The 144,179-nt window shown below is 43.6% G+C and overlaps 1 protein-coding gene and 2 long non-coding RNA genes across 3 annotated transcripts in view; 2 read left to right on the top strand and 1 right to left on the bottom strand.

Moving 5' to 3' along the window:
* Positions 1 to 586, bottom strand: part of LOC132682018 (uncharacterized) — a 7,687-nt gene extending 7,101 nt beyond the window's left edge. Inside the window, exon 1 of the long non-coding RNA XR_009611406.3 lies at positions 259 to 586. This is a non-coding gene — a long non-coding RNA (uncharacterized LOC132682018). The remainder of the gene's footprint in view (positions 1 to 258) is intronic.
* A 24,448-nt stretch (positions 587 to 25,034) lies between these two features.
* On the top strand, positions 25,035 to 46,883 carry OLFM4 (olfactomedin 4). Its single transcript, XM_060637044.3, has 5 exons — positions 25,035 to 25,255; positions 30,493 to 30,645; positions 36,888 to 37,100; positions 38,077 to 38,236; positions 44,820 to 46,883. The coding sequence occupies exons 1-5, from the start codon at positions 25,070 to 25,072 to the stop codon at positions 45,620 to 45,622; spliced, it is 1,515 nt and encodes a 504-aa protein (XP_060493027.2). The 5' UTR covers positions 25,035 to 25,069; the 3' UTR covers positions 45,623 to 46,883.
* A 6,942-nt stretch (positions 46,884 to 53,825) lies between these two features.
* Positions 53,826 to 127,322, top strand: LOC132682017 (uncharacterized). Its single transcript, XR_009611405.3, has 8 exons — positions 53,826 to 56,806; positions 57,195 to 57,297; positions 57,769 to 57,954; positions 59,906 to 60,084; positions 62,997 to 63,198; positions 88,788 to 88,868; positions 90,919 to 90,961; positions 127,207 to 127,322. It is a non-coding gene; the product is annotated as an uncharacterized LOC132682017 (long non-coding RNA).
* Positions 127,323 to 144,179: the final 16,857 nt, after the last annotated feature.

Here is a 144,179-nt window from a genome sequence, read left to right as displayed (position 1 = left end):
CAGGCCCCAACCATCAGAGTCATGTTGACTCTTTTTATCTTGCAGCCTGTATCTACCATCAGAAAATCCCAAAGGCTCTCCTTTCAAAATACCTCTAAAGCCTTGCCATTTTTCACCACATCCACTGCTACCTTTCCAGTTCAGCCGCCTACCCTCTCTTCGCCTGGGCAACTGCAATGGCATCCTAATTGGTCTTCCTCCTTCTATTCTGGAGTCTCCCTCCCAACTTCCACACACACATTTACAATCTGGACTTACTGGAGTGGCCGGAGGGGGGTTGCTTTTCGAATAATAGTCAGATGCTGCCTCCTCTCTGCTCCAACCTGCCGGTGGCTCGCCATCTCACACAGAATGAAGCAAAAGTCATTGTAATGACTCACCGACCCTTCCAGAGCTGGGCCCTCTCCAGGCACCCCTGCTCTCTGACCTCCGCCCCTATCACCGTATTCCTGCAGCTTCCTGCTGTGGCCTCGTTGGCCTCCTTGCTTTTGCTCTTCTTCTGCCTCTGCCCGTCTGCTGGCACTGCTCTTCTCCCAGACACCCGGGTGGCTGGCTCCTTGACGGACTTCACGGTTTTACGCACTCTCGCCTTCACAGCGGAAGTCCACTCTGCCTACCCCATTTAATGCTGCAGCCCCTCCAAGCCCCTCAAGTGCTCCTGATCCTCCTTATCCACCTCTGGTTTTCCCAGAGCACCTGTTACTTTTGGATATGTTTTCTAATTCACTTATTTATTCTGCTTTTGTTTATTTATGACTCTCTCATTTGAATGTGAGCTCTGCAAGGACTGGAATCTTTCTGTTCTGCTTACCGATGCAACCCCAAAGTCTAGGACAGTGCCTGGCACGTCAGAGGTGCTCTGTAAATGCTTGTTTAATGAACGAACGAATGAATGAATGAATGGGAAGTCTGCTGAAAGTCATCTTAGAGTAGATTTCATACTGACGTGAGAAGCAGGAGTAATTCAATTTTGTTTTCACCGTTGGATATATTTGCAGCCTGATTTTTCTTACATGTTTGTTTTTAACTCTGGAAAATAAGATACATTGAATTGGATTCAAGCGGCATTTTCTATGGCTACAAAGTCTTGAGATCGTGGGCAAATGAACTGCAGTTAGATGAAGAGGATTTTTATTTGAAGAATTCCTGTTAAATTCTATCTTATTGGGGCATATTGGAAAATTTGAAATTTGAAACTAAGTGGAATAGCATTAGGAAAAGTGTACCCTCCTGTAATGTCACCATTGACACTGACAAAATATTTGAGCGCCCACTGGGTGCAGAGCAGTGGAAAAAAAAAATCCCGTTAAATGTGTGGCACACACATCTGTGCCGCTGTGAGGCCAGATGTTCTAGTTGTGGGAGTTTTATGTTTCCAGTACTTCTAAACAGGAATGTCAGATTTCGTGCATTTAAATTAACACTGTGAGGAGTACCTGTTAAATGTAAGATGTGGTCAACAGTGAAGAAAGCAGAAGCTGATTGGCTCAAGCAGAAATATCCTGCAGCACTCGGCATGACTTTTTCTTATTGCACTTTATCAGACAAAACGTAGACCATAGTTGTCATCCTAATTCACATTTGTTTAGCACCGTGCGGCTTACAAAGCACTTGCTTGTAATAGATCATCTCAAGTGTATCGTCTCTGGGAAAAGATTTGCCCAAGCCATTGTCCCTCCTGTTGTAGTTGGTATGTAGAGTCTGGTTTTGCAGCCCTGGGGGCAAACTGTTCAGTGTTGTGTGGGTGAAAAGGAACCCAAGGCTAGGGGGCGGGCCACAGGGCACTCACACATGTGCATCCAGAGCACAGACCTCACCACCATGCCTCCTGGTTTCAAATCCAGGTTTGCCTTTTACTTGCTGTGACTCTTGTGCCTCATTTCATCATCTGTGAAATGGGGTTAGTAATAATAGCTCCTTATAAGACACCTAGGAGAATGAAATGAATTGCTTTCTTTTTTTAAATGAGAGAGAGAGAGAGGGAGACACAGAAAGAATCCCAAGCAACCTCCATGCTCAGTGTGGAGCCCGACATGGGACTCGATCCCACAGTCCTGGGATCATGACCTGAGCTGAAATCAAGACTCTCACACTCAATCGACTGAGCCACCCAGGTACCCCAAATTCCTAAGTGGAGAGTACTTAGAGCAATTCCTGGTATCTGGGAAATCTCCCATGCATGCGAGCTGTTAGTATCAGTGAATGGACCTGCTTGTCTCTCATATTTCTTTCACTTTGCTGGTCAGACTATTGGAAAATTTCTTCTTGGGGTCACTCTTTTGGATATATGATTTTAACATTGTTAAGACATAGAACCATAGGAGAATCAGATGAAAACTGTGGATTCCTTCTCCAGAACAACAGGCATATTCACATGTGTCGACATTTTTGCTTATAATTTCAGGAAGTTTGTAAATTTCTGAAATCCAGAGGAAGAATCTCCAGGTGAGAGTACTGTGTCTCCAGAGGCTCACATTAGATTGTCCCTGCTTGAGCCATCACATTATGCCACCCATGCCTGTGACCACAGAGCAGGAACCATTTGACATATCACATTTAGAACCTGGATCACTGGAAGAGATGACTCAGGGGATTCTGTTGTGTCCCATGAGGGAATAAAGAGAGGGGACACAGACAGTGGAACAGGTGTCTTTAGAGACCAGCTTTCTTCACAAAATCACTCTCCTGGGGCACCTCTTCTCAACGACGCCCGGCTGCCTGGCTCTGCTCCAAAACCTGAGTAAGCCTGACATTCTCTCCTTCAGCTTCCTCCTGTGCTCAGTGACTTCTCCCTGGGGCAGCCAGCTGCTGAGAAGCCCTGAGAGGGAGGGAGTCATCCCGATGAAAGTGAAGAGGGTCTGAGCAGATCATAGCGGCAAGAGCGATCTGACAAAGGGAGTTACACCGTGGAGGCAGAGCTGTATAATTGGATGTCAATATATGTAATTCAAAACTCAGTCTCCAGGTATCCCAACTTCCCAGGGAGATGAAAAAGAATCTTTCAGTATGAAAGCTTGTTACATCTCAAAGCACGCTGGTGCTTCCCAAGGACAGAGCGAGAAAGTAGAGTCACAAGAGCTGCTGCGACATGGCATGTCATTGTCACCTTCTCCCATCACAGTCGGAGGGACCTTTAGATTTCTCTTTTGTGTCTCTTCTTCTTCTGCAGCTCCCTAGGACAGGGCAGGGTGGTGTGGTGGCCAGCATGTGGCTTGTGGAGGTAGCAGCCTCATAGTTTGGACACAGATCCGCTCCGTGGAGGAAAATGCTGATTCTCCATGTTTTCTCTCCTTCTGGAAGAAGATAATAAAAGCGTTTTTTTTTTTTTTTTCCCTCTTGGGGACTTGGTGAAGATTAATTAGATGCTGCCTACAAAGTGTTTTAAGCTCTGGCAGAAGAAGGTGCTAAGCATAATTTCAAAAGTTAGCTTCTTTAACCCATTCTGTGTGACAGGAATCTCCATCCACTAATCGGGGTCTGGGTGGATGCAACCCATTCTCCAAAGTAAAATGGCTGGTAGGGGGATGGGCATAGTGGGGGTCTGATGGTGGAAACAGAGGCCAATTTCATCCACTCGCTTCAAATAGAAGACCTTATTATGAACTGAGGGTGCTGATTGAACACACCGGGAAGACACAGCAGATGCAGCCAGGCAGGTGCTGCCAGAGCAGGCGGGGGCCCCTCTGAGACTTCTTGCCTTAGGGGTTGGTGATAAAGGGAGGGGGGACTCATGACTGAGAATGGGGTAGCCAGAGGCCCCCAAATGGGAGTTTCTGCCTGGCTTCCTGCAAGGCAGAGGGACAGACTGGAATACCTTGGCCAGGAAAAGTCAACTCATTCACTGCCCAAGCTTAGAAGTAGGCCCAGGGTGGATTAACTGTACCCCACTGTCTCCCAGTGTGTGGTGAGACCCAGTGTGAGAAGGATCTTCTCAGATGGTCTTCCACACTTCCAGAGGAAAGTGTAATCAGACCCCTGTTCTAAAACTGAGGATAAGGTGTTGAATCAAGAAAATTTCTTTCATTTATTCATTCACTACATATTTATTAGGCACCTCTGATTTTTAAAAAATGTTTAGAGAGAGAGAGAGAGAGAGAGAGTGAGCAGGGGAGGGGCAGAGAGGGAGAGAGAGTCATAAGCAGGCTGTGCACTGTGAACACTGAGCCCGATGTGGGGCTTGATCTCACGAACTGTGAGATCATGACCTGAGCTGAAATCAAGAGTCAGACGCTGCTTGACTGACTGAGCCACCCAGATGCCCCTAGGCATTTACGACTGATCATAGTTCTGCATAGTGGAGGCACAGCTGATCAAGATGGTCAAAGTATGCCTAAGGAGCTTGCATTCTAGCGGAAGAGATGGCCAATAAATGAGTAAACCAACTCCCTCTTTGTCGATATCTGAATGTAAGTTCTACAAGGGTACACTGTTTGTTTGTAAATGCTGTTTTGCTCATTGCTGTGTTGCCAGCCCTGGTAGCTAGGTATTGGGTGCTCAATAAGTCTAAGGTTCTGTAGGCTTTGGTAAAGTTTGGGGAAGAACAATAGGTTTTAAACACAGGAAGTGTGCAATTTACTTTTCATTTTGAAAAAGACCACTCAAGTGCCTTATAAACATGGGTGAATGAAGGGTGGCTGGGTCACGAAGATTACGAGTGTGAGGCATGGGGCAAGGTCTAGGGAGAAGCTCCAGCAAGGAGGAGGGGTCTTGTACGGCATTCTTGCTGAGGTCTGTTGAATTTACATTGTGTGGACGATTTTGCCTTTTAGATCCCTCCCCCCATCTTTAGGAAGCTTTTAGTGCCTTCTTCATTTCCTATTGGTTTTGATAAATTTTGCTGAGACACTGCGTCCTCCTTCATCTGTTCCTCGGCAATATTTTACGTTGTTGCTAGTACCAGAGAGTTCAGAAAAGCTTGGGTCTTCTTCTGGGTAAGACACTCACAAGGGCTGGCTAGACCCCTCCCTGCTGCTGCCTTCTCGCCCACCAGTTACAGAGATAATGCATGGGACTACCGGCAAGAACAGATAATGGTTCTTTCACTGGGTTAACTGTAAACCCCCAAGGACCTTCCCAGGCCCAAGTAGGTGGCCTCATATACTGTGGGTAGGCGGGAGATATTCTCCAGGAAATGATTGCCAGCCAGGTAGTCACTGGACACTGCTGTGACACACTGATGAGAGCTAATGAAGGCTGTAGACATTTCCCCCAGCATAGGCACATTCACTAAAATTGTGCTCATTAGTTAATCAAAATTGTGTGCTAATTAATTAACTAAAATTGCGTGCTATCTGAAAGGTCTGATGGAACCTTTGATGTTCCAGCTCCGGAACCTTGAGGGGTACATGGAGACAGGTTCAAAGTCTCTGAAGGAAGATAGACCCTAGATGCCATCACTGCCTTGGAGGTAGTCACTGGTCATTGCCACCGATATAACCCATCAAAACCCTGCAAACCAGGCTGACACAGACCCCAAAAAACAGTGACTGAAAGTGGAGTCACTCACTTCTTTTCCTGAGCTTCAGGGTCTTCAACCACAATATAGGGGTAATGATACCTCCCTGCTTAACTCATAAGGTTATTGTGGGCATCAAGGTGATTTTAAACTGTTATATATTGCTTGAGAATCAAATATCCAACTGCCTCTTAGGGTGGAGGTGGGGTCCAGGCAAGTAACATAGATCTGTTAATTGGGGCCAGATGTAAGAGAATAGAGAATGGTGAGGCCTGTGGCACACTTGAGACATGCATTTTGTAAAATTCAAGATTTATGAAACAATGTGGAACCAATTGTGGGTGTTACAAAACCTCTGTGGGCTAAATTTGGCTTTGGGCCATGAGTTTTAAATTCCTAAAAAATGTTAAGTAAGGCACTCTATTAGTTGTCGTGTGGGGAGTCCAGATGGGACAACCAAGGCCTATTTCTTGTGTACAGAGTAGAAGGCTGATCATTTAGTGTGGTTTGGAGGGGCTTCTCCTTCAAATATCTCCCTCTTAGGACTTCCAGGAACCGAAATCCTAACCATTAGTATATGGGGGGTGGGGTAGGAGCAGCGATGATTAATTAAAGGATTAATGGTTCTCATTAAGATGTAAATATGTTATCTATAATGGAAAACCTATTGATTCTGTTTTGGCCATTTACACTCAAGCATTTTAAGACAGTAATCAAAAACTCCTGTAAACTGTAATTATACGCTTTAGATTTAATATTGCAATTTGACTACCTACTATGTATAAGGTGCTTGGATTTCATACATGAATACAACTTGACCCTGCCTTCAAAGGCATTTGACTGTAAGGGCCAACATGTTGCCTTTTTTTTTTTTTTAATTTTTTTTAAATGTTTATTATTTATTTTTGAGAGAGAGAGAGACAGAGCACAAGTGGGGGAGGGGCAGGGAGAGAGGGAGACACAGAATCCAAAGCAGGCTCCAGGCTCTGAGCTGTCAGCACAGAGCCTGATGTGGGGCTCGAACCTGTGAACTGCGAGACCATGACCCGAGCCAAAGTCAGATGCTTAACTGACTGAGTCGCCCAGGCACCCCCAACATGTTGCCTATTTCTTCACCACTGGATACCTGGACCCCCACATGGCCCCAGACATAGTGGGAGCTTAACAAATGGATGGGAGCTAGGCATTGCCACAATCCTCTGCAATTCATGATGGATGCAGGAAGTGAACGATAGTGGGGACTGTGGGTGAGTTTATCAGATTAACTCTAGAAGGGAGGGAAGAGCAGGGAGAGAGACACAGGTGGTGGGCCAGGGACTGGGGGTTGATGAGGAAACAGAGGATACTGCTGGGAAGCCCTTTCCCCAGCAGGTTTGGGGAGCTTGCATGGTGGAATCTCTGGGGGAGGAAGATGTCAATGGGCAGGGGAACCAGGGAAGAGCAGGAACTGGGGGAACCAGCTGGAGCAGAGTGGATAGAAGGAAGGTTCTGGGGACCCAGAGGGGCTGGTGGTGGCCAGCTGAGAAGGCTGTGTCTGGTGGGCACTCAGGTCAGGTTGCTAGCAGGCTTCTAGCCTGGGACAGCTTCCCAGGGGACCCTACCAGGCAAGCAGAGAGCCACAGAGGCTGGACGTGCAGGTGGCACTGGGCTCTGTTGCTATAGTCGGCCTCATGAGAAGGTTCCTTGGGTACCAGTGACAGGCTTTTCTGTGAGCCCAGTGTTCTCAGAATTACCCTGCACCTGGTGAAAAGGGTTATCTCACAGTCCTCCCAGGACTAAGTGATAATTTTAATAACCGCAGGCTTTTATGTTAGTAATGCGCCCCTGATAACAGAGCTGCTAACTGCAGCTCTTATCAATGGCCGTTAGGACAAGATGGTTTGAAGTGAAAGCAGTGCTTTCTGGTGTAACTTGGACTCTCTCCCAGGTTTGGCAACTTGTGTTAGTTCAAGGTCAGAGCATCCTGTTAGAGCCTGGAGGCGAGGATTTGAGCTTGACTCATAGATTTGCGGGTAGCATTAGCGTTTTTTCCTGCTGCCCGTAGCCTCACTTGCAACATTTCAGCCTCGTTTTCTGCTGGTCCAACGTTCAGTACAAGGAGCCAGAGTGTTTTGTTTCTGCCGGTCCAACGTTCTGTACAAGGAGCTGATGTTTGCAAACCTGGAACTACCCAGTAATCCCACTTCTCTAGCTTCTAAAAGTCTTGATTTGCTCATTTAAAAAATGGAGGCAATCATTTCTAACTCATCAGTTGCCGTGAAGATGTATAGTGTGGTTGAAAGAACATGGCGTTCGGAGTCAGAGGGACGGGCGTTTTCATTTCTTGTCTTCTATTTACCACATTACTATGTGGTCTTAGTTATTAATAACTTGTTAAGAGTCTCAGTTTCCTAAGTTGGTACAATGCACATGATCCTAGTGACCTTCATTTGGCACGTAGAAGGCAATCCTAGATGATAGTGTCCCCCACTTTCTTCCTCATCTGTATGGCTCATCCTTAAAGTCTTCATTCCCTTGTGGAAGTGATGAGGGACCATAAGGCAAGCTGAGAGCCAAGCACAAGATAGCACACACTGGCCCCCCACCCCCCAGGTGGGATATGTGTGATATTCCGCAGGTACTCCCGGCTGCCCAAGAACAAAGGAAAGGACAGAAAACAAATGGTTAAACTGATAGAGTCTCCATGGGTTTACAAATATCTTAGTACAATTACAAGAAAAGGACACTCTTATCAATAGCCTATTGTCCAGAAACTCCCTACTGTCTTAATGTTAATGCTTTGCTAGAGGGAAAAAACAACCTTAGCTTGACAATAGCCAGGCCTCCAGTAATCCATGAGTCTTCTTTAGCATATGGAAATCCCTTTAAGGAATTTCCCCTTGACTTTAATCTCCCCCCAACTCCCTAGTATATAACCAGTCACTCTGCACAACCCCAGTGCAGCTCTTTCTGCCCACGGGTCCTGTCCCCGTGCTTTAATAAAATCTCCATTTTGCACCAAAGACATCTTCAAGAATTCTCTCTTGGCCATCAGTTCCAATCCCCCGCCACCATCCCAAGACCTCATCGGAAGTGTCATGGAGACTCCTCATGGAGACTGACTCTCTCACCTTCCCTGGGTTCCCAGAAAGCCCCTGTACCAGGCATTTCCACCTGTCTCAGCCTACAATTACTCTTTGCTGCAAAATGACCATTCCTTTGTCCTTCATTCTACTCCCCGAAGAGGTTGGCCTCAATTAGGTGTTGGGAGGAAAGCAATCTAATTAAATTGATTCATATCAATGTGCTAATGAATGGTTCACCTTTAAGCTTTACAGGAATATTTGCATTTCGTAATGGAATTCCTAATCAATGGCAGAATCACCCTGGTAGAATTTCTGGCTGGAGGACAAAGCGAAGTGTAGACTTCCAGGCATCATGGAGAAGGCAGTGGTATTAAGGTTTGGAGAGGGAGAATGGTGTTCAGGTTGGTCAATTATGTAGCCTCATTGCCTGCAGGGCCCCCACCTAAAGCTTTTGCTGGCCACGTGTGAGCAAAGAACACAGCCATTTGAGAGCTAAATCTAGAGAGAGATGCTATCTATCTGCACCCAAGTGCAATTCCTTCAAAGATCTGAAGGATTAAGATCTGTCCTGCTGTTAAAAATTATTGTTTAGAATTTGCATGGCCCATTTTATTTTCAGAGTTCTTTTTATTCATTAATTAGTTATTCATTTATTTAATGCAGTTTTTAATTGTGTGCTTATTCCATCTTGCAAGGTGGAATTATTCAGAGGAACATTTAAAAGAAATTAACAGTATGACAGGGCTTATAATTGTGCTTTAATCTTAAATTAATATCCCTCCTGTTTTCACGTTACCAGGACAATTATCCCGAATGGTACCAGAAGCAGGAAATTATGTATTGCCCTATATATGGCATCCCCTCCCGGAGAGCACACCATTTATCATGGCTTTTTAATCTCCTCCGTGTGCAATGGAAGATAAAACATCTCAACAATATTTCAGTGTTTGGAGAAGATTAAAGCCCTGCAACATTCCTGTTTGTTTCACCCACTTCCTCTGCTGCATCTAACTGGGTCAGAGTTGAGGTGGGTTTAGATATCCCTCTAGGAGTGTGGCTGTGTGTTTGGAGTTTTGGGGGACTCCTGGAACAAGTCTTAAAAGTTACCTTAGCTGGAAAAACTGGAAATGTGTTCGTTTCTCTCAGTATTTCCTTCTCCTTGCACTTCCTTTTTTCTTAGTGCTAGCTAGAATGTGCCTGGTGACATTCACTGAGTTGAGAGAGGACAAAGCCAGCAGTTAGATGCCTGGACTCGCCGTGGCTTCCTTTTCCTTTGCGGAAGAGCTTCTGACTTTAGGCAGTAGCCCCAAAATGAAAGTGCCTTCCCCACCTTGTCTGCTCTCCTGGGAGGCCTGAGAAAGATGCTTTGAGATTCTGGAAAACAGCCTATTGGAACCTGCCTCAGTCAGGGTTCTCCAGAGAAACAGAACCAGCAGGGTAAACCAATATGAATAGGAACTCTATAAACCAATATTTATGTAAATTGGCTCATGTGATTGTGGGGGGCTGTCTAATCCGAAACGTGTGGAGTGGGCTGGAAAGTCAAGTAAGAGCTGATGTTGGAGTCTTGAGTCTGACGGTTGGAAACTCAGGTAAAATCTCCATGTTGCGTTCTATAGGCAGAATTCCTTCTTTTTTGGGAAACTGTTTTTAAGCTCTTCCATTGATTGGATGGAGCCCCTTGCATTATGGAGGGCAATCTGCCTTCCTGAAAGTCAGCTCATTGCAAATATAAACCACATTTAAAAAATACCTTCCCAGTAACACCCAGGTTAGTGTTTGACCAAACAACTGGGCCCCACAGCTCAGCCAAGTTGACATATAAATTTGATCGGCACAGAGACCAGTGTCCTGCTGACTGCAGGGTCCACAGTGCCTTCTTCATGTGACAAGTAGTTAACTCCAAAGCTGCCTCTCACCCTGACCATGCCTGGTGAGCTCGCCCAGTTGGGATGCTCAGCCATCAATCAACCAGATTCCCTCCTTTGGAGCAAAGTGTGGCCCTTATAGGATGGCCAAGGTTTCATTTCTGTGTTCCTCGGCCTCCCTTTGGCATATCCTCCTCTTCCTGTTCCAGGGCTCCTGACCTCCCACTCAGGAGCACAGGGCTCTCTTCCCCCAGAGCATGTTTAAAAAGCAAACTCTTTCCTATACATATAATAGACATACGGAAAAAAGCACAAGTCAGATGAATTTTCACCAATTCTGTCTCCTTGTGTAAGCAGCCCAGACCTTGAAACAGCACTCCTACCCCTCAGAAGCCTCCCCTGTGCCACAATGCTGTCACCACGCCTTGCCCCCCAGGGTTGCCTCTCTGTCCTGACCTCTAGCCCCACACGTTAGCTTTGCCTTTGTTTTGAGTTTCATATAATGAGACAATACAGTGTGTCTTCTTTCACTGTAGTATAATTTTGGGTAAAGAAATACCATGATGGGAAGTACTTTGAGTGGCTCTATTCCTTCTCTCCATCTATCCCTGCAATCAACACACATGACTGGTACCTTACACATGGGGCATCGTGCCTGAGACTGTGGACACACACGGGGTTGCCCAAGAGACATTACAGAACAGCAACCTGGAGGCTCTGTGGGGAAACCAGGAAGGGGCCCTGCCACAGCAGTCTCAGAGGTAGCTCCAGCCCCTAGGAGTCCTCTCAGAAGCCTTCTGTGAGCTAAGGCAGCACTCCTGACTTGTCCTGTGGCATCATGGCTCTGGGGGGAGGGGGGGGCACCCTATTGGCAAAGCCCCAGTTCTGTCACTCCTAACCCACCTGTTCCAAACTCTTAGCACCCTCCTGGTTCTCTGTAGTTTTTCAATAGACTAGTTGCTGATAAGCACCCTGGCTGATAACAGTTTACCGCATTTCCTCTCCGATAAGGTGTTCATATCTTAATAGTGCCAGAAGCCACAGAGCAGCTCTGCTCCCTCTGTGTGGCCCATAGGATTCATTTGCTTCAGTCTCCTTCAGTGGCTGCTTTGCTCCTCCAGACCCCTAAATAGGATGTCACACAAGGTCATGTCCTCATGCCACCCATCTTCATTACATTCCTCTTGATCACAGACATTAGCTCCTTCCTGCCACTTCCCCAGGCCACAGTCTGTGTTTCCACTTTCTTATGGGGATCTAGCCCATGTATCCGACGCCTGCTCCTCAGATGTCCTCTTTCCCTCTGCCCCACCCCCTGCCACTTTCTACAACCCGTGGATCCTCTCATTTCGCCTGCAAGAAACCCATGTGCCTGTGCCTTTCTTTTCAGCCCTGTCCCCACCACCATCCAAGCCCTCTCCCTTTTCCATCCTTCTTGATTGTTGAAAATGTCGCCCTTCCCACCTTATCACTCTCCACCCCCATATCCTCTGCATCAACGTCAGATGCATCTTTTAATCAGCCTTTGATTGCTGCTCAGTGCTTTTGGGGACGAGCTTTGGGCCAGGCATCCACATCCTCTGTAACTGGCGCCTGGAACCTCATCTCTATAGAGCATCCTCATCACGGTGTGGCCTTTCCCACTGCTACTACTTTTCCTATTGCTGCTTCTGTAGGACATAACACTCTAGCACTGGACAGACTCAAGGGGTCACAGAGATCAAGCCTCTCATCCCAATGGCATGTCTCGGTGTCTCCTGCACATCGAGTGGCTCTTGGCCTGGATAGCCTCTTTTGGTACCCCTGCAGGGAGGGGTCTTTCCCCTCCTGAACTCTGCTGCACTTATGATCCGTGTGGCTCTTCCTTTATGTCAGAAATAATTTTATATCTGAATGTTTAACCTGTGAATATGTTAGGTTACATGCAGAGGGAGAGTAGGTAGCAGACGGAATTAAGTTTGCTAATCTGCTGACCTTGACCTTGAGATCATCAGGCAATGATCCTGATTATCTACAGTGGCCCAATGTAATCAATCACAAGGGTCCTTAAAAGTGGAAGAGGGAGGCAAAGAAAAGAGTCTGTGTCAGAGAGGCGTGACATGGGACACACTTGACCGGACACTGCTGGCTTTAAAGATGGAGGAAGTGGCCATGAGCCAAGGACTGTCCAGCAGCCTCTAGAAGCCAGAAAAATTAGAAATGTGGAGTCTCCCTCAGGGACTCCAGAAGGGAATACAGCCCTGACAATGCCTTTGATTTTAGCCCAGTGAGATGAGCTCTAGAACTGTAACACAATGAATCTGTGCTGTCTTAAACCACCCATTTTGTGGCTGTTTTTTTTTTTTTTTTTTTTTTTTTACAGCATCAATAGAAACATTATATACTCCTCAACTAGATTTTCAGTATGTAGAGGGCAGAGACATTCCTTGTACTTCTTTGTGTATCCCACAAGGCATATAGCTTAGTGTCTTGTTCACGTTAGGTGCTCAGTAAATGGCCACAGGTTGTTTTCAGGACCGTTAAGAGGGTGGTGCCGGCCTTGGTACCTTCCCACAGCCCTATAGAGCCCCATTGTGTCCTCTGGGCTCACATCCAGACCCCTGGTCATCAGCTCTTTCTGTATCTTCGTTAATGGACAATATTTTAAGATCGGACACTTCTTGGAAATATTTTCATTTATAAGGGTAGTTCTAGAGCTATAAACACATCACACCCAAAGGTTTTAAGCCACATACTGGAACAGTTAGGCGATGATATTGGTGGCCTTGAATTGGCTTCCTACTGGGTGGTTAACTTCCCTTGCACATTTCTATGCTAGGAGGCCAACGAGCCAGGAGATGTGGGTCCTAAACTCTGCTTCTCCACTAATTTCTTGGGTGTCCTTGAAGGAGTCACTTAACCTCCCTGAGCCTGAGATACAGGTTAATATGCTTTCCCCATTTCCCAGGCTGTAACTGGAGGCCTCCTCCAGAGAGGGGGATGAGGCCCCACCCTGCCCAGAAATTCATCCAGTGAGACAGTGAGTCTGGAATGTGCCCATGTTTATTTTTAAAATAAAAATGAATTTAAAATGAATACACCTAGGGCTCTTGGGTGGTTCAGTCAGTCAAGTGTCTGGCTGTTGATTTCAGCTCAGATCATGGTCTTGCGATTTGTGTATTTGAGCCCCATGTTGGGCTCTATGCTGATGGTGCAGCGCCTCCTTGGGATTCTCTCTCTTTCTCTCTCTCTCTGCCCCTACCTCTCTCTCTCAAAATAAATAAACTTTTAAAAAATGATAGACGGATACAGCTAGAAGACACGGCACAGCCAGCCTGTGGCTCTCCAGATTCCTGGCACATTTGAGGGTAAGACTATCGTAGTCTATGTGCTTAGCTCCACTAGCCTGTGTCCATCTGAAATTTTATTTTGACGTTTGTACTTCCCCTTCTCACCAGATGGAACTTCTCTCTTTATCCCAATCCTGCTCAGACAGGTGAGCAGAACCCATAGCTGGCCACCCACTGCCTTCCTGGACAATCACACTTCTCCCTTTTCCTCCCACAGGGGCTTAGTTCTGGACTCTCTTGCCTCACCTGTTGGTGTGATCAGTTCTGTTACAAAATCTGCCACGTGGAGAGATGGCGTTTCCCCTCTCGCTCAGACACATCTGTGTCCTGCCTGGTGGGAGAGGAGAAGGATCCTGTGGGATCCTGGTCACCATCAGGGCTCCGGTCTCAGCTCTGCCACCAGCCAGTGGAGCACTCTAAGCAGCTCACCTCCCTGATAGAGGTTACCCGTTCTGTACTGAAAAAGAGGGGCTCGAAGTAGATGGACCTGGAAAATGGGGTGACCAAGCATCCCCCTCAGAATTCTCTAAGGACTCCCATCACCCTCAGGAGGAAGTCCAACCTCCTCACAAGGCCTTTTGTGGTCCCTCCCCTCTTTACCTTGAGAGCTTCATTCTCAGTCTCCTCAGACTCGAAGATCTGGCAGCAATGAATGACTTCAGTTCCCAGACGTGCCATATTCTCTCTGACTCCCAGGACTTTGCTGCTCCTCTGTCTTCACCACATTTCCTGTGCCCTGTCTTGCCTCTCACTCTCTTCTATTCTTACTTACTTTTAAGGGACTAAGCTAAGACTTCCACTTTCTGAGGCAGTCTTTCTGACCTTGGACCCTCAGATTTGATGAGGTGCTACTTTCTTGCAGGCCACTAACATGCTGCCTATAGCTTTCATTTGGCATGATTCTGACAGCCTGCTTTCTTGGCTGAGTCCTGTCTATGCCTGACAGTCTTCTGAAAGACTTCTTAAATCTTCTTGAAGGCAAGCCATGATTTGTTCACAATGGAATCCCCAGTGTCTAGAGCTGTACTGGCCAATATGGTAGCTACTAGCCATAGGTGGCTACTGAGTACTTGAAATGTGGCTACTTCAATTGAGATGTGCTAGAAGTATAAAATACACATTGGATGTAAAGACTCAGTAAAAAAAAAAAATAGAAGAGGAAAAATGTGAAATAATTTTATACTCTCATTCATAATTTTTTATATAGATTACTTGTTGGACTGATAAGAGTTAGGATATACTGGGCTAAATAAAATGTATTATTAATATTAATTTCACCTATCTCTTTGTATTATTTTGAATGTGGCTGCTAGAATATTGAAAATCACATATGAGGCTTGCATTTGTAGCTTGCATCATGTCTGTATTGGACTTTGCTGGTCCACAGTGTATTGCCCGGTGCATCTGTTGGGTGAATGAGTTGGTAGAGGGATCTCTAGAAAAGCACAGAACCTCAGCTCATGTTGATCGAAATGCTGGCTTTGCTCCAAGTGTGACCCCACTCCCCTCTCATACTCAGTCAATGCTCTGAGCTGGGTGGTCTGGCTCTAAGTGACCTATCGGCCTGTGTCCTCCAAGGATGGAGCAAACTGGGGTGAGATACCCTGCTTTAACCTATGACTCCTGCAGGTACATTGTGGACCTTCTGCATATCTCTGGAATAAAATATTAACTTGACATCCTGAATTGGGAATAGGACAGATGCTCATTTTGAACAACTGTAATACCCTTTGATAGTATCAGAGGTGTTCATTCTCAGCAGCAGAGGGTGAGAACATTCTCTTACTGGAAATTTCTTGTTGTATAATATCTTGATGCTGTAATGAAGTAGGATGTATTGGTTATTTGGGGAACTTTCCAAGGCTCTGCAACCTTGAAGAACAAAGAACCTTTTATTAAAGTGCAACTGTAGATTTTGTTTGAGTCTATATTCTGACTTTTTCCTTATCCTGTACTTTGTGAGCTGATTGTAAAACTAGGTTGGAAAGGTGAGTTTAGTAGACCATGCTTATCACAGTCAGGAGTCTTCAAACTTTGATTTTTTGAGGATTTAGTCGTTGCTTGAAACAGCACTAGGTGTAACGAAACACAGTCATTTGAGGTGCCAAAGCTCAAACTGGGTACAGAAATTCTTGAGTCTGGCTGACATTTCGAAAGCCATATTCTTACAACACAACGGGTTTGGGTTTTTCCATTCACAGCCAGCATTTACATAGTGCTTTTGTAATTTTCAAAATATGCTTGCACACACATTATCTCCTTTGGTCTTTGTATTTATTCGGTACCCTTGTAAACAAATGTCTTTGGTAGTATTGTCTGTACTTTGCTGTCTTCCATTTCTTTCTCCTCACTCTCTATAAATGTCCTCAATCATGCTTTCAGGCTCACCCCTCTCTTGAAACTGTTCTCCCAAAGGGTCACCCTCACCCACACGTTGCTAAATCCAGTCGTCAATCCTCAGTCTCATTTTACTTGACTCATCTGAGTCATTTGACATAGTTGATCGCTCTTTCCCCCCTTGAAATTCTTTCTTTTTGGCTTCAAGATGTCACACTTGCCTGGCTTTCTTCTGACCTTGAGGGCAGCTCCTTCTCCATCTCCTGGACTGTTACCTTCACAGTTTCCTGACTTTTCACTTTGAAACCTTCCAGATCTCAGATCTCCGATGTCTTCTCTTTTTAAAAAAATCTATAGTCACTCTATTGGTGATTCACCAGGTCTTACGGTTTTAAGTATCATCGCTATGCTAACAATTTCTAGATATGTATCATGGACCCGAGCCTCTTCTCTTAATTCCAGACTCATAGATCCAGTTACTTACACAACATCGCAACTTGAATGTCTAAGAAATATCTCCACCTTGACATTCCCAAACAGCCTGGAACTTCCCCCTCTAAATGTGCTCCTTCCAGTTAACACCAACGCCATCCTTCCATTTGCTAAGGCCAGAGACCTGAGGGTTAGCCTTGACTCCTCTCTTTCTCTTACATCCCACAGCAAATATTCTCCTCTCTCACACCATTTCCACTGCTGCCATTCTGGTCTGACCCATGTTGTCTTTTGCCTGGATTCTCTTGGAAGCCTCCACAACTTTCTCAGCATAGTCTGTTGAGTGATCCTGTTAAAGTGTACATTAGACCATGTTGCTCCTCAACTCAAATGGCTCCCACTTACCCAGAGTAAAAGCCAACATCCTTCTAATGCTCTTGAGGTCCAGTGTGGTGTGGCATTCCTTCTGACACCACCAATCCTCTTCCACTTGATTCTGTGTCAGCCACACAGCCTCTTGGCTGTGTCGTTCAATTCCAGGTGACATGCCTGCCCTGGGGTTTTGCATTTGCTTTTCCCTGGAATGCTCTTTCCTCAGATAACCTCATGTCTTTGTCTCTTACCCCCTTTACACCTTTACGTAAATGTCTTCATCCCACAAAGGCCTTCCCTGACCAGCCGATTTAAATATGCAACCCCTGCCCCAAACTTCTCCTATGTCCCTTTCTTACATTATTTTTCCCCAGAGTACTTAGTACCATCTGACATACTACATACTTTACTTATTTATATTGTTCATTGTCTGTTTGGTATGAAACTGTTAGATCCCTGAGGGTAGGGATTTTTATTTTTGTTACTATATCACTCAATGCCTAGAACAGTGCCTCACACATAGGACACGCCTGCTAAAGATTTGTAAATAAATGAGTCCTATTAAGTAAACATTATGATTATTCTTTCCTCCATTCTATGAATGAAGGAATTGGGATCTCAACACCAAACATTCAAATGCAAAGCAAAACAAACCTTAACTAAGAACAGGTAGAGCATCATCAATGTGCTTGACCCAGGGAATGGTCTGGTTCAAGATATGCATAGACTGCTTATATTTGGTAATAGTTGGTCTAGTCACTAAAGGATTGTAATGAAGCAACACACCTAAAAATTCAGTTAATGTTTTATAAATGTTACTTATTTAAAAAATAATCTTGAAGAAGCGCTTGGGTGGCTCAGTCGGTTGAGCATCTGTCTTTGGCTCAGGTCATGATCCCACAGTTCGTGGGTTCGAGCCCTGCATCAGGCTCTGTGCTGACAGCTCAGAGCCTGGAGCCTGTTTTGGATTCTGTGTCTCCCTCTCTCTCTCCACACTACCCCCCATGCTCTCTCTCTCTCTCTTTCTCAAAAATAAACATTAAAAATTTAAAAAAATTTTAAATAATCTTGAAAACTTTTCATTAAATATTAATTTTCCCAAAGACATCAAAGTCTCCATTATTCATTCTAAGTATAGTAGCAAGCTGTCCTGTAAGGAAAGTGGAAACTGAAATGTCATCATGTAGCAATTGAAATGCAAAACTCTTAAAAGCAAGATGAAATCAGGGAAGGCTTTGTCCCCCTCATTACAATATTGCTGGATCTCTTGGGTTCTAGCAGTCAGTTGCCAGTTTCTACTTGATAGGCACAGGTGATAGCTTGAGGCTAACTTTTCCAACTCGCTGCTGCCACATCCATGATTAGAAGATAGAGACTAGAAAAGGAGGTTTCAGGCATTGTCTTGGGACTTACCTCCTGTAGGAAGACTTAACCCCCACCCAGAACTGATTAGATACCCTTTTCCATAGTCGCAGTCAGCTTCATGGGCATCAGACATCACAGGGACAACCTGTGCTGTCCCATAGGGCCCCACACTTAGGAGGGCTTCACACTTGCCTTGATGCTTCACTATGACTTAAAATTCTTAACCATTTTGGAACAGGAGACCCACATTTTCATTTTTCCCTGTGCCCCTCATGGGCCAACTCCCTGATAAGTCAAAGCTGGGTTAGGTAGTTAAGTGAAGCCCAGGATGGACAAGCCAGCAGTCAACTTCAATTATGTTAAAACGATCATAGATGAGGTTGAGTTATTTGATAGTTCTGTGATCATATTTGCATAAATTTCCTGCACATGTTTGGCTATTGCTTCCTTTTATGATTCATTAAATTTTGTTCTATTTAAATAGCAGGTTCAAAATCGGTTGCATTGTGTTCTAATTGTTTTCCAAAACTCATAAATCTAAGTTTAGTCATATGGCATGTAATCTGTGGTAATACCTTTTAACATTATGCTGTTCTGATGAAATTGAGGAAACGCAATATCCAAATTGCCACATTCTTGTTGTGATCTTTTCTTTTCTTTTTTTTTTTTTTTTGTTGAGAAAATTTTCTTTGCCTCAGAAAAGCTAGCTTTTCAAATGTGAAATCTTTGGAATAGTAATTGCCTATCCAAAAGGCCCATAAAAGCTAGCTAGGTCACACACATAAAGGAAAGAGCCCCGGTGAATGGTATGGACCACGGCCAGCTGGGGAGTAGGTGTGTGGTTTAAAGGGGCAGCTGCTGTCTTATCTACCTGCTCACTGAGAGGGGAGTGGAGGCCTGCCATTACTGTGTCTTTCTTTGGCCCCCAAAGGAACTCTGAACAGAAATTTATGTGAAATACCTTAGTTTTTACTCCTGTTCACTGAGAGGGGAGTGGAGGCCTGCCATTACCATTACTGTATCTGTCTTTGGCCCCCAAAGGAACTCTGAGAAGAAATTTATGTGAAATACCTTAGTTTTTAATCTCTTGAGCTCAAATAAAACCCACTTGACTGCTGTCGGAGAGGTAATTCTTAAACATGATTCCTTCCCTTTGTCCCAAATAGCTCAGAAATATCTTTCCTTTCTCTCACGTGATAAACTTTTTAAGATAAAGAAAAAAATTACATATAATTTCATTTTGAGGCTCTTTAGAGAGAAATTTTGTAACATTTAACACTCATGAAGAAATGTTAAATTTGAAATCCAATGACAGTAACCCACCTGGTTAGCTAACCTCCTGTCAGTGGAAACAGCCATTTGGTACAACTTCCGATGTTTCAGTAACCTCCAAAACTTCTCCATCACAATTAATAATGCTGTATGCTCCATCATAGCACCAAGCAATAGAAATATAATATAGGTCACATATGTAATTAGAATTTTTCTAGAAGCCACATTAAAAAATAAAAAGAGGTGAAATTAATGTTAACAAAATGTTTTATCGAACTCAGTATGTCTAAAATATTACCATTTCAACATGTGATCAATATAAAAATTACTAATGAGATATTTTATGTTCTTTTCTTTCATACTAAGTCATTGAAATCCAGTCTGTATTTTGTTACTTATAACACACCTCGGCTCAGACTAGGCACATTTCAATGGCTTGATAGACACATGTGGCCAGTGGCCAGCATATTGTACCGCTCAGGTTTGACATGTTCTGCTGTGCTTACGTGTCCAAAGTCATTCAGCTAGGAAGTTGGCAGATCCAATAGTTTTGCTCAGTATTTTGGACTCTTTGTCCTTCTCACTACATTGATTTGCCCCTAAGTACAGAATTCTTCACTTGGATTTGGCATTTGTAGGATTTGAGAAGATTCGGGGCTGGGCAAGTGATGGAAACAACAACAAAAAATAAAAGACATGACCAAATCTGAAAATGCTGTCGTGGTTGCAGTGGTCACGTACAGAATTTCCAGGCAACAAACGTTCTTGGATGCAGAAAGAGTTTGACTCTTTCTCACGGTGAGAGATGTATGAAGCTAGACACATACAACTAACTATATGCTAGTGGAGAAGCCTGACTTCATAACTCAGGTGATATGGATATGAGGCAAGCTTCTGTGAAGGGGGAGATGAGCGAGAGGAGAAAGTACCTTCACTTCTGGCTGGGAAAACCAACTCACCTGGCCTTTGAGGGCTAACAGGTGACTTACAATGGCCAATAGCAAACTCAGATGTTGCTATAAGGATGCAGTGAGGGGATGCCTCAATGGAGTGGTCAGGAGAAGGCAAGAGGAATTTAGGGAGCAGTCCATGGTCTTAGGTCTCTGGGCAGAGACTCTCTTGTGGGCTCCAGAGATAAGCCTGAGGCTGTCCACCCTGGTGGTAGTGGGTGTTTCCTGACTCCACACCAGCATCCCTGAGGGAAATACTATGAGCATACTTACGGCTCATTAGTCCAAACTTCCTCCATAAAAAGTGTAAAGCTTTTCTCCTTCCTAAAAAGTTAGTACACTATATGTTACCTTCCAACGTGTTTTTGTTGGTGGTGTTTTTCAGCATCTGCAGAGAACTTTGCACTGCTTGCGTTAGTTACGCATTTAAATTTTTATTTTTATTTTTTACTGTTTATTTATTTTGAGAGAAAGAATCCCAAGCAGGCTCTGCTCTTGTCAGCACAAAGCCAGACGCAGGGCTCCATCTCGTGAACTGTGACATCATGACCTGAGCCAAAACCAAGAGTCAGTGGCTCAGCCAACTGAGCCGCCCAGGAGCCCCAAGTTATGCTTTTTTTACTAGCTTGGTTCTGCATTTTGTCAATGTTGATGATTTTCCTGCAGACTGAATACATAAATTTTTGGTTGAAAATTTGGTAATTTGAATCTTCTAAACCATTATGGGATAGCCAAAGCTAGGTAGTTCCTGAGATAGGATATGCTTATGGAATTGGAATGTTGATTTGGGGCTTTGGGTGAGGCTGAGGAACAGCCTTAGGAATTCTGATCTGAGGAGGAGTCACCAGGATTGGCAATTTGAGATTGCAGAGGCATGGGCATAATCATAACCCTGGAGAGAATTCAGGTTGCCTGAGTTCTTTCACTCATGTAATTTCCCTTTTCCCTACTAGTAATTGAAAAAATTCATATTTTTCTCTAATAGTAATTTAAGAATCTCCTTCACAATTATTATTAAATCACCCCATTCATTCATTCATTTATTAAATACATTTTTCCAGTGAGCAAATATTGAACACCAAGTGCCAAGCACTGGCTAGGTTTTCAGGCTCAAAACCAACAAGGACTTCCTCTTCATCCTAAGAAGCTCCACCATCTGGTGAGATTTTCCCCATCACCACCTGGATTGGATCACCATAGGCTATCCAGTCATTCCTCAGTGTTGATGCAATTCCTTTTGTGTTCAATTTGTTGTTATTATTTCTAGAATATTCTTTGAAGTGGCTCTGCCTCCCCAGAAGGATTAGACATTGTCATTAGCAAAAATTATGCTGTTCTCTTACTTGCTAAGTCTTCTTAGGGCCTGATACTTTGCACAGAGTGGGGCCTAATACACATTGTTAACCTTCTCTCCAGGGTGCATGAGTGGTGTCAGTTGATTATTATTTTTACACATGATGATGGGCATTGCTAACAGAGATTTGAGGGTTGCTGGGGACAGAGTCAACAGACATGAGAGTGGTCACCCCCAACGCAATCTCTGTAGTTAGTTTGTAGACTAAACATGACTTCTCTTGTCTTTTCATAGACAGGTACCCTAAAGACACTCTCTTCTGGAAGAACCACAGTTATGTTTGGCATTGGTTTTTAATGGCAAGGGAATTAAATTAACGCTATGTTTATATGGACATCTTTCCTGTGTGTTGCAACTGTCCAAGAAGTACACCTTTGGGGGTTTCCCCCATGAAGTGCCTACAGTAACTTTACCTCAAGCTGTCAGTGAGGAATGCTGTGTTACTCAAGTGAATTTCAGCAACCTCTTACTCTAGAGAAACCCAGTGTCAGAACACATTTTTATAAATAATACACTGTTTGCTTTGTGGTGCTGATAATTTTCTCCTGTCTTGGAGGCTGTCATATAACCAGGAGGCTTATTGTTTCTTAGGACAAGGATATTTGCAGAGGGCCTGATCAAACTATTATTATTAATAATCTCGTTATTGAGGCATCGCCAGTTCTTTTGTGCCTTTGAGGCTACCAAATAGATTCAAGTTTTATTCTGAAAACTAGAGGCACACAGGAACAGAGCAGCTCATGAGCACCGTGTGGGGGGTGGGGGTGGGGGTTCTGTTCTGGCGGGGCACAATTGTGTTTGGGAGAACTGCTGCATCATTCCTGCAAGAACACAACCCCTCTGGAAAGGGGTCTCCTAAAGCATTGGTCGTAGAAGCCCCTGAAGGTAGTCATGACTACGGACTACTATCGTTAATGAGTTTTGTTTTGTTTTCTGTCCCCTGACAAGGGCACTGACATGCTCCTTGGTAAAAGGGACAAGGAAAACTCATTAAAGCCACAGACAGAAGCTGGCAAATGAGAAGAGATTTTGCCCTTTGCTTTGGTGGGAATCTGGAGGAAGAGGGGAAATGTGATGGAAGGGAGAGGCAAGCTCTCCTCCTTATATCCATATTCATAGCGTTCAGTCTCAGGATAATGCATTCAGTGTACCAATTTTCCATTCTCACAGATGCCCTGTGCTTCTCCTGTTTTGGTTTGGGCTCTAATAGCTAGAAACTTCAGCCAAAGAGGCCAAGGCTGAATTGCTTCCCATAGGGAACAGTGAACTTTGCGGCTCACAGCCTGCCCCAGGAGGCTCTGTCCAGGTGGCGCAAGCAGACTTCAATGGTAGGATTCCAGAGAAAATACGGGGCATCCAGTTCGATTTGAATGTTAAATAAACAACGTACAATTATTTTAGTATAAGTGTGTCTCAAATATTGCGTGGGACATACTTGAATTAAAAAATGATTCATTATCTGAAATTCACATGGGACTGGGTGTCCTATATCTTAGTTAAATCTGACAACTCTACACAGGGTAGAATATGAGACGTGGGGCTTCAAAATACTCCTCTTACCCTGGCCATGGATTACCTGTCCCTGACCTCAGTCTCCACCACAGATTAGATAATGTAGGCAGAAGTTGTGTCCAGAAAGCTTCTGGAAAAATGCTCCTGCACTTTCTGGGTCTCCACTAACTGCCTCTGATCACCACATCCACACATCTACATCTTATATGGGTATAAACTTGGCTTGTGACGTCCTCCTGTGTGGCTCAAGTGGTGTATTTCAATGGGAAGGCAGCAATGACAGCCTGGCTGGCTGGATTCTAAAGCTGGGGAGACTGATCTAGGTGGGGCATCCACTCAACCCCCCAAGTCAAGGGGCAATGTGGGGCACTGAGCCAGGGATGCAGCCGCATGGGCCTTGGGTGCACCACAGAGAGAGAGAGACTTCTTTTCCCTTTCCCTCCCTATCCTCCTTCCCTCATTCATTCATTCATAGTTTTTTTTTGCTTGTCTCCTCCCATGAGAATCTGAATAGTGTACCAAGGGTTTGAGGCTCTGTTTTTCACATTAACATCTGAGACCTTATGCACCGCATGAAGTAAAGGAACCCTTCAGATCAGGCTTTCCAAAGCATTCCTATGGTAGGGTGGGTGATGGAGTTTCCCTGCTGTGAACCCAACAATCTTACATATTGGGCCAGGCTTTAGGAAATTAAAAATAAAACCAAAAAGCATAAAATCTGACATTTGTATAGTGCTTCAAAGCTTATAAGCAACTTCTCATATAATATTTCATTTAATTCTAACAATTTAGGAATTGTTACAACACTAGAGGGGCTAAGTGATTTGCCTAAGGCCACTAACTAATGAGTGAGAAAGCTGGTTTTTAATATTCAGGCTAACACATTTTTACTCTACAGGGAGGAAGGCAGATTTTCCAAATGGAGCCTGAAGATGCATCCCTATTTCTCAGTTTCGTGACAAATATGCCTTGACCAGTTCATAAGACGGTCTGGAACAATGGAGATCGGACAGAACCTTCTGGAGAGGGAAACTGTTCAACATGGACCTCCCTGACTGGATCTGGGGCAGCCTCCTGTTTGGATTCTTTCTCCTTCATCAAGCTCATAGTGGCAAGTGCTCAGCAATGCAGAACCCCTCATGAGTATCCATGGTGAAAACACTGCTGATATCTCGCTCTGGCTGAGGTTGTTGGAGAACATTGTCCAGAAGCAGACTCCAAGAGAGAGGTCAGAGACAACCTAGGCAGTAGCAGCTGAAGACGGAATCCCTCTAGGGAGACTCGCAGTCTCTAAACCAAGTTCCCTAACTTTCTCTGAAAAGCATCATTCAGTAAGATGGGAGGTGGGGGCAGGGGTGGGGTAGGGGGGAGCCACTAGGTGTGGCTTCTGGGCAAAGGGCTGAGGCTTGTTCACTCCTGGGACCTCCAAGTTCTGTTTCAGCCATAAAGATTACCTTGAACCTATCTGTTTCAAGGAAGTATCAAGTTGGAAACCAGATATTGGGCTTGAAAATGTACATTTGAGTTAATATTTGGCAGGAGATATCTAGATCTAAGGGCAGCTGGCAGAGTGGGACTCAGCGACAAGGTGTGAAGGTGACTCAGGTTCCTGGGTGTCCTGACCCTCCTGGGGTGGTCACATGCTCCCTGGCAGCTTCCTCTTTTCCTACAAACTGGACGTGGGGAAATCCCCACTGGGCACTATAAGAAGCCCCTGGGCTCTGTGTAGAAACCAGTGGCTCCATCTAAGAGCACAAAATGAGGACAGGCCTCCTCTGCCCCCTGGCCCTTCTGTTCCTCCTTGGCCAGACCACAGGGAATTTGGAGCCCCTGGTCCCTGGCCCAAGTTCCAGCTCTTTCCTTGACTCTGTGTTCGTCTCCAACTTCATCTCTGGCCTCAGCTCCAATGACAGCTTCACTCCCAGCCCTGGCTCCGAGTCTCAGGTGAGAAGGCCCCACGGCCTGAGAGCTGTGTTAATTCCCTTCCTCTCACTTTTTGGGGACCTGAATATAATTTCATGGATGGCTAGACCTGAGCACTCTAAAAGATTTACGACTCCCTTTGTTAACTGTAGGCGCCCTGGAAATGAATTAAAACCTGGGTAAAATAATTAAATTGTTAGCAAGAGAGACGACATCTTGGTTCTTCTGCCGGGAGCTTTAGGGAAAGAACTGAAGGTTTAAAGAGGTTCTCAAACCTGGCTACACTTGGAATTGGGGGTGGGCAGGGGTGGGAGGGGTACACCAAAAATAGAGATGTCCGGATCCTGTTCCAGATGAGAACTCTTAGGGAAGGGGCCCTGCCAGGAGTAGCTCCAGAAAAGTCGGTCTGGTTTGCTGCCCATTGGGAACCCTGAGGATGATGAAGAATCGCCCTGAGGGAGTGGGAGCCTCTTTGCTCCAGCTGGAGCCCTGAGGATTTCTTTGAGCCTAGTTTGTAAAGGAGATGGATGGCCGAAGCAGGGGAGGTCTTTAGGAAAGTGCTCTTACACACAGATATGTCCCCAGAAGAGTATTAACTGTCTTCCATTTTCCTTATAGGGAATCATAAGAGCCATTTCCGAAAACAACAACAGCAGTAGCAATAAACAGGCCAAACAAAATCAGCAACAACAACAAAACCAAAGCCTGTGCTAGGAAGGGACTGTCCCAGCTAGGCTATATCCCTAGACCGTACCCCGAGCCTAGTTCTTTGGGAGATGAGTCCTCTTCGTATCTCCTTCGAGGAGAGGGGAAGAGGCACCAAGGGATGAGACATTAGGGGGCAGGAAGCATTTCCTTCTTCCAACTCTGCCTGCATCTGCTCTGGGCCTTTCTGTAGGAGCCCTGCTCTGGAAAACCCAGGCTTGCCTTGGGGTGGAGGAGTCTTAACTCCCCCAAAGCCTGCCCCTCTGCACTCCTATGATCTTTATTCACAGGTCAGGTCGCTGCTCACGTGATCATGTCTGAATGGGAGGGCCATTGGGATAAGGAGAGGAAAAGGCTTTTTTATTGTTTCCATTTTGACATCAGAACCGTGTAGATGAAAATTTGTCGATCAACAAATGGTTCGGATGAAGGCTCACATAGAAACTGCCGCAACAATGTTTGTTGAGCACCTGATAAATGCCAGGACTTGGTTAAGTACATAATATATATTATCTTATTTAACTCTCAGAGACAGGTAAAATTAATGGTCCCATTTTAGAGATGTGGAAACCGACGCTTAGAGAGGTGCCGTCGTTGGCTTAAAGTCACTAAGCCAGCAAATGATAGAACTCAAACTTAGTCTGCCTATCCTCTTCAGCATCTCAGTCTAGGCAGCTTTCTCTGTTCGAGGGGAGTATAGATGCAAGTTGCTAATTTTTAGGAGAAGCGTGGTTTGGGAATCGTGAATATGCGTGAACATTCTTTGCAGCCAGAAATCAGATGCATCATTTTATTCCACGATACTAAATAATTTCTGGGGACAATTAGAACTGGTTAACACTAATGTCCTCACCAATCAGAAAGCAGCATTTGGGTAAGATGAGCTAAAATGACAGAAAATAAAATATAGGTCAAGAAACGGAGAACTCCAATATGCCTGTTGTTTGGCAAAAAGACAAATATTTAAAAGTAGATAAGGAATGGTAGTTAAATTGTGCTTAGAGGTTTTAATTTCCTTCCCAGTTCACTTATCTCCCTCTGGTGAGTCAGTATCACTACCCCAACTTCTTTTTTTATGGCAGACAAGGTGTCACTTCTACTATAAACCCAATTTTCTAGGGCTGCCTGTCAGCTTGATGAGCTCTTTGGAAAGTGGTGGAAAACCCCTTTATAACTGTCATTGAGCAAGTTCCAAACGTATCATTTTCTGTACTTTGAAAATGTTGAGTACCATTATTTTATGCCTTGAATCTTTACAGGCACTTAGGCTTGGCTGCTAATTAGAGCCAATTGCAACCTTAAGTCACAAATGTGAGTCACACCTTCAGCTCTCGCGCTCAGAGCACTTCACATGCCTCAGATGTCCCCCTCCAAAGAAGGGGCCGCTTGCAGGGTCCTCATTTCACAGACAAGAAAAGGCTCCATGCTTTGTTCACACGGTAACTGGCAGAGTCAGAACCAGGAGTCATGTTCTTCTGTCAGGAGGCTAAGGGGTTTGGGCTTGTTGGAAAAAAGGACACTAAGGTTCCCTAATGACAATGGGGCTGATTCACTGGGCGGGAATTGGGTCTTATTTGTCTCCCTGACACCACAGCCTGGCAAGTTGTAGACACCAATAAATGTGAATTGAACACACGCTGAGTGAGAACCCATCAGTGCGGGGTGTCTTGTAAGGTACAGAGGGTCCTATTTGTCCTCCACAGGGGGACTGCATACCCTCTCAGAGGCCAGGGGACAAGCACACGCCTGGGTCTCCCATTCTTCATGCTACACTCACACCGAGTTTAAGCAGTCACTGCAGATGGAGTGAGACCCATCACCATTAGCTTCATTGTCTTTGAATGTGAGGAGCAGAAATATCTCTAATGGGAGACACTGATCAAACTTATGGACCATTTTGATGTCAGCTGAGCACGCGGGGCTGATGATAAGCAGGACGGCAGCTAGGGAGTCCACAGTGCTGGGACAGAGACGTTCAATAGAAGACAGTGGAATGGCTGTCAGCAGGGCTCATAATTATTTGCCTGCCTTTCAGGTGAACTTCAGGACTAAAAGTTGTTAGCGAGTTGATTGTCTAGAGACTGCTTGATGATCTCCACTATTTTCTGATTTGACAGAGCTTTCCAGAGGAGTCTAAGCCTGGTTCAACCCTGTCCTGTGCAGCTAATTAACCTCCCCTTTTCAAAATGCAGTGCGACTGCTAGGAATTTATCCAAGGGATACAGGAGTACTGATGCATAGGGGCACCTGTACCCCAATGTTTATAGCGGCACTCTCAACAATAGCCAAATTATGGAAAGAGCCTAAATGTCCATCAACTGATGAATGGATAAAGAAATTGTGGTTTATATACACAATGGAATACTACGTGGCAATGAGAAAAAATGAAATATGGCCTTTTGTAGCAACATGGATGGAACTGGAGAGTGTGATGCTAAGTGAAATAAGCCATACAGAGAAAGACAGATACCATATGGTTTCACTCTTATGTGGATCCTGAGAAACATAACAGAAACCCATGGGGGAGGGGAAGGAAAAAAAAAAAAAAAAGAGGTTAGAGTGGGAGAGAGCCAAAGCATAAGAGACTGTTAAAAACTGAGAACAAACTGAGGGTTGATGGAGGGTGGGAGGGAGGGCAGGGTGGGTGATGGGTATTGAGGAGGGCACCTTTTGGGATGAGCACTGGGTGTTGTATGGAAACCAATTTGACAGTAAATTTCATATATTAAAAAATAAAAAAAAAAAAAACAAAAAAAAAAAAAACAAAATGCAGTGCGAGACATTTTGGGGGGTAGACAGTTGTAATAATAAGCTATTTTTTTTTCAAAAGTTCATGATACATTGGTCCTCCTGCAAAAGCCTTGGCGTGCTTGAGCCAGACGTTTTCTATCTTCAGTGGGAGTGATAAAGCAAGTTCCATTCTGGTGTAGCTCGTCCAGTCCTTCTTCATCCCTGGCAAAGACCCTTACCTTAATCCCCTCCCAGCCCCAATGTTTAGCATAAACCTGCTTGTCTCTCCTCCTTACTCCCCAATTCCTGCAGGTGTGGGATGTGATTGGCAAAGAAAATTGAGGCCAGTGTCAAGAATTTACCTGATATGCATATATATATATGTATATATATGTATATGTATATGTATATATATGTATATGTATATGTATGTATATATGTGTGTATATATATATATATATATATATATATATATATGTGCATGCGTGTGTGTGTGTGTTTGTGTGTGTGTTTGCTTATCTTAAAGAAGATTAGGTTAAATTGACAAGCAATTTAGTTGCAAAAGCCTGAATTACTTGGTCCAGAGGTCACTGACAGAACACATCTTGACTGTAGAAGCATCTAGGTCCGGCTTGTTCGGGGATCATGGAGGCTGGTAGATACTAAATGCACAGAGCGCATCACCTCGCTGCAGCCAGCTGACCTCCTAAACGTTGAGAGGTGTGGCCTGCGTCTCTTCAAATTCTGCAAACCAGTGCTCTCTCCTCGGTCATTTCAGAGAGACACTTAGGTCTAATGTTCCACAGGTGAGCTTTGGGCTAGCCATCAGATGAGATCATTGTCAAGCACAGCCAGTCCACTGCCAAGAGTTACTCTGGAAGGCAATAGTTGTAATAAAAAAAAAAAATGTTAATTGTGCTGGGATCCCCTTGGGGAAGTTCGAGGGGGACAAAAGAAAAACAGGATCTTTCAAACCTGTCATTTTAAAATATGCAGCGGCACCAAAGTGTGAGCCTGAATATCTTAAAGAAACATCAAATATTTTAAAATGACTTTTCTGCAAGTGGTAAGCCGGAAAACTTAAACATTTTTTTTGCACAAAACCTTCAGACTCCTACATTGTTCAGTCTTTTAAACATGGCTGTTTTTTTCCCCACTCTAAAGAATGTTAATTATGCAATTTTGCAGGTGGAGAGAGGATGTGAATTTGCATTGTATATTTTCCCCCGTAACTCCTATGCGTGAGGTTTTTCTCTTTCCCTTGGAAGGCATTGGGTTGTGATTGGAGATAACGGTGAGGAAGAGAAAATGAGTACGTGGAAGGAAAGGGAAAGTGACATTTACTGATCGCCTACTGCGTGCCAGGGACTTGGTTTACATTACTTGGTGACTCATGGGGACAACCCTGTGAAGTGGGTTATCTCTGTTTGGCAGATGAGGAAATTGAGACTCATAGAGGGTTCACGTCCAGAAAGTGGGAGAATTGGAATTCAGGATGCTCATCACCTCCTTCTTTCCCTCACCTTACTTAGGAATGGTAACAATTACCTTGAAACCTACTCAAGAAAGGAGAATCTTCCTTTAGGTGTAGGTGCCTGACCCTGGTGTAGCCTGACTGGTGGAGATGTGGCTACACACGGAGTGTAATCACTGCCTGAGAAACATGAGCTCTTAGCTCGTGTCTTTGATGCTATTCATTTACGTATTGGACTCTACTTGCTTGCCTCTGAGCCCTCTTTTGAGAGGCCAATTTCTGGCACTCCAGTTACCCAAAAGCTCACTTCCCAGCTTCGTACTGATGTTGAACTTATTTTTATTTACAGTCGCTTTCCAATTTCACTGGCTTCGAGGATGACCACGGGACCTGCCACTGCTCCGTGACCCTCCCAGACACCACCTTTCCCGTGCAGAGAGTGGAACGCTTGGAATTCACAGCTCATGTTCTCTCCCAGAAGTTCGAGAAAGAACTTTCTAAAGTAAGTATTGCTTTTCCTTCTCTTACAATAACTTCTTGATAAGAGCAACCCAACCAACAAAACAGAACACTTTTTATTCAGGACTTTATCTGCAGGCTTCTTCGGTTGTGCCAAAGCCAGCATGTTTGCATCCTATGGAGGAGTTAGCCTTTATTTCACGGCACACCTATGGAGTTCTTTATAGCGGGAAAAATGAGGGCACGTGGAAGAAAATGGGCTGGAGATTATGCACGCCACGGATAAACTCACTTCAATATTGTATGCGTGCAGTTGGAAAGAAGCCTTGAGCTCTCCCTGCAAAATGCAACCTTGCAATTTGCATTTGGTTTTGGTTTTGTTGTTTCTTCCTGTTGATCCTCCTCGTCTTCCCTCCAGCTTTGCCTTCTCTGTCCTCTCCTCTGTTCTCTCTTCCTTCACTTTCACTTTTTCTTCCTATTTCTGCCCATTCTCCCTTCCCTTGTCCACCCTTCTAATCTTTCTCTCCCTTTCCTTCCTGATTTGTGTTTCTGTTTTTTGTTTTGTCTTCTCTTACCTTTGGAAAGTCCCGCCTCCTTCTCTTCCTCCTCCTTCCCCTCCCCACTCCTCCACTCTTGGAAGCTTCTCCTCTTCTCCTCCTTCCTTTCTCCCTCCTTTCCTTGCTCTTCCTCTTGTTTTTTCTTTCCAATTTACGCTCTTCCCTCCCTCCCACTCTCTGTCTCTCCCTCTGGCTCTGTCTCTGCCTCTCTGTCTCTGTCTCTCTTATTCTCTCCCTCGTGTGTTATTCTCTGTTGTCTCAGCAGGAGCATTACATTAAGCCTGTCCCACATTAGACCAAACCTGAAGAATTTGAATCAATTCTGGTAGGTCACACAGCCTTGGTAAAAACCCTGACTCCAACCCCCTGATTAGGGCTTTTTTTCTAGCCAGAGGAAGTTATCCCACCGGGTGTGCCTTTCTCTGAGCCGGTGGGGCAATGTGACCTGGCATTCCAGTTTTGACCCCTTCTTCGTTTTTTGGCCAAGTTAAAAATCAATTAGAAAAGCTCCCATTTTCTGCACAGGTGAAGTCCAAGCTAGGCTATAATCACATTATGCATTATTTAATACAACGCCATTAATTTACAAGGAGCTCTGGCTTTACTGCAGGATTCAAAATAAGTTTTCCTGAGAAATTTAAACTTAGCTGCCTCAGCACCCAGCACAGTTATCCTTTAAGACAAAAATGATGATGAGGCTGAGACCCTGCTTTCTTCCCGAACTGGTAGATAAATATTCTACGTTTCAATGGATGTCCAGGAAAATGTATTTGACTACTCTAGGAACCTAGCTTCTTAAGAAATAAAATGTCCTTGAATTAATCAGCAGAAAAGGCACGGCACTAAATTATAAATTCCAACCATTAATATTCATAGCCTTATTCCAGCATAATCAAGTACAGATAAGAAGTTATGCATAAAAACATAACAAGTGGAGGAAAATCCTAAGTAAAGATCTTTTCAGTTAGAGTCATTTGCTTTGAAATAGTGGAAGCTACTGATTTGCATGTCTTCTTTGCTGGCAGGAGTGTGAAGGGCAGTTTGAAACCCCACACTGATCCAGGGGAGGTGTGCAGCTCGCCAGGGCTGAGAGTATGGGACGTTTAATTCTGATCCTGTGAGGGGGAAGATGGCATCTGCCTTGCTAATAGTTGGCAGGGAGGAAGGGAGGAGTAGGTGGGAAAACTTTTAGTTCCCCAAATGTCAGTAGCTGGTCCTAAAGAAATCTGTGATTGAGGCCTGAGACAGGTATTGACCTGCTGGCTGAGATTTGCATCAGAAATTCTGTGCGACATCGATAATAACAACAATAATAACAGCTTCCTTTTCTGTTTCAATAAATTTTATTTATTTATTTAGAGAGAGACAGCATGCAAGTGAGCAAGGGGGTTGGGAGAGAGAGAGAGAGAGAAGTGGGGCTCGAACTCACGAACTGTGAGATCATGACCTGAGCCAAAGTCAGAGGCTTAATGACTAAGCCACACAGGCACCCTTGTTTCTGCTTTTTAAAATGCTTTCAGTCCTGTTCTCCTCTCAAGCAGCTCTTTAAGGCCGATAGGCCAGCGCTCTTCCCATGTTAGGGAGGGAAACATGGGGGTCCATAAAGGTCAAGAGCCATAAATGTGGAGGTCATTCCTCTCTTGGCCGAGTGAGCCAAGTCAGGAATTTGGGTCTCCGACATCATCCCAGTCCCTTTTCTCTCTGCCATGCTGTTATCAACCTCAAAGAAGAGATGTAGAAGGACAGTAATGCCTTCAATCCAAAGCTATCTCTTCTGCTGAGGGCTTTTGAATTTTCAGGTGAATTATTATAGCCGTCCCTAAGTTGCCTTGGAAATCACCATTCATCTGGAGGCCTGGAGGGAACGCCCGATTGGACAGGCCCGCAGAAGAGGGTTTTGACTGCCTTACATTGATTCATTATCTGTCAGTACACAGGAAAGACAGGGAGCTGCCTCTGCATGAGCTGCTGAAAGCATTTTATACTTTTCTGTTGTTTATGGTATGTCTTCTTGTGACTATACTCAGGAGCGGACGACAAAAAGACAGCTCAGGGTTTTCTTTGTCCAGGGGGCTGTGGCGTTTGGGGCGAGTTATTTCATACGACACACGTTTGCCAATGGATCCTCATGCATGAGAAGGTCAAGGTAGTCTGGGAGACATTTAGGCAACTTATAAACAAAGAACATTGATGGAACAACGTGTCGTGCACTGAAAGAGAATAAATTAAAAAGTGAGATTGAAGAAAAAACCCCTGAAAGCACTGTTTCTCTAATAATTGCTGTAACTTGTAGACATCCAGTAAGTGAAGCACTTAGTATGCATTTTCCCTAGTCTTTGCAGAAACCTGGTAAGCTTGCTACCATTACCCCCAGTTTATAGGAGCAACTAAGGCTTAGAGAAATTAAGTGATTTGCCTACTAAGTACTGAAGTCAGCTTTGAGTTTAGGTGGACCTGGCTCCAAAGGATTTCCCATGTCTTCATGGTCAGTTCAAGCTCAACTCCTCTTGTTGTTAAAGACATATTAAAATAACAGTATGTTGCAAAGTACATTTATCTGTTTCTGATAATCTGGCCGTAATTATGATCAGAGGTTTTGAGGCAGGAACATGAGCCAGACTGATTCCTTAGCTTAATAGCCAGCTGTGCTGCATCCGTATGTATTATGGGACCATGTCTACCATGCAGAACAACAATGAACACCCCAAAACAACCCCCCCCAGACAAATGTTGATTCTTAGAGCCCATCCGTGATATAATATATATATAAGAAACAAAATGGAAGCTCTGTTAGATTGGTGATTTGAAGGCAAGCATAGATGAGTCTTTTAAAGCTCAAACTGCTAGTGATGAGGAGCTCGTAATAAAGATGTTGGCACAGGGGGGTGTCCTCTTAGGGCTAGACCCTTATTATTTTATTTTTATTTTTATTAGAGAGAGAGAGAGCTGGGGAGAGGGGCAGAGGGAGAGAGAGAGAGAGAGAAAGGGAAAGAAAGAAGGAGAGAGAGAGAGAGAGAGAGAGAGAGAGAGAGAGAGAGAATCCCAAGCAGGCTCCATACTCAGTGTGGAGCCCAACATGGGGCTCAAACTCACGAACCGATAGATCACGACCTGAGCCAAAATCAAGAATGGGACACTCAACCGACTGAGCGACTCGGGTGCCCTGTGGCTAGGCCCGTATTCTTGCTCTACATCTCTGGTGCAAGTTGCACTGTGGCTTCTGACCTTGCACTTCTAGGGAGAGCTAGATGTTCTGGGAATTGCCCACAGCAGCTCAACACTAGAGATCTGTGCATGTAAAGAGTTTACATGAGCAATCTACTTAAGTCAGTAGAGTCCTCAAATTCCCTCCTGCCTTCTAATAACTCTATGGGCGATTCTAGTTTTCCTGAACATCATCGAGCTTTCCTTTAAATGTCAGCTGAAAAGAACCTTGAGTTTTTTCCCGAAACAGATCTTTAGGGACTCTTCATTTTGTGGCTGAACGAGGGCAGGCATGCCACACATCCTCATAGGTAGCAAACTCCAGGTTATGCCTTGGTTTTCAGTGAGAATCTGGGAGAGCCATATTTTATTTAGCAGCGATGACAGTTGGATCACTCATTTTTGTAGAACAACAGCTGCGATGTGCCACCAACATGTTCCAGGAAAACAGAGGGTGTTTCATTTGTTCCAAGAGCTGGCAAGACCAAATGCCAACAAGAATATTCATTCTGCAAACTTTCATTTCTGCGATGGATTGGCACTTTATTATTATTGTTATTATTATTATTATTCTTTTTACAGGCAAGTTTTTATGCTTGATTTTTGCAGAAATTAAAACCTGGCTACCTTATATTTGTGTTTATACTTTTGAGGGAGACTCGTTAGGTTTTCTGTTTTTTTCCAACTTCCTTAACCACCAAAATGTCACCAGCCTTGTCAGCCTCTGACGATGGCGCATCTGATGGCAGTGAGCATCAGTTGCCTGAGGAGATACACCAGCAGTGCCGAGGGCTGCATTTTCAACTTTCATTAAAATCCTCTTTGCCTGGAGCCCTAGCCCTTTAGGTCTGTGGCCTATGAGTCTGCTCTAATTTGCACAGTGGGGTTAAGTGGAAGGACGAAAATGACAGAAGTTAAGACTGCCTTTAGTATTGGGAGGATTACAGGCCAACATCTGGCTCTGAATTCATCCAGGCACCGTGGATCAGCTCCTTGACATTAGCACAGTTTGGGGAAAAGTATCACTTATGTTCGAATTTTTAGAAAGAGTGTAAAGCCAGCAACTTTTAATGAGCAGGTCCTTAAAAAGGCCATGGCATTTCTTTCAGAGATCAGATACAAAAAGAACCACCAAATGTGTTTGTTGAAATACCCATTTGGAGCTTCCAATTATACACTAAACCACCAAGGGAATTTTTGGAAGTATTTTAACTTAATGATCAGACATTCAAATATATGCAACAAATGCGTAAAGGTCTGATTGCAATAATCAGTTCTTGGAATAAATGTGGGTGCACTTAATGAAATGTGCACTTTATAGTCACATACACACTCACATATTGTGTAGTAAAGTTGGGTCTTTATGGCACTCTGTAAAAGGTAGAGGGGCTCAAAACTCAATGCATATGGCCACCAGAGAAGGAATTCTACTCAGTGCACTTCTCTCTCTTCTAGAAAATACTTAGATTTAGAGCGGTGTTTCTAAATGGAGGGAGGGTGGTGGTGATGGTGATTTTGCCCCCAGGGAACATTAGCAATGGCTGGGACATATTTTGTTGTCACAGCTGAATGGTCTGTGGCTGTTATTGGTGTTTAGAGGCCAGGAATCCTGGTACACATCCTATAATACACAAGAAAGCCCCCCCCCCCCCCCAACAAGAAAGAATGATCTAGCCTAAAATATCAATAGTGCTGAGGTTGGGAAACCCTGGTTTAGATCCAGTATGTGCATTGAGGGGAGGAGGGAGGGCAAGGGAGTCTGGTTCAAACCAGTTTAGTTTGGAGACCTAATATCTTCAAACATTAAAATGGAAATTAAAATATACTTGTGAATGATGACTCTGAAGCAAAATTATTTTTAGTCTAGGCAAGCACAAAATCCACCCCACCAATTGTAATAATGTTTTTTTTTTTTCGTTTGCATTTAGATAGATTAAAGAAAAACTAGTTAAATTTTTAGTACGTGTGCTGCGGAAGCGAGCACTAGTTAAATATATTTTTGATCCTTTTTTTTTTAATGTTTATTTATTTCTGAGACAGAGAGAGACAGAGCATGAGTAGGGGAGGGGCAGAAAGAGAGGGAGACACAGAATCAGAAGCAGGCTCCAGGCTCTGAGCTGTCAGCACAAAGCCTGACGCGGGGTTCGAACTCACGGACCGCGAGATCATGACCCAGGCTGAAGTCGGACGCTTAACTGACTGAGCCACCCAGGCGCCCCTCTTTTCTTTCTTTCTTTTTTTTTTTTTTAAGTAGGCTTCACACCCAGCATGGAGCCCAGCACGGGGCTTGAACTCAGGACAGTGAGATCAAGACCCGAGCTGAACTCAAGAGTGAGACGTTTAATCAACTGAGCCACCCAGGCACCCTGATATTTTTGATCCATTTCTTTACCAAAAAAGAAAGAAAGAAAGAAAGAAAAAAAAAGATTGACAGCAAACAAATAGTCCCCAAGGGCTTGGTAGTGGAGGAAGACTGTATAGTATTACTTTGGGAATTGACTTAAGCTTTTTGATTCCCTTTCAGGTAAGGGAGTATGTCCAATTAATCAGTGTGTATGAAAAGAAGCTTTCAAACCTAACTGTCCGAGTAGAGATCATGGAAAAGGACACCATTTCTTATACTGAACTGGACTTTGAGCTGATCAAGATAGAAGTGAAGGAGATGGAGAAACTGATCATACAGCTGAAGGATAATTTTGTTGGAAGCACGACAATTGTTGACCAGCTGGAAGTGGAGGTAAGTCATGAGCTCACTTCTGAGAGGCTTAATAATAAATTAAGAAGTGGGCAGGTGTTGGGACCAGGCTATGGATCTCTCTTCTGACTTTTAATTCTGCACTCTCTCATGACCACCTGGCATGTCCTGTGTTCTGCTTTTGGGGGGTGTCTGAATAGTGAGTGGAACACAATGGGAACGTGTTCATTGAGGAGCAGGTGTCATCCAGTGGGCCTGCCCCAGACCCAGGTGGCCTTTCAATGTCTCTAGAAAGGTGATGATATAAATCTGAACAACTCCATGGCCAAGTTAGATGGAGTGCCTTCTCTGTTCTGGATTTATCCTTGTGGGACTAGAAAGCCACAGTTTACCGGATTTTGGAATTGCTAGGTCTGTTTCTCCTTTTGAATGATCATGTGATCCTTGATTCCTCTTGGAACACTTCTCCACATACTGGCAACCCTCTTTAAAGGAATTTCATGCGATTATGTTTTAGTGAAGCCTTTTAAGCTCTATGGATAAAGACCATCACATTAATGTTATGGTTGGGTAATTTATCTCAACGAGAATTTACTAGCATGGACATGATGTGGGCTGTAATGGAGAAGTCTAGTTACATATCTCAGATAAGTTTTCTCTGGCCCTCGCCATTCGTTAGAAACTTAATTATAATACAACATGAGTAAACATGAGTTTATAGGGGAAGGTTATTAGAAATGAACTTTAATGGACCTTTGTGGATGCTTAGACTGAGCCTGTGCTCTATTATTAAATCTGTTAAAATCTTTGCCATTTTCTTCTTGTCACACACATCTGCCTGAGATCTGACAGGCGTTCACGCTAAACCATAAAATGTATTCTTCCAAATGAAACCATTCCAAAGAATCTCGGGTGTACTCTCTAGCAATGTTTCACTAAGTGACAAATTCAGCCCTGGAATGTTTATGAAAGAAATTGCACAATAATATAAAGTCACTCTGCATTTTTATTTCCTTAGATAAGGAATATGAGTCTCCTGGTAGAGCAGCTCGAGACGCTAGACAAAAACAACGTCCTTGCCATTCGCCGGGAAATCCTGGCGCTGAAGAACAGGCTGAAGGAATGTGAAGCCTCTAAAGGTGAAAATGTTACTGTCTCCCCACCGCCTCCTGCCCCTGGTAAGCCTGCCATGTTGTCACCACCTGAGCCAGCCCGGTTAAGGGCTGAGAGTGGGGCGGGGAAGGGATTTGGGATTGCAGAGTTGAAGCGGGGATGGGATTTTTGCAGGGCTGAGGGGGAGGGTAATGGACGGGGGGGGGGGGGGGGGGTTCTGGTGAAAGCCTCTGGAATCTGCAAGGCGTCGGTGCTGTCCCGCGGATGGCAAGGGCTGATTGGCTCATGTATCCGATGAGCTGGGTTATGCCTTGACTCTTCCTTTTCTCTTGCTTTCTTTCCATCCCTGCTTCCACACCTGTATTTTTCCTTTACGCTTTCCTGAAATGCACCTGCTGTTTTTTCGCGTGTCCGAGGATTCAGGGAGGATTTAACGGTCCACCTGTACAGTACTTGTGGGTGTGGCCTGCCATCCTGCCTAGAGTGTGAGTTCCCGGAGGGCAGGGATGGCCTCATACTCTCTAAATAATCCTTGGGGCTAGGTATAGCATAGAGGTGGGTGCTCCATAATACCTCCATGAATGGAGGTAGTGGAGTGTAGAGGTCAGGAGTATGGCTTTGGGACGCCAAAGACCTGAGCTTCCCAGCTATGTGGCCACAGCAAAAGATCCTTAATCTCCCCCTCGATAAAATGGGAGAATACTACTTACCTGTGAGCAGGTTAATGAAACAAGTCTTGGGAAGCACTGTGTTCTATGATGGACACTTATATGCTGAAATTTGTTATTATTATTAACGATGATAATTGAAGTGAAAACCTGGCTGTGAACGAAAGCAGTCCTTGTGTGCTTCAGCCCATCCCTTCAGGTGAACTAAAGCCCTCCTCTGTCGCCCTGTGCAGCCCTGTCACAGGGAAGCCCTCCCTGCGGGTCATAAGCATCTCAGCCTGAAAAGGGCCTGTACCTTCTCATCAAATCATACAGCTCTTGTTACTTTCATTAATTTCTGTTTCCACAGACTGTTTCCTCTTAGGCTGTGTGTTTTTGGATCCTTGTCAATGTAACTGGCTTCTTTAAGGCTTTAATTAGATACTGCCATAGTTATAAGCCTCTTGGTGGTGTTCAGGAGACTCTCTTCCCTCCCTCTGCTGTTGGCAACCTGTCATAGTATGACATACAGAGGAAGTTCAGGACAAAGGCCATGCCTTGTCCTCTGGAACACACTGAGGTTAAATTTAGTCTGGGATCAGCAGTGTCAATGTGCATTGAAAATGTGAGCTCTTTCTGCTGGGCCACGCAGAGCTCCTTGAGGACAGTGTCAAAGCAATGACAAGCCCTGATAACACGTGAACAAGGTTTTCTTTCTTTCTTTCTTCCTCCCTCCTTTCTCTCTTCCTCCCTCTATTCCTTCCTTCCTTCCTTCCTTCCTTCCTTCCTTCCTTCCTTCCTTCTTTGGAGTGAGGACATTTTAGAACTGGAAGGGACATTTAGGGCCATCTAGCTCAGGTCCATCATGTCTCAGAGGAGGGAACTTAGGTGGTGAGGGTGCTGCTTTTCCTGAGGCCACACGGGTGGTTAGTGGCAGGGCTGAGGCCGAAATGCAAGGCCCCTCACTCCCTGGGTATCTCAGGACCTAGAGCGTCCGTGGCAATAACCCAAGAATGGCAGTGGGAGAGAAAGCACACTTCTTAGTATATCTAGAGAGGAAAACAAGCGAGCCTGTTGGATTATTTTTGTTAGAAGTTTTTTTCGAGAACTTTCCCCTAGGTCCTCACACTTAGACTTTTGTGAGTCATCCCAGCCCAGCTGTGTTGTTTAAGCAAATTGGACCCAGATTTCCTCTCACTTTCCCACAACCTTGGCTGTACCTGGATCCCGGCCAAGCCACTTGGCCCTCCTCCAGCTTTGTTCATATTATATTTATGATGTTTATATTAAACTGACTTTTTGTCATGTTTTTAAATCAATTTCTTTTACTTGCTCTCTTTCTGTTTGGATTGGTTGATAATGCAGAATTGGAAACTCCCCAGGCACCACAAAGTTGTCAGCCTGTGGAGACTTTAATTAAAGTTACTCACAATTATGGGACTTTAAAATCTGGCCTGTCTGCTTTTTTCACTGCAGAGTTGCACAGAACAAAAGACTGCACGCAAGTCTCAGCTATAAAGGAATTCCATGCTCTCGGGGCTCCTCTCTCCCAGTTGCAGGTTGCTGTCTGTGGTCAGCTTGATCTTAGAATCAGTACATGTAGTGAGGGTTCAATAAAATGCACTTTGTATTTGGTTTATGCCGCAAATGGTATCCTTTTCTGCTTCATTTCATAGAACCTTCTAATCTAAAATAATTGCCCTTCTGCTCATTAACTTTTTTTCCTGAGAACAACTGACTCTCTCTCTCTCTCTCTCTCTCTCTCTCTCTCTCTCTGATCTCCCCCTGAATCTAGATGACTGGAGATAGGCAAAATGTACGTACACGCCCAGGGGTCGATTGCAGTTGTGCTTGGAGATGATGTCAGGTTCTGTGCTGACACACAGTAGGTGCTCAGTAAATGGCTGATGAAAGATAGTGACCTGCCAAAATCCCAAGCCTTAGGAAAAGCAGAGTGTTGGGGAGAATGTATCCAATAATTTAGTCTTCATCATTTTGTGATTATGATCAGGTTAACTGCCTAATTCCCACAGGTGAATTATATTCTCCTCTTTGCTCAAAGTGCAGTTGTCTAGGTAGGAGATTGCATTGATAGATCCAAGATTAAGTTTCCCCTGCAGATAGTCATTGACTTAAGAAAAATGCTACTAAGCATGAGACTTTAAAAAAGCCAACTTAGGGAGTGCCTGGGTGGCTCATTCGGTTAAGCGTCTGACTCTTGATTTTGGCTCAGGTCATGATCACATGGTTTATGAGATAAAGCCCCGAATCAGGCTCTGTGCTGATAGTGCAGAGCCTGCTTAGGATTCTCTCTCTCTCTCTCTCTCTCTCTCTCTCTCTCTGTCCCTGCCCCACTCATGCTCTTTCTCTTTCTCTCTCTCAAAATAAATAAAAAGCATTTAAAAATTCTTTAAAAGATAAAAAAGCCAAGTTAGGGTGTGTTAAAGTCTTATCATGTGGCTTCCCAGGGTATTTTCAGAACACCATGACAAGATCTAATGAATTGCATGATGAGATTGCCAACCAAGGCGACACTTGTGTGGAGGGTTCCCTTGCTTTATGTTCTGCTGAGTGAATACCAGGCTTTTTGTAAAACATATGTAGCAGGGTAGAGTGCTAGTTGTTTTATTAATAAGGTAAGCTGGGTTTGGGGGCTTTGATCAGTCTTTCATTCTTTTATTCCACGAACATAATTTGGTGCCACTGCATGGCTGGTCCTGTTCTGGGAGCTAGGGTTCCCAGGATGGATACAGGAACCTCCAGAAACCACTATGTAGGAAGGGAGACAGTCGTGTGAACTTTCAGCTATATATAATGTGATGTGATTATAATGCTGATAGTTACCATTTGTTGAGTTGCATGTACATACCTTCTCTTTCTTCTTAACAGTTCTACAGAGTAGGTATTATTATTATTATTTTTTAATACAAGGAAACTGAAGCTCAGAAGCTTACACAGCCAGTAAGTACTGGAGTCAGGATTTGAACTGGAATCTGTCTGCCAATAGCTTCACCTGTACCAGGCTGCCTTCCATAGATGCTCTGATAGAGAGGTGCACCTGTGATTCCCGCAGTAACAAGAACGTTTCAACCAGTCACCAGCCTGATTAACACCGATGTATCTTTACTTCCTTGCCTGTAGAATAGCTAAAAGTGTACTTTTACTCTTAGTTCTGCGGTGTGTTCTTGTCCACTAGGAAGATGTGAAGCGATGCATTGGTCTTTCACATTCTTGGATTATGGTTGGGCAATGGGTGGTTGTGCCAGGGGTGGAAGCTTGGGACGGCCGAGAAGGCTAAGACCTTGAAATGAAGGAAGGGGCGGGGAAGGGATATGAGATGAGGTAAGGGGGGGTTGGGGGAAGCTTGGCACAGATTGGGGGGAGGAGGGGTGGAGGCTCCGGCTGGGCAAAAAGGAGCAGCGGGCACCAGGATGGCTGTCAGTTTCAGTATCGTTTCCAGGCCAGCTTGCTGCCGGGAGTCGAGGAAGCCCGCCATAGCCTTTTCTCTGGCCTGTCACTGCTGTAGCCACATCTGTAGTATTGGCAACAGTGCCCAGTTCTCCTCCCTGTTTCTGCTTCCTTTGACCAGAGCCAGGCCCAAAGGACATTGAGGATGAGAGAGGGGTAACAAAAAAGGGTAGGAGAGTGTTTAGGAATGGCTGGGAAGTGAGAAAAAGAGATGTAGGCTTCATACAGTTCTGGTATTTACACCAGGTACAATGTTTAATTTCCTGGTCGACTTGTAAAATGATAAGCCATTATCATTAGTAGTCGTAGTAGAAGTAGTAATTTTGAAGAGCAGTTTATTTGGATTCCTTTATATCTAAGGATTTCCACATCCAAGACAGAACAGTTTATTACCTTTAACCCCGTGATAATGCTTGAATAAGACTATACATCGTAAGTTTTCCTTACGTATCTTGTTACTGTCGGTTCGGGATATTTTCTTTCCAGGAAAGCAAGATTCGATTAAGCAAACAATTCCTAAGTCTTCCAACCTGCAAGAAAAACATGACTTTCTTACATTTCCTTAGAGTGAAATGTAGTTAAATAAGTAAGTTCTCGGGAAGGTATTTTAACTAGCAAATCCGGTTTGTAGCATATGGAAATTCAAACAGTTTTTGTTATCATTAAACTGAACACACCATTAACTTTATTTTAATAATTCATGCATTGTTTCATAAACAAAAGCAAACAAGCATTCATCTGAGAGATCACTTTTAGGAGAAGAAATAATAATTTATAATTTTATTTATTATTTCTTTGGTGGAGAACAGTCTCTTGGCTGAACACACGTTGCTTTTTTATTTATGAAATGGTGCATGCATTATTAAAATAAACCAGCGCCTGTGTTCTGCTTAATGATATGCAAAATTATTTGAGGTTGGGTACAGAATGGTCTCATTTCTCTACCTGTTGTATGGTTGGCTGGCTTTCCCACCAACTGCGGATTTATGAGAGCATTTAAGGAGCACGTATTTAATTCTGGGACCAAAAAGCCCCAGCAGATTGGAAGAATAAAAGCAGGGTTTCTAGTAATGGTTTCACCTCTGAGCAGTCCTTGAGTGAGGAGGGGGAGAAGGGGGGGGACATTTAGCAAGGAAAGGAATAGGTCTTTCCATGTCGGTCAGAGGCACAGACTTACAGACAAAGCTTTGCTCTCACTTAACCAACGTCCTACCCCCACCCCCGCCCCGATAAATCAGGTAATTCTTTGGAGCTCTGCTTTTGGCTGTAGCTCACTTCATGTGCTCTCCATGGCTCCCTGATTCCCTCTAAGCATTCAAAGCCAGAGCAAGTGATTCAGGTTCTGTTCCTTCTTCCCTCACCTGCTCAGCTCCAGGCAGTAGGATGAGGGAAAATGACCTCAAATGTACTTGAAGTGGAATTTTCTTTGTCATCCAATAAACAATGTTACCCATTTTTAAAGAGATATTTACTAAGATCCCTCAAAATGTGTGTTCAACTCTGGATAGTTATTATAAAGACTCTGGAGGAGTTTTATGTTATTTTTGTAGCTCATAAATGATTTGGGTTGGCAGGCATTTCAGAGTGTGACGTGTAGGGCCAGTTGTCCAGCCTGGGTTGTTCACTGCTGGTACAGGGAAGGTAGAGTCAGTGGACCGGTGAGCCTGGTCCCACTTGATTGTACACATTGTGACGACAGTGTCAGATTGAGAAAGGTGAAGGACTTGCTGTCATTCTATGACCCAGTAGAATATGTGGTATAAACAGCAAGACCTACTTTACAACTGCAGCAAGGTGGTCACCAAGTGATCTACGTAATAGGCTTATGCTTTGGGCACACATCAGACCCTATTGCCCTAAAATCACTTCCATGGCTTCTCAAGGCGGAAATCCCACCATTAGAGGACTATCTTTTTGTATCTTTAAAATACCATATTTAAAACTTCGTCTTCTGAGATTGGCTTGGGGCAGCAATGGTACCTGGCATGAATATGCACTTGGGGTTCCAGGGAGGGGTAGAAAGGTGAAGGGCATGGACACTTGTCCAGGACAGTCTTCTCCTTCGTCACAGTTGTCCCTGATCCTGGCAAATAGCACCTTGTGGCTTTATGGAAAAAGGGTAGGATCTGGGATGACCTTGCTCTTTTTGATTTCTCTAGAAGAAAAATGAAATAAAAAAAAAGATTGCAAAATGCTTTCTGGTAGAAGAAAATCTGTCAAATCCACCAAGTCCTCCTTTCCTCTTTCTAGGCCCTCAAACCTTTTCAATATGGCTCTTGGCAGTTCTAGCATCCCCATCTCTGGAATGAAAGCCCATTAAATAGGAGGTGGTTTTCTCTAGAGCTGACAGGAGGCTTGCATTGAGACTGACACCAAAAGAAGGTCTTGATCCTTCTCCATCAGAACCACGGTCGTCGCCGAACCTTGACAAGAAAAGTATTTATGGGTTCCTTGGTTCTTAGGACATTAAACCATTTGTATCTCGTCATTCATTTTTCTCTAAGGATGCCCTTGTATGTTCTTGTTTGTACAGGGAGCTGTGGCCATGGTGGTGTGGTGAATATCAGCAAGCCGACCATCGTTCAGCTCAACTGGAGAGGGTTTTCCTTTAAGTATGGTGCCTGGGGTCGGGATTACTCTCCCCAGCAACCAAATGGAGGGCTGTATTGGGTGGCACCTCTGAATACAGATGGGAGATATCTGGAATATTACAGGCTCTACAATACCCTGGATGATTTGCTATTGTATATAAATGCCCGAGAATATCGGATTACCTATGGCCAAGGCAGTGGTACAGCGGTTTATAACAACTACATGTATGTCAACATGTACACTAGCCGGAATATTGCCAAAATTAACCTGAATGACAGCAGGGTTGAAGTGACTCAAACTCTCCCTGATGCTGCCTATAATAACCGCTTTTCGTATGCTAATGTCGATTGGCAAGATATTGACTTGGCTGTGGATGAGAATGGGTTGTGGGTGATTTATGCAACCGAAGCCAGCACTGGTAACATGGTGATTAGCAAACTCAATGACACCACACTCACGGTGCTAGACACTTGGTATACGAGACAGTATAAACCATCGGTTTCTAACGCCTTCATGGTGTGCGGGGTTCTGTATGCCACCCGCACTCTGAACACCAGAGAGGAAGAGATTTTCTACTACTATGACACAAACACAGGGAGAGAGGGCAGTCTAAACGTTGTAATGCCTAAGATGCGGGAGAGAGTTCAGAGCATTAACTACCACCCTTTTGACCAGAAACTTTTCGTCTATAATGATGGTTACCTTCTCAATTATGATCTGATCTTTAACAAGGAACCCAAGTAAGTTGTGGAAGGATGAGAGAGAAATAAAACGTTCCTTGAAAAAAAATGGTCTTTTTCACTTATTTAGCTATCCGCGGGGGGGATTTGGAAGTGAGTTTGCTTAGTAGTGATACTTGGGAGCATAGTTCTATCGCACTGAAGACTTAGGATATTTGCCCTGATTTGGTAAGTTCTTTTGGAAGCCGTCTGCCTCCAAAGAATGCATTTCCCTAGTGAAAATAAGGTCCTTGCAGGGTAGATGGGATTGTGGGGGTCTAGGGACATTATAGGTTCAAGGAAGGTGTCAGTGAGACAGCTCCGGAAATCAAGGAATTAAAGAGAACCCTATGGCTTTTGGGGATTCTTTGTAAGGATGGGTGTCAATGACCAGCTCTCCTCCATGTAGCCAGGTTAATTCATCCATGCCTGAAAGAAACCTGATATCAATTAGGCAGATTAATACTTGAAACTCCTTGAGGGATCAAGTCTCCATCTTTGGTTTTTCTTACTAGCATCTGGACAGTGTTTTATATGTAGCAGATTAGTAAACTTAGCATGCTTGTATTATATCTGTGAGATGCTCAGAGTTTTCTAGAGAGAGGCTCTTTTATGCACTAAATTGTACCCTGTAAATCAGTCCCAGATGGACCTGCAGGTGGGGGATTTGATTTTTCTTTTATCCCTTTTGTCCACCTCTAGAAGAGTCAGTAGAACCCTCCTACCTCATAACTCCATTCCAAAGGCGCGCAGAAGACTAGAACCAGATTTACCAACCAGTTCCCTCCTCCCATTTCCTACTTCCTGCTTTTTATGAGAATTAACCAGTTTTTTTATGGAATGGGTAGAAGAAAAACAAAATTACACTTTTTGTCTCATCATGAAATTACACTTACATGACTCTAGGACCGTAAGAACAGATGGCAGTGATAAAATAATAGCGTATCTGGTTACATGACAAAGCCCTTGGAGCATATGTGACATTTGTATTAAGTCATATCAATTGTTTCATGCAAGGGTTGTCTTTGTTTGAGCCTAAAAGTTGTAAGAAAATAAATTTTTTTTTGAGGAAGACATATTTTTAAAAAACCATTGAAAATATCTAGTAAATCAGTGCAGTTTGAAAACCTAGCAGGTGTATGTGCTTCTGTGCTTTTGGATGGCTTTCTCTTCCGGTCTTGGTCTGTTTCCCCTTGATGTTCATGAGTCCCAGTCTATAGGACTGGCTCTTTAAATGCTATAACCGTCCCCTTTTAATAAATGATTAAAGTGTGTTTTGATATAAATGTTGTCTTTTGGTTTTTTTTTAACTCTTTTATTTTTATTATAAAAAGCCTCTTAATAGGATGGTCTCCACCTTGCTGTGAGGTACAGTGTGGCTACCTCCCAAACACCGATGCCCAGGAAATCATACACCTAACAGCAGATAACATCAAGACTTTTAGAAAGAGTCCAAAGTCAGGCTGGCTCTTTAGTTTTCATTTCCCTTTAAAATCCATTCTTTCTGGCAGCTTTTGTTGTAGGAGACTGCACTCTTTTCTTTGGGGATATGACCTTATGTACTTATTAATTTGCATGACTGATCTGATTATTTCCAACGTTAGACTATATTTGTGTGGCTTATGTTCCTTTTCCAACCGAGCTGTTAAAATGGGTCAGAAGCCTCCAGATCTTCCCTAAACAGAAGGTCTTGGCCAGAAAGCAAAGAGACTAAGTGGCCATATTGGAGAGAGAAATACCTTTACCAAAGACAATGTATAGGGGGACAGGTGACCTAGAGCTGGAAGGGAAGACAGACCTGGCTAGTGTAGTTAGTCCTACTGAAATGCTCATTTTTAATACATGCCATACTTTTTTTTTTTTTTTTAGGCAGGTGGTAGCTATGATATTTAGTATTTTTAGCAGTGTTATTCTGTATTTTTCAGGCTGAGCATAGAGACAGGTATGGCCTTCAAAATGCAACAAGATGTGAAGATAAAGACCAGTATGTCATGTGAGATATAAGTTAAAAAACAGTGATGCTACCTTAATCTGGCCAGCGGGCAATTTTCCAGATGAATGTTCTACCACATTCATAGTATGATCTCTGAAGATCTGGAAAAGAAGGCAGGAAGCCAAAGTAACCCTAGCAGTCAGCTTCTTATTTAAATGGGTACAGAAGCATTTGCCTGACATTTCCCTTCAGAACCTTCTTCCACTGGATGTGGTGTATCAGGGGTGTATGCAGGGGCTGCCTGCTGGAAATTTCCCTACTGGGAAGGCTGAACAACTAATTGAAGGATTGAGATGCTGGAGTTTATTGCAATGCAGTTGCACAGTGGAAACTTTAGCTCAGGATTCATCAGCTAATGCCCTTTGGGGGGGTGGGGGTGGTGGGAATTGGATGTATATATTTTAAATCAGCTTTATTGAGATGTAATTTACATGAGGTAAAATATATCAATTTTTTTAAGTTTATTTATTTATTTTGAGAGAGAGAGAGCACAAGTCGGGGCGGAACAGAGAGAGAGGGAGAGAGAGAGAGAATCCCAAGCAGATTCCACACTGTCAGCACAGAGCCCGACATGGGGCTCAAACTCACGAACCATGAAATCATGACCTGAGCAGGAATCAAGAGTCAGACACTTAACCGACTGAGCCACCCAGGTGTCCCAAATCTGCCAACTTTAAGTGTGCAGTTAAATGCCAGTTGTATAAAGGCTACCACAATTAGGATGCATAACATTTCCATCACCTCCCAAAAGTGTTCTTGTGCCCTTTCGGAGTCAGACCCCACCCTCATCTCCTGGTGCCTGCCAACCACTGATCTCTTTTCTCTCTCTGGAATCATATAATATGTAGCCTTTTGAGTCTGGCTTCTTTAGGCTGAAAAAGAGAAGTTGTGGACTGGAATTACCCCCAGGGGTTAACAGCATTGCTCTCAAGGTTCCCTACATTTTTATTATCTGGGGGAGATCTCTGGTGACCTCCTTCCTTGTGCCTGTTCCCCCCTGGCCTGGAATTGCCGTGGGAAGGACCTAGCTCTAGGTGTCGATCAAACCTACCTACCTGGCAGCATGCCCCAAACCTGAAACTTCCTTTGTCCCCAGCCTTAGTCAACATTTGGTCCCCGATCTCTACCCCTGAGCCGCAAGCATGTCTACCCAGATGAGTTCTGATCTTAATTAAAGATGCCCGTAGCTGAGAGCACAGGATTTGGAGTCAAACAAAACCAGATGTGACTTTTGGTTCTGCTGCTCACAAGTGGTATGGCTTTGGGACAGTGTCCTTAATTTTTTGGAGACTCAGTATCATTCTCTATATAATGGAATAAAACCACCTACCTCAGGGTCCTGTTGGGTGAATTAAATGATATCAGGTATGGAAAGTGTTTAGTACAGTTTTCAGCGCATGCTCTACCCTCAACAAAGAGTTATTACCTTCGTTTCTCATTCTGAATTTTAGGTTCAGTGTGGTTATTGGGTTGACAAGATACACAGCTCCTTGGGGTCAGAAGTTACATCTTCTCCTCTACAAGACTTGTTGTGAGTAGGAACTCTTCAAGCAGGTGCCATTTTGTTGTGAAAGAGTTCCAAAGGCACCCTCTCTTCGTCCTCAACTCCGAGACTTCCCCTCAGAGCCGATGTTTATTGTGTTCTGACGTCAAAACACAGACTGGCACCAGCAGCAGGAGCGGAGGCCCCTTTCCCTTTCTTTTGAGCCCCTGAAAGCCTAAATGAAGGCTCGTTTTTATCAGGGGTGGGACCAAAATAGATGCATGCGTTCTGCTACTTGCTTTGCTGTAGTCAACAAGGACATCATCTTCTCAGAACAGGGATGGGTATTTATTTTGAACTCTACTTTTAGTCCAATTTATTTCTCTTTTAGGGTGTGTTTTCATTGCCAGCCTGAAGAACATCCTTTCCGTCTCTTCTTGATTCGTGAGCCACTGAGAAGGAAATGGCAGTGGATGGACCGACAGTGACTATAGGGCTGCCTTCATGACGACGTAGGCAGGTTCTGGGCCTGAGCCCTCGGTCATCTCAAACAGATGTCACACCATGAGGGATGATTAGCCTGTGCTCCAGAACGTTCCGAAACAATGAAAAGGGTGAATTGTGACACATCAGAAAATAAAAGGCAGGCACGTTTGTAAGGCACGCTCCCAGCCAGTGGGACAGACCAGCTGGCCTGGCTCATCGACGAGAGATGCTATTTGAGTTGTCAGTTCAGTTGCCAGGCCTCACATCTGTAGCTTGGGATGCGCCCACTTGTCTCTGAGATCTGCATCTGCTCCTGGAGTTCATTCAAAGGGAATGGCTCTTGGAATCAAGGTCCGCTGTGGAAAAGGATGGCCTTTTCTGTCCAGCAGGGAGGCTTCTCCTTGGGGGCCATCTCTGGGCCTGGGACCTGGAAGGATGGTTTCCTGGGCCCTGGCCCCTCTGGGGAATATTAAAGAAAGACCCATGGTGTGTTTGGGGGCTTCTATGTGGTTTGTCCGGAGCTCAGTGTTTGTGGCAGGCAGAGAAGGATAAGGATGGAATGATACCGTGGGCCAGGGTTTATATAACATCAAAGGAACTTCATTCCTGAGGCTTCACTCAGGAAATTTAAACTGACTCCAAATCTCTCTTTTTAGGCAGATTCTTGCAGCTCACGTGTTCTTTTTGGTTGTGGCCTATAATGTTTTTATGTATTGTTAGTGGTTTATTTTGACTTTCTTTCACCTTGGTAGCTGATATCAGTCCGTTCAGGGCAGAAGCAGAGACAGAAATGTCTTTTAACTGGGGTGCCGCTAACTGCCATATTAAATCTCATAGCCTTAGAGACTTAGTTCCATAGCAGTAGCCGGTGTTTTCTCCCTTATTCAGTGACCGCTACTTTCACCATTTTGTTCTTGGTCATTGTGTCTATAACATCTTCGTCATCTCTAACACCTCCTTCCCCCAGCCACCCACAAAGACTGGTTGTGGTTTTATCCGGTGCCATGATGACGGACAAGAGCTTCTCTTCCAAACAGTGATACAGGGACCCAGGCTCATTCTCTTCCCTCCTGCAGCTCCCCCGCTTCCACACGTAGCTTTCAAGGTCACTGTGCTTGTCTGCATCCCACAAGCAGAGGGGAGAGAAGCACGGAAGCTTTGAAGTATTGGCCATTTAGCTCAGATCTGAAAGTGGTGTCCAACTGTGATGGATTGGGATGGGTCCCAGTCCATTAACATAGGGTCACACCTAATTCTTAAGGAAGGCTTGGAGACACACAGGTTAGTTGGGTGCACAGGAGAAAAGAAAATGGGTTGGTGAACACTCAGCCAGTCTGCCTCACCACTCTAGGTATTGCCAGAAGGATTTAACATAGAGAAGCAAGTGCTTACAAATCCCCGGAAAGGCTGGAGGCAGGAGAACTAGAGGCTGCCATTTAACATTCGGCTTTGAGGTCACACTTTTTGCCAACTGCTACTACGTCTGGTGTCATCCTTGTACCCTCCAAAGTGGTACCAGCCATCGGCACGCGGAGCCCCTTTGCTGCCAACCCTCACCTCTGCTGGTACCCACTTAACCACTGGCACACTTGCAAAGCCTTCCACCTTCCAAAGCTGCTGTAAGTGGATCTTGTTCACTGAACCTGCACGGACCCAGAAATGTAGCCATACCAGAGACTGGGAGATGTGGTTTCAATCTTCCTTTGCTGGGATACAGGGAAGATGATACAAGTTGGAATTGATACCAGAGCCAATAGACTGTGGCACAGCAACCTTATTCGGTGACCACTGCTTTTCACCATTCCTGCCGTTCCCATTTTGTCTCTGGTCACTGCTTTCTTTTTTTTTAGCTTGTCCTTCATCTCCTGGTCATTCATCACTGTTTTCTTTTTAATGCTCACTCCCAGTGGTGGCTTTGCCTGATGCTGCCATAATGGGAGAGTTTCTCCTCTGACAGCGGTCAATCTGAATGAACTTTCAAAGGGAAGCTGGCTTTTGCAACTGTATAGTTCCTCTGTCAGACTCCATCAGAGATATTGGAATGGTACCGACATCAAAGGTAAATCCATCCTAGGGATCCAGTAGTGTCCTAGGAGGGGCTCCTATTTCTATTGGTGGAACCATCTAGGAAGTTCTAGAACTTGGGCTGTACCCTGTTTCACATTCTCCCCTTGGATGATATTTCCCTCCGCTGACTTAGAGGGTCCTTGACTGACAGGCTGACTTTTGGAGGTGACGCTTTACCCAGAACTCCTGAGGTGACAGTGCAGATAGGGACACCCCTCCCCCACCCCGAGGGCCTTTCACCAGGCTCTGATCTGCTCCTGAAGAGAATCATGGTAAGGACAGTAGCATGGTGTTGCTTTCCAATGAAAACATAGCTTGTCACTTTTCTCAGAGCCATCCTGGGCGGGGCTGCACCACAAGGAGTTCCACAGCCCCCCTGAGACCATCTGCTGCTTGCTGGAGTCCGGGTGGCAGATTTTCTAGAAGGATGTCAGAAGTCAATGAGTAAAGGCAGAACTGCCCTGGAGAGGAGGAATTCTGGCAGCATAAGCTCAGGGAATTCGTTTGGGAAAGAAAGTTTATAATAACAGTGTTCTAGTTACTGCTGAATAAAACATTCACAGAGCTTTTGTTCTCCCAGCAGAAAAATAGAATACCCTGGTGGCAATAGAATGGTTGTTCTGTTTAAATGTTGTTTTTAATAAAAATCAGATGGTAGCAGTCATTTGACCTCTACACTGCTCCCCTCCGGGTCTTGTACGGGGCCTCCTCTGGGAGCACACCGGACACCATGTCCTGGGGCCGTATGGAGGCGCTCTCCTCGAAGCAGATGGGGAAACAGCCATTTGAACGAATGGGGCATGAGCCCAGAGAAGGTACAACCAGCTGCAGAAAGACCAGTAAATATGGTTGTTACACATCTGGTAGGTAGTTCAGCAGCGACACAGCTAATGGTGCTGGTATTTAAACGGCCATTAGTAGACTTTGGCTTCTGCGTGCCCAATTAAGAAATACCCCGGAAGCTCTCTCTTGGTGCTGCTCTGCTGTCGCCGGGCCGCAGAGCTCCAGTTTGCATGGCCGTCTTCATTGCCTGCAGGGAGAGAAACTTCATTTTTGTCAACAGCACAGAGCAGATTCTGGAGTGGCCCCCGCCAAGGGTGGGGCATCTCAGTATCCTAGGGAAAGATAGGATTCGGTGAGCAGAGGGGGAGAGGCTAGGGCCTGAAGGTCCCTGGGTGGGGGAAAACACAAATTTTAAAACATTTCTCCTGGGCGCGGCTGATCTCCAGCAAACTCCCTTGGGCATAAAGTTCCTCTTAAGCGTGTGACATCACCTACTCCCCCTCAGGTTTGCCTCAGGAATTTGACAAAAGACCTAACTAAAAATAAGTAGACCATACAACACGCGAGGCACAAAGAACAGTATGGCCAGAGACCACCCCTCATGCAGTGGAAACGAGTCAATCAAAATAGAATGTCTAGTGGGTCTCGGTGGTTCAGTCGGTTAAGCTTCCAACTCTTGGTTTCAGCTCAGGCCATGATCTCTCGGTTCGTGGGTTCGAGCCTCACAATAGGCTCTGCGCTGACAGCATGGAGCTTGCTTGGGATTCTCGATCACTCTCTCTGTCCCTCCCCCGCTTGGGCACACTCTCTCTCTCTCAAAATAAATAGATAAACCTAAAAAAGAAAAAAGAAAGGGATGACTAGACACGTAGAGTTACCTACCCAATAAGGGTAGAACCTGTGAAGAAACAAGGGAGAAGGAAAGGGGGCCCCCCAAACCCTATAAAACAAGTCCCTTTCCTGTAGTCCATGGGCATTCACTTTCAGATGCCCCCTCTCTGTAAAGAGAGCTTTCCTGCAATTCTTACTTTCTGATCTTATACTCTAATAAACTTTTGTCTGTTGGCGCCTATTATTCTGTGTCCACCTGTTCATTCTTCGAGGGACAATGAACCCTGGGTATTGATGTAAAAAATCCTGCAACCCTTGGGGCTATACCTCCGAGAGGTGCTGCTTGGCCCCCTCCTACGTGGGTGAGGGTGCCAGCCTGGCACATGAGGCAAGCTCAGCAGCTTGGCCCTCATTAACCCTGAATCGACAACACTTAGAGCCAGTTAATCTTAAGGATTCAGTATTCGCCAGTGCCAGGTTATTCCCTTTAAATCTCTGAAAAGAGAGGAAGGGGGAGGGGGCGTTTTCTCTTCTGAAAAACCTCACCGCAGGGGGCAGCTTGAGCAGGCTTCCTTCTACCTTTTGTAGGATTCCCAGGTCCCAGGCTGCTTGGAGCCACTCCTGTCCCTCAGGGGTTCCTTCACAGTTGCAATGCAAATATCTCTGGCCTGGAGAATTTATTCAGAATGGTGCCTGCAAAGAGCTTAAAGGCTTTGAGGAAGGTGGGGCCCAGTGTAGGGACATCTCTGACTGTTGACAGTTTGCAGGAAAGATAAAGGCAGGAAAGGCCACTTTACCTGCTCTGCTGGCCCCAACCCCACCCAACCCCGTTTCTTTTCTTCTTCTCATTTCATAGGTTTATTACTGAAAACTGCCACCACCTCCTAATATGCTACGTGCTGCCCAGGAAAGAGCCATGACATGGACCCTGTTTGCAGAGACTTATTCCACGGAAACATCTTGTCTTGCACAGGCCGGTCCAGTTTGTGCTGATGGTCCTGATGTAATTATTAATAGCCGGGGGCGGGGTGGGGGGCTTCACTCCCAGAAGGTTCCAGTTCGAACTGCCCACGATATAGGCAGGCACCCTGTCTGTAGATACATCATAGGAAGACGCCATTTGTTTTCTTTTGTTTAATCTCTTCATTTTCTCTCTTGTTTTGGGGAAGCGGCAAGGAGACCCAGGCTTCTGCTTTTACGCAGCAAGGTGGTGACAACCAGAAACATGAGTTGATTGGAGGAAAACCAAGACAAGCCTAAAAGAAGTCAAGCTGCACACCAATGCAGACTGAAGTGCAGCACAGGGTCCCCGGTTCCTCCTCAGCCCTCTGATGCTCGCTGTGATGGCTGCTTTTCACCAAAGCCTCCGCTCCCTGGCAGCCGGAGAGAAGCTTCGGGAAGCTGGTGTGGTAGGCTGGTCTACGGATGGCCCAGTGGCCTGTGTGGAACCTTTTCGGGTATAGTATGCTGAAGAGGTGGCCGCGTGGTGGGAGCAGCATGTGACACACAGGGGGCGTAGGTCACACTCACCTCTACTTCCAGCCCCGGCAGTGATGGCTGGTAACTTGGCCTGGCTGCCATCACAGGGGAGGATTCTCGGAATCAGGAAAGATGGCCAAGCAGAGGTTTGGGCGGTTTGCTCCACTGGACTGATCTGTGTTCAGATCCCGCAGTGTTTGGAGATCTCTGTACAAACACACACACACATATGATCTCTTCCTCTCTCTCCCCCCCACCCACCCCCCCCCCCCACCCCAGACACTGCCATCCGTTGTGTTTTCTATATAACAAGCTCTCGACATATGGATGGGAGGTGACCATGTGGCATAATGGAACAAGGGCTGGTTTGGGAACAATCAAACTCCGGTTCCAGTCCCCCCAGCTGTGGGATTTACTAGCTGTGTTAGCTTGGTCAAGTTTCTTAAACTTTCTGAGTCTCGGTCTCCTTAACTATGACATGCGGTACTTGTGAGGATTGAAAATAACTCAGATGAAATAACTCTGGCCCGTGGCACCAGGTCTGGTCCACAGCATGGGTCAAGAAATGGGAATCACCAGGAGCTCCTCATCCTTACTCCAGCTCTAGCATTAAGAACCTTTCAGTTGAGCCGGGAGGCTTGTGGAAGAGGAAATGTACTCTCCCCTGGCTGAGCGTCCGTGCCCACGGGCAATCTTTTACTCACTGTCTGTTTTCATATTCACCCGCCTCAATTCACCCATCTCCACGTACTCCATGGGGCCTGCATGTGCCTGGACCCTGGCTGGCTAGATGTTACTGGTTTACCAGGGGCCGCGTGGCTCAGAGAGAGGTTTCTGTTCTTTGAGGTTCCTGCAGGTGGATCCTGTTGAGATTTAACGCAGGTGTTTGTCCCTCAGACACCACTGAGGGCCCTCTCCTCTTTCTGTTTCTCGCTGTCCCTGAACAGTAATAGGGTAACATTTTCTGGTCCCCGGAAAACAGCCTGCTCTTGGCGTGTTTCTATTGTGCATCATCTATGTTTGGCCTTGACCCTCCTGTGTTCTGCACTGTGAGCAGAATATCAAGTGGGCTGGAGAAGCGAGCCAGGCACTGCCAGCCCAGTGTGTGCATTGTCAGGGGGAATATCATGCTACGTGCACAGAAAATAACTTCCTTTTCTCATTTTATAAATTAGCTCAGCGATCCCTGAGATTATGAGCCTTTATTCCCATAGACAGTGCTTTAAAGGGGAAAAAGAAACAATAACAATGGAATCAGAATACAGTTCTCTGGGCAGTTCCAATCAGGAAGCGTGGGTAGGAATACGGTCTAGAGATTCTTACAGCACCCAAAAGCTCTCCATCATCCCCGATCCCACTTTCTCTCCTAGCCTCACCCCTACTTCGGCTGCTTTATCACAAAAAGCTCTGACGAAAGGCTTGTGATCTCAGCCCTGGGGCTGCCGGGCTGGGGAGAAGAAAAGGGGTCCTCTTTCTAGAGGAGAAAGGTCGTGCAAAATGTTGGATTCCTGTGTCTGGGAGGCGGACGACCAGCCTTTTCAGATACAGGTTTGTCCTCTGTCATAGAATTTGTCATAGAAACAGTGACAATTTTGTCATAGAAGCAGTGATAATCAGAGCAAGGAATGTATAAATCATCTGGACCTACCCCTACAGATGAGGAAACTGAGACCCAGAGAAGGTAAGTGACTGGGCCAAGGTCCTCACTCAGCTGACGAGGGGCTGGCCTGGGACCCCCATGAGCCTGACTGCACTTCTCAAAGCAGAAGGGTTCCCAGGGGAGAAAAAGGCATCTCTTTCCCATCTCATTTTATTCCAAAGTACAAAACCCATTCCTATTTTTTCTTAATCTACTTGTAAACTCTAATGACTAGTTCTAGTGTTAAATACTTCACATAATTTACTTAATTAGCTAATTGCTAACAATGTGAAGTCATTTTCTTTGACCTTTTATAATCCCCGTTCCTCCCACAGAAAACAAGGTCCTATCATCAGTGTTTTGGTGATATTGGCATAAAAAGTGAATGGCTTGACATAAAAGCAGAGTCCAGTTCTGGAATGTCTGGCTTTCCTCCACTAAACACCCGGTATTCCCTTATAAAATAGAGTGTGTGTGTATGGGGGGGGTGGGTGGGGGCAGCGGGAGGACATTTTTGAAATTAGGAGCATTACCCCCACCTGTATATTTACTGATCTTAGAGGCGAGTTAACGAAGTAAGTTTGAAAGATTGGGACCACAGAGACCTAACGTCGAGTCTCACCTCTACCCTGTCCTCGCTGGATCACTTTGAACAAAGAACCTGGCTCCAAGACTCTTTTTGACTATAATATGGATTTAATAATGGGGCCTATTTGATAGAGTCATTATGAGGATTAAGTGACTTGATATGTGTATAAAGTTTCTAAGACTGGATGTGGCATGCACTAAGACTTCAACCAATGTTCATTATTATTATTGTTAATAAATACTTACAGGAGTATTTGAAGGTTCAGAAAAGTAAGAAGAAGGAAGGCTGCCTCGATTCCCTCCCTCTGAGTTTGCTACTTTTCCACCATGGAATCATCATGGTATCACAACGTATGTATAATTTATCAGGCTGCTTTTTCCATTTAGCATTCTTTTGTGAACATCTTCTCTTATTCTTCAGACACATGACTTTTAATGTCTACAAAGTATTTCATAAACAGACATACCGTCATCTATTTAACTCTGTCCCTGTTGTTGCCGTTCGGTTTGTTTTCCCCATTTTTTTTCTCCTTTGTAAATATTTTGGCATATAAATCTTTGTACTTTTGATCATTTTCTGAGGCTAGATTCCTAGAAGTAAAATTATTGGGTCAAAACATAAACATATGTCAGAATCTCAATTCAAACTGTGAGTTGCTTTGTAAGAAGAAGCAGTGCTTTACTTTGTAAAGCTCATTTGCCAAAGCCGTGCATGTCAACATTTCCCACTGGGCTGTCATTGGGAAAGGGGTAGTCGAATACTTAATGTCTGCAGTCATTCGAAAATTAATTTCCTCTTCCTTTTCTTCCTGGGTTGCCTAGAGGACTGTTGGAAATGGCCCTGACCGGGGAGTCCTTCGGGATCTCCTCCTCAGGAAGCCTCATGTACTCTGGTTTGGAGACGCTCAAGCCCGAGCCAACCTTGCAAGCCCAGTTGACCTAATTCAGTCTTCTGACCAGTGGAATGGCATCCAGCATCATGTCCAGCTTTAAAATCTTTCAGAAAAGGTGAGCCCCTGGCTTCTTTGCTTAGTCTATTGTTGTGTGGGTAATACCCTTTATTTGTTAGAAAGTTACTGCTTAAGCTCATCCCCTAAATCCTTGACCAATTTGGTCCTGTTAAGCAGAAGTCTTCCGGAACGTGCGGTCTCCATAGCGTGTGGGTGGTGACCACATCACAGAAGTGCTTTGCCCGTACCTTTCTAGGTCCAGCACAGGGATGCCTGCTACATGGCTTAGATATTGCTAAGCTTCTCCTCATGCTTCTCTTCCTTGAATATAGAATTTTCACCTTTCCCGGATTCACCCTTTCTGTCCTTGCAGACGCTCCCCTCCAATCCAGGGCTCCCATTCTTCCAGCCTCAGATGCTTCTTACTTCCCTAAATGGTCTCTCTGCTGCTAAAGTCTTCCTCCTCCAGTCTGTCCTATGTAGAGCCACCAGGTTCGTCTCGCTTAGACATAGTTCTAAGCCTGCCACTCTTCGCTGAGGACCAGATTAAGCACGCTCTCAAGGCCATCCATTGTGTAGACTCCGTTTCCTGGTTATCCCATAACACTTTCCAGCCAAATCATACTACTCTCTTTTCCCGAATGGGCCTAATCCTTGTCAGATTCGTTATTTTCCTTTTGCTTAATTGCCCTCCCTTTTCCCATGTCGCTCTTGAAATTTCAGGGGCACCTGGGTGGCTCCGTCGGTTGAGCGACGGACTTTGGCTCAGGTCATGATCTCACAGCTCACGAGTTCGAGCCCCACGTCGGGCTCTGTGCTGACAGCTCAGAGCCTGGAGCCTGCTTCTGTGTCTCCCTCTCTCTCTGCCCCTAACCCGCTCGCATTCTGTCTCTGTCTCTCTCAAAAATAAATAAACATTAAAAAAAGAATTAAAAAGCAATAAAAAAGAAATTTCATCTACTCATCCCAAATATCCATATATGAAGCCTGTCTTAACGCCCTGTTGCCAGAATGAAAGCTCAGCCACCGTGAACACCTGTGCACATCACTTCCCTTTTCTCAATTTTCCCATAATACAATATTTTCTAATCCTCCCTTTGTCCCAATCTTGGTAGCTAATAACGATTATCTACCTTTATTATCTATCTCTTGTTATCTAATCCTCCCTTTGTGCTAGCCTCTGTAGAGAATAAACTCCTGGAAGGCCGAACAGTGCTTGCCTCTTCGTTGCACCCCTTACATCCCCCCAGAGAGTGCCTTGTACATGGTGGACACTCAGGTTCTGAGACAGAAGTTCTCTGACACAGCCCCCCTCTCACACCGCCACAGAGTGGGAGCAGCACAGCTGCCTGGATTTATTGCTTTTCCCAGGAGAGGCAATTATAGTGCTTTATCTTCCCCTTTGGCTTTCAGCCAGTGGCTCTGCACCTAGTTTTTAATTTTCTTTTGTTTGAAGGGATGTTCTGTCTCCTCAGTCAAAAAAAATGATGACGGTAATAAGAGTTGCTGCTATTTATTGAAAGACTACTATGCGCTGGACGTTGTGCTTTACATACGGGATCTCATTCGTTAGTCTCCGTAAAAACCTTACAAGTTAGAGATATGGTTAGTCTGCTTTATGGATGAAAAAATTGAAGCTCGGAGAAGTTAAAAATCTTGCCCCCATGTCACTAAGGTAGATTAGAGTTTGAGTCAAGAGTTGAACCCAGATCTGTGGGCCCCAGTCCCTTCCATTGTGTCCCACTGGAAAAGGATGGCTTGAGGGTGGGTAGGCGTGAAGCTCTGGCTCAGTTTTCCTGGGATCTGAGAGCCTTGGGCTTTGTAGTTGGGGGAAATGCGTACTCCCACTGCAGCTCAATTATGCTAGTTATGCCAAGCCCCTGGTGCCCCTTCATCCTGTCGCGTTGCCTACAGGAGGGCAGGGAGATGGCGTGAGGCCACTGCTTGGATCTGAGTGCCCTTGGTGCCCCAAGGCCTTTGGCTCTACACATACTCTGTGCTTCTTCCAGAGACCTCCAGAGCTCCCAGGCTTACCACTGCACAAGGTACCCTGGACATTAAATTATTGGAAATCCGACAGTTTAACACAGTCTCCGGGTCATCTGTTTGCTGGGGAGAAGGCAGTTGAATATGGGTGTGATGTATGCCGAGACTGAGACAAATGTCTTCCTTTAGGCATCAAAACTAGGTAAGTCGAGATAGTTCAATGCTAATTTTTAAAGAACTCTGGAAAATAACATTCTAGCACAGTGCTTGAAATACACTAGTTATTTAATAGACATTAATTTCCCTTATTCCATCTAACATGTTAGCCTGTCACACTGGTTACCTACACACACAGTGAGTGGTGTTATATAGGAGAGTGCCCCGGGCTTAGGGATCCTGAGTTTATAACAAGCAGTAAGTATGCCTGCCTTTTCCTCTGGTGGGTGATACTATCTCTACCTTTCCAGGCCACTTGCTATACAGATGTCCTTGAGAAGACATTCTGGAATAAAGGGAACTATAGCTTTGCTTGTAAGACATGTATGTAGAAATGCATGAGATCCATGAAGAATCATCTCCTAACACCCACCTCATGGATCTTTTTTATGAGGATTAAATGAACTGACATATCAGTCAGGATAGTTCAGGTTATGCTGCAGTAACAGATGACTTCCTAAGTTTCAGTGTCTTAAACCTCCAAAGACATTCTTCTTGCTAACGCCACTCGCTCTTGGGAGTTAGCTGGGCACTCTGTTCCAGATTATCCTCACTCTGGGTCCTAACCTGAAGGAGGCTTCATCATGTGGCACATCATCATGGGAGAGGGAAAGTGAGTGTGCAAAATAGCATGCTGGCTCTTAAAACTTTATCCCAGAAAGAATGTGTATCTCTTCTGCTCACATGTCCATCCCCAAAGCAAGTCATGGGGCTAAACCTGACTTTGAGGGAGAAGGCAAACGTGACCAGAAGAAGATCTAAGATACTTAATTCGTGGGCAGCATGAAATACTACTAAAGAAATGCAAAGTCCTTGCACAAAGTTTGGCACCTGAGAAATTGTGGCTTCTCTCTTCCTTTCCATTCCTGGAGACATGAGTTTGGGAAGGGTCAAAAGTGTGGGTCATTGGTCTGGAGGAAGCTCATGGTGATCAGGGATTCAGATTATTCTCTGACTGTCTGTGGCTGTGGTCAAGAAAATGTGCAGGATTTCCAGAGCAAAGTTATGTGCCCAAGCTTGCAAATCAGATTAATCAATACTAATTGCTAACATGCATTCAAGTTCACAAGTTTGTTGGTCAACACTAACAAAGAAGGAACAAGAATTTCTCCCAATCCCCAATTATTGCACAGAGATAATAACTAGAATGAGAGAGAGAAAAAAAAATGTTGATTTATTTTTATTCATGAAGCAACGCAATCACAGATTCAATAGCTGAAATACTTCCTGACCTGAACTGGTCCCCCCATCTGACTAGAAATCATTGAATGCCATAGAATGAAATAAACATTAAGGATCATCACAGCCTCCATGCTCTAGAGTTAAACAATGCCAGATGGGTATTAATTCATTTCTTCAAAAGATATTCATAAAGCTTCCCCTGCTCCAACCTGTCAGGTTCTGTGTTCAGCGTCTGAGTACAAGGTGCAAAACAAAACAGACATAGTTCCTGACTCCATGGAACTTAGAGTCTAGAGGGAAAAAAAGATTGTAATAAAAGGAACCCTTATTCAAGGCTTGCTTACTAGGGCCTGGGCACCGGGCTGTGCAATATGTTTGCATTTCATCAAAGACTCAACAGCCTGCGGTGGTTTATTATTCACAATAACCATGTGGAGGTAGTGGGAAGCATAGCTTTGACTCAGTGTAGTCAAAGCTCAGAAAAGTTATTCTACATATTCTGTGTGTACCAGAGTTTTTAGGACAGAATTCAGGTCTCAGTAGCTCAGCGTACAGATGTATCCACACCCAGACATCGTCACTAACCTGTATTACAAGAACCACCCTTGTTCATGGGCTGTGGATCCCCCTTCTCCAGGCTGCGCCTTGTCCTCATTTACATCCTCCATCAATGAATGAGTTAGTCAGAGAACTCAGTGCGCATCGATTAGGTGCCAGGCAACGCGCACCTACAGTTATCTTCCTACAATTACCTGCAAGGGTAGGAATGACTATGATCACTTTGCAGCTGACTAAATGGAGGATCAGAACATGAGAAGACACTTGCCTGTTATTCCAGGGCTCGAAATTGGTACAGGCAGCCAGGATCCCACCCACCCTGTCTGAGCCAGAACTCTTCCCAGGGCCACGATGTTGTTCTTCCTCCCTGCCGGCAGGCCTGACCAGTGGATGTTCCCAGACCTATAACCATGGCTCCCGCCTGACATCCCTAAGTCCCCCTGCAATAATGCCAGGTTATGAAATCCAGGCAGCTCTAGCAGAAGCAGACTCATTCTGGGAACACCTTCCTCTCCTTACGGCAACAGTATAGCTTCCAGCTCTTACTCACCTATTCTAATGAACCCAGCAAACGTTGGTTAAGCAGTGGCAGGCCCCGAGGCTAATGCGGTGAGCCCAGCGCAGCTCTGGTCTCCAAGGCCTTAAAATCGAGAGTGTGAGCGAAACTTAGAGCCACAGCAAGTAGAAGGCAAGTAGACTTAACACAGGGTTATAACAAATAAAGTGTAACAGGAGAACAAAGAGAGAAACTCCTACTAGGCAGTCTAGGAAGACTTTGGGGGGAGGTGTGATTTTCAGGGCCTCGAAGGATGGGTAAGACTCAAGTGCTAGAAGCCAGGCAGTGAGGGGGATGGAGGGAAAGGGTGAATGTGAAGGAGCCAAGTCCTGCAGGCACAGGAAGGTGCTATTTCTCCCAGAAACTGGTAAGCCCAGGGAGAAGTTGTTTTTCCAGAACACTCCAAGGCTGACCCATTTTCACAGAGGCCCCAGGGAGGAGCAGCTTGTGGAGTGGGGGTGGGGGCAAGTGCGATCAGAGGGGGGTGCTTCAGGGGTGAGCTGAGAAGAAAGAACACTCTGGACACTTCGAAAGTCTTATCCGAAAAGGAGCCATCTGGTCTGATGCGGAGTACCAAGCAAACTTCTTTTTATTTTCTGCAGGCATCTGGGCTTTGTGGAAGGATCTGCGGTGGCTCCCTGGGCTGGTGAAGGGCCGAATCTCTGGCGCCTGAAGCCTGACTGGTCCCAGCCTCCACACCTCTGCACAGAGCAGTCCTCACAGTAAGCTGCTGAGCTGACAGCTGTCTCTTTCGGAGCCCTTTGGGTCTGCCGCCCCATGCTGTCCCCTTGAGAGAGAAGCATGGTAGGGTTTGTTTTTTTTTTTTTTAAATCCTGGCCAGTTACATCTGGGAAAAACAATCCAAGTGTTAATCCATCTGGAGAGAGAATGAATCCATCTCTTCTGCTGCTGCCTGTATCTTTTCATTCTCATTTCTGGATCTTTAAATCACATTATGAAGCCAGAACGAACGCCCTGCAAACCTGTCTCCTACCCTTCAGGCAGCCTTTTAGACCTTTCTTTGTGCCCTGTCTCCTTATGCTCCTGCCTCACAGAGCTCCTTTCATCTGGGTGTGACGCAGCCCATGGAACAGAGAAACAAAGCCTCGCTACACCCCCAAGAGGAAAGAGGCAATCATAACTTGCCTTCCTCCTGCCAGGGAGGGGACAAAACAAGGACGGTGCAGTGATTTGGTCACAGTTCCAGCTCCTCCTGCCACCCTAACGCAAGGATTTGGCCACAACACCCTGCTCTCGTGTGCTTTTGTAGGAGGGGACTCACATGTTCAAGAAGGAACTTGGTACATTTCTTCCTAAACTGGATCCTCCTCCTGCATGCATTGTTGGGGGAAAAGCAACAACCAATCACCCCAGCTGGGAACTTTCAACTCTCCCAGGCTTTAGAGACGTACTGGGGGTCCTAATGCTCATGCCTAGGCTGCTTCTCTCCAGTTCTCTGCGACTCCTTTCGGCGCCCTGCTTGCCTGCATTACTACCACAGCTTGCTCTCCACAGTCCTGTTTCTGCTGCGTTTCCCTCCAAATCCACCCTCCAGGCTGCTGTCAGAATAATCTTTCTGAAATACACTTAGATAGGTCATGCCTCTGCTCAAAACACTTGTCCTAAGATTTCAACCCCTTACCCTGGCCTAGAGGCTCCACGTTCCATGCCCCAGCATACCTGCCCAACCTCCTTTTCCACCTGTGCCCCTCCACACTCTCCATAACTGGCCACTTAGAACCACTTCCTGTTCCCTGCGCGTGATGCATCATGCCTTTGCTGGTGTTCCCGTGCATGACTCTGATCCTCTGGCGCGGGAGTTCCTGTCTGTTATCAAAGCCCAGCTTCAGGAGTGGCCTCCACCCTGAGTACCAGATGAAACTGGCAGTTCGCTCCTTCGCGTCATGTTGTATCTTTACTGGGTTTCCATTAGGGCTCATGGTAGGATATCAGACATTGTTTACGTACTGCCTCGTCTCTGGCCCCAAATCACCTGTGTGTTCTTTCTCGGCTAGTGTGGTGTCCTTCATCTTGGCATTGCCAGGACCCAGTGGAGTGCCTTGCAAATAGTCGATAGAGTTTGCTGAATCAGGAGGGTGATCACGTCTGTTCACAGAAAAGGTAGAACTAACAGACAGGGAAACAGAGGCCAAAGACTGTTGAGAGGTTTTCCCAGTCTTGTGCTGTGAATTTAAGTAGCAGTGCAATGACTAAACCCAAGGCTTCTGGTTTCCAGATTATCACACCTCTGTAGTCCCTAGAACCAACGCATCGAGCAAGCCTGTAGGGGAGAGTTTGTATTCCTCTATGTGTCACAGATAACCTTCATTCATATATTCAACGTGTACTTGTGTGTTTAACAAGTCAGGAAGGTCCCCTTTCCCATGAGAAGCTTGCTACTGGAAACAGAGAAAAATAGATAACAAAGTACATAAATCAGATATAAGGTGAGTGGACAGGAGTCAGAACAGGTGGAAGCTTGGAGGCCATCATAGGGGGCCCGGATTCTATTCTAACAGCAGTCATTGGCTTCTAAAAGCCAGGAGTTTGACAGCTGTGGGACAGGAGTTGGGAACAGAGTGACACAGGGAGAGGAGTTACTGCACTGCCTTTGAAGGATGCAACAGTGACTTGGACCAGGGTGCCGGAAATGCAGGTGGAACAAGGTGGACTGATTTGGGATTTATTTCAGACGAAACCTGCCCACACTTGCAATGGGTTGGTTGTGGCTAAAGTCTTTGGTTTGGAAGAAGGGTTATTAGGCATTGTTCTCATTTACTCCCAACAAATCGATGACCACAGAGGCAGTGTTAGAATTCTTGGGTCATCAAAAGATTCCAGCATTTGGTAGACACCCGTTATTTCTGTGAATGACCCCACAATATTTTATTATGTGAATGATGTCATCAGAGCCTCCTTTGGGAGTCAAAGTTTGTCTTCTACCTCTTAAGGCCATGGAAAATGGCAACAGGACCCTGGTTGGGACCATTCTGGGTTTATGTGTGGCCCCTGGCTGTGCCTTGCATGGTTTGACGTGAGGGCCAGCATGGTATAGGAAGAGATTAAGATTTGAAGCTGTACAGTGCCTGTTTCAAGCTGTGTAACCTTGGGAAGGGTTTCCAACCTCTCGAAGCCTCAGTTGTCTCATCTATAAAATGAACTTCAAGAATACATGACACAGAGTTTGTGTGAAAATTTAATGACCGAAGTAAAGTACTTAGAGGGCATTCTTGCCTTTGATTCTCCCCAGAACCAATATGTGGGGAAAGAGGAAAGTTCGGGAAAAGGAGGGAGCACTCTTCACATTCCCTCCCAATAGCTTGGGCCCTGATGTAACTACGCCCCCAGAACAAGAACCTTCATATTCCTAGTAGGTATTCATCTGGGTTTAGGGAAGAAAACAGTATGGGGCGCTGTAAGGTATCCTTCTTACCAGCTAGTAGCTTGCTTTTTTCTCTGTCCCCATTGAGGGTAACCGTAGCTTGAGTAATGACAACATGATAAAGATGTCCATCTCCAGCCAATACCGTGGCATCTGGTGTTTTGCTTCTGGGCTTGCGGGGTAGGTGGAAAGTATAAGAGGAGACTCCTGTGAGGACCTTTCTCTTATTGACCTTCATATGAATGTGCGGTTTTGAGTTGGTGAGCAAAGAGGGGCACCTCTGTGGGCTGGCGTGAGCTCCTCTGATGTATGTCGTTCCCGGAAGATCACTCACCTGGAGACAAGGTAGTCTTTGGACAGGAGCCAGAACTTAGAAGGGAGTCTTAGTCAGGCGTGATAGGGAGTTTTCTGGCTTTCTTGGGACTCTGCTTTCTTTGATAAGGACTTTGGGGATCTAAAGCAGGGATGACAAGTTGGTGTAACTTTGGCTGATTGGTAGTTGATACCTAGAGACTGTGTCCAAGTCTGCGCTCAATGAGGAAGAGTGCTGTGGTTGATTGGGGATGTCTGCCCTGAGCAGCCTACGGGGACATGTAGCAGGTAGGTTGTGAATTGGCCATTCTTGGTATGGAGATTCATGGGATTCCTCCAGGATGGCAGGGACTAAACGTGACCTTCACCACATGGAGGCAGAAGGGCAGCCAGGCAGGGAGACCTCCCCATTGAGGCCAAATACTAAAGATGGATAAACTACATTGTGTAAGCCAGATGATCTGAGTGCTTATTATTTTTGTTGATTTATCTTTTTGAGCCCCTTGCTCTTAGTGTAATCTTCCAAAACTTTTGTTGGCTGGGCCTCTGCCTTGTCACAAGGGACTGGTGGAGGGCACGTGCCTGGGCTGGAGGACAAAGGAGAGGGACAAGCCCCTGAAAACAGTGGGGCTGGCCGTGGATGGCACCCTAAGACCCCAAGGAGATGGCCAACCTCAGGGCCCAAGCCTCCCTCCTCACATGTGGATTTCCTCTCCATTGCTAGCTGCAGGCCAGTGGAATTCTAGTGTTCTATAGGCAGCGTTCCATCTTTTTTTCACTTCACCTTTTCCAGAATTTTGCCAAAGACTATTGTCAAGATAGTTATTCAACCATTTCACTTCTTAATTCCATTAGGAAAAGAAGGGAAAACTACATAAGAGGGGAAAGAAACCAAGAAGACTGAAATTGAACATTTACCAAATATTTTTATGTATGTTTTTCTTTATTTTTTTATGTATGTTTTTCTTTATTTTTTAAAAAGTACCTTATTGAAGTATGACTGATACTTAAGAGGCTGTACGTATTTAATGTACACAGCTCCGTAATTTTGGGAATAAATATACATCTGTGATCACCACTTTCAGGCCATAAAAATCTCCCAAAGTTTCTTTCTGCCCCATCATCATTATCATCACTATCATCATCATTATTTGTGGTGAGAACACTTTTATCTCACAATTACCCTATCAAGTAAGTACTATTGTCACTATCTAATTAATGATGCAACTGAGGTTCAGAGAGGGCCAGGCCCAGTCCCCAAGTCTCAAACCTGGTCGAAAGCAGAGCCACACCCCCGGCCCCAGGCATGACAGTCCCCACTGTGCATGCTCCTTGGCTCTGTCATGCCACGGAGCGTGGTGGGGTTTGCAGTCCTGACGGGGAGCCATGGAAGGAGTGTGGGCTCCCCCAGGCTGAACGCCGGCAGGGATTGCTGCCCAGGAAAGAGCCAGAAAGCTTCATCTCCCGTGGCAACCTGGCATCTGGGAGGACGGGAGAGGGCTGAGGGCTGGGAAGCTCTTGTGTCCTTTGAAATGGGGAAGGGAGCGTCTTCCCTGCCCAGAGGGGCCACTATGAACCCAGGTGACCGCAACCTTCGCCCCACTGCTGAGCCCAGAATACCTAGAGCCTGAACGATGTTGTATTCAAGGGGCCCTTCCAGGAACTGCTGTCTGGTGCTCTGTGCTAAAAATGCTTGTAATCACAGGATTTGCTTTACGGATTTCTTTTTTTATTCATAAAAATTCAAAGAACTGAATGGGGTGTTACCTATGTGACTTTCCCCAGTTTGAATGGAAATTGTGTAGCTAAATCAGGGAGCGAGATGTCCTTGAGTTCTGTGTGTGTGTGCGTGCGTGTGTGTGTGTGTGTGTGTCAGGGATAGAGGTAGACATGATTTGACTTGATGTCACCATGAAATATTTTTAGAGACCTTTAGAATTCTCTGTAATTACACTATCTATACTCGGGCCTAGTGTTATTGTTCAGGTGACAAAATACTGGCTGCTAATTACAATAAACAAAGGATTTCATTTCTCTAAAAAAAAGGAGTCCATAGCTTCTCTTTGCTTAAAGCAGCCCGAAATACCTACTGGGATTTTCTTCTTCTTTATTTTTTTAATGGCTAAGACTGGCACACCAAGACAATTTTTATCATGATTACATTAGTACGGTTTGCAAACAAGGCAGCGTGCCTTCACACCTTCTGTCTGATGTGGTGGCAGAGATATTAGAGGGGTTTTGTGTAAAAAGTTTAAGCTGAAGCCTGGATTTTGTATGGCTTAATAGAGATGCTTACTCCAGAACTGTTCCCCTCTGGTATTGGTGTGCTGTGTGGACAGAAGTCTTGGGATTTTTCTATGCATTCACGAGAAAGGAATTGAGATTTGCAGCCTCCCTTTTCACAGATGACAGAGGAAGAGGAGGAAGAAAGGACAGGTCGCCTTGCCAGGGTGTGTGGGTTCGAGGGCTGCATTCTTTAGACATAAGGGAAGAGGCAGAGTGGTCAAGAACAAAACTCTGGCTCTGGTGGGATTTTATCTTATTTTTATTAAGTTTAAAAATTTTAATTCCAGTGTAGTTAATATACAATGTTATATTAGTTTCAGGTATACAATATAGTGATTCAGCAATTTATACATTAGTCAGGGCTCATGGTAAGTGTGCTCTTAACCCCCTTCACCTGTGAAATCACCTGTCCCACCACCCACCTCTGCTCTGGTAACCATCAGTGTGTTCTCTGTAGTTAAGAGTCTGTTTCCTGGGTTCGTCTCTTTTTTTATCCCCCCCGTTGCTTGTTTGCTTTGTTTCTTAAATTCCACATAGGAATGAAATTACATGGTATTTGTCTTTCTCTGACAGACTTATTTGGCTTAGTTAGCATCATGCTCTGTAGCTCTATCCATAATGTTGCAAATGGCAAGACTTTATTCTTTTTTATGGCTGAGTAATATCCCATTATATATATATATGATATTTTTATAGATAACTATATATATTTATATTAGTAACTATATCACTTCTTTATCCATTCATTAGTCAATGGACACTTGGGCTCTTCCCATAATTTGGCTATTGAAAATAATATTCTGCAGTAAACATAGGGGTGCACGCATTCCTTTGAACTAGTGTTTTTGTATCTTTGGAGTAAACAGCCAGGAGTGCGATTCCTAGATTGTAGGGTTCTATTTTTAACTTTTTGAGGAAGCTCCACACTGTTTTCCAGAGTGACTGCACCAGTTTGCATTCCCATACAGCGCATGAGTGTTTCTTTTTCTCCACTTCCTCACCAACACCTGTTATGTCCAGCGTTTTTGATTTTAGCCATTCTAAGAGGTGTGAGGTGATAGGTCATTGTAGTTTTGATTTGCATTTCTCTGATGGAATCTTAGTTCCGCCATATGCCGTGTGACCGGTGGCAAGTTACCTTACCTCTCTGAACCTCATATACAAAATGGAAAGAATAATAGTACCTCCCTTATGGCATCGCTATGAGTGGATAGAAAGCACTTAACACAGCATTTATACAGGGAGTGTCCATATGTAGCTGGCTATTATTTTAAAGATGCGCTCAGTAAATATGTGGTGAATGAATGAAGAATGTTTGTTCTGATCGCAGGATGCTTCAGGCAGCGTTTTCAATTTTAAGTTGCGCTATGAAGAAAGCCTAACGAAGTGCCAGCCTCCCCCAGGAACCTTGTAACTTGTTTGTCTCCAACAAAGACGGCTGCTAATCTTCCTGTTGAACTGTGGCCATCTGCACTCTGCAGAAAAGCAGCCCCGGACTCTTACTGGGGCTGGAGTGGGAGTGGAATTAGGACTGGGCTGACCTAGCACGGGCCAAGGGTGCTGCCAGGCGCTTCGGTAGCTATATATAGCTAATGCTTATTCAACTCTTGCCACGTGCCAGGCGCTGTTATAAGCACTTTATGCTTAGAGCAAACAATCCTACCAACAGGCGCTATTGTTAGTCCCATTTTGCAGAGGATAAACCTGGGGGACAAGAGACTTTCAAGAGACCGTTAGGAAGTCTCTTGAAATCTCACAGTTTGTAAGTGACAGAACTGGGACCCAACATGGACGTTCCGACTCCAGCATTCCCCCCACCGCTGTGCTCTGGGGCCTCCCTGGTGCCTGTAAATCTGAGGGTGCCCTGAATAAAATTTATGTTATGGGTTGGCAACAGGACGTTGGTTCCCTGATCTACAGATGGCCCGGTGAGAGATATACCCAGGGTAGATCACCCAACTGGTGCCTGAAGCTGACCTGGCTTAAATCTCCTACGTGCGTGCGTGCGTGTGTGTGTGTGTGTGTGTATGTGTGTGCGCACATGTGTGCGTATGTGTGCATACACATCTGTTTGTGTGTCTTCTTAAGCATCACATGGGGCATAGACAGGCAAGTGAGAAATACACTTGTGAGGACCACAGGAGGACACTGTGTAACTGAATTAAGGAATTTTGAAGGCGAGGGAAGAAATGGATTTCCAAATACTTTGTGCTTGCTGCAGGGCTCTTAGAGATTCATCTTATTTCCATTTGCCCTTAAACATTTTTTTAAGCTTGCCTTTCTGGGCTGGAGATAAAGTCACCGTCTTCTCTAATTGTCCGCCTCCCCTAGGAACGCTCTTCCTGCTTGAGGCGAGGATATCTGACAGTCACCGAGATTTTCCTGGCAGACAGACTGCAGAATATGCCCTGGTCTCCACCCTCCTGCCTTCCCTCTCCAGGGAGTACAGGGCTGTGTAAATCAGCCATGAGGAGGGCTTAACAATTAAGGAACCTGACACCTAGGTGATTGCTCCATCCCCTGGGGTTTCCAAACCTTTTTGAACCATGAATCTCTGTGTTCAGTGTAAATCCCAGACCCCCTGTGTGTGTGAGGCGGCTGAAAGTGGAGCTGCCCTGGCAGATGCTGGGGGTCCCGGGAGCCCGCCTCATCTCCCGCGATGACACCCTGGGGTAGAGAAAAGCGGTTTGAAAGCCCAGTGAGCAGCTCTCAGTTCCCTTCTATAACTCTGAAGACCAGCTTGTTTCTCTTCTGCCCTCCGTTCTTCTCATCTTCTGGGTGCCTGTGATCCACTGTGACAAACAGGCGTAGCTAGCGTGCCGGAAGGATCAGAAGGCAGTGCTAAGGGGCCAGATTTAACACTCATTCTGCTCCAATCTTACTTAAAAAATGAGAGGTGATGGTGGCAAAAAGTGTTTGGAAAGTGGAACAGTTTAGAGGTTGGGAACACGGCTTGTGGAGTCCGACTGCCTGGGTTCAAAGCCCAGCTCTTCTACTTACTAGCTGTGTGAGTCGACACAAGTTTCTTAGCCTCTCTGTGCCTTAATTTTCTCATCTGTAAAATGAAGATTAAATAGTAACAAACTATCTCATTGGGTGGTTGTGAGACTTAACTGAATTAATATATATGATGTACCTAGAACAGTTCCTAGCACGCGGTAAGTGCTCAGTAAGTGTTACCCATTATTATTTAGATAATCATTCCTCTCTTCCCCAAAGTGAATCCAGTATATCCTAAGGTATACATGACAGACTTTCTGACAAGTAAGATATTTTTTTTTTTTTGAGGGGAGGAAGAGCAGAGAGCAGTATCAGAAGAAAGAGAAAAGAGTTTCATGGAGAGCAATAAAACCGTAGAAAGGGAAGCCCACAGTCTGTGGGAGACATGAGCACCTGACTACAACTATACCAGACCAGTCACTATGAGGTCTTGAGCAATTTAAGAAAGGGGATTATTGGGGCTCCTGGCTGGCTCAGTCAGTAGACCATGAGACTCTGATCTTGGGGTCATGAATTCTGGCCCCACATGGGGAGTAGAGATTACTAAAAACAAAAACAAAAACAAAGAATGGGGCTATACCTTAGAAGAACCTACAGGAACAAAAAAGCTCATTGGAATTTTATGTAACAGTTCTGTTTTATGAACCAGCACTGCCTCACCCAACCATTTTATGGTAAGCCATTTTCATTTCTTTCTTTTTCTTTTGGAGTTGGATTCTCTGTTACTATATGAGATGCTAAGATATTTTAAGCTACTTCAGGCCTGTAGCTCTGCTCCAGGTGCTGGGCCGGGAGAGCATCACATATTCCGGCCAGAAGACTTCCTGAGGGATTGGAGGAGGCTGCAGGGCAGAAATGCCAGGTTTCTCTGGAAATCACTAGCCTGCTAAATATAGCGGTGATTATGCAGTTACTCCGTTGATTTTTTTCTAATCACAGTTTACTGGAGGCCTTAACCTTTAGAATTTTTAACAGCAGGAGGGCTGCAAAAACAGTTCTGGTGTCCTCTCAAAATAAACATCTTTGAAGAGTAATTAAGGCAACATATTGTTACCTTGGTCCCACAGAACCAAGTCTGGAGTACACACGGGTCAGAAAATAAACAGACTTCGGGGTAGCTGAAGCAAAGAGAGGGGTAGGCCCAGGGATCTGGAGTCCAGGGCTGGGGGTATCACAGATATAAGGGAGTTGGGTTAAAGGATGCCATCCATTATTTCTCCAATTTTTTAAAAGCTGAGAGCAATGAGAGTGAAGTTCAACATAAAATTAACACGAGTTAGTGTTAGCATCAAAGGAAATTTTGGAAATATATAATCATCCATTGGGTAATCGTAAGACATACAAATACAGGCCGTCGTAGGAATCAGTATGATTGAAGGAGTGATAATCTGCAAGGAAGGTCTGATTGTCTGAAGACCTATTTGCCCCTTGTTCCTCACAATTTTGACTAGACAGAACTTTGATTTTGAAGTCCAGTGACCAAACATTTAAATTTGGTGAGGCCACCTGGGGAGAGCTTACAGCTAGACATACAGTTTTTTGACACTGACTCTGGTGATTAATTTGGTCTTGACCTTGCAGAAGGAAAGGCCTGGGGTCAAGTTCATCTAAGTAGATGATAAACCCCCAGAGGAACAAAAGAATAGGATGGGTGTTGGGTATTTAGAGAGGGAAGGAATGATGGAGAAATGGAGTACCATCTCACACTCTCCAAATTCTGGGCTCACTGGGAAAGACCAGAGTCATTTGGAAGGAGCTCCAAGCTGGTCTGAGATTCCTCTGAAAACTCCCTGTTTGTCATTCTTATTTTTTAACTTAACAAATATTTGTTGAGATCCCAGGCACTGTTTTGAGTCCTGAAGGATGGCTGGCAGAGAAACAAAAATACATAGACACATTCCCTGACCTTAGTTTAAACCTAATGACTGGTATAGTTGATGTGTACACAAGTAACACAGGGCAGCTTCAGGGCAAGTGAGTTCATTTTGAAGTTATCCAGGCTATGTTTCCAAACTGAAGCATCGTGGATGGGTTTCCCTTCTAAATGCCACTATGGCCACGTGGTCCATGTCGGCATGTTTGCCTGTGTCTCAGGGGAGAGGACAGGGTGACAGAGTGCTGTTAAGCCTCCTCTCCTTTTTATAATGTGTGGGAAATTCCACTTGGAATTCCACTTGGAGGACTTTAATACTGGTAATAATCTGTGGTATTTTTGGCCATCGTGCCTGAAAAAATGAACTTGTCAGCATCTTTATTCTTATCCCTTTTGGGGAAGAGAGCTAGAGAAGCACAGAAGGGCAGTCAGAAGCCCGACTGCCCATTTAGCCCCCGCTCAGCCCTCATTCCTGAGCAAAGGCAACGGCTCAGGTAATTAGAGTCAGAATCCTGATGGAGGTACTTTGTTCAAAGTTCAGTCACAGTCTGGGATGGAGAACTCTGCATGCTCACTTCCCTTGTTAATAGCTTTGCTGACCTTCTCCAAAGAAAAAGTCATTAGAATGTTGAGTTATGATCTGTTTCTTGTAAAATTGTGCCAGTCCCCCATTTATAGCCCTGTATTTCAACCAATTCTAATTACTTCTTAGAATATACTTCTTCCAACCCTTGGAAAATATTTCAAACCCTGATCCAAGCAATTAAGCATACTTCTTGGTTTGCAAGCCGATTGGGACCCAATGCATGCAAGTCTCAATGAAAGGCCCCTCCCCCTTCCCAGAAGCCACACAATCCTTATCTCCAGGACTCTCCAGGGCCCCCAAGAGCCAGCGTCATTTGGTTTCCTAACTTTGGAAGGTGACCTTTCATGGAGGATGTTGGGTGTTAGGAAGCTAATGAGGAAGAGCAAAAATTTTCTGCATCTCCCCAGGGAGGGTCTTTCCTTCTCTGTCACAGCTGAGCATCATTGGAAGTCACTGGCCATTCCCTTCCTCCACCTCTGGAGAGTAGGCTGGTTCAGTTCAGAATCCATTGTGGGGTCCTGGGTAATAGAGTCCTTGCATTGCTTCTGCTTTATGTCTACAAAATTCCCACAAGGTTTAAAACAAACAAACAAACAAACAAAAAACAAAAAAAAAGAGTCCCTGTTGGCTTGTGAAGTCAAGAGCTCCTTGGTACAGCTCAAATTTGGCTGAGTCCAGTGGATGTTCTCCCTCACCTATCTTTTTAAATATATTAATCATTTCAGACAATTTAAGCAACTCAAAGATTTTCAGAAGTCTCTGTTCCTTTTATGCTTTGAATGGGAGTAGAATCACCAGCAGTGCTGAAGGAAACATTTTTATAGACTTTCTAAATCTCCCCACTGCTGAGAAGAATTAAAAAAAAAAAAAAAAAGAAAAGAAGCATTTCTCTTGTCTCTTTATTTCTAATCACTTTTTCCTTCTAACGGGACTGAAGCACCATGAGAAATGGCGCTCTTTTACGGCAAGGACTCATTTGCCCATAACGAACACTGAGTACAAAAGCAAATTAAAAAAAAAAAAAAAAAAAAACCAACCCTATGCTTAGAGAGACCATTAGGAACGATTTGACATTTATTGAACAACAGATGGCGATTAAAAGCATAAAAGCTAGATTGCCTTGCTAGAAACAAAGGGTAGTTCTACTGAGGAAGTCTAACGTTTCAATTAAAATACCTCTCAATGTCAATTAAATCATATGAAGATAAGTCTGAAAATGGTTTCTAGCTGCACTATAATCAATAGTGCAGTTAAAATCCTCATCAAGAAGCACCCAAGTTTTTAGGTTGACAGTTTGCTAAAAGATTAGCCAAAGCTTCAGGAAACCATTTCCTTCAGTGTAGGGTTCAAAAGGTAAACATTTAACCAGGAGTGCTTCCTATGTATGAAACAGATTTATTTCAATGATGGGAAATAAGCCTCCCTGCCTTTGCTTTGTTTCAAATCTCAACCACTTTTCAGTATGGATTAGGCATTAGTGAGGGGTGGGGAAATAACCCCATTATTTCCACAGCAAGGATCTCGCTTTAATGATATCCATATCATTTGGGAAACAGCAAGTTGGAGTGGAGAGAGAAGTGGTTTGGTAATGAGACAGACCTTGGTTTGAAACATGGCTCAGTTACGTTGGATGAGTGTCTTTGGTGATCAGAATCTGTTTTTTTCATTTGTAAATTTCTCATTTTTCATTTGTAAAATGTCATCATAACATCACCTTTCTTGGATTGCCTGGTGCATTCTAGGGTTTCGGAGAATGAGGACCCCTATCTTTAGCTGTCTTTTGGAAGAACCTAATGATAGAGAATCCATTGTAGCAGATCTTACCAAAACTGAGTTCAGGGAGTCAGTGTTTTTGCTACACTATGCCAAAAAGTGTGCTAATGTTAGAGTAGGCAGTTAGTTGGGTTCTAACAGGATACCGGGAGGCCAGCAAGGACGAAGTCCTGGCCAGCTATCAGGAAGATCAGAGGCAGGTCCTGACAGCACTCCACAAGAAGCCAGATCTAACCAGACAGGCCCAAGATGGCAGATGCCATGACAGGAACCCCCTGGCCAAATTGAGAAGAAAAGGCTCAGGAATTCTGCTTTCTGTCCCAATAAATACAATAAATATTCTGCCCCTCAGAACTGTCAATAAAAGGTAGAAGCCCAAGCCCCAGGGCACACATCTCTCTCTCTCTCTCTCTCTCTCTCTCTGTCTGTCTTGAGCTCAACCCTTCTCATATCTCAAAAGTGTACTTTTCGCTTTTAATAAACTTTCCTGCTTGTGTTCCTTGTCCTCTGTGCTATGTGTCTGTTCTTAAATTCATTCTTGTGACTAGACCAATCATCTTCCGTGACTCCTTCAGATCTGGCTGAGTCAAGGCCCCAGGACCCGAGGTCTCCCTAGTTCACCCAGCAGCAATATGGATTGAATCATTTCCCCCTAAAATTTATATCTTGAAATCTTAGCCTGCAGTACCCCAGAATGTGACTGTTTGGAGATGGGGTTGTTGCAGATGTAATCAGTGAAGTTAAGATGAGGTCATACTGTGTAGAAGGGTGAGCCCTCATCCAACGTGACTAGTGTCTTTACGGAAAAGGCAAATATAGAGACAGCCACCCACACTGGGAGGATGCCATGTGAGCGTGAAAGCAGAAGAATCTATAAGCCCAGGAAGTGAAGACATTGCCAGCAGGCCACCAGAAGCTAGGAGAGACACTTGGAACAGATTCTCCCTCACAGCCTCCAGAAGGAAGCAAACCTGCTGAGATCTTGATCTCAGACTCCCAGCTTCCAAAACGGTGAGATGACAAATTTCTGTTGTTGAAGCCGCCAGTTTGTGGTTCTTGCTACCACCGCCCTAGCAAACCGATACACTGTGTCAAATACATTTGGTAAACATTGGTACAGCGCCCTGCTTTTGAGATTTCATAAAGCAGCTTACTAAAGAAAGTCGGGTCTCTGAGAAATCCTGCTACTAAGAATTGTCTCTACCTTTGCTAAATCCAGTGTTTCCCAAACACTTGGCCACGTAAGACTTTCCCCGGTGCATCAATACCTATTTACATACTTTTGGAACTACTTTGGGAAAGAAGGCTTTGGAATGCTTTGCCCTGAACCCCACCCTGCAATTTACATCAACCCATTCCTTCACCTCAGCCCCAGGGCTGTCACTCCAGCTCTTGCTCCCTTCCCAGCCACAACCAGTCACTTAACCACGTGCTCCGCACCACTCCAGAATGATGCCAGCCCCTTCCTCATCGCTGCATCCCTGAGCAACTCTGCCGGATGCTCTCTCCCCTTTGCTCCGCCAGGTGTTGGGTGTGGCTTGAGGAAGTGATGGAACTGAGTTAAATGATGGATTTGGATCCTGGGCAGTAAAATGTAATACATTTCAAGCTGAGTTTCCACTGCCGCTCAGTAATCCTTGTATTCTTGTATTGCTTCTCCTGTGCTTGCATGCCTGCTTTTAAGCACTCACTCATTCATCACCTAGTGAGTGCCCCACCATGAGCCAGTGCCTTTACCAGTCACTGGGCAGGTAGGCGAGTAGGGGAAGGCATTGATGAATCACTTCCTTCAAATGCTGCTGGTCTAGCAGAGGAGGTAAACTAACACTATCAGAGGAGAAGCATTCACAGAAGTACTGTCATATGCGGCAGAAAAAGGGAATACAGAACCGACCAACAACTGTTTGCCAGCCAAGGGTGGGAGAATATATTTCAGGCAGAAGTAATAGCAGATGTATTCAGAAAATTTCAAGTCCTGGTCAGATGTTAGGTTACTAGTTGGGGGAGAATACCATGCGAAGCTAGGAAGGAGACAGGGGTAAGAATGTTACTTGCTGAGGCATTTGCAGTTTATCTCCTAGGGAAGGGGAAGCCATTGATCTGTACATATGTAGTGGTGGCATTATATGTGATTTGAATTTTCTTCTTTGTCCTTGTTAATATTTTCAAGATTCTCTGCCTGCTTTAGTTTTTGTGCTCCATGCACGTGTTTTTACCAAAAGGATTTAAAACATTCATACATACACAGAGGGAATCCTGGATTTTCTCAGTTACCTTTCTATGTATTTGGTGTATATGTACATGCATACATGCATACATAAATGTATGCACATATGCCACATACGTGTTCATATACACATGCCTGTGACTCAGATTTGTTAGCTATAAAACAGATACAACCATGTTATGCCTCTGTTTAATGACTTAGGCTTTCACATTTGCAATATTTTCACATTGCAACTCTTTCCACACATGGGTTATTGCAATAAGTTTTTAATAAGTTTTTTAAATAAGCTTATGTATTTTGATAAATAGAGATTTTCCCACACTAGACTAATTTCTGAATTATGTTTTCCTTTTGGTGCTTTTAAGGTTTCCAGACTATACTACAGTATTTTTGCACGTGGTATGATATTAATAAGATGTAAGTTTCTTGTTAGTTTTTGATTCAAAAAGGCTAACAAAAGTCCCAATGCCATTTATTGAGTAATAATACTAGTATAATCAGAAATAAAATATTTTAAATGTATATATTAATTTGGTGCCATTTTACAGGTTGGATTGGAAGGGATTGAGAACAATTAGGAGATTTTTTATAGAAAGAAAATTCCCAGCTAAGGAAGTCTAATAGCTTAAGCCAAGGAACTGGCTTTGGCAGTAAATAGGTGACCCAGAGAAGAAGACATGAAATTGAGAGGTCATTAGGAAGAGAATAAATAAGGATTTGTAACTGACTGACTGAGGGAGAGGGAGGAATCCTGTGTGATTCTCAGGTTTCCAATCTTGGTGACGTTAAGCACTAAGAAATGTTCTGGACAGGAGAATAGATTGAACACAACAAAATATGCTTCGCCATCTCAGTTAATCAAAATCCCGGGTAAAATGTTTAAAAATTAAAAATGCACACTAAAAGCAAGCAGGTCCTCTAATGCTGAAAATGGAAAGGGAACTAAGAGCAGTGAGTCAGAAGCAAAGCCATCTTGCTTAGGGAGGCCTGGAGGCAACAGAGGCCGGAGTGGCTATGTTTTGAACAACATCTTGGGATGGCGTTAAGTCCACAAACACCGGGTTGGTCTGGGGGCACCGGGAGCCCCCTGGGTGAGACTTTGGGCTAGAAAAGTGCTTCATTTACTTGTAAGGGGGGAAATAATGGCTGCCCACTACATAGGGCTGCCACCTGAAACCAGCTGCTGCCTCAGGCTGGGGGTGGAAGCCATCTTACCGGGTCAACAACAGGATTGGGTCACATTCAAGCCCAGGCCCAGATACACGCAACCAGCGTGGAACAAGAACCCTGAGACCATAAACTCACTTAAACACTGGTTTGGAGCTGGTCAAGCTCACTCTGCCTGAGCAGAAGACTATAAAATTAGCCAACTGGGAGGCTAAGAAATAGAAAAAATAGTGATAGACAGATATAGACGGATGAGTTTCACATCTAGGCTCTTAGTAGTACAAGCGCCGAATATCAAGCATAATGAGAAATCCTATAAGCCACTGGAGGAAAAAAATAAAAACGTAGACCATAATCTCACAGTAATAAGGTGGGCAGCCTACCTCTTAGCAGTGATAGTTATCATAAGGCAACAGGATAAATTTTTAAAGTCCTAATGGCAAATGATTGGGGATTTAAACATTTATAATGAGTAGGATATTTTATACTTCTTGTTTTGTTTTGGGTCAGATGCTTGTTTTACCTATTTAAAAAATTAAATAGAAGAGTACAAGTAAGAAATAGACAGCTCAGGCTTACTAGGACTTAGAAAGGTTTCCACGAACAGTAACTTGAATAGATTACGCTCACTAAAAAGATTACTGAATGATATACTTTAGTTTGAAGAAAAATATATTCAGAAGGAAGAAGTGGAATGCAAGTAGCAAAGGGAGCAAATAAATTGTGGTGGTAAATCTAAATGAGAATTGACATTAAAATCAATGAGAATAACGACAGCATTGTTCATCATATGCGCTGAAAACAAAATGATCTGAAATATCAAACAAACAAACAGAGCACAACAGCAGGGGAGTGATTCTGAAGGGAGTTCAATTCTACAAGGTTCTAGTTTAGTTTAGAAGGAAGACAGATATGTGTATGAACTTTAGCTTTTAATAGAAAAATTTAAATTTAACTATATATATAACTTTATATATCTTTTTTTTAAGTTTTTTTTTTATTTTTTTTTATTTTGAGAGCGAGAGAGCGAAAGCACGAGCAGGATGGGTGCAGAGAGAGAGGGAGAGAGAGAGAATCCCAAGCAGGCTCTGCACCATCAGTGTGGAGCCTGATGTGAGGCTTGAACCCACGAACTGTGAGACCATGACCTGAGCTGAAACCAAGAATTGGACACTTAACCGACTGACCACCCAGGTGCCCCTATACCTTTATATATCTTATAAATATATCATATATATTAACTATACATACATATGAAAAATCTAGGCATAATTACTAAAGGCACAAACATAGACTATCATGCTAAGTGGGTAAAGGAAAATAAGGAAAATGAAGAAAAGGTAATTAATCCACAGAAAGTAGGACAAGAAAATGCATGAAGGAAAGTAAAAGCACAGCAAATAGAAAACGTCAGAGGCGGGGCGCCTGGGTGGCTCAGTCAGTTAAGCGGCCGACTTCGGCTCAGCTTATGATCTCGCGGTCTGTGGGTTTGAGCCCCGCGTCGGGCTCTGTGCTGACAGCCCAGAGCCTGGAACCTGTTTCAGATTCTGCATCTCCCTCTCTCTCTCTGCGCCTCCCCTATTCACGCTCTGTCTTTCTCTGTCTCAAAATAAATAAACGTTAAAAAAAGAAAACGTCAGGGGAATTTATAAACACATCAGTGGAATGGCAGAGAGGCCCCAGAAAATAACTTAGGTGTGGAGCTTGGTTTTTTGAAGGGATATCAACACCAGTGGGGAAAGATACCTTACAAACTCCATAATGTTGAGACAGCTGACTTTCGGCAAGGAAGGCAAAGGAGAATTAGATTATGACTTCACACCACACACAAGCAAATTCCAGACAAAAATGTGGAAAATGAAACTCTAGGAAGCGAAAAGAAACTACTAGGAAAAACATGTTTAAAAAAAAAAAAACCATAGAAAATAATTGAAAAAAATGTGGACTAGAGATAAAGAATGAATTTTTTTGTTTTAAAGATCAAAAAGCACATTCTATTATGGAACAGCTAGATAATTTTGACTCCACAAGGCAAAATGCTCAATAAATTAAAATTTAAAAACAACCTATGGACAGGAGAGGGTATTTTTTGTGCCCAAGGGAAAGGATCAGTGTCCACAATAAATAAAAAATCCCTATGAATGAATAAGAAAAATACGAAGAAAATACAGGGAAAAAATGTCAAAGGATACGAAAAACAAGTCACAGCAGAGAAGTGAGTGAACAATAAACACAAGAATGTTGAAAAGCTTTCCATTTTACTAGTTATTTGGCAAAATGCAAATTAAAATAGGGAACAACATCTTTTACCCTCTGTGTGCAAAAAGTAAAGTCTGACACTTTTACGTATTGGTGAGCATGTGGACAAAGATACCCAATCAACCACTGAAAGAAAAATAGACCTAATGTTCAGGTTGGTACTTTACTATTTTCCCCTTTTGTTTGTTTTGCATTGCATCCCAATCCTGGCACAGGACAAAGGCTGTAGGCAGGGCACATGACATGATTTTTGAATGAGTGAATGAATCCCCCCAAATAAACTAGGTATCCTCTCTTTCTCTGTTTGTGGACTGAATGTATGTGTTCCCCCCACCGCCCCAATTCAGATGCTGAAACTCTATCCCTCAATGTAATGCTATTAGGAGGTGGGGCCTTTGGAAGGTAATTAGGATTTGATGAGGTCATGAGGGTGGGAGCCCCCCTGAAGGGGATTAGTGCCCTTATAAGAGGAGACACCAGTGAGCTTGCTTTTCCTCTCCACTCTCCCACTTTGTGAGCATCCAGGAAGCAGTTGACAGTCTATGACTAAGGAGAAGGCTCTCACCAGAACAGACCATGTCGGCACCATGATCTCAGACTGCCTGCCTCCAGAACAGAGAGAAAAGAAAGGTCTGTTGTTTATAAACCACCCAGTCTATGGTACTTTGTTATAGAAGACAGAACGGACTAAGACACCTTCCTTGACACCTTATTTCATTTTGTTTGTATCTTTTTATGGCGCTTACGTTATTTTGCTTCTGTTAGAGTCATTTGTTAGTGTGTGTACTTGTCTTATTTTATTCTCCATTTTCATCCTTCCAGTGGCAAAAATTTTGAAGGCTGGCACTATTTTATATGTGACTTTTCTATTACTCGCAGCCTACTACCTTGGATATAATGGGTGCTCAATAAATATTTGTTAGATTTAATTCAATAGAGGTAAAAATCATGTCATCTTCTCTAGAAAAATGTGCTGGCCATGAGAACCATTGTTTACCAGTGAATCTCCTAGAACTTTCATGTATCAATTTTAAAGGGCTTTGTAGCCTATGAACACTACATGAGGTGGGCTAAAAACATTTTTAGCCCACCTCACATTTTAAGCTTTTCCTTCTGAGAGGAAAAAAAAAATCGCTAGATTTATTCATTTATTCTAGGAAGATTGTACTTAGAGGAGGAAACGAGGGTTATGGCAGCAATCCAAGCATCCTGAAAATGTGTTGGAATTCCCCCCAAATTGGATTTACCTTTCTTCACACCACTGATGCTCTCTTGGCATTTGAGATCACTAAAGACAATAGGATCTCCAAGTGATTTGGGGTTTCCTGGAGAGCGAGTTTTGGTTTAATTAGGTCCCACTGTATGAACTGCAGTTTGATTCACACTGGTGGAGAGGAGAAGGCATTCTCTCTCCTTGTTTCTTCCCCACACCTCCTCCTCCATGTCTTTCTAAACCACATCTCCTTTCCACCTATCTTTCCTTCTCATTGCTTGTCACCCTTCGTAGGCTGTTCAGGTACAACTTAGTTCCTTCTTTCTGTTAAATCTCTGCCTCTAAAGCCCATACCTGTTGTAGCTTCTCCTTGTCCGCACCAAGTGATCTTTCTCAGGGATGAGGAAGGAGGGCATTTAGTTTGGTACAGACGCATTCTGTAAGCCACCCTAGAAAGAACTATCGCTATTCAACGAGTGTTCTCTGGTGGTTTAGGACACGGGGAAAATTTAGCAACCCAGGATGCCTGGGCATCACTGGGCAGAAATAATTGCTAATTAGTATCCTACTAGCTTGGGAGCATTAATTGGCTTTGGGGGATCTGCTTTCTAGACCCAAAGTGTATTTTGTTCATTTTAGCTTGCTATATAGGATGAGGGAGGAATAACAATTACTGGAATAGTTTCATTTCAGTAATTCAACCTAATGAAGACTTGTCATTTGAATGATTATTCAGTAGTTGGTCCTTGTTTTTTCTGCCAAGGTTTTAGAAAAACAAGCTCAGATATTTCTCAAGCCTGAGAAAACACAGCCTTTCCTTTAAAATAATTTAGAGACATTTATTTTATTCACGGATACAGGAATGCTCACAAAAGAATTGTCATCCTATGTGATTACGTAAGTAGAGAGAAAAGGAAAGAAGATATCTTTTGAAACATATCATTTTCATTTCAGAACACATCAAGCAATAATATAAAATAAAGTGCCTCAAATTGATATCTTTAATTTTCTCCTAGAAAGAAAATTTGTCAGCTATTTTATGATTTATTGAGGCTAAAGCCATACGTGAGGACAAGTTTTTATGATTAATTAAATAAAATTACTTGAGCATAATACTCATGATGATATTATCTTTGAATTAAAACTCACTTGAATAAGATTGATGACATTTTCAATCAGCAGATTAATTAAACTCTTTTGTTAATTACACATAAGTCAATATGTTTGGATTATGTATCAATCAATATGCTGAAGCAACATCCACTTACTTTGCTCTAGAAAACGGCTTTGCTGATATTTTTTTAGCAGCTTATTTTAGAAGTTAGCGTTCTTTCATTTTCTTTATACCAGAGGTCTCAATATTTAGCAAATTTAGATGTGAAAATAATTGTCACAACATTTTTTTTTTTTTTGGTCTTTGCGAAAGTCTTTTTTTGGGCTGACTGAAATGAGCTGTTTTTTTTGTTTAACATTCTGGGTTTTTTTCTAATTTTATTATTATCTTTTTATTTGAGAGAGAGAGAGAGTGCGAGTGGGGGAGAAGGGGGAGAGAGAGAATCTCAAGCAGGTTCTACACCCATTGCGGAGCCCAAGGAGGGGCTCTATCCCACGACCCGGTGATCATGACCTGATCATGACCTAAGCCAAAATCAAGAGTCTGAAGCTCAACCTACTGAGCCACCCAGGCGCCTCTGTGTTTAACGTCCTGAAGAACTGTTAACCTGTTTCTGTACCTTACTCTACCTTTAACAATTTCCACCCCTCGCCCTCCTGCCTAGTCCCATTACTAGAGCTTTAATTACCGATGACTTCCTATTTGTCTTTGTAGGTAGAGGTGGGCGGGGCTGGCGGAGGGGGGGAGCGGGGAGGGTGACTAGTGCTTTGTGACACCGAGACACAGAAAGGTAGTTTACTTACCATCTTACAGAACTTAGGAACCAGTGATAAGGCGACACACCGGTAACTGTTTTGAGTGCCTCTATGAAGCGCAGAAAAGCTAAATGCTGTGGTTGGACAATCAACCCAGAGCCTCTTCTCCTCCTACAAGTTTCTAAGCATTTATTTTCTGTATTTTTATTCACTGGGCCAGATTCTTCTCTCAGTCTGGCAAGAGTTTACATGCTACAAATAGCTACCCTTGAATGAGTGGGAGTTTTCTAGGCTCTCAGAGAAGCCAATTTGGGGCTGTTATTTAGCTCCCGTCAAAGCCTCGCTGAGACAACTGATATTTGAGAAATAGAGTTTATAGATGTACAGTTTCCTATGTGGGCTAAGCTATATCCTTGATCACCAGAAAGCTCTAAATGTGGTGCTCATTAGTTTACCCTTTCCCAGTGGAAGTTCTTTCATGAATCATGTTTTAGTGCTAGGTCTTTATCTTTTTTTTTTTTTTTAAAGCATTTAATACTGGAAACAGTGAAGTGAAGAATATTTCTGAAGCTTCTGTAAAAACTGCTTAAAGATACTGCCCATTATGTTGTTCAATGTTCCTTGCGCAAGAACTCATGTGATGAATTCCTTTGAAAATTTATTACCAGGAAAAAGTTTGTCTCTACTGAAGAAGTGAAAGTTTTGCTTTTTTTCAGACAACGAACGCCATATCCTTTATTGTTTCTCTTTATGCATTGGCTGTCAGGAAGCTCAGAATTAAAGTAAATGCTGTGTCATTAGAAGAGAGAGTAAGAAATACCAAGCAGTTTCCAGGAGGAGCATAGGAGTGAATCTTTGTATTCCTGTTATCTGTTCACTTGCTGATGCAATGGACATTTACTAAAGGGCCACTGTGTTCCAGACACCATGCCAAAGGTTGGGGAGAAGACCACGGTCCTTACCTGAAACGGATTATGGTCTGGGAGGGGGACAAGATATATACACGAATGAATCTGCCAATGGGCTGCAGGAGGTAAATAAGGGAGCGCTTAGTTCTGCGAGGAGACAGGAAAGGTCCCCCAGATGAATTATGAAGAAAAAAAAATCGCTGGGTAGACATGGTCAGGGTAGGGCACAAAGCTCAAAAGGGAAAAGCAGCGAAGCAGGCACAGCAGTGTGTGAGGGGAGGGTTAAGAAATGACAGCAGAGAGATGGGTAAAACCGAAATGTCAAAGGCTTCTGTGACTCACCTGGAAGTCTGTGCTTTGTCCTCAGGGGGAATGTAGATTTGTAAAAGTATTTTTTTTTTTCAGTTTATTTATTTGGAGAGGGGGTTGGGGGAGTGCACAAGCAGGTGAGGGGCAGAGAGAAGGAGACACGGAATCCCATGCAGGCTCCTGGCATCTGCTCAGAGCCGGATGAGGGGCTTGGAGCCCAGCAACCGGGAGATCATCACCTGAGCCAAGATCAGGAATCTCTGGCTCAACCGACTGAGGCACCCAGGTGCTCCGATTTGTAAAAGTAGTTTAAGCCACGTGATCAGATTTGCATTTGAGACCGCCTTCTGGCAACCTAGCAGGAGAAGATTTGGGAAGGGGGCCAGATGAGAAGCAGAGGGCCCCAGCCGATGGGGGGAGGCTGGTGGAATGCACAGGAGTTACAGGGGAGGAACCGGGCTGAGGCTGGGGCATGAGGAGAAGCAGCAGCGAGGGCCACAAGCCAGGTTTCTGGCTCCGGAGACTAGGGATGAAGGCGAAAGGAAGGGAAACAGCTGCAACCGCTTGGGCTGGGATATTCCGCTCAGGAGCTGCGGGGCCTGGGAGGGCTATGAGGGCCGCTGCTGCTCCTGAGTCAGAGGTAAGGTTCTGCCCCGGAGGAGGGAAGTCCCACCTCTGAACCGTTGATGGAGCTCTGGGAGTTGTTTCCGCCCTGGAGACAGGCAGAGTCCTCCATCCAGCAGATCCCTCGAGGAGTGGGAAGTGTGAGGATAAGAAAGGGCGAGGCGGCGGGGGCGGGCAGAAATACTGGTGTCCTTCCTGGAGGCTTGGGAGGCTCGGGCAGACAGAAAGGGAGGCCCCGGGGGTGGGGGGGGGTGGGGGGGGTGGGGGGGCAATGGTGTAGGCCTAGGCACCCCGCCCTCCCGTGGTCAGTCTGGGAGGTTCATCCACTGGCACACTAGGAAATCCAAAGCTCAGCTCCTGCTCTTCCACCCTCCTCCCCACATCACCCCCTTCTCTACTCTCCCCTTGAAGCGGAAACCTACCCTTTTCCGAAGCCAGATCCTCAGTGTCACCCTTGAGGCCTTAAGCACCCCTCCCCCCACCCCACGACTTACAGGGAACTTTCAGTTTCTTATTAAGCCCTTCCTTTGTCTCCGGCCCACCCTCGCCCCAGTCACTGCGTTCGTTCAAGCTTCTGACACTTTAAAAAACAATTTTTTTTTGCATTTGTTTATTTTTGAGAGACGGTGTGAGCAGGGGAGGGGCAGAGAGAGAGGGAGACACAGAATCAGCGAAGCAGGCTGCAGGCTCCGAGCTGTCAGCACAGAGCCCCAGGCGGGGCTCGAACCCGGGAACCGCGAGATCATGACCTGAGCCGAAGTCGGACACTCAACTGAGCCACCTGAGCACCCCCAAGCTTTTGACAGTTTTGGCATGGGTTGTGGCAGTGGTTCCCAGTGGATCTTGCTTCCCTCTAGTCTAGTTCTCAAATTTGTTCTCCTCACTTCCATGCTAAAAATAATACAGTGGACTCCCATTTCCTGCCTGACCAAGTCCAAAGCCTTAGCTTGATATACAAGAGCTATTTAAACAGTGCAGTGTAAGCAGCCATCTTGCCGTCATTCTTTTGCATATGCACAGTGCAAAGTACAAAGAAGTCTCCGGAGCCCTTGGCCACATTCCTCCCCCTCAACCTTTCCTTAATCCGGGATGACAATGGACAGTCCACCCATCCAAGGTCAGGAGCAGAAAACGGCGCCATGTTTTGTGGAGTTGTGAAATCTACCGCTACCTTTCCATCTTTGGGAAATTTCCTGATACTGAACTGCAGTATATTTTCTCTTATCCCTACACTTTTGCACCTGCCATTTCTTTTGCCTGCAACGACTTTCCCTTCTTCATTTGGATAGATTTATTCAAGAAAGACTACAGAAGTAGTGAATTCTGTACAAGAAGGGATGTTTTGTCCAGGTGATAGTTAATCCAAAAGTTGTTTTCCTTCTCTACCTGGTCCCATCCAAGCCAGGATTTATAAAATCCTTCCCATGGCTATAGTGCAGTTCAAAGAGACAGAAAGAGAGATCAGAACAAAGAACAAAAAGTCACCTCTGGGTAACTATTAGAGGCAGCCACTGTTTGTAGAGAGTGCACTTTAGAGGAACCCAAATCTCCTCAGAAATAAGCTTGATGACTTAACAATAAATTTTGAACAATTGTGGACTGAGAAACTGAAAGTTCTCTGTTATTTGAAAGAAAGCCGTGATACAGTGAAGCGTCCTTTGCAGAGCACAGGGGTTTCAGATGTAGAATTTTTGTGAAGATGAAGAATTTGGTGCAAATAATGTAGCTCCAGGGCAGAGGAAAAAGAGCATGTGCCCTGAATCCAGAGAGACGTTTCTCTTAGCAATATTTGGCTAAAAGTTTTGCCGATTCTGAGGTGAGGGAGAACGAATAGTTTGCTGTGTGTTTTCATGCCTTTATAACTGTTTAATAATCCATATACAATCAACTTCAAAGTAAGCATTGATTTAGTCATTCTCAGCTGGGGAAGCAAATATTATAAACTTGAAACCCTTGGTTAAAATTAAGAGCAACTATCAGTCATCATGCTGTTTGATAAGCCCAGGAAGAAAAGAATCCTACATGTCAAATGCTTTGAATTTTGAAAGTGCTTCACGGATGAGATAAAGATATTTACATTCTGTGACCACAACTACAGAGCTAGCAAAGAACGCAGGTAAGAGAACAGACTAGGAGGGGAAGGGCAGTATTGAAATTTAAGTTTATGCAGGCAGGCTTTGTCTGCTAATAAGTTTATGGGAAAGGAGCTGGAAGCTTCTGCCTCAGATTCAGTAACTATAAATTTCTCCCCGAGATGGTCATTTAATGTTAACTACAAAATTGCTGCTTAATATTCATGGAGTGCAACCTTCCCCACTGCTGCACGTGCAAAATATTCTATTATTTCCTTAATTCATATTTGTTTTGTAGGAAATGGAATTTGCTTACTTCATTTGTAAATAGATGCAAACAGCATTTTGTTAATCTATGTAAAAATTGTTCTTGCGTTAGTTGGAAAATCCTTTTATCTCTGGACTTTTTTTTTTTTTTTTTTGTAGGTTGCAGGTACATACCTTCCTTTAGCTGGTTTGGAACCAAAGACAACATGAGGGTTGGTTCCTATAACGCACTAACTTTAACTTATTGAGCAGTTCCTGTGTGCCAGGTGCTGTATTGAGTGCAATGCCCATCACCCTGTAATCTGGCTGTATGAGTCTGAGTTCAGTCAAGGAAAGAGAGCAGCCATGTGAGTGTCATGGGATGAGGGGCTCGTTCGGGGTCGAGCTGGGGCTGGCTCATGAGCTCCTGAGAGCACTTGTGCGCCTTTCTTCCCAACTCCATGCTCAATGACTTCATATCGATGGCTTGAAAAGTGGGAGTATTCGGACCACAGGTATCAGCAAAAGCTGCAAATTGGGTTCTCCCTGGAAAGCAGGTTTATTACATACCTGTGCAAGGTGGGGAAGTGAAAGCCTGGGAGAGGGAGCTGGAGGGTTGGCGGTGTCATTTACCGGTTGTCCTGAAGCACTGGCCCAGAGAGGCAGTTCGGAGCTCGCAGTGAGATCTGGGAAACTAAGCACGTCCAGTTGCTGAAGGTGGATTGCAAGGGGAGGATTACTTGGAGAGGACCGAGGGGAGCTACAGCCTCTGTGTGGCACCTGCCTCTGTGGTTTGCAGCCAAGCATCTGGGGTGGGCTTGTGGCTGCTGTTGATGAGCAGAAGCCGCCGTCCGGGGGACAAGCTAGGTGTGGAGCAGAGGGAAGTCAGCACCGGCTGGGATCCTTACTGCTGTGTCACCGTCACCATGTCTGACTGCAGGGAAAGGTCTCCTGCCCTTCCCCTCTCTCCTGCTTCACTTCCGTCTCCCAAATTTTGGGCAGGTTTCTCTTTTGGCCAATCCTAACCTTGAGCCCTCTGGGAAACAGTTGTCATCACGGTTCCCAGCTTAACCAAGTTGACATGGCACAATCCCACACGCTTCCCCAACAGGGCGGTGAGACGGATCATGCTCTCCATTTTTCAGAAAAGAAAACCAAGATCCAGTGAGGTTATACAAACATGTCCCTAGGTCTGTTAGATTCCAAAGCCTATCTTCATTACCATAGTACCCTGGGAGTGTGTATATTCTCATTTTGTCTCTTTTGGCTGTTTGTAAAATAATGGCCCAAATCAAAGAATCCCTTCCCAAAAGTGCCACACGTAAGCATTTGTCATGGGTGAACCCATTTGACAATTATCATAAGTGTTCTAGTGCCCAGGATGACCAGGTAAGATGAGCATTTACAAAAAAATGTACGTTAACAGGGCTTACTCCAGTCTATGTTATGGTGTGTCTGGGCCTTAATTCTGGGGATACAAGGATGCTGGGATGGTGAGATAGGATGTCTGCCATCAAGGAGCACACTGTCTAAGAAAAATAGAGCAGTAATTTTAGTTCCAGACCATTTTATGTACTTTTCCAGATTTACTCAGCCCCACCTGCCCTCTTGGCCTTACATGGTTGCTCGGTGGACGGCCTGGCCAACACTGCCATAGTCTGAATGCTACCGCCACCACCTGGGCTCAGCATGGGTTTCATTTTGTCCACCGGAGTGGGGGCCTTCGGGCTTCTCGGCTCAGATCTGACCTGACCAAACACAGAAGGCCTGTGACTTCCCTGGCACTTCTGGGCTCAGAGGTAGCCGTGCATCATTGGCTCTGGCCTGGGCTTCTCCAGCGGCTTCCTGGAGGGACCGGATGTCATAACTCAGAAGTGAGTGGGGAGGTGACACATTGGGGGGGTGACCTTTGAGCAGTGGTAGACAAGAGTTGGAGGATCCTGGCTGATATATCCTCCTTTCCTGTCCGTGTGGACTGTTCCAGGTATAGTGGTTCCACACAGCTGACTAGGAGGGGTGGAGAGTCATGTGACTGAATAGCTGACTATGTTTTCCAGGAAGATGTGGCCAGCTCAGTAATCCACCACTTTGTTTATGCCTGTCCTCCTTCCCTTCCTCTCTCCCCTTCTCCCTCATGGTCGCTTCCCTGGAATTGCACCTCTGCAAAACGTTGGCCTCTCATCTTTGCCTCAGACTCATCTCTAGGGAGCCTAGGCAAAGATAATTACCTAAAGGTAAACAAATGCTAAAAAAAAAAATTATAATAATGGCATGTATAAAATACTATTGGAGAGGGTTGCTAAAAATATAAAATATATACATATATATAATATATATATATATATATTATATATATGTATATATTCAAAGCCCAAACCTTTCATACCTAACTCATTAATTTCTGAAATTAATTCCTAGGTGTTCCACACGCCGTGACGTGACAATATATCGTGATCCTCAGGTAACGTGTTTGCACTCTAAAAGAGATCTCATTAAGTCAAAAGGATGAGTAGTATGTGTACTTCATACTGCATAGTGGGGTAAACGTGAAGGAGGAAGGAGACTCTCAAATCACATCCCGTCGGGCGCGGTCCACTTTCTCCCAACATGATAATCTTATGAGTAAGACTTGCCACAGTAGAGATGTGACTTTATGTTCTAACAGGTGTTAAAATTCCTTGAATTACCAATATTGGCAAGGAAGCAACTACACGTTGACTTCAATGGCGCTAATGGGTGCCTTCTTTAAGAAAGATACTTATTATTATTATTACAAGACTATTTAAAAAAACCCACTTCATCTAGAAGATCTGTAGTCCAATTGTATTAATCCCACTGCAAAGGCACAGGGAGATTCTGTTGAAATTAATAGAAAATGGCAAAATAATACCTTACGTTAATGATTAGCATATTAGGAAAGTTTAAAAAGCATATTTCTAGACTCAGAGTCTCTGGAATGAGTCTATGAACATGCATATGCTCATATTTTTCAATGTGATTGTTTGGCAACTGCAGAATGGGTAAATTAGCTTCCTTTATTAAAAGAGAAGAAGTCTCCCAAATTGACTTTGGGAACTAAATCCCAAACTGCAAATAATTGAAAATAAAGGTTAAAAATGAATACGCTGATACAGCAGTCTCCTAGAACAGAGCGCATCATCACTATACAATTATAACTGGGTTTTCCAAGTGGATGATTAAAAGAGAAACTCAGTTTTGACATTCTAGCCAAAAGGATTTTTAGCAGAACCTTGTGGTAAAAATAAGGGCAAAGGTAAAATGGTGTGTTTACCCTAAAGCATATGAAAATCTTCACAGTAATTAGAAAAAGGGATTTTTTTTCCTATCAAGTTTCATCTTCTCTCTTCTTGCTTAGAGACAGAATCATCTCGATGGAAAATTAGCAGTCACAGAGCAGTGTTCAATTTCACTAAATTATGGCACAATTCTGGTGCTGTATGTTATGAGGAACCTTTAATGCCATTGCTGGAGGACAATCAGAGATTTTTCCAGTTCTTGGTAGTTGAATTGCAAAGGAGAATATTAATAAGATAAAATCCTGGGATGGGAAAATCTTTCAACTCTGAAATTCTATGCCTGGAAGAATCGTAAGATAGCATTTTCTCATAAAGTACCTTTGCTTTGGAAGATCCACAATCCTGATTATTATTCAAACCTAATTTCAGCTCAGAAAACTTAAGTAAAAGACAATCTTCAAGTTCTGAGGATTATAAAAGATGACAGGACGTATGTACTTTTGATCAAAAATGCACCAGGGGCAACCACTGCCCACCAAAAGACAGCTCAGAGAGGCTGTCAGTCAGAATAACAGGGATGCAAGTCAGAGCAAATCACCGTGTCAGACTCCCGGGCAATGAAACCATTACTCCTTAAATGCTGGGCAGTTAGGAAATGTTGCTGTACCGTGAAAATGACATTATGACATTCTCGGTTTGTTATTTCTCTTTAGTTTTCATTTAACATTTATGTACTTGAAAAGGCAACCAAATTACACATTGTCCTGATTAGGGTTTGAAACCTAGCGTAATGTTCATCTCATTTTTCAACAAATATTTATCGAGTGCCTGCTGTTTACCAGGCCCTATGCTAGGTCCTGGGGCTCAAAAAATGATTGGATCTTGATTCCTGTTGTGTAGTAGCTTACGGTCCAGTGGGATAGGAGAGTTGGAGGTATACTTGGAGATCATCTAATTTTATAGCTCAGAACCCTTGGGCCCCAAGAGAATTAGGGACCTATTAAAGGCCACCTGGCTTGTTGGAAACAGAGGTGAGATGATTCATGGCCTCTGATTTCCACCACAGAGCTGTTTCGAATTCTTTATTCATTTATTTACTCATTAAAACATATTCATCGAGTGTGTACTCTGGGCCATTTATGTTCTCCCCCTCCTGGAGGTTACAATTTTATCAGGGAAGGTGAATATCAAAATGGTGAAGAATGTACAAATTCCTTAAGCTATAACTTTAATGTATAAATAATGTCACTTAATATTCTAGTAAGTAAATTTACACAGTATTTCAATCATCCCCCGCTACTGATGGCAGAATATTTAACATGATCAGTCTCAGGTGAATCCTATTTTTTTTTTTCCACTCTTTCCTTCTCCTCATGGTTGATATTAAGTTGCCCTTAGAACTTACGGATTGTTGTGGGCCCTGTCTGGTCCCAGATCGTCATTAACCAATGCGGGCAAGAGATGTCTGATTATCCCCATCCTTGATCCTCTTCATCAATCCTTTTGGCGTTTACTGAGATACCCACCAACACCTCTGGTCTACACTGCCTGGATTCCAGCAGTGAAGTTTCAGAAGAGTCTGTCTTCTCTTCCACAAAAATTTTTTAAAACATTGTTTTTAGTATCCTCTTAGACTGGAAAATTCACTCCTATCTTGCCTTTTTCTGAATTTTTTGCCTAAGTCATGAGTATTATGCCTCTAAGTTCTTTAGGGCTTTTGTCTTTTGATAGTCAAATGCCAGGATATTTAGGTTCCAAATTTAATTCCTTTAAGCCATCATCATAGAAACGATTGTTGAAAAACTACTTTGAAACTCAAAAACTAATTGACCCCTTTCTCTTTTAGCATCCTAGTCTGAGGGCAGTGGTAAGAGTAGGGTAGTATGCTGGTTACTTATTGCTCAAAACAAAAATACTTGTTATGTCTCATGGTTTCTGTGGGTCAGGCATTCAGAGAGGGCGCAATGAGGACAAGTTATCTCTCTTCCTGTGTCTGGGGCCTCAGCTGAAAGTCATCAACATTGTGGGGCCGAGATCATCGTAAAGCTTATAAATGCAGTATCTGGAGGTTGCTGTTGGCTGGGGGCCTAGCTGGTGAGGTCAGCCGGAAGACCCTCACGTGGCCACATCATGTGCCATGGGCTTTATTAGAACATGGTGGCTGGGTTCCAGGGGCAAGAGGTGAGAGAGAGAGAGAGGCAGGCAGAAGCCATATTGCTCTTTATGACAAGCCTCATCAGTCACACGGCGTCCTTTCATTGGTTGAGGAAGTTACAAAGGTCCACCTGCATTCAAGGAGAAAGAACACTGATCCCACCTCTGGATGGGGAGGCTTGTCCATGCCACACTGTGAGCATATGGGCATATATTGGTATGGCCATCTAGGGAAAACATAATCTGCCACAAAGGGGTTAGCAGAAAATACAGGGAATGAAAAACACTAGGTAACGCATCACAATATTATTTTGTCCCATTTGGTCTGCAGCTGATGGCCATCAACCACGTGTTCAGATGTGGCCAAAAGGAAGGAAAGCGTGTATTGATGGAGAATCAAAGTGTGTGTGCTTGGTTCTTTGAAAAAATGTCTCAGAACATTCGTGTCCAGCTATTTTTGTCCCACTAAGGAGTGCGGTTTCTAGCTATTTGTGTCCCACTGAGGAGCGAGCTTTGTCCTACCATTCGCAAACTAGTTGTGATTATCACTAAAGGCCCTCCTTCTGTGGGTTACCCTCTCACTACTTTCCCCAGGGACTGAGTGTGTTTATGTTGGATTTTCCCATTCCTATCACCAATTCCTGCCCGTTCCCCCTTCTTTCCTTTTCTATATAATAATCTAATGGTTCAGCCTTTTGCTGGGGGAATTAATTGGGTTATCATGTCCTTAACTAATAATAGCTTTTTTTTTTTCCCCATGAATTTTAACAGCTGCCTAATTGAAGTATCCAAATGGAATAACTAATAATGAGAAACTTAGGCTTTTAAAGCCTGACTGCAGGGCTCAAGGATGAGACCAGGGCGGGCTGGGCAGAGCAGCTCAATAGCTCCTAATCATGCCATGCAGATGCCCATCTGTGTGGCCTGCACCCAGGGCTGACCTGCTTTCAGGAAGCTTAATTAGCAGGATGAGAAGAATTGCCTCCTTTCCATGCTTGGGTGAAGGCGTTGATCTAGCAGAATAGTAGAGCCTAGCTACTCTCCTCTTTATTAGTATATATATTTTAAATGAAATAATGTTATTATTTTATTCTGGTCATAAAATGAATTCTTGCCTACTTTCAAAAAGCTACACATTTCTGGAATTGCAGAGAAAAAAGAAAAACTGTGTGAAAACTTACCATCCAGATTTAACTCTTATAACATTTTGGGAAATGTTCTTCCATATATTTCTGTATGCGTGGTTACCTAGAGCTATACTTATACATGACTTTGTTTACATATCATACTATACATCCTGTTCTGTATCCTGTTTTGTTTTGTGTTCATTCAATAATAGTTATTTTTTCCATGTCAATTAACATAGATCCGCATCATCATTTTTATTGACTGCGCAATATCCCTCTGTGAGACATACCATAAGTTATTTAGCTAATTCTATTGAACAACACTTAACGCCTATTGCAATTTTTGGATATTATAATCAATGCTCTGAAGAACTTTCTTGTACATCCATTTTTATGTACTTGTTCAAAAATCTCTTTGGGATAGTTTCCTACACAGGGAAATTACTAGGAGTTTTTTTTTTTTTTTTTTTTTTTAAGAGACAGTAGGAAGCTGTGGGGGGAAAGAAATCTGAGTGAGCAGCCTAGTTCCAGAGAATTTGTGAAAAAAATATACATAAAAGGCTCTATTGAGTTAGGAGACTGATCTGGACAGCTCAGAATGCAAATTAAAAAAAAAAAAATCTTCAAGAAAATCTTGTAGCCTAGAGTGGAAGATAGACCCTTACACAAATTCCCAGGAGAGGCATGAACAAAGTACCATGGCAAAGATAAAAAAAAAAGGGGGGGGGGAGGTATTAAATCTGAGCAAGAGAAGTGGGGGAAGAATTAGAAGAGAAAACAAGTGGGCTGGGCCTGTGGTTGGGAAGGAGTTGAAGACATGAATCCATTAGTTTACTCAGGCTGCCATAATAAATACCAGAGACCAAGTGCATTAAACAACAGAAATTTGTCATTTCATAGTTCTGGAGACTGGAAGTCCAAGATCAAGGTATTAGTAGGGTTGGTTCTTTCTGAGGGTCATGATGAAAAATTCTGTTCCAGGCCATCTCCTTGGCTTATAGATGACTGTTATCTCCCTATGCCTTCATATCTTCTTCCCTCTATAAGAGTCTATCATGAAATTTCCGCTTCTTATGAGGACACCAGTCAAATGAAATTAGTGCCCATCTTAATGACCTCATTTTAACTTAATTACCTCTTTTAAAGACCCTGTCTCCAAATACAGTCACGTTCTGAGGGACTCGGGGTTAAGAGTTCAACCTCTGAATTTTGGGGGTGACATAGTTCAGCCCATAATGTCAAAAGAATGGAGAAATGCTTGTATAAAAGCCCAGAGTCAGGCAAGGGTGCTGTGGTTGTGGGAGACTGAGGAAGCTGTAAGCTAGGTGGAGAAGGTCTGGGGGCTGGGATTGAAAAAAGAGAAAAGTGGTGGAAGGTGTGTCTGTGCTGGGAGGCAGTCTTGTAAAAATCCCTGAGAAAGGTGGGCTTTATTCTGCAGTGGGTGGGGAATCATGGGTAATTCTAAGGAGTGACATGATCAGGTTTGTCCTTCATTTAGATGTTGCTGTCAGAATACCAAGTATTGGTATGTATGTGGAACATCTGGAACCCTCATGCACAGTTGGTGGGAATGTAAAATGGAACTATTTTTGGAAAATAGTTTCGTACGTGTACCATATGAACCAGTATTCCTCTCCTAGGTATCTATCCAAAAGAAAGGGGAGCATGTCTAGACAATGATTTGTACATGGATGTTAATAACAGCTTTATTTGCAGTTGCCCCCAACTGGAAACAATTCAAATGTCTATCAACAGGTGAATGGCTGAAGAAATTGTGGTATATCCATTCAGTATAATACCACTAAGTAATATAAAAGAAAGAACCATTGATACAACAATGTGGATAAATATCAAAATAATTATGCTGAGTGAAAGCATCCAGCACTCCCTCCCCCCAAAAGACCCTCAAGTACGTACTGTGTGATTCCATTCATATAAGATTCTAGAAAATATAAACTAATCTGGGAATGAGGGTTGGGGCAGCTGGGGCAGGGGTGGGAAGGAGAGATTGCAAAGGTGCATGAAGGAACTTTTGGGAGTGATAGAATTGTTCGTTATCTTGATTGCAGTGATGGTTTCTTGGTTGTATACAGATGTCGAAAGTCATCAAATTATACAAGTACAGGCAACTTACTGTATGTCAATCATACCTCAATAAAAAACACCAAGCCAACACAAGGGAAACAAAACCAGAATCAACAAGAAAGGAAGTCTGTAGGGTGGATAAAAAAAAAGAAATTATAACATAACCTTGAGGAAGGGAGACCAGTTAGGAGATGACTGTAGACTTTCGAGAGATTATAGGAATCTGAATGAGTCTGGGTAGGGGTGCCCGCTTGGCTTTGCTCTGCTTTTGTTCTGGGACATATGGTTTTAGGAACTGAAGTGCTGTGGGCTGCAGAAGGATGCTTTGAACTTGTGTGATAGTGGAGGACACCAGCCTTTCTTCATCTCAGTCTCCACTATAGGTTAGGCATAATTTTAGACATTTGTAGTAGTGGTGAATAAGACAAATATCTTCTGGGCTCTAAAGGCTACCATGCTAGTAGGAGACCAAAAAATAATATGTCAGGTTTACTGCTATGAAGAAAAAGCAGGGTAAGGGGCCAATTACTGGATGAGCATTGGGTATGAGAACCATTCCAGTGAGGTATTTAATAAAGGCCCCCCCCAGAATGGTGAGTTCAGGTCTTCATGAAGCAGTGAAAGAGGTTAGTTGAGATCAGGGACAAGTATCCTAGGCTGGGAGACAGGCAAGCGCAAAGGTCTTGAGGTGGCAATGGAAGTGGCTTGTCAAGGAGAAGGCTGGAAAGAGTACAGAGCACAGTAGCAGAAGCTTAAGTAGGTTCTTGAACTGCCGCCATTGTGTGCACAAACCAGCTCGCTGGTAATTTATACTGGGCATTTCCTCTTACAACAATATTCATGCTAGAATGTTGAAAAGTTTAAGTGCTGTTTGAGATACTATTTGGTTGGCTGTAGCTTGGATTCTGTTTCCTAGGCCCTCTCCGCCCTCTTTTCTTTTTGCAAGGTTGGGGTCGGTTATGGCATTTGTTTTAGTGGGATTTAATCTACATTTCATTAGGGTCGAAGATGTGAGAAAAGTCTTATGGAGGTGTCTTCATTTATCGTGTACCTTAATGCCCAATGCTGGGTCGAATCCCACAATTAAAACAAACCTGAGTATGACTGAGAATTGGATAATCACTAATGGTTGACAAATTAAGATCATTGACACATCCCTATAACATCTGCTTCAAAAAATATGGCATTAAAAGGGAGCAACAGACATTTTTTGGTCACCTCTTGTGAGGCGAGCATTTCTACCTGTCTTAATTCATTCTCTCAGCAATCCTCTTATTAACACCACTTTGCAGCTATAGAAACTAAATAACTTGTCCAAGGTCACACGGCTAGTAAATGCCAGAGTTAGGATTTCAAGTCACGTCTGCTGCCTCCTGCTTGGAACTCCTGTCGCTGTACCACGTCAGTGTTTAGTGCTATGCCTCAACGTACATAAAGCCATGCTGTCAGGGACTGAATAGAGAGGCTGTCCTTTTAAGAAAGCAAACAACTTCCTTGAGAAAGAAGCCTCAAGGCTTTATCTCTTGACTGTCAGACCTATCTGTCTGAATGTTCCGGAAGAGCCTGTGCCCGGCTCAGCCATTCCTCCCTTCCCAGAAGGATTCTCCAAAGGGACTGGGAGCAGAAGGAGGCTGAGGGAAGTGGCTGGGTCAGCTGGGTATGATTGAACACTGTGCCAGTATCGAAGACCTGATAGAAATCTGGGGCCTCTGGGCACTCGATTTTTAAAGTAATCCTGTCAGTTCCCTAATAATAGTAATAAATTAACCAAACAGTGGATTCAGTGGTATTTTATGTCCTAAGGGTATTGCTTTCACACTTCAACTTGATAGCATGATTTATCAAGAGATAAATTGCAGCTGGGAACGAATGGATTTACTGGTGTCAGAGAGACGACAAGTATATTCCGAAGATGTTACCAGTGACGGGCATATACCTGACAAGCATACTTGAAAATCCCCCAACAAAAAGCTTCTCTTCAAAGGCTGAATAACTTTAATCTTCACTTTAGATGTAGGTTATTGCAAGGACAGAAGGATTTTGATGGTATAATTAGCCCCTTCCCAAATCACTATGACCCAAAAGCACTAATTACATTTATCTTTGGAGATGGGGTTACGTAGCCACCTCAAGCCTTTTCTCAAGCCCATCAGGATGATAAATAAATAAATGAATGTGGGGGTTATGCTACTCTAAATGAACGTCTAACTGCCGGCTCCCCCCATCCTCCACTGCCAATCGGCCGTTACCACGTGTCTGTCGTTCTCATGTCAGTGCACATGATGAAGATAGAGTTTTCTTGTTGGATTTGCTTACTGAGCAAGACAACCTCATCTTTGGATATAAGGGAAAGTGGAATTACTTCCAAGATGTTGCTCAAAAGAGGATCCAGAAAGCAGAACTGAGAAAGAAAGCACAGGTACAGGGTAGGGATGGCCTGAGCTCTCAAGGTTAGATGAGGACTCCTTGGAGATGTGAGAAGATGGCCCCCTCCACATGGAGGCAGACCCAGAAGTGCGAGCTGAGAGTGCATCCTGCCTTGTAAATCGATAGATGCGTATGGGGCTCTCTCTAGAATGTAACTTTAAGAAAAAGCATATTAGATCTCTAGAATGTAACTTTAAGAAAAAGCATATTAGAAGAATTCATGGTGACTCATGGTCTAATGAATGTGTTCTCAAAGCCTTTTTGAGTCTTTTATGAGAAGCATGAAAATGGGCTTATTTTGGGGGGCAGGAGTGGTGAGGAGAAGTAGGGGTAGGGTAGGATGTGCGCTCTTAGTGCTTAACAGTATCTTGAAAAATAACTCTAAGCTTGGGGTATTTACCTCATAGACGAAACACGTTAAGTGTGGGTTGAGCCTTGCACATTCAAAACATGTCTTTAAACATATTCCAAAGTCTGGGAACTGTACAATTAACAAACAAACGTGATATTTTGCCCAAAAAATCAACACAAAAAAATTATTAGGAAAAGTAGATGTAGAAATAAGATTTAACTTCAGAAGTAAGCAAGCAGATAAGCACATTAATGAGTGGTCCACTCAAGAAGCAAATAGGATTTAAAATGTTCCCAGCTTTTGGGTGGTTTAAAGCTAGCCATAACTAGACAGCTATGTACACAGATTAAAAGAAAATGGTGCAATGCCGTTTCTTGTTAAGTCCCTTTAAAGTTTTCCAATAGCCTGAAGCATTTGTCGAAATCCCAGGGAGGTGCAACAAAGAACTATTTTAAACCTCCAAATTCAGGGCACCTGAAGAAGTAAAGGTGCATGCCATTTTCCCTCTTGGGGATAAATAGCTTTGCCGTATATAAAATTGTGAAAACTGTTATAAACATACAACACTTTCTTATCACATAGTCTATGTGGATCTCTCTAGACCTGGATAAATTTTTTTTTATTGTAAAATATTTAAGCTGCTTCATATATCTTTTGAAGTTATTTTTTCTGGCCAAATTCTGAGTAGGTTTTTATAGGGGAAAAAAAAATCAAGTGCGAGTCAGAACTCCTGGACTCTGGGGAGACATCTGGTTTTCAGAATCAATCTCTAAGATGGAACCTCACCACCTTGGACATCTGACTTCCAGTTAAATCCTCCAATAAAACCCTAAGAGCCAGAGAAATCATCTTTAACATGCATTCTTCATACTGTCTTAGAGAGTGTGTGCCTATGGGCAAACGTGAGAGGCAGCACAGAACCGGACAGGGGCTTAAATCTTTCTTAAATCTTAAATCTCACCTGAGAGTCAGAGTCATGGACGTGGAGGTGAATTTTGATAGGTGTCCAAAGCAACTGTTGGCCTAGGTGCTCTTACGGTCACCCACACTTCTAGTGGACAAGGTGTGCCAGTGCTAATATTGGGAAGCAGGTCAACCTAAACCAACTGTATTCAAATTAAGATAGACAGAGAACCCACATGTGGCCATCTGCCAGCCTCCTGTACTGCCATTTCTCAACTCCACACTCCGTCAGATGCAGGAAGGCAAGGCAAGAGTGTGAACCCCTCCATCTCTTCTGTTATCACCCTTCCTTTGAGGCCCAATTTAGCCCAAGGGGTAAGGAAAGGGAAACTACCGGTAATATTTATTTTGTCCTACCCAAAAACATACTGCCCCAGTTTTTCATCTTTTTTTTTTTTTTTTTTTGGACCGATGAAACAACTATTTGTGTTTTGTTTTATTTTGTTTTAGAACAGCGGTTTCAATTTTTTTCTGCCTTCAGTTTGTTGAAGCAAAAGTTGCTATGAGTCACAAACTTGGTCTGCTTTATATTAACACTTAAATATATTGCATTAAAAAATTATACTGGAGGAATAAGTCGGAAGCAGTGGCACCATTTTTATGGGAAGCATAGCATATAGATAGAAAAACATGCACTTTGATGGTTTTTTACAAAGTACAAACTAAATATCCCACGAAAGCCCTACCCAGGTAAAGAAATAAAAAATTACCAGACCCCAGAAGATTCCCTGTGCTCATTTCACTTCCTATCCTGACAAGGCTGATCATTGTTTGTTTCATCATTCTGATTTCTATCATCACTATTTGGATTGGTCATTTTTTTTTTTTTTTTTTTTTAAGAAAACGCTTCCTTAAATAAGTGGAATCATACAGTATATAGGCTTTTTTTGTCTGGCTTCTTTCATTCAACACTGAGGTTCCAAGAGTCCGTGTTGTTGGGAGCAATAGTTCATTTGTTTTCATTGCTCTAGCATTTCACTGGATGAACATACCACAGTTCATTTATCCTTTCTACTGTGGATGAACATTTGGGTTGTTCACAGTTTTTGCCTATTATGAATAATGTTGTTATGAGCATTCTTGTATATATCTTGTGGTGAACATAGGTACTATCTCGGTTGGTTATATACTTAGGAGTGGAATTCATGGGCCAAAGAGTATGCATATGTTCAATATTAGCAGATACTAAACAGTCATCCAACATTTCCATTTAATAATGGCAGTTAACACTCTGGTCTGAGAGTTTTGATTGCTCTACATTCTCATCATGACTTGACATTGTATCTTTGACATTTTACCCATTCTGGTAGCTGGCAGAATGGCACCATTTCTGAGAATATACACTGTAAAATGTAGTAAGTTAGAAATAAAATAACATATATTTTCACGTTTCAGAGGTTAAATAACGTCCTGAGAGAGACAAATAAGTGGATGGCCTCGCTGGGGGATACTGGTGACAGATCACTTCTGAATGAACAATGTTTTAAGGATAGCTGGTTTTAATTATTTGTTAAAAGAAGTGCAGAGTGTAGGATTCAAAATGTAGGATTGTAGAATTAGAAAAAAAACTTTTTTTTTTTTTTACTGTATTTTGTGTTTCATGGGCATTTTGAAGAATTGTGATCAATACCCCAGTGTCGGCAATTTGACCACTGGTTAATCTACATCAGCACAAAAAAAGTGCAGCAAAAGGGAGTCTGTTCATATGCTAAATACTCTGAAGCATTTTTCCCTGAGGTAATCTAGATTCTGCTGTCATTTATTAATTCACCTTCCATTATTCCTACAAGCTCAGAGTTTTTGAAGGAAGTCTACATGTGTTTTTTTTAAATTTATTTGTTGCATTAGAACTATTAACATTTGTCTTTCATCGCTCTAAAATCACACTAAACATATTCACAAAATCCCTGGTTCTGTGGAACCAGGAGGTTCTGTGGAACCAGGACCATGGAGCAAAATCTGACCCCAACCGTTCGTTAAGAAAGTTTGGGTGGCAGTAACTAATTAATTGGCCAAAGGTACATCAAACAAAGTGTTTATTTCCCTCACATAGTGAGAGAGAGAGAGACTTGCTGGTTTTTAAGTAAGACTTGTTTACCAGCTGGTTGTGTTTATTTATTGTTCCAGCCGCTCAGCAATATCTTTAAGCATCCAGCTTTCGGTCATTCTGTTGTGTCACCCTTAATGCACCAACTCTCACACTCATGTTTGTTGCCTCATGGTGGCAAGATGGCTGCTATTCTTCACGCATCACACCAATACGTAAGGAGGAAAAGAGGAAAAGAAAGGGTGGTTCCAGCCTTATATTTCTCATTTATCTGGAAAGGTAAAGAGCCCGCAGAAGACTTCTGTGTATACCTATGTATTAGTAATCTATTGTTGTGGAACAAATAACCTCCAAAACAGTGGCAAAACAGCAAAAACAACAACCACGAGACTACTGCAGGGGATAAATAAAGTGAAAACAATTGCCGAATAATTATTGTTTCACAGTTTCTGTGGATGAGGAATGCCATGGAGGCTTAGCTGGTGGGTCTGGCCCAGGGTCTCTCATGAAGTTCCAGTTAAGATGCTGGTAGGGGCTGCCATCATGTGAAGGCATGACCAGGCTTGAGGATCCACTTCTGAGATGGTTCACTGCCAATATGGCAGTTGGCAGGACACCTCTGTTAACCACCACGTTGGTGTCTCCCATAGTCTCTGTGTTGTATCCTTTCAACATGGCAGGTGGCTTCCCCTAGAGCAAGCAATCCAAGAGAGAGCAAGGCAGAAATCACATTACTGTATAAACTAGCCTTGCAAGACTAATACTGTCCCTTCCACCCTTTGGGGAGAAGAGTACCAAAGAATTTGTGAGCATATTATTAAGCCATCACTGCCTCGTTGGTCAAAACTGATTCATTTGTTTAGTCTAATTACAGCAGAGTCTGGGAAATAAATTTATGGTCAGAGGCTATGGCCATTCTTCCCTTGAAAAAACAGGAGCCCTACTGGCAGGAAGAAAGGGGAAAGGAATATTGGGATTGCAACTAGCTCATGAATGTGTATGTAATGGAATTTTTGGAACTTGGTCAGATAATTCTAGAGTTAATCTGAAGGAAGGAACAATTTAGAATAGAAACAGTTTGAAAAATATGACTTTTTAAGGGTGAGAAGGGAATGACCAGACCTTTAAGACTTCAAAATACGAGATGAACCAGTGATAGGCAAATGAATAGAAAACAATGTAGGGTACATAAATAGATGCTAATTTATGGGAAATTAATATTAAAAAGGACGAATTATTTCATAAATGGCACTAGAAAATATGTGTTTGAGAAAGTTTCATTTACATTCTTGCTATACAACAGAGTAGATTCTAGATGAATTAGAAAGTAAAACATGAAAAATCAAACCACTTTAAGACACTAGAAGAAACTTTAGGTAAATATTTATCCTATCCCAGATGGGGAAAGGACTATCTAAGTATATAAGCAATGGACTAAATCGTAAAGGAAAAGATTGATTTTAATATTTAACATTACAATCTCTGCGTCAAAAACATCATAAAAATTTAAACGCAAACAAGGAAATTATGCATTATTGATATTTTGATGGGATATATTTATTAACAAGAAAAATACCTTAGCTTTGCTTGAGGTCTATGGCCCTTTTCTGTCGAGCAAATATTTCAGATTAAAAATAAAACAGTGGGAAAATATTAATATATAATGAGTTAATATAACTGATAATAAAACCTCTATCTTCTCAATAAAATGGGCAAAACCATAAACCTACAATTCACAGAACAGATAGACCAAATGGATAATAAACAGGAATAAATGGTCATCTCATTAGTAATCATAATGACGCAAATTAAAACAAAAATAAAATTTAATGTATGTATCGGATCAACACTCAGGGCGGCCAGAATGTGGTGAAAAGGGATTGTCAAACTCTGCTCGTCGATGCAAAGCAATTTTATAATCTTCATCAAGCCTTCAACATGTTTGTACGTTTTTATCTGATAATTTTACTTATAAGAATCCAGCCTAAGGAAATAACAGAAATGAATTTTAAAATGTATGTCTGATGTGGTCTCAATATCAATTATAGTAGAAACAAAAAGAAAATTCCCTAAATGTCCTACAATAGACTCATAGCTAAACAAATCATGGAATGTCCATATGATGGAATATTTGGTTGTTGTTAGAATGTTTCAATGAATTTCAGTGACTCAGAAAACCGTTCGTGATATAATTTTAGTTGTAAGAGCAACATACAGGACATAAAGTGTATATGACAGTATATAAATTATGGAATACGTATTATATAAGAATTTAAAAAGTTTGAAAGAAAATAGAACAAAATACTTGCAGTGTATCCTGAAAACTATTTTGGGGGAGGGCTTGTAAGATTATGAAAAATTTGTGTCTAATGTAGATTTATGAACTTCCGAAGTTTTCTATAGCGCATTGCTTTGTGATCAGAAAAAAGCCCTCAGTAGACTCTAAATGGACTATTTCAATCTTATTATCTAACCTATCTACTGATCTTAGGGAGTTGTAGTGTGTGTGTGTGTGTGTGTGTGTGTGTGTGTGTGTGTGAGAGAGAGAGAGAGAGAGAGAGAGAGAGACAGACAGAAAAAGAGAAGGTGAGGGAGAAAGGGCAGAGGGAGGGAAGGGGGAAGGAGAGAGAGGGAGAGAGAGAATTTGGGTACTATAATTCTAGGGAACTTATGTATAAAAAAATACTCAAATTCATTTTTGTCAGGAAGTGGTAGATTAAAACCTACAATGGTGTGTTAACTCTTTCAGGTCACTAAGGGACCAATTAGTGCATTAGGCTAAGGGGTGCTAAATTGTATCCTACTAGCCTGGAGGAGACCAGGCATGTCTTGCGGCTCTAACTCATATCACCACTGGGAAGTGATTCAAATCTGGGAAGAAGCTGGTTCATTGAATATTAATTGAATGGGTGAATAAATGAAGGAAAAGCAAAGAAGCAGCTAACAAGCTAACATTTATTGATTATTTTCTATGTGCCAGGGGCTTCCTGCTCATTATTTCATTGAATTCTCACGGCAGCCATAGGAGGCCTATGTTATTATTGTCAGCACCATTTTGTAGGGGAGGACGCTGAGTTTATAACCACAGACACACAAATACTTTCTTGCCCGTCCTATCGGAAGGTGCTGGCATTGCTCTGAGTTAGTCACTTGCTTCCTGGGGTCGGGAGTACAAAATCTGTCTTGGCCCCCCAGAGCTTGGTTCAGGTTGACTGACCATGAAATACCACAGTTGAAGACATCACTCCTTTTAAGACTATGGCTTTTCTTTTTTATTTATTTTTTTATCAAAAAAATTTTTTTCAATGTGTATTTATTTTTGAGAAAGAGAGAGACAGAGCATGAACGGGGGAGGAGCAGAGAGAGAGAGTGAGACACAGAATCCAAAGCAGGCTCTAGGCTCCCAGCTGTCAGCACAGAGCCTGACGCGGGGCTCGAATCCACGAACTGTGAGAGCGTGACTGAGCCGAAGTTGGACCCTTAACCAGCTGAGCCACCCAGGTGCCCCGACGGTGGCCTGAGTATGACATAGGCAGTAGTATATGAGGGGAGGGTGAGGAGGGGAGAGGTCCGAGGAAGGGAAAACTGTTTGGGCTGTCCGTCATCGGCACTGAAGTCGGGCTACATGTCAGATTACTCTCTGAGCACTATTTTTAAGTAAAAAAAAGAAAGACGTAAAAAGAGGCAGAGGAGAGCAAAAGATTGCGGGGTACCTCAGGAGGACAAAGGGAGTACCCCACGACACAGGAGAAGGGATCTGGGGTTACTTCCTACTAATCATTGGTGTCACAAGTGTGCTTAGAAGCCGCTTCTCCTGTAGTCTCTTAGAGGCGAAAGGCAGGCATTTGCAAGAGTTGTGTGGGCTGCTAGTGCCGGCACAGGCTGTTTTTGTGCCTTGGAGCAAAGGAAATTGGTTCATAAAGAGGATGTATTCCTCACTCATTTCATTAGCAAGAAGCTGTAGCTCAGTAAGTTGGCTACTACAGGCTTGTAAATGGTTCTGGAAACCGACCCAAGCAAGCACCATACCGCAGTTGAATCCATTTCTGCGGGGGAGCCTGGGCTAGGGGAAGAGTTAGTTGCTCTGAATATTTCATGTTTCTATTTAGAAGGATTTTTTTCCATCTGAGAGGAAGCACTCTCCTGCTCAGGTGGTGACACGCAGTTTTACATTTCAGACATTTAAAGTTGTGAGTGCAAAGTTCCACAGCCCTATAATTTCATCTTTAAAAGGGAGATTTCAAGAAAGGAGATGAAAGTTCGATAAGAAAGCTTTTTATTCTTTGTTTGCTTCCTGGTTGGGGCACTCTTATGTTTAGGCTTCCAAAGAATGAAGGGGGGTAAAGTGTTTCTTTCAATAAAGGAAATCCAAACTAGTGACATCTTTAAACAGATTTACGCCCAAATTATCCACTGTAAGTCCACAAGCCACATTATAAAAAAATCACCCACATGGCCTTTTGTACTGTGATCCATTGTGTGATACCCAAACTCCTGGAGGAGGGAGAAAATAATGATTAGGCTTAAGCAAAGTGAAAAGATATTTTCTCAGCTGGAAGCTGTTAATACTTTAGCTGATAGAGACTTGGAGAATAACTCCTCTGTTGTGTGTTTAAAAAATAAATATACAAGTACCGGAATAATTCACAGGATGAGAAATCACAGGAGGGAGATAACAGCTGAGCATATCTGAGACTGATCGTTTTTCTGCTTATGGGGATGTTGCTCTTTTGCCCTAAGTCTTAGACTGTCAGTTCTTCTGGATGTTGTCTCCGGTCCTCTGGGCCTTGCTGTCTTTGAGTAAATACTGTATTGCCAACTCAGCCAAGGGGCTTACATTTTCATAGCAGACAGGTAATTATTGGAAACATAGGCAGAGGATTTAGGATTCTAGACCTCCTTCACACTTAAAGAAATCAAATATATGTATTTTTCTTATTGTAAAGCAATACATGTTCATGATTAAAAAAAACCTGGAGAAATGCAGGAAAGCAAAAAGAAGAATGTGTATAATAATCCTACTAATGAGAGATAATCACAGTTAGTAATGGAGTATCTCTCTCTCATTTTCAATCCAATAGAAGTTTGTGTGTGTGTATATATATATATATATATGTTTTAATGTTTTTAAATGTTTATTTATTTTTGAGAGAGAGAGAGAGCGTGAGCAGAGGAGGGGCAGAGAGGGAGGGAGAATTAGAATCTAAAGCAGGCTCCAGGCTCTGAGCTGGCAGCCCAGAGCCCCATTATAGAGGTATATTTTACAAAAAATTTTCCTCACGTAGGACATACAGTTTTTTTTTTATCTTCTTGGTCTCCCCTTCCATCCCTTTCCCTGAGTAATAGCTAAAAGTCTACACTTTGAAATCAGAACCAACAATAGATAGAATCCTGAGTTTGCTACTTACATCTGGGTGACGCAAGTCTCGATTTCCTCCTGTAGTAAATGAAGATGATGCTACCCAGTTTGCGGGGTGGTGTGAGGAACATGTGACCCATTAAATGTTCAGTAAATAGGAGCTCTTACAATTTTTCTTTCTTTCTCCCCTTTTGGACTTCTGCCATATTGGTGTCTTACTCTGTCTTTTGTAGGGCTCAGCTTCCCCCACTCCCTGCCATACTAGTTCTATTTACAACCGTTCCCAAAGCTTTCTTTGGGTTTTGGCATCCTGTTTCCCAAGCCACAGCCTTCTCGAGGCTGAAGGGCGGCAATTTTACCCAGTTAGTTGTGCCACTAGTGGTATCCATTCAGCCTTGAGACGGGACATTGACTTTCACAACCATTAATGAAAATTCACTCCCTTACATTTCTCGTGTCACTTGGTAAGTGTGATGTACTTTTCTTGATGGTTCTACCTCCCAGGAATGGACACTTATAACCTTTAGATATCCTCAGAGTAACCTTGGCCATATAATGTTTATCCTAATTTTCTGCTTCCTCTGTCTACTGACAAATGTCTTCAGTGTTTGACTAGAAGGGAAACAGTAGCCACATCTGTTACACGTGCAATCCCATTTGTTCTTCCTCTTCTTCCCCTTCCTCTGGCCATTCCCAAGTGTCCTTGATATGTTTCTTTCTATCAGCCAGACTGTTCATGTCACAAGGTCTTTGGATTTCTGCGCATAAACTTCAATCTGTTCTGCTACCTTGACCATTATTAGTATATATGATTACAGTTATTTATAAATCTTGCTAAAAGCTAAATTGTATAGATTCTTGAGTTGCTCCCCATAACATTGCTAGAATTCTATGCCATCCAAAAATATGTATTTCTTTAAATTTTTCCTTGACAGATGAAGGCGTACAGTTTTCCATCAGGATATGATTGCCAGGATCAAAAACATTTCTATTCCTGAAATTATTATTAAAAAAAAAAAAGGTTAAAAAAAAGCAGCACTGAAAATGTTTAGTCTGAGTGCTGATTACACTTTATTTTATAAAGTATAAAGGTATAAAGATTGGAGATGTTTTGGAAAAGTCAGAACAACCCGGCAGTAGAATGTTTTAATTCCCAAGTTACAGTATATACCACCATTTCTTTAAATAAGACAAAGAATTCAGCCAATAATAATCAGGTCTTACTTGTCTGAGAGACGGACCTAAGGATTTAGAGAAGGAGGTCTCTGTCTCTGTGGTAACAACCTTTCAGGAGAGGACAGTATGGGCAGGAGCAGGGAAGCAGCATAAGAAGGTTGAGCCCCCATTAAGAACCAGCGCTGCTCTGGGATGTACTTCTCTTATTTCAGGCTGGAATCTTGACTTTCCCTGGGACAAGAAAGATGGAGGTGTCTGTCTAGAAACTGGTAAATCGTGGACTGAGGGCTACCATACACAGGCACGTCTACCACCCAATATGTTCACATTCAGGGAATGCTGTTTCCTTGGGTTCAGCAGTGGGCAACCTGTGAAGAATGGGCAGTCAGTTGTACTTCTTTTTCTCTTTCGTTGCTTGCTGTGCCCAGTAAGTAGAGCTACTTCCTTGTCCAAGGGTCCATCCACCAATGGAATGCTCCGTTTGGTGAATGGGCCTGGGAAGATCAAGAAAAATTTTTTTATGATGGAAAATTTTGGACGTCTGCAACATTAGAGAGAATAGTAAATTGACACTGTGAACCACGACACAACTTTGGCATTTTTCAGCAGTTTTCCAATTTTGTTTCCTCTTTTGCCCTACCACTTACCTTCCATGCCTTTCTTGAACTACAGCATTCTAAAGCAAATCTCAGAGAAGAAATTCTACAAATGCTTCAGTAGATATCTCTAAAAGATAAGGATAGGAAAAATAACATCATCACAGTACCATTCATACCTAACAAAGCTAGTAGTAATTCTTTAATGTCATCTAACGTCTATTCCATGTTTAAATCTTCCTGATGGTCTAAGAAGTCCATTGGTTCAAATCAGAATCTAATCAAGGCCTACACATAGCATTTAATTGTTAGTTCTCATAAAACTCTTTAATTACCACGGTTCTCCCTTCCTTATACCCTGTTTTCATGCCATTTAGTTTTTGAAGAAACTGGATCAGTATTTTCTTTGGAATCAGGGAAGAATTTGGATGAGCTATTTCTTCAGGTCTTAAGATTTAGGGAGCTAACATAGAGGTCATGTGGAACAATATAACAGGGTGTCTGTAGGCACAGTAATGTCATCCATCATGGTGGGATGGTGGTGATGACGGAGTGACTGATGGGACACGTGGGAGTGGCTCCAGGTACAAGATATGGAAGGTTGAGAACCACTCTGATGCAGAGAAGCTTAAATGGCAGTCTAGCAGAACAGCTGCCTTGCCAATGACCTCATTGATCATACTTATGTTCTTTTAAGAACCTTATCCTGGACCCAGAGGCCATAGGATCTGTGAACTTGGACTTCATGTGTTTTTCTCAGTACAGACGGTACTCTCCCCCAACCGCTTTGGCTAGCTGGATTCTGTTGCTAATGTGTCACTTCTTCCATCTGTAGATGGCCTTAGTGATTCTAGTCAGTACAATGAAAATAGTTATTCACACGCCTACTGTGCGCCCTGCAGAAGAGCAGCGGTGTAGAATGCCATTTGTAAGGTGTCCCCTTTCAATCTCAAATTCAAACATGCTCGCTTTTTGGTTTGTAAAAGCTGCTTAGTTGATTCTTTGGGCTTTGAAACCACACGGTACTGATAGGAACTGAAAAAGAAAAATGAATTCTTTCCTGACGTGACCTCTGGGTTAATCTCAGCCATTCTGCTATCCTTGGGGCTCTAACTAGGTAGGAATGTGGAGACACGACAGCAGAGCCCTGGATTCCTTCATTGTCCACACCCATGTGGGCTAATCATTATGTCTTGCGCATTCTTTATGATTTCCCGGAATAGCATGCTGCTTTCTCTTTTGGAGATGCGCTCCTTCTCCACCTCCATTGAAACCTCCCTAAGGTTCAGTTAAGACAACAACCCCGTGAGGTCTTTCTTGAGCTCTCCAGCCAGGTATTTGTTCCTCATCTCTTTTAAAGTGCTAGCATTCAGTGGCTCTGCTGTAACTAGAACTGGTGCAGACACGAGAACACCCCTTCGTCCTCTTTCTTCTAATTTCCTCTCAAGACTGTAGCCACGTGTCTGACCAAAGAAAAAGGGACGCATCTCCAACAAAGAAGCAAAACCAATCGGTGGTGGTAAATACTTGGAAAGTCCTTCTTCTTTTTTTTTTTTTTTTTTTTTTTTTTAAGTTATTATCGCCTGTGCCTTTTTAGTGAGTGGAAACTTCAGTCCTGCTCCGTGAACAGTTTTGTTTGTCTCAGTGTTTTTTGCGTTCTGGGGAATCACGCTAAATGTAGAGGGTACACAGAATAACAGTAGCTAACATTTGGATAATGCTTATGAGAGAGCAGTTTCTGTTCTAAGCACCTTATAGTTTTTATTCGCTTAATCCTCGGAACAATGCTATGAGGCTGACACTATTCCTGCCTCCATTTTATTTTCAGAGAAACAGAGGCCTTATGAGGTTGAGTAAGTCATCAAGGTTACACAAGCTTTGGAAGTGACAGAGCTGGGGTATGGACCAAGGCAATGTGGCTCAAAGGAAAATAAGACCCAGTCCTTTGGTCCTCAGGTGTTTACAGTCTGAGGGTTCTAACAAAGGGGGCAAATGTGATTCTCTCCCAGTCTTAGGATCTCAGACACATCCCACAGAACTTGGGGTAACCAACAACAGGGTGGACTCTTAGATAAGGCCACAGCTGAGACCGGTGTTGAGAGTGGCTGTCCTGCCATGCACCCGGAAGGCAGGCAGTTGTAGGCAGGGGCTAAACTGAGCTCCCTGTTAAACCGTAAAGCCTCCTGCAGAGGGCGTTATTGGGCGCTGTCCTTCAGGAGTGACTGGGAGCATCAGCTATATATGGAGGCTGGTCTTTCTCTGAGGAATTCACCTTTTATTCTTGTTCATTACCATCAGTGAATCTAATTGTGGGATGCCATTTTGTGTGGTGTGGACTGACTGGCTATTAACGACTATTCTGAGGAGACCTTACTATTTTGCCATTTGAATATTTCTTTAGAATTTCCTCACAAAACAACAGATTATATGGCAGCAATGAAACCCTGCTGAACTGAAACCACGTAGAATCGTAGCCAAATGTTGGGATGGCATAGCAGTCCCCACAGAATTTCTCTGGGGGTTTGGGAATGTTCAGAGTAACCCTCTATCTTAAATACTGTGTTTTTTAGCCAAATGGGTTTTCTGAGAAAGAAGAGGTTTTAAGGGCTTCTCTGGAGATAAATGAGCATATAATCATCTGCTCTAGAGGGAAATGGTTCCAAATCTTGGCATAAATCTGAGAAGTTGTTGCCTTAGAAACAACTAATGTTGTGTAACTCTCTTCCCTGGACAACCATTTAGGGTCTCTATAATTTGCTCGCTTCTACCCACGGTTTTTAAACCTTTAACCCCAGGTGAGAAATCTTAATCTCCTTCTCCAGTGCGGATGATAACAAACAACCTTTCTCTCTTCCCCAGACATTAAACATTTGGTGGGGACCTATCTCCTTCTTCTTGAGGGGGATTCTGTTAAGGTGGTGGAGAAAAATCCACGGTGATAGGGCCATTGGGAGTTTGATGACATCTGATCTGGGTTGCTCAGGACTGAGAAATTTCCTGGGTTGCAGGATTTTCACTGTTAAAACTAGAACGGCTGTTCACCATAGTAGTGGCATGGGCAGTACTCTAAGGGAGGATGCCCGGCTCTTTGGCCTCTGGGCTCTGGACAGCTCCAAGTTCCTCCCCTAGCATCATCAGTGGAGGGCCGTTCAGAGCATGGTCTCTACTGAATTGTCTGGTGATTGCTCTTTCAAAGATTCTCTCACAGCAGTTATATTAGAGAAACTGCTGGAAATATTACACACAGCCAGATTCAGTTCAGCTCGTTCAATTTTACTCAATTTATCAAGCCTACATGGAGTTTCTATAAATACTATACTAGAGGCAGGGGATACAAAGATGAACAAGACTCAGCTCTGCTCCCTAGGGATTCTGTCTAATGGGAGAGATGAAGGTGTAAGCAAAGAGACACATTTCAGTGTGATGGGTGCTCTGCCAGAAGTGGCAGACAAGACATGGGGAGGGGCATCGTTAGAGTAGTTCACTATGCGAGGAGGTCAAGAAAGCCTTCCCAGAGGAGGTAATACTTCAATGGAGAGTTGGAGGATGAGTAGGCATTTACCAGCCAGACAGTAGGGAAGAGCACTTCAGGCAGAAGCAAGAACATAGAGCAAAAGCACAGAGAAAAGAAATGATCTGTTGAGTAGAAACTTCATGGTACATTTAGGGAACAGCAGGTCCGGCTGGAACACAGTGTTTGAAATAGAAGGAATGGTAGAAGAGGAGCCTGGAGGCAAGGAGCAAGACATAGACCATGAATGGCATTGTAGGCAATTATAGTAATCACATGCCCATCTCCTTTCCCACTTTGCTGTTTTTGTTTTTGTTTTTGTTTCTTTCCAGATGATCCATTCTCCCCCACATAGCCATTGGCTTCTTTGAGCTAATCACAATGATCTTATTTCTCTTGGCAGTGGCTTGTTTAACATTTGAACTGAGACAAAAGTCTGGCCTAAGAGATGTGAGATGTGTGTTGAGAGCTCTGTAGGAAGAGAAGCCTTCTTCTCCTGCCGGAAGTTGTCATGTCTGCATGTTTGGCAGCCATCTTGTGAGCCTGAGGATAGCTGGCTTGAAGACCAGCTGACCTGCTGAGGAGTTAGGTCAGAAAGATGGGAAGTGCCTAGGGCCTTGGAGTCACTTTCCCTTAGGACATTTTGTTATATGGGATACATTTTACTTATTGTTCTAGCCATTTTGAATTGAGATTTCTGTTACTGGTGGCTGAAAGCCTTTAGTGACGTGGTAAAACACACTAAAAAGTTGAAGCTTTTGGCAACAGGAGAAATGATGTAATATTATGAGTTTTGTTTTAGGATATTGACTCCTATCTGCCAGTAGCCATAATCCCTGCCTTTAAATCCTAGATACAGAAACACATTCATTCATCTAGTATTTTTTGAAACTTATGCAAAGTACAATTCTACTTGCTGTAGATACAATGTCAAATGAGATATGCTATGTACTCTTGGGGGCATTTGCAACCCCTTAGTGGAGACTGGCAATTGAATCAACTTCACGGTGCAATGTGGCCAAGTGCTGTGGTAAAGTTACACCCAGGATATTGTAGTGGTGCTGTAGGGCCCCTAAAACAGTCTGATAAATCATAGAGTGCTTATCAAGGAGGTGATGCTTGTGCAGAACTGGCTGAAGACCCCTGAAGCAGTAACTAGCCATCCAGAGAGCTGCATGTAGGCCCAGATGTATCCACATCTCTGTCCTTCTGTTTCTGCTGTGGTCCCTCTGACTTCAACCCATTTCTGGGTGCCAGAGACCTAGTCTTATATTTGCCGTGACTCATCTCTTCTAGGTTTAGTCTCTTGCTTCTGTCTCTTGAATTGGCCGGTTCATCTATTCTAACTTACCTTTTGGTTGATTATATGTTTCCAATTTCCAGAGTCTTTCTGTGTATGTGTTCATATATTCTTGACTTCACAGATTTTGGTTTTTGCTTGCTGTTTCTGAACATTTTCTTGCTGAAGAGGCACCTGGCTCATGTTGAACCTGTCTGACTTTTTCCTACCCTTAACCTTCAAATGGTCTCCATATGTGGGCCAAGATATTAGCTGCCAGGACATATGAATTCAATGTACTTATAATAATGACTGTGAGCCTCACCATGTTGTCATTATGAGACTGATACAAAAGGTCATATTGGTTTAGAAAACTTTTGGGTAAAAATTAGGTAGAAAATAATTTTCCTTTTCCTTTTGGCATCGTTTTTATTTTGGTGAAGGTGGGTCTGAAGACTTTTCAAATGAGAAACTATATGCACAGCAGTATAACTTTTTTATTTGCCACAATTATTTGTCTTATGAATGATGTTGCTTTCGTGTGGGAAGAGTATTAACAACTCCTTTAACATTATGTGAAAGGCCTTTCTCCAGAGGGTGAAAACCAAAGATGGTTCTCTGGCTTATGTAACCTTCCTAAGAATTGATTAAGTGCATCAGCCCCAGAGGGGTAGGGTATTTGGAAAGGTAGAATGGTTTTCCTAATGGTTTCTTGTAGGTTCAAAACAGCTTAATGTTTACTTTCTAAGGTCACTGAGGTTGAAATTCAGTAGGTAGAAAGCGTTTAAGTAAAGAGCAGAGATAATATTACTTTTTAAAATTAGAGATGCCACATATTTTCTTTCAGATATTAGATATATTTTCAAGAACTCCATTGAACTTAGAAAAACAATATAGCTCAGTATAAAGAAATCGAGCAACAGAAAAAGATACAAAGAGGAAAAAAAAAGTCACTCCAAATCCCACTACACAGAAATAACCATTGCTAACATCACTGCAAACATTATCCTAAGCATCTGCTTCGGATGAGATTGCTCCTATTCAGAATGCATGGTTTAAGGTCTTCTATTATTTCCATTTCCTGATTGCATTAATGACAGGAAAGGTTTCTTTTCCCTAACATTTTTATTATTAGTTTTGGTTACCCATGGGTTTTGCATGGATAGTGGCATTAAATGACCCTTACTGTGCCATCTTTGACCAAAGTACATATTTCTTCCAACTGGAAAAAATTCATATGAAGGAGACTTAAGTGTGAGATGAAAATGTGTGGCTTCAGAGCTTTGAGTTACTGATCTCTATGGCTTATACTACTCAGTTCCCTCCCAGGACTCCCATTTTGGGGAGCCATTTATTCATCATCAGATATTATTGATATTCATAATTCATAATTGCATGGAACCACACAAATCCTAGTAAGAGACATAAAAATATGACACACTTTATTGCTTTCTAAGACATAATTCAGCGACAAAGGGCAGTCATTCATTCATCCATTTTACTAATCATTTATGGAGCATCGGACATCTGGCACTGGGTCAGATGCTAGAGACAGAAAGACAATAGATAAAGATGTAGTCTCTGTCCCCAAAGGAGTTCATATTCCAGTAGGGAAAATAAACACATTGACAAATAGTAATCGCATCATATGACATGTGCCTCTGATATGTAAGTAAACAACAATAACGAGATCGTATCTGTCAAGTAGTTTATGAGAAATACAGTTAGTCCTTGAGCATGACTTAGGAAGGAAAGAGTGATCCCATCTTGAGGTCTTCAGGGAGCAGAAGTATTTGAGCTGGTCCTTAATGGATTTGCAGTCTTTTAAATTGGCAGGGATGGGTGAAGATAGTGTTCACAGAGGAGGCAAGGCCACAAGCAAACCAGAGCACAGAGATGGGCAAGAGGGGTGAGAAACGGGGCAATTTAAGTCGTGCAGCCACTGGAGCTGAGTGTTCCTTTCTGGCAGTTGGAAGGATATGGCTTGCAAGGTAAGTTAGGGTGAGGTGGGTGACGCAGAGTTCTGTGTCTTATTCCTTGTACAGTGGGAGGTGACTCCAGGTTGCAGTGAGGGAGTGACGTGATCAAAGCAAGGTTTTGGTGGATTAATCCCCAAGCAGGAGGGATTAAAAGAAGAGAAATGCAAAGGGACTAAAATTTATGCAACACCTGTTACCTGCAAAGCCTTGTGAACTTACTGCTCTTTGATTCTCAGGAATATACCCACAAGGAGGCACTTTTATTTCCATTTTAAGTCTATAGAAGTTGAGGGTCAAATGGCTTATGAAATTTGACCAAGGTTCCAAATCTAGAATGTGAAAGAGTCTGGTTTAGTTTCCCTGCCTGTCTGCCTTCAAAACATGGAACATGGTTTGACGTCCTTCCTCTGCGCCATGACCATGGACTGGCATCACGGAGCTCATAATAGTTACTCTGTTTGTATTGAATGTGCTAAGACGCAAAGTTATAAAAATGCATGGTTTGTTCAGGGTACAATATCCACTCAGCCTTCTCAAGTTGGAGAGAGTTTGATAGACTACTAGAAGGGTCTAAGCCTTGCTTTAACCCTAAATTGCTCTATTAGACCCTGAACAAGAGCAGCTGGAACAAAGACTCTCACAATGAATATTTCAAGCTTTGATGTTTTATTTCTTTCTATCCAAATAGAGTCTCAAGCCCTTCAGGGAAGGAAGAAAGAGAGGGCAAGTCATGATGGGGGTAATGGGAAGTTTCCTGCTCCAACTTGCTCGGAACATTTTAGCCACCTACTTTACCCAGATGCCCCATGCTGGCAGGTACCAGTAGAGAAAGAAAAGAGTGATTTTGGAGTGGTGTGGCCCAGCAGGCCTTCTCTTTGCCCTACCTGCAGGTGTACCCTGTGGGTGTGTGTTCACATACACGTGCTGTAGTGATGGAGTGGTTAAAACCAGCCAAAAGATTTCTCATCTCTCTCCCCTGGATTCTGTTTCTCTAGTGCCATGTAAACTTTCCTAACCTTTTTTTTTTAAAGTAGAAAAATAGTCTGGAGATATGAATATTCATTTAAATGACTTAGAAATACTTTCAAACAGGTTCAGAGGAAAAGAAAGACTAGTGTTAAGGAAAAGAAAGAAAGCATTAAAAAGCTAGCTCAAAAGCCTTGTGAGTGGATTTTGGAAAGAGACTTTTGATAGGATTTCTGATAAATTTTACATACATAGAGAGGAGGGAAGGAAGAACTCTCAAAGGTGTTCAGGCTGGTAAATTGTGGCATTGGTCACAAATCCTAGAGCAGTGCCACGACTTCCCTGGTTCCTCTTGGGCACATCCCCATTTCACCCCTTCAGAGGCCCCCAGTCAACCAGAGACTGACCCAAGTCAACAGCGTCCTCAGGAAGTTTTCCCTGTTTCTTTGCGTTTCATCTTAGTGCAAAAGAAAAAGCCACAGCAATAAGGTTCATGAGGTGGCATGAAAGTCTTCCTTTTTCTAGCCGCTTCTTCAGTACCTGGGCTTGGCAGCATCTAGCTTTGCTATGGAAGAACAGTCATTGAGATCATTGCATCAAATATCGTTAGTGATTAAGACTCAATGTGGATGACAGATGGCAGCTCCTAGCTTCTACAGTAGGAGACAGCAGTGCAACAAAGCCCGAAAACAGCTGTAGGGGTAATGGTTGGTGCAGACAGCAGCAGGATGTTGAGCTTGGTTTTGAATGCCATACTGTGGGGGTGACAGGAACAAATTTGAGCACGTTCAGAGGAGAGCAATGAAGACCAGGCAGCATCTGGAAATCTAGGGACACTGAGAATGCTTCCTCCAGAAAAAAAAGAGCCTGCAGTGGCACATGACTTTGGAATTAGACTGGTTGTATACTGCTCCAGGCAGACAAAGACAGATGGGTGCCAGAAGTGCATTTTATGAAAGAAATAACTTTTCTAACAATGATAAAATGGGCTGCTGTGAGAGGTCATGAGCTCCCTAAGATCAGAAATGTTCAAGTGTATGCGTTTGGTGACCTTCCAAATCAAGGGTTCTGTGGTTTGATGGTTTCCGAGGGTCTCACAAACGACCTGTTTACACAAGTGCATGCACAACTGTCAGCTTGTTGATGCGTCTTTCCTTGCCTTGCAGTCTCTTTTCTACCCAATCCATGCTGGCTTCTGTCCCAACCACCCCATGGGGACTGCTTCTGTCAAGTTACCAGTACCTCTCAGTCATCAAAGCCCATTGTCTCTGTCCCTATCTTCTTTCAATTTGGGGGAGCATTTTGCACAATGTCAACTCCTACATTCTGGAAACAGATACTTCTCTTGGCTTTCATGACCTCATCCTCACCCAGCGGCTTCTTCCTACATCACTGATTTCCATCTCAGTTTCTTGTGAGTTTTTCCACCTCTGCTCAACTTCTAAATGTTGGAATGCTCCAGAACTCCTCTTAGGATTTCCTTCTCCTCTCTATATTAACTCTTTGTGGAGGTTTAAGAACATGGGTATACATTCCTTGACTTTCTTCTGATGCAGAGGTGGAGTCTATGTCTCCTCCTCTAGAATCTGGATAGAACTAGTAACTCATTTGTTATGTAGCAGAAGAGATGATTCCTGACACCAGAGGCTAGATCAGAAAAGGCCAGGAAGCTTCTACCTGATTCTCTTGGGACATTGGTCTTTGGAATCCTGAGCTTCCGGGACTGAGGGGGTCACACTGTGGGAAAGCCTAAGCATCTGGAGAGCCCACGTGTAGTACTCTAGCCAAAAGCCCAGCTAGGGATCCGGACATTGGGCAACAGAGACAAGCCTTCTCTGTGGTGCTCTGTCCAAACTCTTGACCCACAGAACCTGAGAATGGAATAAAATGGTTCCTTTATGCTACTAAGTTTGGATGGCTTGTTATACAGCAGGGTAACTAAAACACTTCCTAAAAGGCTTCATTTTATAGCATGACTTGAAAAATCAACTATAAATGACTTCAAAATCCACTTTCCAGCCCTGATCTCTTCCCAGAACTCCAGACTCTTTAATCTAATTATTTAAGTGTCTATCTGATCTCTCCACTTAGTTTTCAGTAAGCATTATCTCAAACTCCATATGACTGAGACATAAAGCTTGACATTAACCCTTGACCTTTCTTTTTCTTCCACTTTTGCCTACACCTAGTTTTTCAAGCAAAAACTCCTTTAGTCTTGCTTCCCCATTTTGCCCTCAAGATGACATCTTATACAATAGCAAGTCTCCACAGTGTCCCTGGGATCTGTCCCTTTCCCTCCATCTCATCTACCTCTGTCCTAATCCAAGTTAACATTTTCTCACCTACTGCAGTATCTGCTTGACCATTTTCCTGTGTCCATTCTTATCCTCTTAAAATCCAATTTTTAGCATGAAGTCTGTATTAGTTAGCTATTACTGTGTAATAAATTACCCCCCAAACTTGGTGGCTTAAGACAACAACATTTAATATCTCACAGTTTCTATGGGTTAGGATCTGGGCAGTGTAGCTGGGCCCTCTGGCAATTGGTCTCAGGCTCAATTGGGAAGCATCTGCCTCCTAGTGCCCTCATGTGGTCGTGACAAAAATCCACTTCCTGGGAGCTGTAAGACTAAGGGCCGCACTTCCTCTAGGACTGTTGGCCAGAGGCATCCCTGATTTCCTTGCCACATGGCAGCTGGCTTTATCAGGGAAAGGGAGAGGGCAAGAGAGAGAGAGAGAGAAAGACAGAGAGAGAGAGAGAGACCTAGCTAGTCACAGGCTTTTGAAACCTAACCATGGAAGTGACATCCCATCACTTTTAGCATGTTCTGTTAGATAGGAGCAGCAAGTCAGTAAGTCCAGCCCACATTCAAGGGAAGGGGATTTACTCAGGGCACGAAAACCAGGAGCTGGGGTTGTTGGGAGCCATGTCAGAATCTGACTGCCTGCTACATTGCCCCAGTGTGATCTTTTAAAATCATCAATCGCATCATGGTACGCCCCTCCTTAAAAACCTCCGGTGGCAGATATATGCCATCATACATTTGTCTAAACTCACAGAATGTGCGGTACCAAGAGCAAAGCCTAACATAAACAGTGGACTTTGGGTGGTTATGATGTGTCAGTACAGGTTCATCACTTGTAACAATGCACCGCTCTGGTGGGGAGGTTGATAATGGGGCCGGGGCATGTGAGAAATATCTGTATATGCTTCTTAATTATTCTATCAGCCAAAACTGCTCTAAAAATTAAATATATTTAAAAAGCTATCCCCTATTGCACTTTGGAATGAATTCCCAATTTCCTATTGCTTTACAGAGCCCTATATGTCCAACCTTCACCTCCTTTTCTCACTTCTTATTTCACTACGCTTTCTTTCACCCATTTCACTCCAGCCGCCCCATCTTTCTTTCTGTTCCTTGAATTCTCCAAGTATGCTCCTTCCTTGGGCCTTTGCAGTAGGTGTTCTTCCCTTTGGACCACCTTCCCCGTGGTGTGTATTGGGATGGCTGGTTCTTTTCATGCAGATCTCAGCTTCCTTGTTACCTCCTCAGAGAGGCCTCCCTGACCACTCAGGGACTCTCTCCTCTCTTGCACGTCCCCCTTTTTGCTTCTCTGCACTGCTCTTCACTATTGCTTATTCTTGTGTGTGTGTATGTTGACTTATTTGTCTGTCTCCCTCCCCCCTTCCCTCCTGCAAATGGAATGTGGGCCCCATGAGAGCAGGGACTGTTTCTGTCTCAGCTTCCATTGCTTTCTCCATCCTCAGATCTGCATCTGGATCCTGGCTGGCTCCTGGGCTGGGCAGGCTCTCTGGGAGCATTTGATCCTGCCGGCTGTGTCCATGGGCACCATCTATCATCCCCTCATATGGGTGGCCCAAGTAACATCTCCTCTCTATTTAGCTTTTATATTTTATACTTAGCTCTTATATTAGATTTTCTATTTATATTTATTATCTTTGCGGGGATTCAACTTTGAATAAATTCCTTGTCAGAAGTCCAGATACCACATGGAAATTGCTTCAGCAGTTCAACCAATGAACAGATTGGATTTAATATATTGACCAGTTCCAGCTTTGGTTCATTCACTCTACATGTTCAACAATATCAATCTCTGTTAAGAGGATTACCAGAGATTTTCTAATATACTGTTTCCATGACTAAGGTTGTCAAAAGAGCTAATAGTTATAGGATACGTCTATGGTGGCAGATACTGTGTCAACTGCTTTATAGGTTTCAACTCATTTAATCAATCAACATTCCCATTCTACAGATGGGGAAAATGAGGCACAGAGAGGCTAAGTAAGTTGCCCAGGGTCACACAGGTAATAAGTGGCAAAGTTGGAATTTAACCTCACAGTCTGACTTTAGAGTCCTTGTTCTTAACTAGTGCATGTTCTTGCCCACTAACGGTAGGCAAACTTCTGCAAAAGCCCTCCATCATGACTTAGCACAGGTATAGACCGGTTCCCAAACCCGTGCAATCCCCACTAGGTATTTTTTTCAAAACTGTGCAGAGCTTCGAGTCTCTTGATTTGTTTACTGTCTTCATTGACTGTATTTCTACCATTTTAGGGACTCTGTTTCAACTATCTGGGGGAGAGAGAGAGAGAGAAATGTCAAAACACAAGCAGAGACATCCTCCCAAGTGCCCGTTGAAGCTGTTGGTGCCACCCAGGGCACAGACTGTCTCTCGATATCCCTCAGATCCACCCTGGCCCGTAGTCGCGGGAGGGCTTTCAGAAATTTTTCTGGTGTTTTGGCAGGAAGAGAACAGCTGTTAGCTTGGTTATCAACTGAAAAATACTCCCTTGCTCTAAAGATGTTATGGGCTCGGTGACGCTCCCTGTGTGCCAACACTGAGCACTCTCCTTTGCTGTCACAGCGCAGGGTTTCCTGTGGAATTGCCTCATTCTTTGTGCATGCGGAGCTATAGCAACCCCCGTGGGGGCCCCCTACCCGACCTTGCTTCCCTGCAAATTTCTCTCCGCACACATTTGGAAATTTAGCTAGTAATTTTCCAGCAAAGCGATTCCTCCTGCCCTGATGATAACGACCAAATGGCGGACAACAGGGACAGCCCCTGTGGCCAAGTACAGAGATGGAATAAACAGCACCCAGCTTCTTATTCCTTCCCTTCTGAGAAGGAATAGTGATGTCTTGCAAGTCAGGAGGAAGACAAGTGTCCAAATAAAAATGATTTATTGAACACTATTCAGGGTCCCTCTGGGAGGACTGTCACTGGTGGGGTTTCCGCAGGGAGCCAGCTGCAGGCTGTGCGTGCAGAGGGCCTGAGCGCGGGCTCCATTTTCTCTGGTACACGCTGTCTCTGGGTGGGAAGAATGCTATTTTTTTGTTTAAGCTGAACACTCACCTGAACAAATAGCAGATGTTGATGAATATTAATTTGTGCTTAGATTAATGCTTCAAAGTGTCAATTTAATTTCTGTTTTACTCTTCAGCCCCTGATTGTAATGAGCTACTTCAGGATGTGGGGAGCGTACACCTGGGTGGGGGTGGGGCTGGAGGTCTCCTGGGAGCCTGGCCAGGTCCTCGGGCTTTTATCTCTCTGCAGTGGGACAATTCCAGAGGGGTCCGGGTGGCCCTTAGAAGTCACCCAGCGGCTCACTGGCCCAGGGGAGAGCTGGCAACTCCTCAAGGACACACACACACACACACACACACACACACACACACACCCCAGACAGCCATTTGACTTTGAGGAGAGGCGTGGTTGCTGAGTGCCTGCCCAAGCTGGGCTCTGGGCTGAGTGGACAGGCTGCTGGGTGATGCCATCATGAAGTCCTTTGATGCTACCCCGGGCCATCTCTGTCACTGGATTTGCAGGTTCCTGAGAAATTTCATTCTAATTGATATCCTTATAGGTCCACATGGGGAGGGGAAGAGGGCCTGCTTTGGGAGTCAGGCATATCAAGGTATAAATCCCAGCCCTGAATTTCATCAGCTTAGGCCCATTTCTTAATCTGTCTGGGCCTGTTTCACTGCTTGTGAAACGGAGCCATCGAGAGACGAAACAAGGTGCCTGTGTCCATGCTTAGCAAGGGCCTGGCACCAACTTCCCTTCCCCCCTTCCCTCCAGAGGGGTAAACCCATTCCCAAATACCATACAAATTGAACTTCTTACTGAGTTTTCAAAATTCTGTCTGTTATAAATGTTTCTCTGTGTTGCCTGATTTCCTAATTCTCCCTGTGCCTCATTAGTAACTTGGTAAGTAAGCATGACAAAGGTTTCTATTTTGAGTTTTCTGTCAGAATAATGTGAATGCTATGATTTTTACAAAGGACACAAATGGCACTGTATTCTACATTCGTCTTGTTTCTCGTTCATCTATGTTGCTGTTTCTTTGTCAGTTGGACAAATAGAATGGCTTCTTCCCTCGTAGGAAATCACCTTCTGTGGCCCCGGCCTCTGGCCTGCCTGGGACTTGCCTTCACCACTTCACCTTCTCCCTCCAACCTTGCCGGCTGTCATCCCACAGACACACAGGTTGATGGCATATTGTCTCTTGAACTGCAGTCAAGAGAATCCTGGGTAGTGACGATGTGCAGAATTGCAAGGCCAAGTTGTCCTGCTGTTGAAACTGTTGATGGCAGGTTTGGGCACACAGTGTGGGTGCCTACCTCCCTCTTGATATTTTTCCGCACTTAGATGTTATATTAGTTTCCTAAGGCTGCCTTAACAAAATACCAAGACTGGGTGGCTTAAAATAACAAATCGGTTATTTCATAGTTCTGAAGCTAGCAGTGCAAAACCAAGAAGTTGGCAAGGCCATACTCCTTCTGAAGTGTGGTGGGGCGGGGTGGGGAAGAAACCGCTCTGGCCTCATCTAGCCTCTGGTGGGGGCCGTCCATCCTTGGTGTTTCTTGGCTTGTGGCAGCATAACCATGATCTCTGCCTCTGTCTTCACATGGCATTCTCCTGTGTCTTCCCATCATCCTGTCTCTGTGCATGTCCAATTTTCCTGCCTCCAAATGTGGACACGGTCCTCTGTCTGTGTCCAAATTTCCCTTTATAAGGACACGAGTCAGATTGGATGGGGTTCCACCTTAACAACCTCATCTGGAATTGGCTAAATCTATAAAGACCCTATTTCTACATAAGGTCACATTCTGAAGTCCTGGGCTCAGGACTTCAGCATATCTTTTTTTTTTTTTTTTTCTTTCACAGGAGGGCGGGGGGAGAAACACAATTCAACCATAACATACATAAATTACTTCTTTTCTTTTTTCTTCCTTGGGGAGCTGGTCAACCCTTCAGGTTTTACCTCTGTTTCAACCCCAATCAGCAAAACTCTTCACAATCTGGCCATTATTCATTTGTCCAATTGCTAAAAAAGTCTCTATTAGGCACTTACAGTATGCTTGGTCTGGAACCTCTGTATCATCTCATTGAATTTTCAAACATCCTAAAAAGGTATCATTGTTCCCATTTTACAAAGGAGAAAACAAACACGCAAATATATTCAGACACTTGCCTGTGTCCTCACAGTCCCTGTCAGAGCTCAGTGTGTGAGCTGAGGGCTTCTGACTTCCAGTCTATTAGGTCAGAACCGTATTGACGCGGCAGCCATCTTTACTTTTCTATTCAACTGTATGTCTCTACCCTTGACCGCAAGAAATCCTGCCTGCCCTTAATCTCGTCTCTTCCTCAACACTCTCTGGTCACTCTCTGTCTTTGTCTGGCTATTTTGGTGACATTGGCCCCTGCCTCCCAATCAGACCTGCGACACTGGCTCCTACTGGCTACTTCTCCCTTGCCCTTGTGTTCTATTCCCTTCCAAGGACTTTTCGCTTCCCTGCCTTTCTCCCTTCTGTCTCACTTGCTTTGTTCTCTTGATTCTTTAAACATGCCACTCTCCCCTGACTCCCGGAGTCATTCATCTACGTGAATTTAGCGGCAGTCTCTAGCCTTCACATTTATATATTACAGACAGCAATGTACTTCTTACCATTTGACCTCCTTTTTTTTTTTTTTTAAAGCAACACTCATAGCTTCTGATGTATTTTAAACAGCCTTAAGACACCACTTTATACTGGCACACAGCCCAGTTCCTTACCTCTGCCGCTTCTTCCAAACATGACATTGGTCCCCTGGGGGATATTAGCTGTTCTTTCCCAAGCACTGAGAGGTGGCCTCTTGCTAATATTATTGTTCAGTGCTTTTTTTTTAACACAACATAAAGCGTCTAGGTGTCTGACTGCAGCCACCTGAGCTCATTTTAAAGATCACCTGGCAGGTAGGTCTGCCTGTTAGAATAGCTACCCAAAACTACCTTAGGAAGAGGAGAGGCTCGCATTTTTAAAAAACCTCCAGAAAAGGAGATGTAGTTACTCCCTTGATAACATTAAAAAAAAAACAAAAACAAAAACTCCCAACCTCAGAGCTCCTTATTTTCTTCTGTCCGTATTGTACATGCTCGTGTCCTGAGTGATCTTGTCTTCCTTATAACTTTTTAGGTACTATTTATATGCAAAAATGTCAAATCTAATTCTCTCGGTGCCATCCCCAAACTCTGTATTTTTAGCTCTCTGCTACCCACCTGGATGTCCTACGGGCACCTCGCACGTAACTGTCCTCCACCATGGTTACATGTCCCCTTCCACTTCTCGTCTGTATTCGATGAGGCTGGTGTCCACCCCCCATATCCCAAGCTCATTACTATCATTCCTGATTCTGTGTCCAATCAGTTAGAAAAACCCTGCCATCCCAGCTCACACATATCTATATACCTGTCTGTTGATCCTTGTTCTCAACATGGCTCATCAAACTTGAGCCCCATTGGCTGCTCTTTCTCTCCAACCCAAAGAGGCTTCTCTGGAGAAAGTAAACTTGACCACATGGTTGTCTTGGTTTTGATATTGCCCCTGGCTTCCTAATGCCAAGGGCAAATAGCTAAACTCCCTAGGTTGTTATTTGAGGCGCTCACAAATCTGACCGTGACTGACTTCTTATTCCTCAAATTCGGTCCCTCCAACATCTCCCCACCCCAAGCATACCAATCTTCTGCCAGATGGGGCTTCTCATACCCTTTCATGGCTTTGTGCTTCTGCATGTGATGCCTCCTCTCTTGGGGATAGCCTTTCTCCCCTTCTCTAACTGACAAATGACTTCTCACCTTAGGCTGACAGGAATCCCCCCAGGTAGAATTACTGGCTCTCTCTACTTGCTTCATGGCATTTTGTTCATAGGTATGTGGTCCTACTCTAAGCTTTATAATTATTTCTGTGTTCCCATCTGCCTCCTCTACTGGGCCCTAAACTCGCTGGCACATAGTCAGTGCCAGGCATTCCATGAGAAAACACGAATGTTTTTGAATGATTGAAAGCATCACAGTCTCTAATTCAACTCCACATCTCTTTATCCCTTTCCCTTCATTCTTCTTTTCTTTTTTTTTTCCTCCATAGAGAAGGATCTGATTATCATAACCCAAAACCCACATTGAGTAAGCTATGAACAAATATATAAATAAACAAAGAAATGTGCTGGAGTCAAAAGAGGAAGAAGAAGAAGAAGAAGAAGAAGAAGAAGAAGAAGAAGAAGAAGAAGAGGAGGAGGAGGAGGAGGAGGAGGAGGAGGAGGAGGAGGGAGGAGGGAGGGGGAGGGGGAGGGGGAGGGGAAGAAGGTGGCCATAGGATAAAATCAAGGCTAGGGTGAGTACATCATCTCTGCCTGCCTGGCTCAGTGCAGGTGCTAGAGGCTGGCTGCAGGACTTCCTGGGCTCCCCGGCAGCCCCCAACAAAGAGCACAAGGTTGGTTTATTTGATTATTGGTATCCATATAATAACATATGGCTCTGGGGGAGAACAGGAACTCTAAGTCTTAAGACCCAAGAGAAAAAATCTCAGAAAGGCACCACATAACTGGACAACACCACCACCCTCTCTGTTTGATAACATAGCCAGCACATGGCAGGATAATTCCTGGCTGAGCTATGGGAGGGAAGTGTAATATTTGCCCAGTGTCCACATTAATGAGTTTTAATTAGAAAAGGTAAGCATATTTCCTCTTAGTCTGTGTCTGATGAACAGGAACAAGGAAAGGAGTTGAGAGGGGAGGGTCCCATCCCCTGACTAAAAGTCCTGACAGCTCCACTCACTAACTCGCTTGGTCATTCGTTGTTTCATTCATCGGGCAATATTCTTAATTGAATGCCTATTTCATATCAGGCTTTATGGAGGGTTTTCCCTCCACCTCCTACTGTGCAGTCTATCCCATCCTGAGTTTGGCTGGGAGGTATGCTACCATCTATCAGCTCTTTCAATCAGAGGCCAGAGGATGCATCTGCCTAAATTGCTTCATACAGGATTCAGCACTGGAGCTGGAGGTTTTTCCGTGGCAGCTAATGGTTGTCATAGGGAGGAACAAAAAAAGGGCTGTTGGACATGCTTCTTTTTAAGCGTCCAGGGAACATTTTCTGGCTCGGGAAAGACTGCTTTCACAGAGCAATTTTAGCCATTATCAACTGAGAATAAAACCTACTTTACGAAATTAAATTAGCCAGTCTTCCCTCCCAGATTCATTTTTCCTCCTTTAGCGTGGTGAAACCCATCTCTATTTAGCAGGCCAAGTAACCTCTCCTACCTCGTCATTCAAATCATTTAGTAAAATAAAAAGGCTTTAAAAAAGGAGGTTGCAAATATAAACACGAGTGCAATTAAGATCTCAACTCCATTACATTAATATAACTACTTCGCATGGAGTTCATTATGATGCACATCAGGGTTTTAATGTTTTCTCCCGTTTAGTGCCATCCTTAGTTAGAAGGAAACATCGTGCTATAGAAAACAATTGTCTCTTGGGCTGGAAAATGGTTTGCAGAGGATTCCTTTGTGATTAATTAAGCTCACACACGATAAAGTAGAAAGAACCAAATAGTTGTTCTTCAAATTGACAGCATATTTGGTGAACAAAAAAGATTTATAACACTAAATTTAAATTTTCCTGATGTAATAATATATTATGGAAATTACTCATCTTTTTTTCTCTCCCTTTTTGCTGGAAACATGGTGAACCCTTAGGTTTTTTTTTTCTCCCTGTGCACATAGGGACACAATAAGAATGAGGGGACGAGAAGAAAAGGAGACCCAATGAGCAAGCACAGACATGATAATATGGATATATGCCTTTATTTTCCCCTCCTTACCCTCAAATTATTTCCCACAAACATTTTACCCCACAATTCTTTGGAGTCCGCCCTGAATGCATGCCGCCCTCTCCCTGGATAACCTCGCTCCTTCCTGGATATCATTCTCCAAATCGAAAAGCAGCTAGCTCCCTTTTCCTTTCAGTTCATCTGCTGGCCCAACCCCGTGCTCTGCTCCACTCAGCGGGTCCTTGAGGAAACAACCACTGCCAGCCCTTAGCATCTGAGCCACGCCTCATCAGTGGCATTAGAAACCTGCAACTAACAAGTCTGCAAAGAGAATGACGAGCTCTGCTTTGAAAAATGTTTCTGCTCAGTCTCTCCTTTATTTCATCTCCACTCTGTGTTTTCTTTCCCCTCCTTGTGTCTGCCTCTCTCTGTGTGTCTGTCCCTCTTCAGTTTGCTCCGTCCATTTCCCTTCCCCGACCCTCCCCTCTTCCTGGCCTCCTCCTCTGCCGGGCTTTCTCTCTGCCTGCCCCCGCTCTTAAATTCTGAGTCTCCAGGTTGCAATCAAAATCCTTGACGCCAAATTAGGAGTGATGGCTCATGTCTCTGGAGAGCATCTTCTATTAACTGGCAAGACTCAGGAACTGCTATTAATGAATAAAGGCAGCTCCCCAGGGTCGGCCTGGGGTACTCAGGCAGCACACTCGAATACTTTCCGCTGTTGAGAAACTCAGTGGGGCCTCCAGCAGTGATTTCTTGTCTGCCGGAATGACGCTTCCAAGGTTGCGGCAGGATCGGCGTGATACTTAAAAAGTCACCTCTTGGCGCTGTCCTTTGTGCTGTTGTGGTGGTGAGCCCCAGGGCCAACCCGGCTAGATAGTCAGATGGCCCATGATGATGGGGACATGAGGTAGACTTTCCTCCATCTTTAGGAGGGAACAAAGGAATAATCCCTCTTAAACACCTTGTACATTTGGGGAGAAAGCTGACTTATCACAGGAGATGGGCAGCTTTCAGATAAAGAGCTGAATGGGCTGAGACACCCATAATCATCCTCATTTGCTCAAGATGTGCAGGATTGAGAAGCAGAATTACCAAATTATTCTGCAAATCCAAAGAGATGAAACACAATAGAAGCGTTATTGATTGGGCAAGCTTGTCATTTCCTTGCTGAGCTTGTGATGAATGTCTGGAACAAATGTGTGACAAACATCCATGGACCACCTGCTGCCCCCTGGCTTCTGACTCTTTCTCCCTCTGCAGCCTCCCAGAACTTGTTTTCCAGACCTTTCAAGACAGTTTCCCTAATGGAGTTTTAAAAATATATACAAAATCAAACCTAAGGCCAGGCTTCAGTCTTCTTTGTCTATGAGGAATAGAGAAAAGGAGTTAAAAAGACTTTTAAAGTCGAACTACTAGCCTTATTCCTTTGCATTTCATTGTTTTTCAGTCCTCAATGCCATTTGTAAAATTAGAAAAACAGGAGCCTCAGGTCAGTTCACGTAAATATATATATTTGTTATCTATTATGTACCAGGTACTAATGAAAAGCTGGGGTCGTGGGGTGAGGAGAGCATTTTTCTTGCCCTCCAAAAGTTGACAGTCTTCATGGACACAGATTTTTTTTTTTTTAAATAAATGTCACGTCTCTTCCCGGGTAATTGTAAGGATTCCAGTCTCACCTTCCCCCTGATATAGGGACTTTCCGAGTAGGGCTGGCAAACACATATTACAATCCTTTCTCAGCTGGAATTGTTCAGTTTCTTTCTACTTCTTCTGGGGTCTCCTTGGTAGAGCGGTAGCATCTCTGTACTCATGTAAGACCGCGTATATTTTTACCTTCGAGCTGTGAGCAGGGGATGTTTGTTGAATGAATGAGAGCCTGGATTATTGTTCAATTATTTTGATCGATAGACCTTTCACTTTGGGCTGTGTGAGCTCTTCCAGGGAGGCAGAGCCTTGTGTCTGTCATCCTTGTGTCTTGAAACTGTATGTGCTCTCAAAAACTCTTTTGAACTATATTCAGTGTCATGATTTTGTTGTTGTTGTTGTTAGAAGGGAACGTTTTTCTTCTCGCCTCATTCCAGACACGCTTGGGGTAGGGTTGTCGTAAGGTCATGTAAAGTGTGGATCTCGGCCAATCTGAGTAGCTTAGAAACGGGGTGGTTTGGAACATGCATCTGTGACCAGACATGGCAGCGTGTTCCTGGCCAGGGGCTTCTGCTCTGAAGCGTCTCTGCAGAGGCTAATACTGAGCAACTGAGTACAGTAAAACCTTGGTTTGCAAGAATCATTCATTCCGGAAACACGCTTGTAATCCAAAGCACTTGTATCTCAAAGCGAACTTTCCGATAGGAAATAACGGGAACGCAGATGATTTGTTCCACAACCCAAAAATAGTCATATAAAAATGATTACAGTTCTGTCATATAGTACAAAATAATAAAGAAAATACAAGATAGAAAGAAAAATAAACAAATTCACCTGAACTTATCTTTGAAAACCTTTGTGGCTGGTGCGAGGGAGACAAGAAAGAGGAGGGTTATTGTGTAGGACGACTTTCACTAATGGAATAACTGCTATCTCTTGACTCAATGGAATCTTTCTTTTCTTGCAACTTTAACAAGGAACCTATCCAATGACACTTGTTTTTGCTTCCTTTTGAGGATTTCACGGAAATGTGACATTGCGTTGACAATCACCCACAATCCCACAGTGAGAGAGAGAGAGAGAGAGGGAGAAACCATTGGCTCAGTCGTGATCACATGATGTTTAGCATCATGTACTACTCGTATTGCAAGACATCACTCATTTATCATTTTAAAATTTATTAGAGACGTGGGGCGCCTGGTTGACTCCGTCTGTTGACTGACTTCGGCTTAGGTCATGATCTTGCAGCTTGTGTGTTCGAGCCCCGCGTTGGGCTTTGCGCTGACAGCTCAGAGCCTGGGGCCTACTTTGGGATTCTGTGTCTCCCTCTCTCTCTGCCCCTCCCCGACTTGGGCTCTGTCTCTGTCAAAAATAAAGAAAACATGAAAAAAAAAATTATTAGAAATGTTTGCCCATCTTGCAGGACACCCGCAGGAAAAATTACTCGCAATTCGAGGTTTTCCTGTGTGTTTTTTTCCTTCTCCTGCCAGCTGTGAAGTGAGTGTGTTGGCAGCCTTCTGGCCTCCCCTAAAACTTCAGAGCACGGCCCTGTCCTAGTTGCAGAGATCCTATATTGGTCCTCTGTAGCTGCTTGTTCCTTGGCTCTGTGGAGTTTCTTCAGGGCTCTCCTCTCTTCCTCCTGCTCTGAAGCTCCCTACACATAAATCTCTGGTGGTTCTCCTCTCTTAGGCACTTAGTCTCACTCTTCTCTTCCTGCCTGGCTTAGACATGGTAGCTGGATTTTGGAATATTGGCTTTTTGAATGACTTGAAAATTCTTAGGGTACTAGTGCCATGAACAACCCCTAAATTTTAATTCTTGATCATGACCCAGGGTCATCTCCCCCTACCCTCATCGCCAGTCCTTGGGATACAATAGCCTACACCTCTTGGCTTCGTGCTGTATCCATGGAGAAAGCGGCAACTGCCCCAGGATAAGCTGCTTTTCATACTGGTTCCAGTTGCCCGAGTTATGGAGGGAAGATGGTAGATGAATCTAAGGTCCGCATCTTTCTGTCTCTTCTGCAGGCTCCAGGTACGTGAGGGAAAGAGGTTTGTGGGTGCCATCTGCATCTGCCTGTTGAAGAGCCAGAAAGTTCACATGTTGGCTCTTGAAAGGAGCTGGGGAACGTCGTAAAGAACCTTCCTGGGATAAGGAACTAGTGAGAATGCCAGCCTTATTTAAAGAAACATTCCAGAACGGGACAAATCTAAGGAGATGCCTCTGACACTGGACTTTCAAAGTTAAACCCTCCACCCCCAGGCGTTTAACTCAAGAGGACAATCTCAAGGTCAGAGGCAGCAAAAACAAAAGGCTCTGTGGGGTTGGCAACGCAATGCTTTATTTTTCATTTTTCAGGTCATTGCTTAGACTTAGGGAGGCCATCCTTGGCTATCTGAAGGCTGGGCTATGTGTCCTTCCTACGCGTTCCCCTAGCACACTGTGCCATCCTTTCTGCCAGCACCTGGCACGCAGCCTGACCCAGGTGTGCGAGGCCACAGGGGCACTGAGTACAGAGGCTCCCACATACCAACCAGGTGCTCAGTAAGGACTCGCTGAGCGAGCACAGTGGGCAGCCCTTTTACAGCCTGGGTAGCCCATTCTAGAAAAAAACTGCCACCTCCAAATGCCTCCAGGTAACTTGTATCCAGGATGTGATTCGTAAGGGTTGACTTGAGGATTTAATTTTTTTTTCCTCCCGAATTCTCAGGCAAACTCTGTGAATGAGCATATACCTTTTCTTCGGGGAATTATGAAGACTGCCTTTTCTAAGCCCCTGGCAAGCCTTCAGTGAGTGGCCATTCCTTTCCCATTACATGCAAACAGCCCTGGAAGAAGCGGCATTTTATAAGCATCCAACTGGAATTAGACCATTAATCTGGGGAAATCTGTGGTGAAGGTGGTTGTATCAGCATAGGGTATGGAGGGAATTAAATAAGTAGATATTTGAAAAGCACATAGTAAGCACTATATAAATGCGTGTTAAAGCAATAAAACATGACTGCTGCCATTATTATCATCAGACACTAAGACATCACGCAGGCCAGAACGTTATTTCCTAAACTATGGAAGTTCTGATATTTTAAAGAAAAAAAAAATGATATACTTTACATTTTGGAAGCCCCCAAAATAAAACTTGGAAGTACTCTTGGCTCGAGGTTTATTCTATTTAACACCTTTCAATAGGGCAACATCTGGATGTTATCACGGCTTGGCAAGATGAGATGCCAAAATTACAAATTCTGAAAATGCTGTGCATCAGGCACTCTTGTCTTTGCCTGTAATTGCCTAAAAGATATAAAAGAGCCTGATTGTAATAACCTCCCTACTGTAACTATTCTTTGTGTCTATTCTGCAAGGGAAGAGAGCAGGAAGTGGTATCACTCTAAGGGTACGAGCGAGGAGAGAGGGGTGCTAATTCTTAAATATGTGTGCCCTGCATCTCAAGTAAGTGCTGAACAACAGTGTGAAAGGATTACCGGTAATCTCATATATATATCCCTTAACCTATTAACTGGAATAATTGTTGCACGAAGATAAGAAGCCCCTAAGTATTCTAGGCTACGTGGCCTGAGGTCCGAAAGCATTTATTATTTATTTCCTAAAGTCCTGTTCCCCAGTGATAGGGATGGAAATTTGGCGGACTGGGTCTCCCCTGGTCAAGCAAGGGAAATGGTCGTTTCATTTTTAATCTGGGTCCTCTGCCCTGACAGATGAATCTGAAGGGTGCTGTTAAGGATGTGATGAATTGGGCTCCTGGTGATGTCTGTGGGAGAGGGGGAGAGATACGGCAGCCCAGGACTATGGGTTTTTTTTTTGTTTTGTTTTGTTTTTTTTTTTGCCAGGCGGCCGGAGGCCTTTTGAAGTGAAACAGAACCAGCCATTTCTGAGAAGACTTAAACAAGGAGAAAAGTTTGTCTGCAACATGCCTTGAATTCTTTCAGTGGACTGCTATCTGTCGTTTCAGAGAGCGTGCTGAAGGCTGTTGGGGATGGAGGCGGAGTGATGGGGGAAACGGAGGACCGCTGTGGCTGGGTTGCTTTCGTCCGTTCCAGCAGCTCCCGTGGGAGGTGAGCTGTGACAAACACGGGAAGGAGGGTACGTCTGCGTCCTCCCTGGTATCATGTGGTCCAATGCCATGCCCACCAAACACAAAAGCAAGCAGCCGTGGAATCTTGACTGGGTTCATGTGATCTGTGGAGACGGTCAAACTGTGTGATTATAGTTCCCAATTAGACTTTTGTTTTGGACCCAAGGATAATCTAGATTTCCTGTTATACACGATGAGGAGTCCATGCAGATTTGTAGCAGGGGTTGATATGATTTGATTTATATTTAGAACAGAAGTAGTGAGCCAGTTAGGATTCGGCCAGGAGACCAAAGGCTCATAGCAATTTGAACAGGGAAAATTTAATACCGCATACAAATTATTAGCTAGTTAAAGGGTATTACCTCCTAAGACGTGTAAAGAGAGCTATCAAGAGTACAGGAATAAGATGTAGGGAGCAGTCATTTCTTACAGGGCCAAGGGAGCATGCATGCTAGGAACAGACTTGAAGGAGGCATCCTTCCCCACTGCCAAGGCTGGGATTCATCTAGTGTGGACCAGGGAAAGGCAGAGAAGTTCACGGAGGTGATGCAGGCTGGGCTGGCGAGCAGAAGCCACCTGCGGGAGTGGGGACGGAACTCGTGGGAGGGTTTGCTTTGCAGACCTCCAGCGCATCACTGGCTAAGGAGTAGCCCGTAGGGAAGGAAGCTACGTGCAATGCTTGGTAGGAAGAAAAACTCTGGAACCAGGAAGGCAAGACTCTTGTCTTGCAGTCTCCCTCCAGCGCCCTCTACTGACAAGGCTGACACCGTGCCTCCTCGCAAAAGAGAAACCTTTACTTGGGTTCAGCTCCAGTATCTCCAAGAAGGGCAGGGAAGGGTGTATTTGGAGCTTAGAGACAATAAATCTGCAGGTGTACAGGTAGTGAAGTAAAGGTGGACTTGAAGAGAGGAGAGTCTGGAGGCTATATTAGGCGGGGTGGGGGAAAGGAAGATGAAATGGACAGACCGACGCTCTGCCCTTGATCCTGAGACAGAGCTTGAGACAGTGTGGATGGCAGGGAGGAAGATTGGACTGGTACGGAGGGGGCTGAATAGGTAGGACTCTGTGGCTGATGAGATGCAGTTCGTGACAGGGAAGGCTCGCGGGTGTGCCCAGTCTTGGTGGCCTTCATAACTGGAAAGAAGAACAGGCTTGGGCTTAGGGGAAGAGAATAAATTCTGTTTTGGACATGACTGTTTATGGCACCTCTAGAATATCTTGACAAGATTCAGAATACCCCGGGAAAAAGCACAGCGGATTGAAATGTGTACTGGGGGTATGGGTTTCGACTATTGCTACACAACTCCCGCGCAAAGAGAAGGAATCACAAATTTCCACCTTAAGAAGAATTCAATAAAACTCTCTTTCAGAAATCAACTTTCCTCAAACCCAGAGAAGTCTTACAAAATTTCAGTTAGAGCTTGGAGCTCTTTTACTTTTTCTTCAAAACATCCTGGAGCTTTAATTTAGACTAAGGGTGAGAATTAAAGTTGTGCGTGCGTGTGTGTGTGTGTGTGTGTGTGTTTCTGTGTGTGTGTTTATTTCTGTGTTTTTGTTGTTGTTTTACACAGAAAGAATTGGTTTTGTATGTATGTCATTTACAAATGAGGGAGGTCTCTGTATTAAGCAGTCTAGGAGATGTTAATATTTTACTATTGTAACAATTTAGTGCAGGTCAAAAGTTGGTTAGACACACTTGCATAAACGCAAAGGAAGGAGGTGAAGTTAATGGGTTGGGAAGACAAATGTATATAATTCAACCCCCACCCCCAGCATTCATTTCTGGTGCCACACATCATGGCTTTTAGTTGTATTCTGCATCTAGTTGTTTCCCACGCCTGAGTCCTGCTTCCTTTTCTGTGCTGAGTTTCCAGAGGGCAGGAAAGATACCACATGCTATTTATTCTTCACAGTTCAACAATAGGTTCTCAATAAAGACTTCATTTTTATTGTTCAGTGCACGTTTATTAAGTATCACTCTGAGCCAGCACATGGCCCAGGTGATCCTGGGAACGGACATGAAAAATACACAGTCCGTTTGCTTGAGGGACTCACGATTTAAATGGCAAGAAATAGAAAGAGCCCTCTTGATGAAATCCGAATAGGTGTTTAAAGTGATAATCCTTTTTCTAGGCAGACCCTTCACTCTGGAGTGGGTCTTTGGACTAACAAGGCAGGAAGTTCCATCTTTTCTTTGCAGCAAAGTTTGGGAGCTGACTGGGTATCAGATGCCATGCGGGCTGATCAGACCTCCAGTAGTGTTTGTGTGCAGAAATCAATTGAGCGTTCACATATTATATGGGATTATACTGGAGGGAACATCAGAACAGTGTAAAGCTCTATAAGCTTGACAAGAACGTTGGGAAAATTAACAAGTTAATATTTCAAAAACTGCTTTGAAGGTAGAAAGAGTGCCAACATAAGTGCCAATTATTATTATTAGTCCCACGACCTTTTTCCTTCTCCTTTTACTGTTAGATCTATCGTCAAACTTCTTGACTTCAAGGGAAATTATTTTTCTTTAGATGAACATTTTTTAATCAAGTCAGATATTAATATGTGCATTGGTGGAAATACCATTTCTTCCACTAGTCTTTTTATCCTCCCTAGAGGGCAAGGATTCTGTCATTTGTGTATTTTGTGAGGCGTCTAGTAATGCGAGGTACCTTTTGTCACTCTGTCAGTAAGTTGGCCATGGCTGACATACCTGTAGGAGAGGCAAAATGTATGTTTAGAGTCCTACAAACAGTGAGTATGAACTAGTGAGAATGAAAAAAAAAAAAAAAACCAGCCAGAGCTTAGGTAACTAAAGAGATTTGCATTTTAAAGTGGTCACCAGGGGAGACTGTAGTCTACTCTACCAGAGTTGCTGACATTACTCCAAATATTTTGGTTCTCCTCATTTGGAATTGCTTTCAGACGCACTTTTACAAACCAGATGAAGAGCCGGTGTCATTACTTGATGTTGCCTTTTATATACGAGAGAACCTGAGACACCAAGAGTGGGAAACATGTTCAAAAGGACCTCTCCAGGGTCACTTGGCTGGCTCAGTTGTTAAGCATCCGACTCTTGGGTTTCTCTCTCTCCCTCTTTCTCTCTGCCCCTCCCTTGCTCTCTCTCTCTCTCTCTCTCTCTCTCTCTCTCTCTCTCTCTCAAAATAAATAAATATTTTAAAAACCAAACAAAACCAAAGGGACCCTTTTGTATTGCTGTGTGGAAGGCCCAGATAGTTAATGAGTTAGAAACTCACTGGAATAATCAGAAGCAAACCGTTCTAATGCTATACACACCCATATAGCTTGAGAAAATTTCAAACACAAACATGAAAAGGTTTTAGGGCATTTTAAAATTTAGACTTTTTGTGAAACTTGATTGCTCGGGGAAAAAAAAAATCAAAACTATGCTTAAAAGACATTCACTGAAGATGGAAAGAATGACAACACACACACACACACACACACACACACACACACACACACACACACACATTTCTGTCTTTTCTTCCACCCCAGGCAATGATAGCCAGAAATTTTTGGTTACTTTCCACCTTTTTCTCATCAACCTGATTTGTTGCCAGTAGAGAGGAGGAAAGAGAAACAGATAATGGGCCTCTGGGACATGGACTTGGCTGAATAGTCTCAGGCTTTTATTCCTTTCCCTGTCTCGTGCATCTATTTAAGGCTTATATTGGTTCTCTGAGGCTTCTGTAACAAAGCACCGCAGACTGAGTGGCTTAAACGGCAGAAATATATCATCTCACAGTTCTGGAAGCTGGAAGTCTGAGATCAAGCTGTCAGCTGGGTTGCTTCCTATTGAAGGCTGTGAAGAAGAATCTGTCCCGTGCCTTTCTCCCATCTTCTGGAGGTTTTCTGGTGACCTTTGGCTTTCCTTGTGTGGCAGACGTGTCACTCTGACCGCCACCATAGTGTTCACTTAGCACTCTTGCATACATGCCTGTCTGCATGTTTCCCCTCATATAGAATCCAACATGTTGGGTTCGAGTGCATGCTAATAACATTATTTTAACTTGATTACCTCTGGCAGACCCTATTTCTAAACAAAATTGCGTTCTGGGGTTAGGACTTTTTTTTTTTTAATTTTTTTTTAATGTTTATTTATTTTTGAGACAGAGAGAGACAAAGCATGAACAGGGCAGGGGCAGAGAGAGAGGGAGACACAGAATCGGAAGCAGGCTCCAGGCTCCGAGCCATCAGCCCAGAGCCCGACGCGGGGCTCGAACTCACGGACCGCGAGATAGTGACCTGAGCCGAAGTCGGACGCTCAACCGACTGAGCCACCCAGGCGCCCCTGGGGTTAGGACTTTAACATGTACATTTTGAAAGAGGGCACAATTCAACCCATACTGGGTTATCTAGAAGGTGGGGTGCACAGAGAAATGAGAATGTGGGAGCACAGCAGGCCTAATGGCTTGATCTTTTGCTCTACGACACATATGGCCATAAAATCATTCTTCATACTTTCATAAGTTGCATACCCATAAGGATCTAGGCTAGGAGTCTTCACGTCTATCTCAGGTAGATTTCCATGGCACTGTGCCTGCACCTGTCTTATGACAATTTTCTGCCCTGTACCACAGTTCCTTATGTACACACTTTATCTCTCCTATGAAATGATAAACTCCTTGAAACCAGTATCTAATTCACATTTGTTTTATATTCCTTGACTTAGAACAGTGCTTTGTACATAAGAGATACCCAATAAATTGTCATTGAATCTATAAATGACCATCTAGCCTTTCTAGTTCCAGAGTTCTTAAAGTGGACGTACTCATGGTCAAGTGCTGCCTCAGTCAGGGTAGGTCTGGTTGTGCTGCGGGAGCAAACAGCTCCTGACTCTGTTTTAACACGATAAAGTGTATTTCTTGCTCAGGGAAAATCTCCTGCAGTTCCAGGTGGTTCTCCAAGGTGGTCACGTTCAATGTGGGAGCAAAGCTTCCCTTGCAACTCCACAGAAAGCTTCACCATTTCCGTGGCAGGGGAAGAGGTCAGGGAGAAGCCAGCACTAGATCTTAAATCCTTCAACTGGAAAGTGACACACATCACTCTGCTCCCAGCCTGTCGGCCTGAACTGCTTTCATGCCCCTTTGTCCAATGGCAGGGGGACTAAGAAACATTATCTGTCATGTGTCAGGAAGGGGAGGAGGATGAGAAATGCTGAACACTGGTAATTATACCTCACCCACTCTCCCTCCTCCAAAATGTATCTTAAATTAGCATTATGTTTTATAGAGTACTTTTTGAGCCCTTACTCTGTTCCAGGGAGTGTTTGAAATGCTGGCAGTCTAACAGAAGAAGACAGACTGAAGGTTACATTCCAGTGTGGGGCAAGGATAACAAAGGAATGACCAAATAAACGAGATATTTTCATACAGTGATCGGTGCTATAAAGAAAATGGAACAGGAGAAGGTGATGGAAAATAACTTCCCTAAGATCATAGCACCAGTATGTTCTAGGAATCTTTGTCTTCTAATGGAGAGTGAGTGCTTATTTTCTCATATGATTCAAAATTTTATATAGTTCATCTTAGACTATATTATAGTAACAATTGAATAGAACCTTCAAATTGTTGGAATTTGGAAGCCTCTAACACACTCAAGTATTAAAGTTAATATTGAAAAGATTAATAGAGTATTCCAAAAGTACAAGCCCAGTATATAGGTGCTTATCAAGCCTTTCCTTGCAACACATTCGCTAATGTCCCATTGACCAAAACTTGTCCCATGGTCAAACCCAGAGTCAGTCTGGAAGGCGACTCTACAAGAGCATGATTTGCAGGCAGCTGACAAATTACTTGTCTGTCACCGACAACTCTCTGGACTCTTAATAATTTTCATCCCTCCTGTACATTCTTCCTATACAGTCTCTCTCTGGGACTCCTAAAGTCTCATTCCATTACAGCATCATGGCTCAGGTTTGAAGCCTAGAACCTCATCATCTAGATCGGGTCCAGGGAGAATAAGAACTCTGAGGTGTGGCTGCTTTCAATCTAAATATCTCTAAAATCTAGAGATAAGTCATCTTTCCCTCTTCTGCCCATCATCACCATGATGAAGAAAAGACAGAAAAACTGCAATAAAAACACCCATTCAAAAAAAGGGGAGATGGGAGAAATATAACAGTCAATAGTCTTGAGCAAATCGGAAATCCAGGCGGGTACATGTGGCCAGTCTCTTGGGTAGGGCCTAGTTCTGATGTCTGAGTGTGGTTCTCGATGGCCCATGAGTGTAGCCGAGCCACTTTTCAGTCTTCATCCTGCTTAAGGAAGGTTGAGACCTCAGGGGGCGTCTTTTCATTTTGAAATTCCAATTTCATTTTGGAGTGTTTGTGTCTCTTCGAGTACAATCTGGCAATGTTAAATGTAGTATAATTCTCTTAAAGCCTTTGTAGGTTGCTTATAAATCTTATTATGGGTTCACTTTATTAGACACTAGCTTTATCATACCCATAAAGTTCTTCAAGATGGACCCCTCTCTCATATTTTGCCTGCAAGTCAAACTGCTATGGGACAATGCCCTTAATATTTTTAGGAGGCCTTTTTATCCCCCCCTCCTCATTGAGAGTCTATAAGTTCTGAGGATTATTAGAAGCCTTTTTGTCTAGCTTAGAGTGTATGAGGCAGTGCTCTAAATCTTTGCATTTTCATTAACAACATTATTGATTTGATCTTTACTTTGAGACCCGATTTTACTGGTAGTACCTTGGATGTGATACTTTTCTTGAGGCACTTCCTCACTTTGAGAATAGTTTTCCAAACACACTGGGGCTGGGAATTCATTTGACTCTTGAACCCCAAAGTCCTTTATATTTTCTCTAAATTATGATGAAAACTGAACAACTTATTCTTTAGTACATCTTACTCCTCCTATAACGTAGGCAACTAAAAGATGCCAGGTGCTACTTTCAACATTCTGCATGGAGCCTTAGTTGGATCCACAAGTTAATTAGGTATCCTTTTTGTTTTCCATGTTACTGTAGGTGACAGTTTTGCTAATTAATCTGCTCATACATGACTTAGGTTTTCTTTTCTCCGGCTTCCAAAAGCCATTTTCTCGCTGCCCTTCTAACTATCACTAAGCTCCATCTTGAGGTTTGCCAGGGCTCTGCCCACTACACAATTCCAGATGCCACATGTTTTTTTGGGTTTTTTTTGGTAGCAGCTCAGCACTTCTGGGTACTCGCATCTAATTTTCAAGTTACCTCAAGCGACTGTTTTACTAATTGTTCTGCCCGCACATAATTCAGGTCCCCTTTTTCTCCAGCTTCCAATAGCTATTGCCTCACTGCCCTTCCATTCTCTATTAACACAGAAACACAAACAAAAATCTGTTCCAAGTTATTTCCTTAGGGCAATAAGTACACATTTAATTTGATCCCCTATATCTTCTGAAGCTACTGTTACAGGGCTGAATAGCCATAATTGCAGTTACTAAAGTTTCTCTACTGCCAAAGATTCAGTTTTCTTAGACTTAGAAAAATTTGTAATTGACAATTTTCTCCTTCCCTCCCTCCCTCCCTCCTTTCCTTCCTTCCTCCCTTCCTCCCTCCCTCCCTTCCTTCCTTCCTTCCTTCCTTCCTTCCTTCCTTCCTTTAACATTTACTAAATACTTCCTATGAACCAGGCACATAGTACATAGTATTCAGCATTAGGGTAGGGAAATAAATAAAACAAAGTGTGTGCTTGCATAAAGCTTATATTCTAGTGAGGAATATAAAATTCTCAGTTGGCCTAAAATTCAAATGAACCCAAAATCCTATTCTGGTTATTGGATAACCCAGGTGAAAATTTCACAGTGAAAAAGTTTGTCTTTGATTTACTCCACTGTGGGTGGACTCCTCTCCACCTTTAGAAATCCTGACCCTGGAGTTCAGTGAAGTTTTCCTAGGAAGTCTCTGTGCTCTGTGTGGTTTCCCCCAGAAAGGGCCTCAGAATCCATCCATAGTTTCCCTGCCTTTCTTTGCACTAATACCTCTGTGATTCCCTGAGGGCCTTTCTTCACACTCCAGTTCCCCAAAGTCATTTTCAGGAATGTGATCTTGAGTAATCATTGCGTTCCCTGATAAATGGTAACATTTAGATGGAGTTTTCTGGAGATGTCATGCCCCAATCCAAAGAATATCTAAAATTATGCTCCGGGCTTGTGATGGAGACATGTAGGGATAAGTTGGATTTTCAGGCTTCCTTAAGTTGCTATGGCAACTCCACATGGCTTTTGTACCTCCTGAGATTCTCCATGTGAGTCAGGCCATGTGCGAGAGAAGGCATGCCTTCAAGTGTGGGTAGAGCCAGTGGCTGTGCAATTACATTTATCCAAAAAAACAATTTTTTTTTTTTTTTTTTTTTTTTTTTTTTTTGTCAAACCAGAGAGGTTGGTAATGTGGGCCTGGCTTCATACCTTTACTTTGGAAAACACCTTGGCCCCTCAAGTTGCTGAAAGAACTGATCAATCCAGGGGTAAAATCTACCCCTCATGGCCACCAGAACTTTGACTGTAAGTGCGAATATCTTTGCTTTTCGTTTTACTTGAAGTAAATATATGTTAATTTATCTCTTCTGAATATTTAACATCTGAGAAAGATTTCCAACTCCACCCTCCTTTTTTTCCCTTGTGCAATTTTCTTTAGTGATTGATTATGTCATAGTCTGTAACAGCTGGCCTGGGCATCAGAAGGGATGATAAGGCAGTGAACATGACCTGCTCACAAGATTTTTGGTTCCTCACCCAGATTGGGATCTTATTGATGGGGATAAAATAGTGGGATCTGAACCCAACAAAGGCAATTTGTCTAGGGAAGTTGGTCCAGAGCTTGGCTCCCAGTAAGGAGATAGAGGACCGAAATTGCTGGAGTCCTGCCCTGCCTCTTGATATCTCTGGGACCTGTCAGGTTTGGAAAACTTTCCATTTCTATAAACATTGAGATTTCACAAGTGAAGAGGAAATGGGAAAGACTCACTTAACCTTTTCAAATGATAGTCTCTTAATGTATAAAATGCAGATAATAACGTTGGCTTAGCTTTCCCAAATGCAAGTTATAACTACAGTTTTGGCAATCCCGAGAATGGATGTGTTCAAAAATTCCTGGAAGAGTTTCTGCAAACCCAAATTAAAGCTATGTTCCTGCAGGGAGGGGCAAGTCTAGCTGACTTTCTGACTCCACTTGAGCTGCTGTTGGTAGTCAAGTAAAGTCACTTTTCTGTGCTTCTTGGAGAGCAAGTTGGGATCCAGAGACAAAGAGGGACATTCTTTTGTATTTTTGTTGCCACCTGGAAGAATTTTCTTTTTCTTTTCTTTCTTCCTTTTCTTCCTTTTTGTAGGTATAAAAATAGAATCTAAAAGTGTTCCCTTTATCTGGGGGTAGTTAGGTGTGAAACAGCTTAAAGCCATCATCTAAACAGTTATGACAAAGCTACTTCTCTTTTCAGGGAGGGAAGGTATAATCCTATTATCTTTGTGTGGTTATCAGCACCACTTGCATTTCCAATTAGTGCAGCTAATCACCATGGGCTCCTCTGGTACTTAGCTGGCAA

The sequence above is a fragment of the Panthera onca genome, chromosome A1 (assembly GCF_046562875.1).
Source record: "Panthera onca isolate mPanOnc1 chromosome A1, mPanOnc1 haplotype 2, whole genome shotgun sequence".
Lineage (NCBI taxonomy): Eukaryota > Metazoa > Chordata > Mammalia > Carnivora > Felidae > Panthera > Panthera onca.
The sequence above is the reverse complement of the archived record's forward strand: the minus strand, read 5'-3'. Positions and strand labels throughout refer to the sequence as shown.

What these genes read in the sequence shown, in the direction of transcription:
- OLFM4 (XM_060637044.3), top strand. Translation starts at nt 25,070, where the DNA reads ATGAGGACAGGCCTCCTCTGCCCCCTGGCCCTTCTGTTCCTCCTTGGC. An exon ending in TCGAGAAAGAACTTTCTAAA is followed by an intron (nt 30,646 to 36,887) that starts GTAAGTATTGCT and finishes ATTCCCTTTCAG; the next exon opens with GTAAGGGAGTATGTCCAATT. An exon ending in TTGACCAGCTGGAAGTGGAG is followed by an intron (nt 37,101 to 38,076) that starts GTAAGTCATGAG and finishes TTATTTCCTTAG; the next exon opens with ATAAGGAATATGAGTCTCCT.